Genomic DNA, 112,947 nt, shown 5'->3' with positions numbered 1-112,947 from the left:
CATGCCCTCTGATGGCTCTCCTGGGCAAAGCTGTATATATATCGGATTTCGCCCAGGAAAGCTATTCTGCCGCAGTATATCTACATGAGCCAGTCGGGAACCGGTTATCCTTCGTTTGTGGAGGTTGCCATCTAGATAAAGGAAGGCTCGTAGAAGTGGTGTATCTGGATTTTGCAAAGGCATTCGACACAGTCCCCCATAAACGATTACTGTACAAACTAAGGTCTGTCAGCATGGACTAAAGGGTGAGTACATGGATTGAAAACTGACTATGGGGCGAGTCCAGAGGGTAGTGATAAATGGGAAGTACTCGGAGTGGTCTGGTGTGGAAAGCGGGGTCCCCCAGGGTTCTGTCCTGGGACCAATCCTATTTAATTTATTCATAAAGGAGGATGGGAGCTCAATCTCAGTATTTGCGGATGACACTAAGCTAAGTAGGGCAATAACTTTTACGCAGGATGTGGAAACGTTGCAAGAAGATCTGAACAAATTGATGGGGTGGGCAACTACATGGCAAATGAGGTTTAATTTTGAGAAATGTAAAATAATGCATTTGGGTGCCAAAAATATGAATGCAATCTACTCGCTAGGGGGAGAACATCTGGGGGAATCTAGGATGGAAAAGGGGGTCCTAGTAGACGATAGGCTCAGCAACAGCATGTAATGCCAAGCTGCTGCAAGCAAAGCAAACAGAATATTGGCATGCATCAAAAAGGGGATTAACTCCAGAGATAAAATGATAATTCTCCCACTCTACACAACTCTGGTCCAGCTGCACCAATCATCAGGAAGGATGTGCTGGAACTGGAGAGGGTCCAGAAAAGGGCAACAAAACTGATAAAGGGTCTGGAGGATATTAGTGATGAGGAAAGGTTGCGAGCACTGAACTTATTCTCTCTGGAGAAGTGATGCTTGAGAGGGAATATGATTTCAATGTACAAATACCATACTGGTGACCCCACAGTAGGAATAAAACTTTTCTGCGCAAGGGAATTTAAAAAGACACGCGGTCATTCACTAAAATGATGAGAAGCGGTTTAACCTTAAACTGCATAGTGGGTTCTTTACTGTAAGGGCGGTAATGATGTGGAATTCTATTCCACAAGCAGTGGTTTCAGCAGGGAGCATTGATCATTTTTGAAATTTTTAGATAGGCACCTAAACGACGACAACATACAGGGATAAAAGCACACACACAGGTTGGACTTGTCTTTTTTTCAACGCTACCAACCATGTATGAGTCCTGACAGATCAGGAGTCTCCTGGCCTGTCAGTAACAGCGAGGTTGTGGGAGAAGGGACAGATTGGGAGTCTCGTAGTCTGTCCATCAAATGACACTGCTACAGTGGGAGTTTCAGACTGGGAGTCTGAGACTCCTGGGTCTACCCACTATAGTGAGGTGGGACAAACTTGCATCACCCCTCGGAAGTGGCAAGACCGGTGAGTGGTGGGATAAAGGGCATAGTGACCACCAGATTTCAAGATCAATGTGGTAGGGACCGAGGCCTGTCAATCATAAAATGAAGTATGAATTTCTCAGTGACATTAGCCTGATGGATAAAAGGAAAAACATATTCGATGATAGCATGGAAACACCAACACTGACATGCACATTCTGTGCTCAGGGTTCAGCTATAAAATCTGCTCCAATCACTTTCTGGCTATTCCTTAACCGCTTAAGGACCGCCTCACGCCGATGTACGTCGGCAGAATGGCACAGCTGGGCACAAGCACGTACAGATACGTTGCCCTTTAGGTGCCCAGCCGTGGGTCGCGAGCACGCCACCGGCGGCGCATTTGCGACCCGGTCCTGAGCTCCATGACCGTGGCCGCGGGATCTGCAGGCACGATCGCCGCCGATGTCCCGCGATCGGGTCACAGAGCTGAAGAACTAGGAGAGGTAAGTGTAAACAAACCTCTCCTCATGCTTCCTACTGAGGCTGTCGCTGATCATCTGTTCCTTTATAGGGAAAGACGATCAGTGATGTCAGACATCAAGCCACGCCCCCTACAGTTAAAAAAACACACACGCACACTTAACCCCTACACTGCCCCCTAGTGGTTAGCCCCTTCACTGCCAGTGACATTTTTACAGTAATCAGTGCATTTTTAATTGCACTGATTGCTGTATTAATGCCAATGGTCCCAAAAATGTGTCAAAATTATAATGTTGCATTCACAATAAAAAAATCGCTGATCGCCGCCATTACTAGTAAAAAAAAAAAATATTAATAAAAATGCTATAAAACTTGGCAATGGATGCAGAGAAGGCATTCGATAGAGTGGCCTGGGACTACATGGAGGCAGTCCTGCTTGCTCTTGGATTAGGGAGCAGTATGCGTACCTTCATTAAAGCACTCTATGTAAACCCGAGAGCCAGAGTTAAGGTCAACGGCTGCCTATCGAACGCCTTCCCCATCCATAATGGCACAAGACAAGGTTGCCCTCTATCACCTCTACTCTACATCCTGACCCTAGAACCCCTCTTACGCTGCATTAGAGCCAACTCAGACATACAGGGGATAGAAGTCCGTGATGAGGAGTACAAGGTTGCGGCTTTCGCGGACGACATTTTGCTTTTCTTGTCATCGCCACTGACATCCATACCAAACCTCCTACCTATCCTCGAACAATTTAATTTTATTTCAAACCTGAAAATAAACTACTCAAAATTGTTTGCTCTAAATATTTCCCTACCAGATAAAGTAGTAAAACTGTGCCAGTCAAACTTTCCCTTTAAATGGCAAACAAATGCCATCACTTATTTGGGCATTCAACTCCCGAGAAAGCTGGACACTCTCTATGAGAAAAACTTTGTCTCAGAGCTAAAGCACTTGCAACAGGATCTGAAAAAATGGGATACCCCGACTCTATCCTGGTTTGGAAGGGCTTCTGCTCTGAAAATGACAGTTCTCCCCCAAATATTATACAAAATGCAAACTATACCAATACGCTTACCAACAATGTTTTTTGCAACGTACAAGAGAATGTGCAGAAATTTCCTTTGGGGGTCAAAACCGGCGCGCATTAGTTGGACGAAATTGGTCTTGTCCAGGAGGATCGACCTCCTGGACATGCTAAGGTACTATTGGGCAGTACAGATGGCTAGAGTTGTAGACTGGAGGATCCATGAACGCTTCAAAGACTGGGTCAGACTTGAAAGACGAATAGCGGACCAGGATCTTCGCTCCCTCTCTTGGTTTTCCAAATTACCAACTAGTCCTCCTCTTCTATCACACCCGCTTATCGGGGCGACTCTCCATGAATTTAAGAGGGTATGTAAAACACATGCGCTCTCAAACATGGAATGCCCGATCACTCCTATAAGAGGCAACCCTGATTTTCCACCCGGGCTAGACAAGTCCTACCTAGCACAGGAATGGCCATATGAAGAGATGCTTGCAAAGCACTTCTTCCATAGGGGTAAGTTTGCACGACAACAAGACTTGGCGGCAATATCTAGCACTAAAGCCTTCCCCTTCTGGCCTTACATTCAACTGAAACACTTTTTAGATAACCTGGAGAGAAGAAGGGGCTTCACAAACATACCCACAGTGTTTGAATCTCTTTGTTCGGGTTCAGCTCCACAGGATCATGTCATTTCCGCACACTATATGCATCCATGTTCAAAGAGACTTAGCCTGTTCTGTTCTCGGATCAAGAGTTCTGGGGAGCGGCACTGGGTAGGGAAATAGGAGACACAGACTGGGACTGCATTCACTTACATATCCACAAAGGGTCCCTCAACGTAAACGTTAAGTAAAACGGGTACAAAATTAAAACGAGATGGTACAAAACCCCAGAATTGTTGCATAAGATCTTCCCGACTGTGTCGGATAGGTGTTGGAGATGTGAAGAGGAAGCCGGGACATTCCTCCATGTATGGTGGACATGTCCCCTGAATTAATTGTCCAACTTTCGGCTAACAAATGTTGGATGGCAGGCAGTCTGTTGTCAGATTTTCGTAAGGTCAGTACACAAACCAGTCACGCAAAAGTTGAAAGTACAATCATGCATGCTCGGAATCAATGCTCACCAAACACGAAATTAGCAGAAGGGGCCCAAAGGCTGGCGCTCAAGAGCTGAAATTCTGTGTAGTACGTCACTACTTTCGTGTTTGTTGCACAACAATTGTGTACCGTTAGTATGCAAGACAAGATCCTGGCACACGCCCTTAAGACAAACATCAGACTCTCGGTTGGCCAACAATTGTACCGTGTGTAGAAGGCTTTAAGCTTTCAGAAGCTTTTAGGCACATTTATAGGCATCAATAGTTTGGGCATTATTTCATTTTATTGACCAGAATAATCATTTATTCTGGCTATGGAAAATAATAAAAGTGGTTGTAAACCCTTACAAACCACTTTGACCTACAGGTAAGCCTAGATTAAGGCTTACCTGTAGGTCCAAGCAATATCTCCTAAACCTATATGGTTTAGGAGATATTTGCCTGAAAACGGGCACCGCTGTCTATGGCGCATGCGCCGTAGACAGCGGCACGCAGGCGCACTGAGCGCGGCATTCTCAGCGACTGAGCTGCCGCGCGTGTCGGCTCCCGTGCGCATGCGCGGGAGTGACGTCATCGCGGCTTCGCCGAATGACAGCGGCGGAGCTGCGAGACCCCACCAACAAGATGGATGCGGCGGACTACAAGGGACAGCGGTGACTTCGCTGGCTCCTGTGTCAGGTAAGTGACACATAATGGGCTACTATGCGATGCATAGTAGTCCATTATGCTTTGCCTTTGCAGGGAATGAAAGAGGAAGTAAACTCATCAGGGTTTACTTCCTCTTTAATGTTCAAGCTCTAAACACACTTAGCATCTAGTAGCATCCAGTGTTTTTTCTGCCAAAACTCTGCTGTCCCTAGACGCACTATTTTTTTCCCCTGCCTCTAAAAGCCCCCCGCATGGACACACAGACTAATGTGCAGGGGTGTTTAGAGGCAGAAAAGAAAAACGCCCGACACCCCTGGGAGCAGCTGTAAATAGTCCAGTGTGAGTGAGGCCTAAGTATGGAAACTAAAAGGTTGCATATTGTTTGTTAAAATTAAACTAGAGCTTTGAAACAATTCCACGTAATTTATAAGAAAATTAAAGTGTATATAAAAGGTACATGGGGAATAATGTCTGGTATAACCAGCATTATTTTGAATCATCTGATCTTTATCATCATAGTTCAGCCTATTATTGAACAAGGAAGCTGGCGACAGCATGAAAACGTTTCTGGGAATATGGTAAAGACTAGAGGTCGACCGATATGGGTTTTTCTCTGGCCGATGCCGATATTTAGAAATCATGGCGGCCGATAGCCGATATGTGATGCCGATTTTTTTTTTGGGCCGATATGTTAGGCCGATTTTATTTTATTTATTTATTTTTAATCCCCCTTGATCTAACACACCTTTCCCACTGGGGCGTTTTTTAAGGCGCTTTTGGGCTAAAAATAGCGCCTGTAAAGTGCCTGCAAAATGGCTCCCCTGCAGTCTGTGTGAAACTTTCACACTGAGGCGATGCGCTGGCAGGATCTTAAAAAAAAAGTCCTGCAAGCAGCACGTTTGGAGTGGTGTATACCGCTCCTCCACCACTCCTGCCCATTGATATGAATGGGCACCACTGCCGAAGCGCATGCAATGCGATTTGGCAGCGGTGCTTCATGGGCGCATTTAACCTCTTCCTTGGCCGCTAGCTGGGTTATATGTGCCCCACTAGCAGCCAAATAGCACCGCTAAAATGATGGTAAAAAGCCGCTAAAACTTGCGTTTTACCATCAGCGTCTGCCCGCTCCAGTGTGAAAGCAGCCTTCATAAGTGATACAAAAAATTTCTTACACTTAAAGCGGAGGTCCACCCTAAAATGGACCTTCCGCTCATCGGATTCCTCCCCCCCTCCGGCGCCACAATTGGCACCTTTCAGGGGGGAGGGGGGTGCAGTTACCTGGATAATCCAGGTAACTGCACCCACTTCCGGGCTAGCTCTCTGCGGAAAGGGGCGTACATTACGCCCCTTTCCGCAAGTGCCCGCCCCTTTCCGCAAGTGCCCCGCTGCCTGCTGGGAAACACACAGATCCCAGAGGCAGCGGGGACCGTCCTCATTGCGCAGTGCGGCTCGCGCATGCGCAGTAGGGAACCTGGGAAATGAAGCCGAAAGGCTCCATTTCCTGATTCCCATACCCAAGATGGCGGCGGCAGCACTCGAGTGTCGATCTAGAGATCGGCTTCGGGTGCCGACATTGCGGGCGCGCTGTACAGGTAAGTGTCACTATTTTAAAAGTCAGCAGCTGCAGTATTTGTAGCTGCTGGCTTTAAAAAAAAAAAAAAAAAAAAAAAGCGGAGTCCCGGCGGCCTCCCGCTTTAAACATTTATTAAACAAAACAAACCTCCAATCAGTTTCCTTGTATGTATGATCTAGATTAAAAAAAATAAATATATATATATATATATATTAAATAAAAACGGGTAGCCAAACTTTTGGACAAAAAAAAAAAAAATGGGCTAACTTTACTGTTTTTATTTTATTTTTATTTTTTAAATGGTGTATTTTTTTCCCAAAAAAATGCATTTGAAAGACCTCTGTGCAAATGCCGTGTGACATAAAATATTGCAACAACCGCTATTTTATTGCCTAGGATCTCTGCTAAAAAAATATATATAATTTTTGGGGGGTCTAAGTGATTTTCTGGCAGAAAATACAGGATTTTTACTTGTAAGCAACAAGTGTCAGAAAAGATTTAGTCTTTAAATGGTTAAACTGAGAACTTCTACACAGAGATGACTTCATTCATTCAGTGTAAACATTGTATCATTTAGTTCTTTTCTTGGCAGTCTGCCCAGAGAGGAGGAAAGTGTTGCTATGACACTCAGGCAACTCACACTGACTTCTTACAGAAGTCATTTCAAAGTCCCGCTGTAGAATCGGCTTTTTATCAGCAGAATCGGCCGATGCCAATTATTTAAAAAACGGCAAATATCGTCCGATATATCGGTCGACCTCTAGTAAAGACAACTGTGGAAGTGACCCTGCATTGGGAGAACAGGTAAAACCCAGAGATTCAGGTCTCTTGGGATGTATGTATATTGCCTCCTTTTGCCATTTAAAAGGAAAACCCTTCTGAAGAAGTACTTGAACTTTTATCTGTTACTGACACATTCAACATTTCTGATTTGTCATAATTAACTTACTGTCTTACTCTTCCAAACCGTTTAAATTCCTGTATAAAATTTGGTATTGTTTTATTGGATTAGTGACGTATATCAATAGATCGCCTGCATATACTGCCATTTTATGAATATCTCTTTCTCTGTAGTAAGATGTTCCATCACCATCACATATAACAATGGGGACAAGGAGCATCCTTGTTGGGTGCCATTTGATATTTCTACGTACTCAGAGAGCATTCCGTTTGATCTTATTTTTGCCCTGGGATTGGAATATAATGCCATAATCTTTTGAACATTTTAGGTCCAATCCCTAGTTGCGTTAAAGTTTCTTCCAAAAAACCTTCATAACACCCTGTCAAATGCTTTCTCAGCATCTACTGACAAGACATGTTTGGTAGAATACGCCCAAAAGACCGCCATCCCATGTATGTGTTTTTATTATATTATCCTTTTTTGCGCTATAAACAAAGAGTGAAAATTCTGAAAAAAATATATATATATTTTGTACTTTTTGCTATAATAAATATCCCCAATGTTTTAAAAAAAATATTTTTTTTTTTCCTCAGTTTAGGCCGTTATATATTCTTCTACATATTTTTGATAATAAAAATCGCAATAAGCGTATATATTGATTCGTTTGCGCAAAAGTTATAACGTCTACAAAATGGGACATAGATTTATGGCATTATTATTATTTTTTTACTAGTAATGGGGGGTGATCTGCGATTTTTTTATTGGGACTGCAACATTTTTGGGACGATTGACAATTATACAGCGATCAGTGCTATAAAAATGCACTGATTACTGTATAAATATCACTGGCAGGGAAGGGGTTAACTGTGTTCCCTAGTGTTTGTTCTAACTGTGGGGGGATGGGACTGACTATAGGAGATGACAGATCATCATTCCTAGCTCTTAGGATCTCACAATCTGCCTCTCTTTACAGGGGGGTGTGTGTTTTTACATACACATACACACCCCCCTGTTCCACCTCTCATGGCCAGCGGTCACATACAGCTACAACGGCTTGCGAGATCATGTTGACCTGCCGACAACATGACTGCGGCTGGTCGGCTAATCTTGCACCACAGTTGATGAACAATCCCCACAGTACACATTTTAATGTTTACCATTGTATGAGAATTTGAAGTATCATCTACCTCATGAATTTGCAAAAATTATTTTATCGTTTGTCGAATATCCATTTCACATTTTTAATCTTTAAGCAAATTATCATTTAGTCTCCATGACCCTTATGGTTTCCTATACTCAATTATCGTTGGGGGGGGATATATATATATATATATATATATATATATATATTTGCAGCATGATCTGAACAAAAAAAAAAAATTACCAGTATCAGTGGAGGGTGTAATCATCAGACCTGTTTGACTAATAAAAAAAAAAAAAGTCTATTCTATGGTATGTATTGTGTATATTTGAGTAATATGGATAGTTTGTCCACCATTTGATATTTTTCCAGTAGATGCTTAAATTCTTTTAATTTGCTATTATTTCTATTTGATTGAATTGCTGTTGTGCCTATTTTTGGGTTCATTATAAAATTAAAATCTCCTCTGATTATGTTCACTTTGTCCATAAAGTCCCCCTTATTTTGACCAAAAAAAAAACGGTCAGGTCATCAAGCATTTGGCGTTTAGGTTTTTGCAACTCTGCCACTCATAATGGCTTTCCCAATGCTAAATTCTCTCGGTAGTCTTCCTATGCCTAACGCCTTCATCAGAAACTTCCTCTACAAGGTTTGAGCTTGCCATCTATTCACACATGTTAAGCCAAAGGAAAACAGAGTAGCCCTTGCCAAAAAATTGACCCGTGTGAGCAACTGAAAGCTGTTTGATGACAAGGTCTGGGAAGATATTCTCTTGGCACAAAGATCATCTCCTTTCAATATACTGATAGATTTACTCAGGCATCTTTAATTCACACAAGATAAATTACCCATTAACATTTGTACACTACATTTCTGAAAAAGAATAATTGGTGCCCTAAATGTAATATTAGGTACTTAACTGTGTCTGGGTGGCGCAATGTTATCAGGAGGAAATGTTGAGGTTTCTTTAGGATTTCAGAAGCTCATCGGGCCTTAAAACGTATTTTCCAGCACATTTTTGAAATTAAAAGTGGCTTGGTTTACCGCAAGGAAACTGGCACCCAAACATTTGCTTTCTAGTAGCTCTTGTATGAAGCAGAACATATTCATGCAGTGATTACATTGGACCCCTTCATAAATAAATAAAAGAACGATATACGAACACGCAAAGTCAAATACTAAATGTTTTAGAATCTGGTAGACATGGCCTCATTGATCCCTTTATATTTTAAGCTGGCCCTACGCAGTTTGAAATCGTACTGGTTCTTGATGAACTGGTCAAAATTTCTACCCAACATTTAAAAAAAAAATAAAAAATCAAGGCAATGGGTAGAGAATTGTCAGCTGAACAGTGGCTGAATCCAATAACCCAACACAGAGATTTGTCCATCTGCACTGCATAGCATAGATGACGGAATCTGATTTTTCTTTTTTTTTTCTTCTTCTTTTTTCCCCTTCAACAGGCTGAAGAAACAAAATCAAATAGCACATGGCCAGCTTAAAGTGGAGTTCTGCTTAAAAAAAAAAAAAAAATTTAAAGTCAGCAGCTACAAATACTGCAGCTGCTGACTTTTAATAATTGGACACTGACCTGTCCCAAGGTCCAGCGATGCAGGGGAACAAAAGCCCTGCCCATCTCCGCCCTCCTCTCCACAGTGCCGGCATTATCACTGTGGGTGCCCGGCTGCGGCTTAACAGCCGGGTACACACTGAGCTTGCATGAGCCGAGCAATCATCTGGGACCTGTGGCGTGTTCCAGATGATTGCCTAAAAAAGGTGGGGGGGGGTGGCGGGAGGAGGAGAGGTGATCTTCCTTCCAACACCACAGGTGCGCCAGGAGGAAGTGGGAGTTGGGACCCTCAAAAAAAAAAAAAAAAAAAAGGGGGGGGTTTCCACTCCCCCCCCCCCCCCCCAAAAAAAATGACATGCCAAATGTGGCACGTAAGGGGGGTTCACCTTCCCTTAAAGGTGAAGTTCCATTTTTGGTGGAACTATGCCGCTTTACAATATCTCCCTTCTTTTCTGCTCCATACTCCTGTTCTTAAGGAAGGCTTCCTCTAAACCCTATTTAAAAAATCAAAATGCACAGCTTTTGTATTATGTTATTGAATTGTTTGGGGTTTAGAATAGCTGTACGTGTCATGAATATATAAACAAAATGTAGCTGATGTTATTTTATTACTAGTCATCTGACACTGTTAGCCATTTTGTATTATGTCACTGTGCTACTACTCTAGAAGTATTAAGTAGAAGTCTTGTTTCGTGTGATGAAAAATCTGTTACACACACTCTTTACTAGCAAGCTTGAATTGAAAAGAAAGGCTTGTTGAAATCAAATTAATAAAATTTGGAAATATTATTTGTTGCCAATTAAAGACAAATACAGATTCTGAAATTGAAAAAGGCCATTTACAAACATGGCGAACAGGTGAATTTGTGGGGGGGGGGGGGGGGTGGGGGGAGCCACAGCTGGGTAAACATTCTCTTTGCACTTGGTGCAAAATATGAAGCTGCACACAAAAATTCCTGTATTCTTAATTGTACAGTTCAGGGTGCAAAGTATTCATAGACCCTGGGACACTCCCAAGAAATTAATGAGAAGGATGGGCAACAAATAGGCGAAAGAACTGTGCCAACAGGTCCAACAACAAAGCTCAGAAAAAGGACCCAACTTCAGAATGCCGCTGCAAGAACCCTGTAGTCAAAAGCTACATCCACAGATTGGATATACACATGGTAGAACCTTGAGATGGTAGTATGAACATGGGCTCAAAGGTGGCAGCCTTGCACAGCTGGGCTACTAAGACCTGGTGCCAAAAAGCTTAGGAAACGTCCACTGATCTGGTGAAATGGGCATGTAAAAATTGAGATTTGTTCTTGAGAATCTAAGTTCTAGCAATCAGAGTTCTAATCCATCTCCAGATGGTGAAACTTGGAAGCAGGGAGCCCCCTGCAATGTCCTGAGAACAGGACAAACAGGGAATCTGCAGGTCCAATTAAAGCTGTAGCTTTGAAGCATACTCCGATGGCTGCGTGTCAAAGCAATCGCCCTAGGGTGCTTTGGAGCAGGATATGGGGATGGCAGGATTATGTCCTCACTGAGGTGGAAAAAGGATACCACCTTAGGAAGAAAGCATGATGATCTTTTGCATAAGTCAACCCCAAGATAGCAACTCAAACACGTCTGACCAATGTGCAAGCAACCAAAAAGGCTACTTTGCAGCAGAGATTCTTAAGGAATATACCGGATGGGTTCAAAAAGTGATTTCTGAAACTTAGACCCCTTTAACAATGGGGCGGTTTTCAGGCTCTTTAGTGCTGGAAATAGCCTCTGCTAAGCACCTGAAAACCTCTAATTTATTCAAGTGTGACTTTTCACACTTGGGCAGTGCACTTGTGGAATTTTCCAAAAAGTCCAGCAAGCAATATTTAGCGCTCCCAAAACACCCCCTGCCCTTTGGAATGAATGAGCAATTCTTCCGAACCGCCGCAACACAGGAGTTTTTAACCCCTCCTTTGAGGTCAAAAGCGCCCAACTAGCAGCTGAAAAGGGCCACTTAAAAACACGACCGCAGTGCAAAAGGGATCTTAGAGAATAAATAAATAAAAAAAAAAAAAATATATATATATATATATATATACATACATACATACACACATATAAAAAAGTATGTTGTGTTAACTACAATAAAGAAATAAAAACACACTAACAAGAATGTGCCGCAGCCAGTGTGTAAACAGTGTGGCAAATCTTCACTGTGCCATTGAATAATTCATGTAAAGTGCAAGAGATTTTCAATAAAGATCTGTAAACATCCAATATTCTCATGAAGTGCATAACAAAGTAAAGTGCAATGTCTAAAAAGTGCAATCGAGCTCCAATGAAGAGGGAGCAGATCTCATAATAGTTCATGCAAGCAGAAAAAGAAAAGTGCATGTGCAATAATATTTGATCAGTGTCCACTTCCTCCATACATTAACACCAGCCGCAGTGCGCCACTTGTTTCCCCCAGCCTCTAATGGAGAGCCCTAAGGGTCAAATCGAATATTGGATGTTTACAGCTCTTTTTTTTGAAAATGACAAATTAATCAATGGTACAGTGAAGATTTGCCACTTTTTTTGCGCTTGCACACTGGCTGTGGCACATTGTTAGTGGCTTGCAGTCAGTGTGTTTATATTTCTCAACACTTTATTTTAGTTAGCGCCACATACTTTTTATATATAACCTTTTCTCTGTGTGGGGACATTTTATACGTTGGCAGCTTCTCTCGTCCTTTAAAAGCCGAGGTTCACACAAAAATGGAACCTCCACTTTTCTGAACCCTCCGGTGTTACATTTGGCACCTTTCGAGGTGGGGGGGGGGGGGCAAATACCTGTATAATACAGGTATTTGCACCCACTTCTAGGCATAGACTGCCACAGGAGTCTACACCTCTCCAAGGGATTGGACAAGGCTGAGACCTGTCTTTTGAGGGTGCTTACGGCCAAGTTCTGATTAAGAATGGATTGTAGGAAGGCCAGAATGCAAGGCACAGAGTAATCTCTAGGACAAAAGTACTTATGTTCATATCAGGGAAAATTACTTTTTCTAACAGATGGTCCCAGGCCTCTTCCCAACAGGCAAGATCTGCTATCTCAAGGTCCTCTATTCCATCTTGCTTCAGTCTCTGGCTTTAATAGCATGGCTGTTGTAACCCAGGTCTTAGCAGATGGAGGGGTCTCCTTGTTGGTGATTCTTACCTACTAAAAACAAGAAAAGCCGCCTAGAGGAAGATCTACTATCATACTGGAAATGCCTATATATCTGTGTACCAGGTTCTTCTGGGCCAGTTCAGTGCATGGAAGGCAGGCTGGATCAAATAGGTATGTCATCTTCAAGCACTGGGCAAAATAAAATAAAAAAGGCTGTATTAATAAGGCTGTTATTCGTCTGAGGAATAGTCACAGATGCAGAAAATTCTGCTTGTTGCCTACCTGAAATAGAGCTGGAATTGGATGAAGAGACCAGTGTAAGAGCCACTTTCTGTTCCGATTTAAGGAACACATCATTACTCTAAGGTTGAGTATTTTGCAGGCCTTCAACACATGTTCACCTGTGGTTTTGTACTGGTTCCCTTTCGCCTGGTCACTGCCATGGCCACATGTAAGGGTAATCCCCTATGCAACTCAGGTGTTGACCTTCCTGTGGTGAAAGGGCAGGCGGAAACACTTGAGGACCTTATGAGGTAAAATGTGCAACCTGTAGTGCGATGTCACATTTTGTCATCCACCTAAGACTGAGCTAAGTGGTGGATTTTAAGAGCCCAATTTGAAACTCAAATATTGCCATAGATGACCCCATCTTACCGGTCCACTATGCTGGACCATTTTTAAGCCAGGCTTTGCCCATCTCAGACAGACTCCTGAAGGGGTCCATAGAGGATGGACCACAGCCCTGGACCTGTACAGCACCTTGCTGCTGGCGACACACTGTAGTATGTGCCAAGGTGAGCACCCACACAAGATCCGATGCCCAAAGCAATATTACAGGCCACAGGCTTGTAGTTAGCATGGACTCTGGGAATAGCCCCCAATGTTTATTGAGTTTGCAGATTCTATTTGTGGTATAAGAAGGCAGGGAGAAGTTGGATTGAAGATATCGAAGATAAAATAAGGACATAAAAATGGTTAAGCCAACAGTCATTTTCACCATGAAGGAGAAAAGGTCCTTAACAGACAAAAATTGAGGACTCCCAAAGTGGTGTAGGGTTATAGGTGGGATACCCAGAGGGCATGTTTTTGAAAGCTTTACCAGTGCCCAATCACCTGAAGGTACAAGACTATTATTCAGAGTTCGCAAATACTTTGCCTGTGTCCTGCATTGTTCAATTAAAATGTTTTGTTTTTTTTTTATAAATCAATAAATGTGCCTTTAAAACACCTGAATTTGGCTTTTTCCTCTTGTAATCTGCTGCTCCAACAAGGACAGGGAAATGAGGTGTAGCTTAACTGCAGTAAAAGCACAGTCTGACACTTGAGTGGATGCATAGAAATATAAATCCTTTGGCAGATAAAATAGCTCAAATATATGTACTGCAATGGCTATTAAACCTGTGCGACTATTTCCACTTTGAAAGTTTGCTATATTGCACATTGTTACGATTGTAAGTCATGGGGACCTAAAGTACAGTATATTTTTAGGTGTTGTTTTCTGAATTTAGATCGTAAAGATGCTAAAGTTTGCTTTGGGTTTCATAGGACAATGAAAAACACACAGAAAACGCATCAGTTTGCTAAATCTAGTCAAATGTTCCCAGGAAAAAAAAAAACACAAATCAAACACCTTACACAAAGTAATAGTATATAGTATTTGATAGCAGCTTTTTATTGGTTACAAAACCTAAGCCCATATACAAAATTAGGAACACATTTTGATGCCTCTTTTGAAAGAACATTTTAGTCTATTTAAAACAGTTAAAAAAAAAAAAAAAAGAAACAAAATGCATTTCAAACACTGTTCTGAAAAAAAAAAAAAAAAAGAAGTGCAGCAAAAGTCTTTGTTTTTGTAACTATCAGATGATGCAATCCTACCAAAACTTCATAAGGTCACAGAGGAGAGCTAAACCAAAAACACAGAACACAGAGTTACCTACACACACTAGCCAGAAGCCATTCTGTGAACTGAGCTTATAATCACAAGCCTGTAGCCTACCAATCCACTAGATGCTAGGTTGGCTGTACAGCCCTAAAAAGGTGCTCTGCATCAGTGGCATCACTATGGGGGTGCAGATTACATCTGGGTAACAAAATTCCAGAGGGGAGACACTCTGGGCTGGATTGCCTCTGCCACCAACACAACAGAGTGGAGAGCAGGAGGCAGAACACTTCTGCGCACAAAGCAGCAGACACAGCGGTGCTGAAAAGAGGGTGGGAGCTGCTGACATTAACTTTCCATGTTAACCAGCAGGTAACTGGTTGGTAGGGTGGTCCTAGCAGCCAATCACCAGCTTAGTATGAAAACAGCCCTCTATTCAGCACTGCTGCAGCTACCGCTCTGCCTGCCCAAGTAAAGTGGGAAGGGGCAGAGCCGTGGAGGTTGTGTAATGTGCAGGGGGCTATGTAATGTAAAGCGATGCCAGAGGTGCAGGGGGCTTTGTAATGTAAAGCGATGCCAGAGGTGCAGGGGGCTTTGTAATGTAAAGGGAGCCAGAGGTGCAGGGGGCTTTGTAATGTAAAGGGAGCCAGAGGTGCAGGGGGCTTTGTAATGTAAAGGGGAGCCAGAGGTAAGGGCTGTGTAATGTACAGGGGGCCTGAGGTGAAGGTGGCTGTGTAATGTAAAGGGGTGACATATATGCAGGGGGCTTCGCAATGTAAAAGGAGCCAGAGGTGCAGGGGGCTGTGTAATGTACAGGGGGCCCTGAGGTGAATGTGGCTGTGTAACGTAAAGGGGTGCCAGAAGAGCAGGGGGGCTGTGTAATATAAAGGAGCAAGAGGTGCGTAGGGTGTGTAATGTAAAGGGGGTCAAAGATGCATGGGGCTGTGCAGGGCTTCACAAATTTGCTTGGAATCTAGGAGCCAGCTAAAAAAGTTAGAAGCCAGGTTGGTAATGGCAATCCGGACCTGTCCCTGGCCTGACATGGAGACGAGTGAGGGGAAGATAAGCCCCCCCCCCCCCCCCCCCCCCAAGTCATTGCCCATAGCTCTTAGAGGGACATTTTTATTTATTTTTTTTCACATTTTTTAAATTGCATCATATTTAAGAGGACCCGTCATGCTTTTTTCTATTACAAGGGATTTTTACATTCCTTGTAATAGGAATAAAAAGTGACAAATTTCTTTTTTTAAAAGAACCGTCAAAAAATAAAAAGTTAAAATAAGAAAATTTTTTTTTTTTTAAATGTGGTGTTCAAACCACACGTGAGGTATCGCTGCATTCGTTAGAGCGAGAGCAATAATTCTAGCCCTAGACCTCCTCTGTAACCCAAAACATGCAACCTGTAGAATTTTTTAAACGTCGCCTATGGAGATTTTAAAGGGTAAATGTTTGTCGCCATTCCATGAGCGGACGCATTTTTGAAGCGTGACAAGTTGGGTATCAATTTACTTGGCGTAACATTTTTCACAATATAAAAAAAATTGGGCTAACTTTACTGTTGTCTTATTTTTTTTAATTAAATACATCATTTTTCCCCAAAAATGCGCTTGTAAGTCCGCTGCACAAATACGGTGTGACAGACAGTATTGCAACTACCACCATTTTATTCTCTAGGTTGTTAGAACTCCTAAACATTATATATATTTTTGATTCTAAGTAAAGGTGAGGAGATGGGCGGGCAGTGAAAGCTCCATTAGCATTGCTGGCTGTCATACCAACAGCCACCACTAGATGGCGCCAGATTACAGAAGGAAACATAGGACCGCAGAAGGCCTTAAAGCGACGGCCTCAATTACCAGCCGGCGGCGGTGCGGCCCGATGCGATCACGCCCCCTGGAGACAGGATACCCCCCCCCCGCTGTGCTGCCCCAGGCGCCAGGTCGCTAATTCTAGTCGCAAATGCGACCTGGCTCCCGGGGTTTGTCGAGCCCTGGGGTTGTGAAATGTAAAGGGGTGCCAGAGGTTCATGGGGCTCTGTAATGTAAAAGGGGCACCAGGGGTGCATGGGGCTGTGTAATGTAAAAGGGGTCAGAGGCACAGGGGCTTTGTAATGTGAAGGGGTGCCAGAGCTGCAGGGGGCGGTGATGTGAAGTCCCGTAAGCTGCATCTTGGGTGCACTTTCAGAAAAAGGTGGAAAAAAAAATGATTGGGGTGACACCATGTTTTACTGCACCAAGTGAAACCGACCCTAGTGACGCCACTGCTCTGTACAAGAAGAGTTCTTTAACCAACATCTTCCTCTGCTCCACTCCAGTCTCAATTAGTCTCTTCCATATAACACATTAAGTAGGGTCAGAAGCTTGTGCCCCTGCCACACACCATAGTTCATCCTCTAATCCTAATGTAGCCATATGACACAGCAGAGACATAAGGATCGTAGAATGGAGCCATTGCACTTGGAGGGCTCAGGCATCTGACAATCCTGAAGTGTTGAATGCTGAAGACACAGGAGGCTAAAATACAGTGAAGTAGGAGACATGGGCCACCATACAGGTGGGTATAAGAACTCTTCTGCAGGGCATCTTCTATTAGGATTTTACGCTACCGTAACAGTAACAAACTGATTAACAAAAAAAAAAATGGCTGCTTGTGTTTGCAGTAGGTGACTGGGCCCTCTAAAGTATTGAGGTATTGGTTAGAAGCTTTGAGATGTGGAGGAATGCTCTCCCAAAAACCTTTCCTGGAGTTTTTTTCTCTCTACCACCCTAAAAAAAAAAAATTAAACAGTGGACCAATGCAGCTTATTTGTAACAAAATCTGAGAAAATTTAGGGAAACCTATCAATTTTTCAAGAAAAACAATAAATTGGAAATCATAAAGTGACCGTATCAAGTTCTGCTATAAACTGTCTACGCTACGTAAAACACCACATAATTTAGCCTATTATTGTGTGGATGGGATGCAGTTATGATATGAAGCCAGCTCTAAAACTCTTGGGATTGGGGGGAAAAAAAAAAAAGAAAAAAAAAAGGCACAATGAATTTCAACTCTTTCTTTTTATGTGCACAAGAGAGTTGAAAATGTTTTGAGCCACCTTAAAGAGAAATTGAATCTAAAATTTATAAAACCTATAAATAATCAGAGGCCAGACTGCTATATTAAAACAGATTCTCTAGCAAGTAAAAATCTTGCAGTTTAAACATACGCTTGTATCCTCCTGGGGATACAAGACAAACCCCACCCCCCTCTTTAAAGTGGCTCCACCTTGGCAGAGATATATATTATATATATATATTGTAATGAATGCACACCCACTGTGTTCATAGGTGAAAGCATTTAAAGGCCAAATCACCAAAGAACAAACTTCAGTATTGTTTAAATTCTAGTAAGCCACAAATGCCGGCTTGCCTATATCCCAGAGCCTCCTTGGTGGCCTTCAGGCCTTCCTCAATGAATTGGCTACGTTATTAGTCCTCTATGGATATGAAGAAGCCATTACGAACTCTATGGGTTTGATTTACTAAAGGCAAATAGACTGTGCACTTTGCAAAGTACAGTTGCTCCAGAGCTTAGTAAAGGAGGTAAAGCTTCACTTTGCAAAGAGTACCCAATCACGTGCAATATAAAAAACAAAACAAAAAAAAAACAAATTTTTGCTTGCACAAGATTGGATGATGGAGCTTCTGATCATTTACCAAGCCCTGGAGCAACTGCACAGTCTATTTGCCTTTAGTAAATCTACTCCAATAGGTAGTACCCACCAACCTCTCCCAGGTAAAGATATGAATGGCGCCAAAAAGCTCAGTGGAGAAGACCTTATGGTTAGAGTATCCATAAGATATAAGCAGTCGCCAAGTGCCATAACACACTAGCATTTACCAAACACTGAAGATTTCCATTTTGGGTAGACCAAGCCTTTAAAGAAAAGTGGATCCACAAATTTTGGATGGCATCTTTCATTATCACAGTAAACACGACCCAAGTCTGCTAACTAAAAGTTTTTCAATTTAAAATATCCCTTCACATCAAATCATTGGGAATCTGTTAACACAATAAAATGTGTACCAGTATCCCTGTTGTAAAATGTTCCTAGTCACTCAGGCAATTGAGCTCCCACCACAAAAAAAAAAAAAAAAATACACAATATAAAGGTAAAATGCACATTGGAAACTGGGGCTTCTGAAAGCAAAAAAAAGCTAATCAAATATAAACACCATGTTGTCTTATCAGGGTCTGCTTACCACCAGTTGGGCAGACCTGCTAAAACAAATGTAAATTAAAATATAGCTTCTTAAGCTTGTCAGAAAACACAGGGTTATTGATAACAGCACTGTACAGCCAAATGAAGAATGCTAGCGCCCCACGCTAATAGCATTACTGCCTAATGGCCAGAGATGCAATGCTGCCCCTTTTGTACAGGTATATGCATTAATGAGCCCTATTTCATGATTTATAACACACCTGCTTTTAGCAAAATAAAGCTTTCGGGGAGCTTGTAGAACAGCTGCATACAAGGTTGTGGCTTGCCAAGAAGACCAGGTTCCCACTAACCTGTAGGTGCGACTTCAACTTCCTCTTATGTTGCCAACCATGTACTAGAAAGCACTTATTACAAAGTAGAGATTAAGACTAATTACAGTAAACAAGAAAAGCTCCACAGTCTGACCCCAAGTCAAAAATCACCATTATTCACCTAACTTAACATGCCATCTCTACTGAAAAGCAAGGTTTCTCCCTCTACCTCCCACAAAGTATTTCAGGAGATCTTGTTGGAGAAAAATCTTCCCTAGACTTTTAGGGATGGTCGCTTTCATCTTCAGATCAGGTGTTCAAGGGCAGCTTCTAAGGAGAAAATTAATTCCCATGCACAGCTTTTGGTTACTTCAAAAACAGCAGGAGAAACCAGTTGAAGTGGTCAAATAGGGCATGATGTTCAATAAAAAATAAAAAAAAGGAGCTTTGCTTTTAGATCCATTCCATATTCCAATCATGACTTGGGAAATACTAGAGAGACTTAACAGTTTTCTCTTACATTTTTTTTTTGTTTTCAATAATTCACCCAAGATAATTTTTTTTATTCAGTTTCAAACAAAATCTTTTGGCTTGCATGATTATTTTTTTTTCCAATAAATTTATAGTTCCTCAAAATATGAAAATGTCTATGGAGAAGATGGAGGCTCAGAGGAGACTGTACCCTTTGCAGAGTCTTCCACAATGTATGCATTATAGCAAAGTCTTGATATACAGTGCACCAGGTTCAAGAAAAGCTACTTTTCCACAGGAAGCGGATATGCCATCACTATGAAATCTTAACAACAGAAAAAGAAATGTTGGATGTTGTGGCAGTCAGCACACAGTGCCAAATGGAAAAGGTAAAAAAACACAGCTGGGACTGTTAGGGTTTCAAAGAAAACCGAGCTCATGCATATGCAATTACAGTCCTTGTGAGTGTGACGTTTGGCAACTGCAAGTGACAGATACATGGTTTTGCTTTAGAAGCATCAAAATGAAGAGGCGTGTGTATCTCGAAGCTTTTAAGGTTTCTTCAATTAGTGGACATCTGGTGGTACTACTTGTCGTGGGATAGAGAAAAGCTGCACTGCAACACACTTAGAAGTTAAAGTCTTTAGTCTGAAGGTTGGCCGATGGCTCAAAGTTGTAGGTACCTCCCTGGGTGGCTTCAGGAATGAGGCTTTGATCTTCATCAATCTGTGAAGGTGAAAAGAAAAACACATTAAATAACCTTGCACAATACTGGCTATTGTTGATTAAAGATGTGTAAAGGATGATCAATCCCTGACGATAGGTAAAGATGAGATCTAAGAGGTCTAAGGCTGGCTATACATTATACAAGTTTTCTTTAGATTTATCAAAACCATAAAATATGGAGGTCAAACCTAAACACTTTCAATATGTATGCAGACAGGCCCTAGCACTAGATAATTAAAAGGTAATGCTAAAAGGAAATTGAATAAGAAAATTCTATAATGTATGGACAGCCTAAAACTTTCAAGAGGAAGACAGGGATCTCTATCACATATACTACACACACATTGTATTATAATAAAATTGTGTATATATATATACACACACACATATATATATATATATATATATATATATATATATATATATATATATATATATATATATATATATATATATATATATATATATATATATATATATATATACACACACACACACATATACATATATATACACACACACACACACACACACATCTATAAAGACACAGGCTTTTAGTTCTGTCAAGGAAAAAAAAAGAACCTACGCAGAGTTCTCTTACCACCTCATCAGACCTAAAGACCAGAGGTATCTAATGCTATAACAATTAGGCCTCTTGCACACTGCAGCTTGAAAAAGCTCTGTACAGCTTATTTTTTTTTACTGAGCTAAAATACAGCCCATTAATTGTAATGTGCCTATGCACATTGTCATTGCGAGAACAAGCTTCTGCGCATGCGCTGAAATGTGCACTAACCCATAAGCGCAAAAAAACAAAACAAAACAAAAAAAAAGGCTAAAAAAGTGGATGCTCAAACAAGAGTATCGTGTGCAAGATGCCTTACTGAAAAATCAACAAGAAAAAAAAACAAACATGAATGAAAAAAAATGACTTTGTTGAGGTAAGCAGAAGACAAAGGGCACCAGTTAAAGTGGAGGTTGTAGAATTAAAAACAGTTCAGAGGACACTAATAAAAAGCATAGAGGACATCAGGTATTACAGAAAGCTTAAAGTAGAACTATAGGCAAAACACTTTTTTCCCCATTTTGGCTAGAGAAGAATCTACCTCCCATTTTACAGATTTCCCTTCACTTCCTGTTCCATAGCCAAACAGGAAGTTAGAGTAAATCCCAGCAAAGGGAGTCCCTTGGGGACCCCCCAAACTAGTGTTCCCATTGAAAAAGTTCCCCTCTATTACTTTTCTGGGGACAAACCCAAAATTTGGGGGTTTACGTTCACATTCAATGATAAACAGGTCAGAGGGTGAATCACCCTAATGGGGGCACAGACATCAATAAAAACTGACAGGAGTACTATTCCCTTCCCACTATCCAAAAAAAAAAAAAATTCAGCGTTTAGTTATACATGTAGTTGAATGTATTCATCCACAAGTAAAAGGAGACTTGCAGAGTGGAACAATAAACTGGTATGAATACATAAAACTGGCCATTCGTTTAGTGTAAAGTTGTACACTGCAAGACAAGCGCATTCTTTGCGACTGGGAAAGAGGGTTTTAACCCGCACATACAGAAAAGGTTCTTATTGTGAAGGCTATAAAACAGGTGGAAGGGCTGGATGTGTTCCTGAAGGCCCAAAACAAAGACTACAAAATATTTTTGTAAAACATTGATCTAGGGAGCTTGCCCACTTGTCTCTGGGCATAACCATTCTCTAGTCCATATAAAATGGATTTTGTGTGGTGCCCCTGTTGGAAAAATGTCTTCTCACTTCCCCACCTCCCATCTTGACAAGGAGGAAGAGGAAGCTCTACAAAATAAACAGACGATCAAAAAACACCTTCTAATGTATCACTTCCCCATCCACCCATCAAAAGTTTTAGCTGGAGTTGGGTTTTCAACCCCCACTGCCTGTCAAGGACACAGATTTAAAATTCAAGGCAAAAAGTTAACATTCTAACATGTCTGTGAAATTGTAAAACTTGCCAGAAACAAGCAAAATAGTTAATAATTCAAGCAGAACTGTGATGACACAGAAATATCACTGACATTTTATAAACAGCAGATAATAAAAATCAAGTGCATAAAAAGGAACACAAGGACATTTTTTGTTTCAACTTACATCATCGCCAGAAAAATACTGATCTATGATTTCAAACGCTAGTTTGTAAATTTCTTCATTCTCGTGCTGCTGCAGTGCTTCTATCTTTTCCAAACCTAAAAGAGAACAAAGTGAAAATACAAAATATAAAAAAAGTTTACTCATAAGAGACCTTTACCTGAGGACCAGGCTTCTTTTTTAGACTAAGGGTCCTTTCACACGGGGCGGATCAGTTCTGATCCGCCCCGTGGATATCCGTTTGCTCAGCGGGGATCACTCCGTCGATCCCCGCTGAGCAGGGAGATGACAGGTCCGTCTCTGCACACTGCGCAGGGACAGACCTGTCACAGCGCCGCTCTCCCCTATGGGAGATCGGGTGACGACGGACCGCAGTGTCCGTCGTCACCCGATCCGATCCGCAGACGGATGGAAAAATAGGTTTTTCCTCCGTTACACTTTTTCGGATCGGAGCGGGTCGGATGTCAGCGGACATATCACCGCTGACATCCGACGCTCCATAGAGCTCTATGGAGCACCCGTTCAGGTCCGCCTGAAAAACTGACAGGCGGGTCTGAACGGGACGTCAGTGTGAAAGGGGCCTTAGTGTTTACATGTTTAAACAGATTTTTTTTATGCTAGAAAATTACTTAGAAACCCCAAACATTTTATATTGTTTTTTTTCTAACACCCTAGAGAACAAAATGGCGGTCATTGCAATACTTTTTTTCACACCGTATTTGCGCAGCGGTCTTACAAGTGCACTTTTTTGGAAAAAATTCACTTTTTTGAATAAAAAATAAATAAATAAGACAACAGTAAAATTAGCTCAATTTTTTTTTTTATATTGTGAAAGATAATGTTATGCCGATTACATTGATACCCATGGCACGCTTCAAAATTGCGCCTGCTCGTGGAATGGCGTCAAACTTTTAGCCTCAAAAATCTCCACAAGCGACATTTAAAAAATTCTACAGGTTGTATTTTTTGCATTACAGAGGATGTCTAGGGCTAGAATTATTGCTCTCGCTCTACCAATCGCGGCGATACCTCACATGTGTTGTTTGACTACCATTTTCATATGCAGGCGCTACTCACGTATGCGCTCGCTTCTGCGTGCGAGCTCATCGGGACGGGGTGTTTTTAAACTTTTTTTTATTTTTTCTTATTTTAATTTATTTTATTTATTTTTAGACAGTTTAAAAAAAAATAAAAAATGGATCACTTTTATTCCTATTACAAGGAATGTAAACATCCCTTGTAATAGAAAAAAGCATGACAGGTCCTCTTAAATATGAGATCTGGGGTCAAAAAGTCCTCAGATCTCATATTTGGACTTAATTGCAATAATAATAATAATAATAATAAAAAAAAAAAAAAAGATAGTAATTAGAAAAAAAATGACATTGAAAAAAATGTGCCTTTAAGAGGTATGGGCGGAAGTGACGTTTTGACGTCGCTTCCGTCCTCCTAGGGCAGTGATGGCGAACCTTGGCACCCCAGATGTTTTGGAACTACATTTCGCATGATGCTCAACTACACTGCAGAGTGCATGAGCATCATGGGAAATGTAGTTCCAAAACATCTGGGGTGCCAAGGTTCGCCATCACTGTCCTAGGGTATAGAGACGAGTGGGGGCCATCTTAGCCTCACTCGTCTCTATACCCAACACTAGGAAAGGACCCGATCGCCTCCGCCGCTACCGACGGCTCCGGTAAGCGGCGGAGGGCGCAGGAGAACGGCGGTGTCCCCTCTCCCGCCGCTGATAGCGGTGATCTCGCGGCGAACCCGCCGCAGAGACCACCATTATCGCACACACACGACCGGCGCCTGAAGAGATGGATGTCTCTGTTGTGGCAGCAGCTGCTGCCGCTACCGAGGTATCCCTCTTCAAAAAATGGACGTACACCGGCGTGCACTGGTCGTAAAGTGGTTAAACCTGGTGCATGTATCTCTTGCACTAGGCAGTATAATTTTTTTTATATGTATTATATGTAGTATATTTACTGTGGATTAATCATTTTAAAAATTCATGAACCCAAACAATACATTTCTCTATGCATGGCCAGAAACACGCCTTTGAAAACCTAATCTGAATATAAAGTGCCTTGTATGACTACCTATACAAAGGCTGTGAAACCTAAAGAAAACAAAAAAAACAATGAATGCTTTTCTAACTTGTCTTAAAAAAGCTAAAATAAAGCCCAAAAAAAAAAAAATAGATTTTTGGTTTACCTGCAAAATTTTCTTGGAGTACATCACAAGATACAGAGCGCTTCACATTTATGACTATTTAGGTTCTGTTACCACCTTTGGGAATCCCCACCTGGCAAAACTCCTAGCTCAGCTAAGCCTATAGGCTAGCAACCGGGAACAGACAAAAGGGGAAGTATCTGTGTCCTTTGATGCATTTCAACAAAAGGATTTTACCGCTAAACCAAATATCTTAAAGAGGAAGTAAACCCTAATGGGTTTACTTCCTCTGTCTCCCTGCAAAGGTAAAGCATAATGGGCTACTAGGCATCGCATAGTAGCCCACTATATGTCACTTACCTGACACAGGAGCCAGCGATGTTACCGCTGTCCCCGTAGCACAAAGCGTCCATCTTCTTCCAGGTATCACTGCTCCAGCCACTCACAGTGCCGGAGCAGCGATGACGTCACTCCCATGCATGCGCACTGGAGCCGCCCGTTAGCAGTGGCATGCTCAGTGCGCTCCGCAGTCTGCGGCGCGCAAAAAGACATGCCTGTCTTTTTGCAAATATCACCTAAACCGTGTAAGTTTAGGAGATATTTCATGGACCTACAGATAATCCTTAATCTAGGCTTACCTGTGGCCTGTAAGGGTTTACAGCCACTTTAAAGTGGAGGTTCACACAAAAAGTGAACTTCCGCTTTTTGGAACCCCCCCCTCCAGTGTCACATTTGGCACCTTTCAGGAGGGAGTAGGGGTGCAGATACCTGTATAATACAGGTATCTGCACCCACTTCCAGGAATAGACACCCGCTGGAGTCATGCCCTTCACGTCACCCCCCGCTGTGTTCTGGGAAACGCACAGGTCCTAGAACACAGCAGGGACAAGTGAGGACGCAGAACGCGACTCACGCATGCACAGTGGGGGACCGGGAAGTGAGGCTGCAGCTCTTCACTACCCAATTCCCTCACCGAGGATGGCGGCGGGGGCAGCCGAGAGACAAGCAATTGCTCGGCTTTGGCTGACGACATCACAGGCACCCAGGACAGGTAAGTGTCCATTTATTAAAAGTCAGCAGCTGCAGTATTTGTAGCTGCTGGCTTTTATTTATATATTGGACTCCCCCTTTAACTGCTTAAATGTCCATCACAGAACACAAGGGCACTTTATATTGAGGACTACTTGGGATGTCCCAAAGTACGGAACCTGAGAGGTCGGCAAGAAGGCAAACATGTCCGAATCCAAAGACAGAACAGGGGAAGTGCCACTACAAAAGCCACCTGCCAAACATTGGTGGATTCCATCCTGAACTTAAACTTGAGCACTTTAAAGCAGTATTCCACACAAAAACAATCATATTGCAGCTGACAAATTCTTAGATGTGATTGCTGCAGCAGTTTGCTTTTTAAACTTTCTTCAGTATGTGTTTTTCAAAAGAACAAGCTTTATTGTAGTTCGAGGGCTGAGAAAAATAGGATTTTTTCATCATACTTACCTGTAAAATCCCTTTCTTTGAGTAAATCATGGGACACAGAGTTAGGCTAATATTCATTACCTGCTGGGTTATACTTCATCTCTAGGTGGACACTGGTATACCAAAGATCTTAAGACAGGAAGTGATCCCCTATATAACTCCTCCCATACAGGAAGTACTTGAGGATTCAACGCTTGCTATAAAACTGAAAAAGAGGAGAGGGACCCCAGAGTCCCACAATGTACTCAAAGAAAAAGATTTGCTTTTTCATACGTCATGGGACACAGTCAGGCTAATAGTCATTACCTCCTGGGACGTCACCGAGGGTTAGCCTTGAGGGGAGGGAGACTCCCTGCCAAACAATAGCCATCAAAACTTATACAGTAGCCTGCAGTACACTGTGGCTGTAAGCTCAGCTGCTCGAACATCCACTTGATAAAGTTTTGTGAGCGCATGCACAGAAGACCAGGTAGCAGCCTTACAAATCTGAGCCACAGATAACCAAATGGCAAAAAGCTCAGGAGGTTCCTACACCCCTGGTAGACTGAGCTTTCACCCTAAAGGGAGGAACTTTGTTTCAGACTGTTGGCCTGAATGAGCAACTGACGAACCCAATTGGCAATGGAAGCCTTGGAAAAGCTGCCTGCCCCTTCTTGGGTCCTTTTGGTAAAGCAAAGGAATCCTCAAACCTTCAGGGCACAGATCCTTGTGGATGGCAAGGATACTCTTGCTTGGACCATTATCTCGGATCAGACCTAAAAACTTTAGACTCTGAGCTGGTCTCAAGGTAGACTTTTAGGTATTTAAGATCCAGCCGAAGCTTTCCAAATAACGCACTGTGCACGTTATGCTCTGTTCTAGAGCTCTGTAGTGCGTGATCTCTGAGCAGGAGGTCATCTATATACCCAAGCACCTGGATCCCTTGGGCCTTTAAAAGACCCAGTACTGGTGCTATGACCTTTGTGAACACCCGGGAGCTGTAGCAAGCTCGAAAGGTAGAGCCATAAGCTGAAAATGATGTTCCTCTACTGCAAATCACAGGAACCTCTCATTAGGCGGAAAGATAGGTATGTGGAAACAGCGATGGAGACCAGAAAGTCTCCCATCTGGAGTGAGGCTACTACTGAGCGGACAGACACCATTCGAAAAGACTGGATCAGTAGATAGTGGTTCATAGATCTTAGGTCCAAAATGGGCCTCATGCCCCTGTTTGGTTTTTGAACTGTAAATAGGTTTTAGTAAAACCCCAGGCCCCTTTCGGGTACAGGAACCTCTAAAATCACCCCTTGATGCACTATATGTAGTGCCTGAAGCAATAAGTCTTTTTGGAGGATCCGAGGGAAATCTGGATCTTAGAAACCTGAGGGGAAAGCCCCACAACTCCAGCTTGGAAATCCCAGAATATAGTTCAGGTGATCCACTCGTCCTGAACCATTGTTCTCCAAATGTCCACAAAGAGCAGCAGCCTTCCCCCCTACTCGATGGAATGGGGGCTTCCCCTCAAAAAGCAGGGCTTGGTGCTAGGTTTAGACCCAGGTTTTTTTTCTGGGCCTGGCCTTGCGGCTTGCCCCTGGCCCTAGTGCTCTGTTGGCAGTGGAACTGCCTTGGCACAGACACATTTGGGGAAAGCAGTCCTGAGGCTTTAAATGAGGGACACCAGGTGCTTTTCTTCACAGGAAGTAGGGAACTCTTCCTTCCGGAAATCTTTTGGATATATTTATCCAAGTGATCACCAAAACGTTCCCCATGGAAGGGGAAACCTGCCAATAACGTCTAACAAGGAAGCTTGGCTAACCAGTTTTTAAGCCACAAAAGTCTGCACATATGTACAGACAGTAGAGCCAAACGATAAACCTGCTGTATTGAGTCCTTTAAGACATCAACAGCAAAACACAGCGCCTTATTTTCAGCTAGCTTCTCCTGGTTAGGCCTGCCTAACCTGATCCTTTACGGACTGGCAGATACCAATTGCTGCAACAACTGGCTGAACTGGCCAAAAAAAAGGAAGCCTTTAATAATGACTCCAATTTCTTGTCAACAGGGTCCTTAAAGCCCTGTGCAGCATCTACCAGACAAGTTCTTATTTAAGGAAGAGACTGCTGCAGCTACGGCTGGCATGCTCCACCACTTTTCATCCAAAAAGGAAAACCTCTTTAGGAGGAACAAAAATCCTGTCAGGATGTTTTCAATCAGCATACATCACCTGTTCCAACAGAGGGTGTAAGGAGAAAGCCTGTGTGGCTTTAAGAAGCCTCAGGGATCCCAAAAGAGGACCAGGGAGGCTCAGTAACCTCTGCAAGAGGCAACTTAAAGGCGGAACAAACCATTTCGGTAAGAGTCTGGATAAAAAGCCTCTGATTGAGAGGCAGACATCTGGATATCTTGTCCAGATTGCTCGGAAGCAGACTCATCCGCCAGACCATCCACAGAATCATGCATTTTAAGCTCTTCCCCATCCTCAACCCATTCCTACTCCAAACTAGGAGGCTCCAGGGAGGGGAATCTGTCACACTTCTTGTCACCCTGCGGGATGGAGGCAATCATGCCAGCAATCCTGTGCTCTAACCCGACACTACTGCATAACATGCTCTATGGGAACAGGATTTACTTTTTTTTGGGTTAACAAAGAAGCTTTAATGATTAACCTCATATTATATGGTTTTGGTAAATCTGAAGACAAAAATCTGCAGAAAATCTAATGGTGTGTATAGGGCCTAAGAAAGGAAGTATGTTACTGGCCAGATCACCAGGGGAGCAAGCCAAAAAAAAATATAAACAAAACGCCTAATGCAGCCACCACATCTAATGATGGGTAAGCTGCAATATATTCCATTATTGATTTTGGCTTTAGTACCATTTTAAGATCCAGAACAAACTGGTTTGGAAATCGACAGGTTGGCATAGAAGCTGTGAAACCTCTCCTCGTCCGGTACAAGTGCGTTGACCCCTTGGATTAGCAGCCATTCCAGAGCCATAAAGCAAGCCCTCCTAAAGCGCGGAGGGGGAAGCAACAAGTTTAGCCTGTAACTTCTGGACACCACGTTGCAGACCCAGTGGTCTGACTTCTTGGGCCAAGGTGGTAGTGAAGGCCAATAAACATCTCCACACCTGCAAGAGTATGGGTGCCCTTTGCCAAGTGGAAAATATTTGCTGCCAAAACCAGAGAACTTTTGGTTCTAGTTATGCCAGAACAGGTATGTAAGCCTTCGATTTTAACCACTTGCCAACCAGCCCCCGCTTGGGCAAACTCCCATTCCCTCCCATCTATGGCATCTGCACACAAAACTTCCCACGATGCCCTACATCACCTAGCACAAGTTAAAAACAGGCCTAGTTGAGCTTAAAAGAGTTAGTTGAGCAGGGATTCTGGCTTTTTGTGGCCAGTCTTAATTCACCTGATGGCAGCAGCATAACCAAAGCAATCATGAATATGAAGTCCTGTGATGTACGATTAATACAATTCTATTAGACATTTCCACTTGATTTTAAGCTTTGCCATTGACAATAAGCTTTATTACACCCAGGAGATATAAAGAAACAGGTCCTCACCTCCACACTCCTCTATGATTTCGGCAATTGTGCTTGCTTCCTCCCCAGCCATAATCAAAATGTTTTTCAAGCCATCCAAAACCACCTGTACAACTTGGGAGTCTTTCACAGATAATAAATTGCAAAATGGTGGGATAACATTCTGTTGTACAAGGTACTCCACCTGTAAAGAAAAAAAAAAAAAAAGGTATACAACTACACAGGCATGTTTGCGGGTAGTTTCAAGAATGACAACATACAGAAAAGGTGCTCAGATTCAGCAACTGATCTTTTCCGATATCCACAACAGGGACACATTTGAACCCCTTTCATGAGGCGTAAACAAAGTTTTGCAACTTTGACATGTGTTGGTAAAACCGTACATATCACCGCAACTACTTTGTGTATCCAGGTGGATTATACCCGTTTTTTTTTTCAGGGCAATCTGGGTTTTATTTTGGTGGTAAATGGTAATGGATATTTCCTGACATAAAATAGTAACTAAATGTTTTTTTTGGAAAAAAAAGTAGCTGTATATTTCTTTTACCATAACCTACCAAACAAACCACAATACATTCCCCTGTTCCTGGCGATTGCAGCGATACCACATACTGAATGATGCCATAAAACTGCATTATTTGTTTTCATTTTTTATCTACCTAAAACAGACACCAATACCAATTTAAAGGATTCTTAATTTTTTAAATACTACCCAAAATATACAAACCATGATCTGCCCATTTCTTGTATTTTACATTTTTTTTTTTTTTTACATATTTCTCCTCTAGCAGGAGAAAAAAAAAAAAAAGATAGCATTTTTTTTCCGAAAAGAGAGAGAAAAGAAAAAGGAAGGACAGACGCAGGCTGCAGTGACCGATCGTTGCAAAAGCCTCTGATTGGCTATCGCAGTGATCAGGTACCGGGCTTCTTGCTTCCCAATTGTTAGTATGGGACCTGGGGCACGAAAGACCTGCTTCTATAAAGCTGCATATGTGTACACGCGGTGGAAGGGTTTAAAAAAGCAACCACCACCACCACAGTGCACACCTGATCACTTTACACTATCTTACCAGAGGACAAACTGGGATTTTAACAGTAGCAAAACCTTTTGAGTGGGCGACAGCCATTTGACTTTTATATCATGAAAATCATTTCTTCTCTCACCTGGTCTTTTCGTCCGCTTATTGTCAAGTTGCTGATTGCCCAGGCAGCTTCTTTTTGAGTTCCAAAATCACCCTAAAAAAATAAATAAATGAATAAGAAAATTATTCTATGCCATCTGAGTAAACACACACCACTAAGTTGCATAAATTAATATGTTTTACAGCATTGCCATTTATGACTGAGCAGTATTATTTAGTTTCAAATTCAGAGGCCACAAACTCACCTTAGCCAGTTGATGTATGATCATTGGGATTAGTCCAGCATCAATAACCGCTTGAACCTGTTGCTGATTGCCCGCTGTGATATTGGACAGGAACCAAACTGCTTCCTAAAAACATCAAAAGTATTGTACAGTAAGATCATAGTATTAGGCAACAGCAAACTTTAAGAGCTTTAACTACTTCAGCCCCAGAAGTTTATCCACTTAATAACCAGGCCATTTTTTGCAAAACGGCACTGCTTTTCTTTAACTGACAAATTGCATGGTTGTGCAATGCTGTACCCAAATAAAATTTACGTCCTTTTTCCCCACAAGTAGAGCTTTCTTTTGGTGGTATATGATCACCTCTACAGTTTATTTGCGCAAAAAAAAAAATCCATAAAAATATCCCATAGTTTTTGGATGCTATAACTTTTGCGCAAACCAATCAATATACTCATTGGGATTTTTTTTTTTTTACCAAAAATATATGTAGCAGAATACATATTGGTCTAAATCGATGAAGAAATTGGATATTTAAGATTTTTTTTTAATTTTGTATTATTGGATATGTTTTGTAGCAGAAAGTAAAAAAAATTGTCAGTCTTTTTTTTTTTGCGCAAATAAAGACTGACAATTTTTTTTACTTTCTGCTACAAAACATAGCCAATAATAAAAAATTTAAAAAAAATCTTAAATATCCAATTTCTTCATCGATTTAGACCAATATGTATTCTGCTACATATATTTTTGGTAAAAAATCCCAATGAGTATATTGACTGGTTTGCGCAAAAGTTATAGCATCCACAAACTATGGGATATTTTTATGGATTTTTTTTTTTTTTTTTTTTTACTAGTAATGCCAGTAATCAGGGATTTTTAGCAGGACTGCGTCACTGCGGCTGACAAATTGGACACCTGACACTTTTTTGGAGACCAGTGACACTAATACAGTGATCAGTGCTAAAAATATGCATGGTTACAGCACTGACACTGGCAGGGAAGTAGTTAACATCAGGGGAGATCAAAGGGTTAAGAGTTCTCCTAGGGAGTGTTTAACTGTGTGGGGGTTGCTCCAACTGGATAAAGCTAGACATTTGTGTTCCTGTTTTGAAGGAACACAAGATGTTCATCTTCTTCCCTGTCAGAACGGTGACCTGCCTTGTTTACATAGGCAGATCGCAGTACTGCCTCTCTGGGAAACGATCGTGGGAGGCCGGTGGACATTGGGTCAGTCGGACACGCTGATTGGCATCCCGTGTCCTATCCGCACGTGATCACGCCACCCAATGGCTATTGCACAAAGTCCCGTACAGGTACGTGATTTTGTGCAATAGAGACCCAAACTGCTGCAGGAAGAATGTGGTCAGCAAGTGGTTAACCTACCATACCTTATGTACCGCTCACTGAACATTCTTGGTGTGCCAGGATGAATTAAAACCTAAGTTCACCTTTTACATGTTACACCCCGAGTGCCAATGTAACAGGTTCTAAAAGTTGAACCTCTTACATGCATGCATCTTCTCCCTGAGCACTGGTCTTTGGTCAGTCTGATTTAGCAATGCACAATGACATCACTCCTGTGCATGAGGGGAAGTGCAGTCATCCCAGCACACCACTAGTGTGCCATGATGTAAACGGAGCTGTACATGCACTTTACTGCAGAAGTGACATTGCATTTCTCTTCTGCAATAAAAAGGACAAGTCTGTTCACAATTAGTTGCAAGAACCACAAGGAACCTACATTTCACCATTTTTTTTTTTTTTTTCACTGAATACAAGGTATTCTCTGATTGGTGGAGTTGGAGAGGAGGGGCAGCTGACATCGATCTCCATTTGGCCAATCAGACAAACATAGCTTTTCTCCTGAGTGGCGAAGATGTGGACAAGAGAATGTTTAGAGAAAAAAAAAAAGTTCCTCAAGCACCCGCCAGAATAGGCTGCAGCTTACTGTATGTAGAAGTCACAACAGTGAATTCCAACTTCACCATCAGCCACACAGAGGTGACATGTGGATAATTAGTTTAAGCCAAGCTGGCAAAAGCTGATGTTTAAACTACTCATTCCTAGAGTTCCTTTCACAATTAAGACTATCTGACCACTTGGCTTTCTTCTTATTCAGGTTTCAAATAACTTAGACAATTTGAAATTAAACTACCTTGTTGATTTTTTCTTTAGGATGCGTCAGTAGATTTTGAAAATGTGCAAGGACATCGCAGTTCAACACCACCTGAGTCTGTTCATCGGTGCCGGTCACTATATTGCCCACGGCTCTTAGAGCTGCTGTCTGAGAAGGACAAATGAGAAAAAGAAAATCATAACATACAACAGATTGTATTAAAGGGGTATAAATACCACTAAAGTGGCTTCTCAAAGTTGTATTGTATATAGAATGGGACCCTTTTACTGCTATGGTCCACACAGCACAGACTTCAAAGTGAATACAATTTGTTACCAGAGAACCCACCTCCGGTACAGTTTCTCTCAACTTCTTTTCCCGCTGAGGAACCATTGAAATAATTAAGGACTCAGTAAACCCCTGATAAAATTAAATCCTTAGAGGTCAGTTCAAGGAATACCCAACTCGGACAAATCAATACATGGACACCAAGAAAACAACGGTTTTCTATGTGCCTTCTTTACACCAAACAGGTGCATTAGCGTGTGTTGCATAAAAAAAAAAGCCTGCATGTCTGCATTTAAACACAGAACAATGCAAGGTTCCAATGCACTGCACTGGGCTGCCCCTGCACAAAGCACACCGGTGTGCACATTATACGGAGCAGAACGTGTGGGCTGGTGTGAACTGGCTCTTACAGCAGTAGTCAGCATGCCACCCTTACAGCTAAAAGGATAGAGGTGGTCATGCAGAGGGCTCTGCCACATAGTGTTCGACCCAGAATTATGCAGGCATCAAGAGATGGGCGTTCAGCCGTAGTTTAGGGAAACCCCCAGCAACCTCTGAAGGAACCATGGTTCAGAAATGCGCTAATGGCTACAAAGTGTATAGATTACCAAGAGGGAGGAGTGTGTTTATTTGTGATGTGCACCTTCAACCTCTACTTTGTGTGTTTTTTTTTTTAAAGTGGCATGACTTCACCTCCTCACTAAAGCCACCAGTGTTTAGAACAGGGGCCTCAAACGGGTGGCCCTGCAGCTGTTGCGAAACTACAAGTCCCATGAGGCATTGCCAGGCTGACAGTTAAAAGCACGACTCTCACCGGCAATGGCATGTTGGGACTGTAGTTTCACAACAGCTGGAGGGCCACCAGTTTGAGACACCTGGTTTAGAAGGAGAAGCCAAAGACAATTTAACAGCAGTCAGCTGGAATTGGTGCAGTTCTCCAATGAATTAGCATTTTTTGGAAATGATGTGCTTTATGTATGAATATACAAAAACCTGCTTCCATCTATATTAATTGTACAGCACTTATTGATAGCTGTAAATTTAAATCAATTCATGACCAGGCCGCCACGTCGCTCGCAGCCTGTATGCTCAGGAAACTCATAGCTTTCCAGTGACATCTCTCCTTGCCTGGTTACCATTTGCGCCCAAAGCCTCGTTCTGAGGCATCCTCCACTGCAGGTACCCCATTCAAACTTTAGGAAGAGTGTGCCGCCGTTCTTAGAAAGTTCAGACCCCCTCTTTCTGCCACCGGGCCAGTTAAAATGCGCAGCACGCTTCGAGCATACGCAGTAGGAAACCAGCTGTGAAGCCGAAAAGGTTTCACTGCCGGCTTCCTTACAAACGGTGGCAGCACCCGAGTGCCCATCCGAAAAACAGCAGGGGTGCCAACATCGTGGGCTCCCTGGGCCGGCAAGCATCCTTATTTTAAAAGTGAGCAACTACAGTATTTGTGGCTGCTGACTTTAAAAGAAAATTCAACTAGGCTGGAACACTGCTTTAAGTGAGCAACACTCAGTCCAATATTGAATGCTCACCGTGAAAGAAGAGGAAGGACCTGTGACAATCAGGTTTAAAGCACTGACTGGAACAAGAATGCAACAAGCATGGTATGGGTGCATTTTTTTCTTTTCATGCGTCAATGTATGTTATAGGGCCTATTGACGACAGTGGTAGCACATGGAAATGCATGGTTGTTAAAAGCACTTTAAAATGTGCATATAAAAATAAAAAAAAATAAAGTCAAAAACCTAAACATTTAAAGATGACCCCCAAAAAAATAAAATAAACCTGCCAGAATCCTTATACTTTGCCAAATCAATATGCAAACCTTGACTTTTTTTTTTTTTTTTTAAATACAAATTACACCTCCTGTTTAAAAACAGAGCACTAAAGCGGTTTTACCTGAACTTTTACTTCCTGGTGGCTCAGAAGCGGTACTAAAAATGGCACAACTCCAGAATCTATCACCATCTGTATTTGTTCATTACCACCATCAGTTAAGTAGGACAACGCCCATACTGTATCCACTAGAATCTGAAAGAAAAAAAAAAAAACATTGTAAACATGTGCAGAATAAGCAACAGAAAGAAATAAAATGACAGCAGCTATTTTATGATCAGAAAACTATTATATGGTATTGAAAATAAGATTACTCTCATCTACAATAGTGTCAGTACCAAATTGAATACCATAAATAAAACACAGACGTTCCATTTTAAAATAAGCTAAAGATATACTACTGTTACCAAATCTAAGTACACACTTCAAGGCCACTTGCATCAACCAGTAATTACCTAAAACAGTACCGTATATACTCGAGTATAAGCCGAGATTTTCAGCCTCTTTTTTGAGGCTGAAAGTGCCCCCCTCGGCTTATACTCGAGTCATCGCCGTCTGTCTGCCCGAACAGCGTGTCGAGCAGACAGACAGCGGCCATTCTAACTTTCAAAAGCCGCGCCTCCCTGTCTGTGATAGGCGGAACACAATTTCCCAGCAGTCTGTGTTCCGCCTATCACGGACATCCGCTCATCCTCATACTATGGACGAGGATCAGAGGATGTCCGTGATAGGCGGAACACAGACTGCTGGGAAATTGTGTTCCGCCTATCACAGACAGGGAGGCGCGGCATTTGAACAGGGGAATGGGCGCCGACGAAGAGCGGTGATCCTGGGACGGGACCGGACGGAGGCTCGGCTCGGCTCGGGACGGGACCGGACGGAGTCTCGGGACGGGACGGGACCGGACGGAGTCTCGGGACGGGACGGGACCGGACGGAGTCTCGGGACGGGACGGGACCGGACGGAGTCTCGGGACCGGACGGAGGCTCGGGACACAGGTAGGCTGGACACACAAGGCCACACACACACATTATGTGCCATCTGCATACTTTGATCACTACCACACCTGTTTGGCAAGTGCTGCTGACATTCCTACTTCCTCCAGTTCCACAGTCCACTGCCTTAATGTCCCAGGAACTCTCAACTTCATGCATCCTCCCCCTATGCAATGCTTTATTTGCATGTTCTCTCTTTTAGGGAATGTAGAAAATGTACACACACACACACACACACACACACACACACACACACACACATGGATGGACACACACACACACAGGGATGGATGGATGGATGGACACACACACACACACAGGGATGGATGGACACACACAGGGATGGATGGATGGATGGACACACACACACAGGGATGGACAGGCATATCTCACCCTCGGCTTATACACGAGTCAATAGGTTTCCCAGTTTTTTGGGGGTAAATTGGGGGCCTCGGCTTATACTCGGGTCGGCCTATACTCGAGTATATACGGTAAATGGCGAGGGGCGGCATATCGGTAATCTACTCGGCCCTCACTGGCCCAACGGGCAAAACTCCCTATATGACAGCCTGGAAGGCCGACCTCCAAATCTCAAACAGTCTGGAGACCTGGCAAGCGGCTCTGACTAGATCCTTTCAAGGGATCCAAAATATATCACTCATGGAAGCTAGCATCAAATTGATAACCAGATGGTATCTCACTCCCTCCAAATTAGCTAAAATTTACCCCACGGCAAACCCTCTATGTTTTAGAGGGTGTCAACACCGTGGCTCTATGATCCACATTTGGTGGGAATTCCCCAGGCTCCGATCATTCTGGAGCAAAATTTTCAACATGATTTTCAGGGTAACAAGCTGCCAGGTCCCCAGGACTCCAGAAGTAGCGTTGCTAAACACTCATGTTCCTTCACTCCTCAAAAACGTTCAGAAACTGACCCACTTTATCCTTCTAGGTGCCAAAATTGCAATAGCTACTGCTTGGAAACAACCCAGACCCTCTCTCCTTACAGCTAAGAGGAAGATATCCTGGATTATGTCCCAGGAAAAATCAGGCATCCTGTTGGACACTACACCGAAATTTAGAAAGGTGTTGGATCCATGGGCCAGGTACATAGGAATCTCCCTCTTACCGGGAGTGCCCCCGGGTATTATGACCTAAACAATAGATGTGATATTCCCCAACTGAGCAGCGGTTGATCTAGTTCTCCACCCTCTCCCCCTTATTCAGGAGTAGCTTTTCCCTCTCCCATTCCTCTGTCCTCTTTTTTTTCTTCTCTCTCTATCCTTCTTGATCTCTCTCTTATGATCGCCTTAATAGGCAGATAAATAACACGATCATAATACAGATGGAATGCATACTGGGGAGCTCCTCTCTTGCTGCCCCTTGGATACCCTCTCCCTGGGGGATGGGGGATCAGGGGGACTACACCCCTACCCTGACACAGCAAGATCCCTATTCGGGGTGCCGGGGGGGGGGGACCCCTGGTCTTTCCCTTAGGTAGCCTCTAGTTATGGGCTCTAGATAGGGCGACCCCCCTTTTGTTGCTCATCTGGCTTTAGCCCTCCTTGTGAGGGATGATGTTTGTATTTCCAGCTGCTATTGTCTATGGTTGCACTATTGTTTGCCTGTTGTATACTTGATTACCGGCAGCAGGCCTGCCCTGCTGCCAATTGTTTGTTAATATACCCACGTACTTGTAAGTGCCTTTTCGAAAATAAACCTTTGAAAGTAAACAGTAAATGGCTGGACTTTATTGGACTCTTACTAGAAAGAAGTGACAGCTCATAGACAAAGACATTTTAAAAGGTTTTGAGCCTATTGTAAAAGGGGTGTACTTGCGCCTCATTGCAATGACAGAACACAAAAAAAAAAAAAAAAAAAACACAACAACATTCAGCCACATTTGAAGCACAGAGGTATCATCCATTTCTAAACTACACATTAATTTGTCACATTTTAAAACTGAAACATTTACCATACTTACATTAATATCTGTATGGTAGATTAGGACACATAAAGCAGGCAAAATCTAGGAAGAGAAAAACAAAAAAACTTAAATCTCAGACAGTAGCGAGAAAAAAAAAAAAAAAGACATTAAATCAATTTAAATAAAATTTGGACAAACTGGTTAATTTGTTCTAACGCAATCCTTTTCTTATGGCGTCCACAGCAGATCTCAAGAGTACAGACCATGCCTGTAGAAGTCTGGACACAAGGAAAGTTGCTTCTGCCCCTTTGAGATATACTTGCATATAATGCACTTGGATATTCAGTATGTAAGCAGAACATTTCCCCATAGAGACAGAATTGCCATAATCTTGGCCAAAACATACGTACAGTAGGCGCTGTCGGAACAAAAGCTGTCATGCCAAGGGTCTGCAGTGGACTCATGTATGAATCAGATGGGTTTTGCATTTCCATACAAGTCTATAATTATGCAAAGCTTACTTGAAGCATGTCAAATACAGGTTAGAAGGAGGTCTACTGCAGGGCAAATACACCTGCCAATGAATTTAATGTTAAATCTCATCAGAATGTAAAAATGGATGCCAAAGCATGTCCTTCGAGGTAGCATAAAATGCATCGAGTGTACAGCGTGCTTGTGTAGTTTAGACAGTGTTACCATGAGCAGTGTACTGCAAAAAGAGGTATGGGAGCAATAAACAGCTTCACTGACTTGCTTGCAAACAAAGGGAGACAACAGGAAGGGAGAGGAAATCTACCCCTAGGATGGGAAATGCACTCCTGTAAGAGTTATCATGGGAGAAAGATGTCTCCACTGAAGCTGTATCACCAATCCTTGTTTCCACAACAACCCAACATTTTCAAAATCCAATTGTCACAGGGACAGAAAGTGAGGTGAAATTTTCTGAACAGGAGCACAGACTGCAAAAACAAACATTACTGGGGTGTCATCCCTTCCCTGTGCCATCAGTCCAAAACTTAAAAAAATAAATATGTACCTTGCATACAAATTCAACAAAAGAACAAACCTACAGCACCTATCATGTTTGTAACCCAGGGATTGCCTGTAATCTACAAAGGCCCTTTATCCAGGTTGGACATGTGGGACTTTGCTCTCTAAGACTATGGTCCAAACTAGGCCTTAGTCTTAGCAGGGAAACTGGCATTGCTGTGTCATTCAGCAGCATGAATCAGCTGCACAGAATTAGGTCATCAGAAGGCCAGTTTGCTCATTAGTCAGTAACCTTCTACACCAGTGATAGCGCACCTTGGCACCCCAGGTGTTCTGGAACTACATTTCCCATGATACTCATGCACTCTGCAGTATAGTCGAGCATCATGGGAAATGTAATTGCCAAGCATCTGGGGTGCCAAGGTTAGCCATCACTGTTCTACACAAGACTAGAAATTCAGTATATCATGCCTGCCACAAAAGCAGACAAGCTTCACATAGAGAAGTAACTTTTTTTTCTTTTTTTAAATAAAATGGCTTGAAATGGTTGTAAAGGCTGACTTTTTTTTAATATATATTGTTATACTTACCTGCTCTGTGCCTAGATTATCCTCTTCTGGGGTCCCCACTGGCACTCCTGGTTTCTCCCCGTCGTGTGCCCCCATAGCAAGAAACTTGCTATGGGAGCATTCGTGTGGGCTCGATCCTGCACAGTGCACATCTATTAATTCCCCCCCCCCCTCCCCCTCAGCTCCCTCATCACTGCATTTGATTGACACAAGCAGGAGCCACTGGCTCCCACTAAGTCCAGTGAGAAGGGAAGGAGAAAGGTGCCACTGCTCTTGGGCACAGCACTAGATCAAGATAGGGCTCACAAGTATGAGGAGGGGGCTGCTGCATGTAAAAAATGTTTTTCCCTTAACCACTTCAATACAGGGCACTTTTGCGCCTTCCTGCCCAGGCCAATTTTCAGCTTTGAGTGCTGTCACTTTAAATGACATTTGCATGGTCATGCTATACTGTATCCAAACTAAATTTTTATCATTTGATTGCTAAACGAATAAAAAAAAAAAAAAAAAAAAAGACCTTAAAATTTGGAAAACAAAAAACGTTTTCTTGGTTTTTGTTATAAAATTTTGTAAATACGTTTTTTCTCCTTCACTGATGGGCACTGATAAGGCAGCACTGACAGACACTAAAGGCTGCATTGATCAGTACTTATGGGTGGCACTGCAAGGAAACAGTGATGGACATTGATAGCTTTCACTGAGAAGCATCAATGGCGGCACTGGATGGCATTTTTCATGGACAGATTGGCAGCTGCCTGGTTGTCTAGGGTGGCATACCTGGTGGTCCAGGCAGAATCCTGGAGGTCCTGGGCGGGCATCTGAGGGGGGGCTGCGGCAACGATCAGCACACTCCACCCTTCAGGAAAGCAGCCGATCGCTCTGCTTTACTCGTATCTGTCGGACACGAGTGAGGAAAAGCTCATCAACGGCTCTTCCTGTTTACATCCTCATCAGCCGTGATTGGACGTGGTAAAGTCTGTCAGAGACCCTTTACCTAGATCAAAGTTACAGTGTCAGACTGACACACGTCAACAATGATCATCGCGCAGCAGCTTGATATCCTGACGTCATGACGTCTGGTCAGGATATCGCAACCACTTTACCGCCGTCATTTTGCTATATGGCGGGCAGTAGTTAACGAAGAGTTCATAAAGATAGAAAACCACCTGCCTTCTGAACCACTTTAAAATACAAGCTTAATGGATGCAACTACGGAGGATCAATTTCAAGAAATAAGGCCCAATAATGTGCCACTGCGATTTGGTGCTTTATTGAAACATCAAAGGACGGTGGCATATTATAGAATGCATCTCAAATATGAACGTTCACCCTGCAAATAATAGTCAATTTCAAACTTTCCTTTCGATCTTGTCAGCAACAGAATTACTGCTCAACATACAGATCCGTTTTAGCCCTGGTTCACATTGGAACGATTTGACAAATCGTATGCCAAATCGGCAGCAACGGCACAGATTCCCAAGTCATTTCTGTACTACTTTTGGCGACTTCGAGGTGTCATTTCCAAAGACATCTGTGCAGCAACCCAAACAGATGTCTCGGAAATTGACCCCGACTGACATGCAGGAATTCCTGTCAGTGTGAACTTTTGCTTAAAGACAGCTTGAAAACATCTATCACAGCAATCAGCAATGCCCAAGATATCCACTCCCTCCCACTCGATCTATGCCCACAGCTCCTGGTTTTATCCTCTGCTCCGTGCCTCATGTTGACAAGAAGCCCTTCAGGACTGACAAGTTAGTAAAATCTTTACAAGCTCTACATGCAAGTACATTTTAGTGTGATAATTCCATTAGGCAGTAAATATAGAACAGATTAGTCATGATTTCCCCTTGATCTTAAAAGAGTAATGAGTAAGTCCTCTCATGGGAGGTAGAGTAAAAGCAAAACCATTTCAACACTCATTCAGAAAACTTAAAACAAATGCAGCCTTAAAGAGGAACTTCACACTCCCAATGAGAAATTAGGCATTTTTCCCCCTTTGCTTCTTTTTTTCATGCTGTACCAATGTATTTATAGATCCAGCCCTGTCCTCTATCATGCCATTCTCCTACTACAGGTCCTGTGTTAACATCTTCCTTTTTTATGTAATGGGGAAAAGGCTCTCTTGTTGAGTCAGTGACACATGCAGTCAGACCTGGCAACATGTTCACTTACATATTAAATGAATGGTGGAATGCTTGAAACAGAGTGCTGGGGGATGACCTAGTTAAGGGAGAGCCTCAGCTAGGGGCTATAAACCCCTTTGTTAAATTTCACATTTATTATTGTACTTCCCTTTTTTGCGAACTGTTGGCTTTTAGGTCGTTACTAATACCTGTGTGAATATCAATGTGTATTTTTGTTGATTTTAAAGTAAACTTGCAGTAAAAGAAACAGTTTTTCATTGTGTTTTTTATGCTGATCTTATAAGTTTTTATACTTACTGTTTTTCAAACTGGAAATAAATAATGCAGATCAGGAAATTTAAGCGTGTCAAGACGACGTTATTTACATAACTATTCTAGGTTTCTAATTCAGAAATATTCAAATATGGTCAACATGACAGCCAGGCAAATTTCAGTTTCAAAAGCAGAGCTCAGCAACGGCAGCCTACCTGGCTTCTTTTATAACCGGTACAGTATGTTTTCTGAACTCCAGTAGAGATTTTCTCTACTTCTACAAAAGCTACTCAAGCGCATTTCAAATGGTCATTGTACACAGCAAAGTTCACATCACCACGATTCATCTTTTTTACCTCCTGTACAGTCTCCATGGGTGGCGGAGGGTCCTTATTCCTGCACAGATTGACAATGACCCATGTGACGTTCCGAAGGAAAGTGATGGGGATGGAAGGGTTGATGAAGGACAAGAGCGGTTTAACAACTCCAAGTGAGATGACATAATCTCTACACTGTGGACCATCACCTACAGAAATGAAAGGGTTCAAAAGAAATTGCATTAAAGATGGAAAAAAATAAAAAAAAGGGTGACCTTGAAATGTATGCATGAGTAGAATTATTTTGTCTTGAAGAAGTGCTGTGAACTATTTCAGCAGCTAAAGTTTAAATCTTAGAGACATGAAATATATAATAGCAATTTAAAAAGATACATTGCCCAATCAATGTATTTGCTTTCCCTTTTATTATAGTATTAAAAGAACAAAGATTTGTTGACCGATCAATAAGAATTTCTACAACTCCCAATTTATAACATGACCACACTGTCCCATACTGTCTACCAAGAATGATTTCTTACCGATAATATTTCCAAGTGCCCACACTGCTTGTTCACAGACATTTTGATGCACGGAATGAAGGAGTCTCAGAAACAGGGGAACAGCATCTGCTCAAGAAGCAAGAATAGAAGGGTTTATAGACAACAGACTAAACTTGTCATTCTAGACAACAGTTAAATCACTGGTAACAGTTTTACTTTCCGAAGTACAGCATTTAAAAGGAAAGCCAGCATTTACATACCAACAACAATTTACACAGTATTTGTATACATGCATATATCAGTTCCCGTCCTCAAGGAGCTTACAGACTAAGGTCCTGACCATACATGCATACACAAAACATACCAGGACTAATTTATCTAGGAGCCAATTATACCATCAGCAAGTCTTTTGCATGTGGAAGGAAACCAGAGTACCCAGAGTAACCCCACACAAGCCCAGGGAGGACATGCAGACGCTATGCAGGTACTGTCCTGAGCAGGATTCAAATGCAGGACCTCAGCACTGCAAGGCAGAAGTACAAACCAGTGTGCCTTTTACAAGTTTATACACTGATGTTTGATATCCGATTTTAAACAAACATTTAACAGAGTGCTTCTGCGACAGTGCTTGCAAAGCCTACTAGCTTGAAAATCCAGACAAGGCTTTATGAGCGAGGAGACGGGGGGGGGGGGGGGGGTGTCCCTTTGACATCTTCAGCTGTGTTTGTTGTCAAAAGACCTGAATAAAGCAGATCAGGATATTCACAGCACTGTGGCCAAGAACTGCAAAAATGCAGCATTTCATAATTACAGGAATAATATAAATATACACTGATCAGCCATACTTTTAGGGCTACACACCTAATATTGAGTAGGATCCCCTTTTGCCACAAAAACAACCCTGACCCACTGCAACATGAACGCCACTAGACCTCTGAAGCTATGCTATCTGGCACCAAGCCATCAGTAGCAGATCCTTTACATTTCTGCAAGTTGTTAAGTAGGGCTTTTGTGGATCAGACTTGTTTTTTCAGTACATCCCACAGATGCTCGACTGGATTGAGATTTGGAGAATTTGAAGGCCAAGTAAACACCTAACATTTGTTCTTCTCCTCAAACCAGTCTTGAACTATTTTTGCAGTGTGGTGGAGTGCTTTCTCCTGCTGAAAGAGGCCACCATCATCAAGGAATATTATTTCCTTGAAGGGGTTACTTGGTCAGCAACAATGTTTAGGTAGGTGGTACGTGTCAAAGTAATGTAATTGTAAAGTAATAGTAAATCCACATGAATGGCAGGATTAAAGTGGTTGTAAACCCTTACAAACCACTTTGACCTACAGGTAAGCCTAGATTAAGGCTTACCTGTAGATCCAATAAATATCTCCCAAACCTATATGGTTTAGGAGATATTTGCCCGAAGACGGGCACCGCTATCTACGGCGCGCATCGTCTATGACGGCAATGCCACAAGTCTCGGCTCCCGTGCGCATGTGCGGGAGTGACGTCATCGCTGCTCCGGTGAATCACAGTGCCGGAGCAGCGAGACCCACGGAGACCCACCAAGAAGATGGACGCTCGGAACTACAGGGGACAGCGGTGACTTCGCTGGCTCCTGTGTCAGGTAAGTGACACATAATGGACTACTATGCGATGCATAGTAGTCCATTATGCTTTGCCTTTACAGGGAATGAAAGAGGAAGTAAACTCAGGGTTTACTTCCTCTTTAAGGTTTCTCAGCAGAACATTGCCCAAAGCATCACATTGTGCTGGCTTGCCTTCTCATACTGCATCCTGGTGCCATCTCTTTCCCAGGTAAATGTACACACCCAGCCATCCCCATGATTTAAAACAAAACACGATTAATTGGATCAGGTCACCTTCTATTGCTCTTGTCTAGTTCTGATGCGCACATGGCCACTCTAGGTACTTTTGGGTGTGGACACTGATCAGCATTGGCATCCTGGCCAGTCTGTGGCTACACAGCCCCAAACTCAAACAGCAATGCTCTTTTTCTGCTATGAACACATCAAATTCAGGGACATGTACAGGTATACTTGTTGCCCAATATATCCCACAGACTTTCAGATGCCATTGTAATGAGATAATCAGTGTTATTCACGTAACCTGTCAATGGTCAAGGTTATGGCTGATCTGTGTATATGCCAAATAAAACTAACATCATATATTGCAACTTTTGCTGTATCCAGGTGAAGGTGTTAAAGTTGTTTTGGGGTTACTATGGTGTCCGCTAAAAACAAAAATGGAAAAAAAAAACCCACACACCATCATTGTTTAAACTTATGCTATCCAAAAAACAATGCCATTATGGAACTTAACCAGTCAGTGTTCATTAAAGTGTTACTAAACCTAGCACCCTGCATTCACTATATCTGGTCTCCCATAGTACACAGAACATGGAAATGCAATTATTTTAGTAACAAAAAATCCTATATACCTTTTCTCATCAGCAGTATATAGTAATCTTGTGACTTGCGTCAGTCTCTGATTGTAAACCCTTACAACACACTTTGACCCTAGATTAAGGCTTACCTGTAGGACCAAGAAATATCTCCTAAACCTACACGGTTTAGGAGATATTTGCCGAAAGACAGGCACCGCTGTCTACGTCACATGCGCCGTAGACAGCGGCGCGCAGGCGCACTGAGCACGGCACCCGTCAACTGTGATATGCCGCGTGCATGTGCGGGAGTGGCGGCTTCGCCGAATGACAGCAGCGAAGCCGCGATGACCACCGAGAAGATGGACGCTCCGGACTACAGGGGACAGCGGTGACATTGCTGGCTCCTGTGTCAGGTAAGTGACACATAATGGACCATTATGCTTTACCTTTTGCAGGGAATGAAAGAGGAAGTGAACTCATCAGGGTTTATTTCCTCTTTAAAGCTTGTAAGAGGAGTTTTCTCTCTCACCTGATCCTCTGTAGGGACAGTGCAGATTAGCCCTGTGCCGATTACATGCACCCTCCAAAGAAAAAAAAACGAAAAAAAAACTAGCAATATACAAAACGAAGCATGTGTAGCCTAACTCTTAAGGTTCGGTTCTAGCACAAGAGGAGTTGGAGCCAGTTATAGAAGTGGAGGATCAGAGAGGCCGATCAACACAGCATTTATACACCATGCAGAGGATTAACTCCTTTGGTCCCACAGCGAGTATGCAACAAGCATGCTTTACTGCTGATGGGGAAACTGAATATTTTTGTTGGTTCATATTGTGGCTTATTAATGAATTCTAGGTCTCCTCATCCTGGTCAAAGAGCCATATAATATAACATAAGCATAGCTTTACCGTATACCAAAGAAATTTTATTGTTAACTGGTCAAGTCCTTGGAAGCCAAGGAAGTTGGCTGGGGTGGGCTTTCCAATTTATATATTACCACAGCCAAATCCTATACGAGTTTAGTCTCACCCAGAATGGCCATGAGGCAAGTGTCTGGTTCTGATTACTTGTGCCATGCCATTTAATGGGGGGACCCATGGTGGGAGAAAAAGCTTAAACGCTAGTTAAAGTAGTAACGATATTTTCCTTATCTGTAATTACTTTTAATAAATGTTATACTTAAGTATTTGTGTGATCACTCTTTGCACATATCGAACACAACCCAAAAACGTGACAAAACTGCAAATACAGTCTGATTTTAGTAACACTAAAGTTATGGCTGATTGGTGTGAGAGTGAGATACACAAATTATTACACGCACTTTTTGTTCCGAACATAGAAAATATATTACAATCTTTTTACATACTAGAATTTAAGAGGCAAAAAGGAAACACTTACTGGACTGGACCACTGCTTGAGTTTGTGCCGACGTCCCTGATGCTATATTAGTTAATGCCCAGGCAGCTTCAAACTGTAAAGAAGGACTGAAACACAAGATTTAAAGTTTTTAATTTTGTTCGATATCAAATATCTCAAAAGGTAAGCCTGTCATTAGAGAAATAGGAGGGGGGTGCTTGCTGATGAATAACTTTAAAAAATGACTAGTTGCCAAGCCAGTATGCTTGCTCTGACCTTAACCACTTAAGGACTAGTCTCGTTTTAAGATTTTGGTGTTTACACGTTTAAAACTGTTTTTTTGGCTAGAAAATTACTTAGAAACCCCAAACATATGTTTGCACAGCGGTCTTACAAGAGCACTTTTTGGGAAAAATGCACTTTTTTGAATAAAAAAAAAAAAGCGGTAGTTAGCCCATTTTTATATTGTGAAAGATAATACGCCAAGTAAAATTGATACCCAACATGTCATGCTTCAAAATTGCGTCCACTCATAGAATGGCGTCAAACTTTTACCCTCAAAAATCACCATAGGCGATGTTTACAGCTTGCATGTTTTGAGTTACAGAGAAGGCCTAGAGCTAGAATTATTGCTCTCGCTTTAACGATTGCGGCAATAAGTGTGGTTTGACCCCCGTTTTCATACGCTTTCTGCACACGAGCTTGTCGGGACGGGGCGTTTTAAACTTTTTTCTTTCTTATATTACTTGATTTTTTTTTTTTTTTTTTTTTTAACCGTGTAAAAATAAAAAGTGTCACTTTTATTACTATTACAAGGAATGTAAACATCCCTTGTAATAGAGAAAAGCATGACAGGACCTCTTAAAATGTGAGATCTGGGGTCAAAAAGTCCTCATATCTCCCATTTGAACTTAAATGCAATAATAAAAAAAAACTTGTCATTTGAAAAAAATGTGCCTTTAAGACGTGTGGGCGTAAGTGACGTTTTGACATCGCTTCTGCCTTGCAGTTTCAAGGAGACGGGTGGGGGCCATTTTACCCTCACTTGTCTCCATGCATAGCAAGTGAGAGGATGAGATTGCCTCCACCGCTGTCTACTGCTCCGGTAAGCAGCAGAGGGCACCAGATCGCACAGCGAATCCGCCAGAGACCATTTTTATCTTGTAGCCGACCGCCGGCCGAACTCGGGGATACCAGGGTTATGGCTGCTAGCTGCTGCCATAACAATGATATCCACTCCCAAAGTAGGGACGTACATCGGCAGTCGGCAAGCGGTTAAGGAACTCTAAATCACGGACCCAGAACAGATATGCAGACTAAGGATCAACGTGATTCATCGCCATATTCTCATTGTGTTTCTTTACACATGAATGCGAGAATGTGGTCTACAAAGTTACATTATATACAGTTGTGCTTCTAAGTTTTCATACCCTGGCAGAATTTATGATTTCCTGGCCATTTTTCAAGTATATGAATGATAAACATATTTCACTCATGGGTAGTGTTTGGCTGGAGCCATTTATCATCAACTGTGTTTAACTCATACTCACAAGAGAAACTACCCAAATTACCTGGTTCAAAAGTTGACACTCTGGTAATTTTGGCCTAACATGCAAACAAGTTGACACAAAAGCGGTTTGAATGGCTATTAAAGGTAACCATTCTCACCTGTGATCTGTTTGTGTGTGTATATATATATATATATATATATATATATATATATATATATATATATATATATATATATATATATATATATATATATAATAGTTTCTGGACTCCTGACAGACCCTTGCATCTTTCATCCAGTGCTATACAAGCGTTTCTGAATTCTGAGTCATGGGGAAAGCAAAATAATTGTCAAAGGATCTGCAGGAAAAAAAAAAAAAAAGGCATATAAAAAAGATATCCAAGGAATTGAAAATGCCAAATCCGCAGTTTTTTTTAACTCTAACCAAGAAGTGGAAAATGAGGGGGTTCTGTTGAAACCAAACCACGGTCAGGTAGTGCATACCGAACAAATAACTTCAAGTGAAATAGAGGACTCTCTGAAAACCTTTGGTGTGGCCGTTTCAAGACGCACAATAAGGAGGCACTTGAAGACAGATTGGCTGCATGGTCGAGTCGCCAGAGGAAAGCCATTACTATGCAAATGCCAAAGTATCCTGCTTACAATACAATAGTACAGAGACAAACCTCAAACCTTGTGGCACAAAGTCATTTGCAGTGATGAAACCAAAAGTGAGCTTTTTGGTCACAACCATAAACACTACATTTGGAGGGGGTCAATAAGGCCTATGATTAAAAAGGTACACCATTTCTACTGTGAAACACGGAGGTGAGTCGCTGATGTTTTGGGGATGTGCGAGCTAAAAAAGGCACAGGAAATTTGGTCAAAATTGATGGAAAGATGAATGCAGTATGTTATCAAATACTGGAGGAACATTTGCATTGATCAGCCAGGAAGCTGTGCATGGGATGTACTTGGACATTCCAACATGACAATGATCCAAAATACAAGGCAAAGTTGACCTGTCATTGGCTACAGCAGAAAAAAGTGAAGGTTCTGGAGTGGCCATCTCAGTCTCCTGACCTCAATATCATTGAGCCACTCTGGGGAGATCTCAAAACGTGCAGTTCATGCAAGACAGCCCAAGAATTTACAGGAACTGGAGGCTTTTTTCCCCAAGAGGAATGGGCAGCTTTACCATCTGAGAAGATAAAGAGCCTCATTCACAAATACCACAAAAGACTTCAAGCTATCATTGATGTTAAAGGGGGCAATGCACGGTATTAAGAACTGGGGTGTGTAAACTTTTGATCAGGGTCATTTGAGTAGTTTCTCTTGTGATTATGATTAAAAAAAAAAAAAAAAAAAAAAAAGAGTAAACACAGCTGACTAATAAACGGATTCAGACGAAAACTAACCATGAGTGAAAGAAAAGTTTGTGTTATTTATAGTCTGAAAAATGGCCAAGAAATTAAACTCTGCCAGGGTATGTAAACTTATGAGCACAACTGTATATTATGTAATCAACTATAAATGATACAGGGCACTGGTATGAACTACTCACTTGTTACAATGCATACAGTGCAGGGCTTTCAGAGCCCAATTTTATCAAGGCAATAGTATGTATCTTGCTATGCCTGCTATTCCAATATTCTTTTATTATTTAAAAAAGGAAAACTCTTTCCTCAAATTACATTGATGAATTGTTCATTATTCTTTAGATCCAAGCTGGATCTAAACCATCGATACTTTGTGCGTTCATGACCCTTGCACTTATGCAGCGTACACATGACCGTTTTTTTCCCCCGTCAGAATAAACTCTGCCGGTTTGTCCGCGGAGTTCCGCTAAAATGGGTCTTGCCTAAACACGATCACGCCAGTAGCCTCCCTTGCGTTTTTTTTGGTCCGTCGGAACAGCATACAGACGAACGGTTTTCCCGATAGGAATCGATTCCATCAGAAAGATTTAAAACATGTTCTATTTCTAGGTCCGTAAGAATTTTCGGAAAAAGAAAGCCTGATGAGGCATACACACGAACAAAATATCCGATGAAAAAATTCCGTCTGACTTTTTCTGCAGGAAAATCTGACTGTGTGTACACGGCATAACAGAGCATACAAGAGCCTCTAATAAGACACTACTGAAACTGACACTTTTTTTCAAAACTCTACATGAAACTGTACACTAGAGTGTCCAAACAAAAGATCAATCAGGGGTGTGTGTGTTCGTGCGTCACATTTTATTTGTCACAGCATAGAAAATATAGCAGAAAATACAGGGAAAGGTTCCATTACGGGAATTCAAGCTATACTACACACAAGAGGTGAAAAACTTTTTATACTCACTTATCATCTGCCTCTAAACATTTCACCAATATGGGCAGAATTCCGGATTTTATGAGGTCATCAATGGGGGGATTTCTGTCACTGGATAACAGCTTTCTGCAACAGAACATTGTACAGAAAATGATCAGTGTGTGAATGTTTTAGAGACCATGTTCTTGTGCGTGGTCTGTAAAATTATATATATATATATATATATATATATATATATATATATATATTGGCACATTAGATATAAAGATTATTTTTTGTCTTGTCCGTATCCTTAACTCACCAATGCCAGCCATGTTGATAAACACCAAATATGACTTGCATCAGGAAGATACACCTACAGTGAATGTCACATTGTTGGAAATTCTGTTGACTATCACCTTCCAACCATAGCATTCTGTCATCTCCAGTTTAAATCTCCCAGTTTCAAGTGACTTAAATTTCAGGAAGATTAAGAAATAATAATAATAATAATAATAATAATAATAATAATAATATCAAAAGTGCCTTCTAGTTATCAATGCAATGATTTTAACTCATTTCAACAAGTATATCAAATTCTTGGCCTCCTAAAACTGAAAGTAAAGGTGAGATGCTAGATGTCAGAGCGTGGGACGATCCGTTCGTATGTTACACCCTGATTTGGGTGTAACATGTTACAAAATGTGAACTTATCCTTTAAAGTGGGATGGATGGGAGAGCACAGTTTAAGGGCGGGGGGCTAAGGAATGTTACCATATACATGTCATATCCTAAATATTGGAGCAACATGAAACATGGTTCCAGAGGTGTAATAAGCCTTTATCAACAAATACAAAATGGAGCAAAATGTGGCATGCATTACCTTGCCGCCTGTACAGCGCTGAGTTGGGTTGTGGGATTATCACTGGTTGCATTCTAAAAAAATAAATAAAATAAAAGTCTTAAGTGTAGGAATTTGGACAAAGGTTCCTGTAAGAACAATATGAGCTATTGTAGTGCAAGCGTTTCAATAATCATTCATAGCACTGAAGTTTAATGTTTAAACTAGACACGAATGCATATTTTTATGGTAACATACTAAGCGTTTTTTCAGTCAGCAGATATGGATCCTATGTGGATATATTTTGTAAAACAATTTTAACTTCTCTTATTTGGTCTCTTGTTTAAGACACCATTAAAAGCCTTTTATACATATTTGATAAGTGAAAAGAAGTACCTGCCAATCGCACCAGAAATCTTGTCAAATGATAACTTCCTTTTTACATTGTTCCTAGTCATCTCTGAGGACTCCAGAACCCCACCCCTCTATGTTATGAAGAGGAAAGGGGGATGTTTTTGTTGTTCTGTCACATTTTTCTAATATATTAGGGTAAATTAACATTAGCACCCTAAAACAGGATGTTACTGGGAGATCAGTAGGGGAAATGGGGGAAGAGATAAAGAAAAAAGAAAAAGAAAAACTAAGGCAGTCACCAAAACCAAGGACTGGTAAGCTGCAAGATTACACTTTTGGGGTTAGATACTACAATTTAGCATGCACCTCTGCCTAAACTGCAACAAACATGTAGACCATTAATGCAGACGACTTCTCCTGTAATGTCGATCCAGGAACTTCAGTAACATTAGATTAGCTGCTGACTTCACTTGTGGCATGCTTGTTCTCAACCAGTGACTCAGCTGAGCAAACAAAATCAACAATGACAGCTTCCATATATCTTACTACAGAAATACTAAAGGCATGGTGGCAAACAAATGCAGTCTTGGACAATACAGCCTCAAAATTCAACAGGGACTGGAGATTTTCCTTTGTCTGTTGGCTGCTAGATGACAGTGAGTGTTGGGTCTTTGCCTGGTGTCCTTGCCTGAATGTAAGTATAAGATAATTCAGGAAATTCATCAAGCAGGCCACCAAAGACCACTACCATCACTGGCCAGTCTTTCACAGAGGGAGAATTAATGGAACACACTTGTAAGAGAAGCTAATCACATTAATAAAACTGAGAATTTGTATAATCTTCGCTTACACTGTGTTACTATTGTAATGCATAACAGAACAGCTAATTTGAATCAGTTTTCAAAGAATGGCGATAACCCTTCTAAATATTGTCATGGCTTCCAATTAGCAAGTGTTCAGTTACAAAAATACCCATGGTGCTCTAAAACTTATAAAAGTAATACGTTCGTATATTTAAACAGTTGGAAACTGCTGCTCTTAGTTGTAACTGAATCTAAATTAGGCTACACGGCACCCTGGTTGAGAATTGCCCCTTTAAAAGGACAAATTTGCCTTTAAAAAAAGCCCCCTAACCCTCTGACTGCAGACAGCCTGGACCTATACTTTATGTTTAGCCCTATTCTAGTGATGTTAACGCTGACATGGACCCAGCTAGCTCATCTCCATTCTGCTTCATCCAAGTCCATCTAGGTGGTAAGATTGCTGGATAAAGACTAAAGCATCAGAGGGTGGATAAAGTATAGGAAAGGGTGGGATTAACATTAAAAGATTCAGCAACTAGACTAGCATCAAGGCCATCAGAAATGTACAGTAATCTACACCAATCACTAGAGTAGGCATATGCAACAAACAAAATTCTTCCACTTTTAATGCCTGCCAGGCAGAGGAGAGTCTCTGAGCTTTATCTTCAGATGCATATCCTTGTATATACACCACTACATGTATGTGTTGTCAACACTGTTAAACTAGGTTATATAGCTTCAAGTAGTGTTTAAAAAAAAAAAAAAAAAAAAAAAAAGTAAAATAAATAAAAAATACATCTAAAAAAGGAAGAAAAAAAAAATTGCACATACCTGTAGTATTGCTTCTAGTGTTACGTTTTGCTGCAAAGAAAGGATAAAAAGTTACATTAGTTTGAATAAAACGTAAATTTGTTACCTATTGAATTAATTCACCGCTTTCCTAAAACTATTTACCAACGGCCAAAACCAATGGACACTATTCCGTACTCCTACTCTTGGACCTTTCTGCTACCTTTGATACGGTTGAGCACCCCCTCATCCAAAAACTCCACACCACTGGCCTCCATGACTGTACTCTTCACTGGTTCTCTTCCTACTTTAGCGTTACTATTCTTTCTCCTCTCCCTGCTGGGGTTCCCCAAGGTTCTGTTCATGGGCCTCTATTTTCTCTACACCTCCTCCCTGGGTCAGCTCATAGCCTCCCATGGCTACAAATACGACCTCTACGCTGACAACACCCAAATCCGTTTCTCTACCACTCAGCTCACTGCCGCCATCTCCTCAAGTATCACTAATTTACTAAACAGATATCAGTCTGGATGTCACCCCACTTCCTCAATCTATCCAAAACCAAACTTAGAATTTTTCCTCCACCACATGCCCCTTTCCCTGATCTCTGTCAAAAATGGATGGCACAACTATCAGCCCATCCTCACATGCCAAGGTCCTAGGTGTAATCCTGGACTCTGAACTCTTAATCCCCACTTCCAATCACTGTCCAAATCTTGCCGCCTCAAGCTACGCAACATCTCCAAAATATGCCCTTTTCTAACCAACGACACAACTAAGCTCTTAATTCACTCGCTGATCATCTCTCGCCTCGACTACTGCAACTCCCTACTCATTGGCTTACCTCTACATAGTCTGTTCCCCCTTCAATCCATCATTAATGCTGCTGCCAGACTCATCCACCTTACCAATCACTCTGTGTCTGCTACCCCTCTCTGTCAATCCCTATACTGGCTCCCACAACAAATTAAATTTAAAATACTAACAAAACCATCCACAATTTAGCCCCCAGTTACATCACTAGCCTAGTCTCAAAATACCAACCTAATCATTCTCTTTGTTCCTCGCTCTCCAGCTCCCGCATCACCTCCTCCTTTGCTCACCTTCAGGACTTTTCCAGAGCCTCTCCAAGCCTACAGAGCTCCTTACCCCAACCTGTACAATTATCTCCTACTCTATTAGCTTTCAGACGATCCCTGAAAACACTCCTACTCAGAGAAGCCTATCCTACCCACACCTAACAACTAATTTAATTTATTTCCATCAGTTCATCCCACACAGTTATTACCTTTTGTTTCACTTGACCCTCCAAGAAAGCAAGTTCTAATCAGCAGGGCCCTCTGATTGCTCCTGTATTGAATTTGAACTGTACTGTCTGCCCTCATGTCGTAAAGTGCTGCGCAAACTGTTGGCGCGCTATATAAATACTGTAAAATAATAAATAACTCTAATCCATAAAGCAGCGCACTCATGGATGACATTTGGTAGGCAATGACCAAGTGGCTGCACAGCCTGCCGAAATTTTGCTGCATAGGTTTTAATTGCAAATGAATAGGATAATGCATGTGCAGGAAGTGGATAAGCAGCTAATTTTGAGGCAGTCAACTAGGATAGCTCCTGCAGTGCTTCATGGCCATCAGCCACTCATCACTCCAACTATACCCAAATACTGTAGAGGTGTTTAATCTCTTAGCATGTGGTTCTCTGCTACAACGCCCCAATTATCTCCTGTTCTTTTGCTAGCAATGGTGAACCCTATAAAAAGAACAGATGCCAGGAAAAAGGCTTTAGGTAACTGAAATAACTGGCAGTGAGTGCGAGTGAGAAGTTTAAGCAAATATATAATAACCATTTCAAAACTGACCAACTCTGACATTCATGTAAATCTGCATTGCTTGCTAAGAAATTATTTAGAACCCCCAAACTTTACATACTGTTTTTATGCTGAGGCCCTGGAGAATAAAATGGTTGTTGCAATTTGTTATGCGCACAGCGGTTTATCAAACCCAAATATTAAGGAAAAAAATACACTTTAATGATTTTTAGTGCACAGACACAATACTGATTTTTTTGGCAAAATATAAAAAATGCTCTGCTTAGTAAATAGATATCCAACATGTCATGCTTTCAAAATGCACATGTCCATGGAATGGCGACAAACTATGGCAACTAAAAATCTCATGGGCAACGCTTTAAAGGCCTTTACCACTTTAGAGTTGCACAGGAAGTTTGGTGCTAGAATGAATTACTACTCTTGCTCTTCTGTTCACGGCGATACCTCACAAGTGTAGTGCAAATACTTGAGGGAGCTACATCATCAAGTGATGAACAACATCCCCAGTGATAGTATGGGCCCTGACAGGTTTTCTTAGTGGAGAGCTGGGTTTTATTAGATCCCATCTTTATCATCTGGCCTCCAAAGCATCTGATCAGATTGGTTTGATTGGAAGGTTTACAAGCCAGTAACTGCTTAGATATCAAGCTGAACCTGGAAGTGGTGAAATCCCTGTTGCTTCCGGTTTCTGAAATTAGAGGGGGGGTGGGGGGAGGCGGACTTTAGAGTCTCACTCAGTACAGCATCTGATGCAGCAGGTCGCATCGGGCCCAGACTCCTCATGGCAGGGTAGAACCCGGTGACCCCCCTGCCACCATCTGTAAGTGTGACTGAGCTTCTATTTAGCCACTCAAATTACATTTAAATAAAAGAAAATAGTTTTGGGATCAGGTTTGTAGCTTCAGCCATGATACCGGTATAACCACCTTAGGGGAGATAGAAAGATCTCTCTCCTATTTATCCACACACTGAAGTATTGAGGTGGTTAACAAAAGGAAAAATAAAAATAAAAAATCCAAAGCCTTAAATCAGTTCGGCCTAGAAATAAAAACACATCATCAAGTATGAAGAGAATAAACCAAATAAGCCGACGTACAGATTTGAAGTCTCCATCAACATCAGAGTCCTCTAAGCTTTCTTCTTGTGGAACATTTCTCTTTTTCAAAAGGTGTTCATCTCTCTTGTTCTGGAAAGGTAAACAGGAACTGGTTACTTAACAAAGATCTATAGCGACATCAGGACTTCAGCAATGAAGCACAAATACAACAATGGAACCAACATGAGCTGCATTGTATTTAAAGAACTAAAGCTGACCTCCAAGCAGATAAAATTACATTTCTAATACAACTTATTTCAATCCATAAATTTAAAATGCAACTAGAGCAAGAAACCAAATTTAACATTATGTATCACAGCACAGACTGGGATAGTTTGAAGGAGCACAAGCCACCACAATCATCCAATGTGCTGACCAGGAGCACGCCGATAGGAAGAGAAAGCAGGGTGACAAATGAGCACACTGCTCTTATACTTCACATTTACAGTCGGGATACACCGAAATTTCGATGGCCAAATAAAAATGAAAAAACCTGCAGAAAATTGTGTTTTTGGCACATTGTTGGAAGGAAAATATTGGCGATAATGGAGCCAAAAATGGAACCCATTGCGAGTATCATCCTGACACGCCCCAGTCCTCCCCTCCCTCCCACAGAGGGGTGATCTCCGTGTGTCATGGAACTGAATGGCACTGGCCGCAGTAACAACACCCCGCCTCCTGTGATAGACGGCTCACTGAGCCAATTGTGGGGCATTGAATCAGTGTGACGTGATCACAGGAGGCGGGACATTGTTACTGCGACCCGGGCAACTCAGATACAGCTCAGTGACACACGGAGATTGCCGCTCTGATCAGAAGGGCACTGGCGAGGCTGCATTGATCTATTGTATCATATCTGCAGTCTCTGACTATCTCCCGTATTATGTCTGCAGCCTCTGACCATCTCCTGTATCAGGTCTGCTAGAGGTGCACCGAATGGAAATTTTGCCAACACTATTAGCAGTGTGTTTAAGAGATTGCACACATGATACAACAGATGGTTAGAGACCGAGGACATAATACAAGAGATGGTTGCAGACTGCATTTTTCTTCAGCTTTTCTTGCACTAAAAAGGTGCCAATAATGGCCAACAAATTCATAGAAATTTAAATTCATATTAAAATGTCAAATACAAATTGTATATAAAAATATAAATACTTTAAAAACTGTCATTTTCAGTATCTGTTTTTGGCCTAGTGCATCGTTCATTTTCGGCACTAAAATTTCCATTTGGTGTATCCCTAATTTACAGTCTACACCCTTTTTGGGTGAAGTTCCGCTTTAATATAGCTTTTAGGCCGAATGCCCATGGAAGCTACTGCTATACAGCAATTGCAGAGAGATTCCGGGTCCCATGTCACGCAGAGATGCTTGTTCAGCAGAAGCGCTATTCAGAGAACACTTAACTTTCTTCTCAATCAATACAAAATTACCCGATTGGACAGTGTGGAGAAGCTGGGTGGGAAAGTCAGTCTCCACCTCACCCACTCACAGAATACTTTGCATTCATTGAGCAAGTGTTGTCTGAATGGTGCCCATGGTTGTGTGTGAACCCCTGTGTTCACTTAGCAGCCCCTCAGCACAGGACCTAGAAGACAGCAGAAAGCACTAGAGAGAGATTTCCAGCTTCCATAGGGATTGGCCAGGTATGGCACATGAATAGTTATTTTAGACAGAGTTGGATGTAACTATGCAAGAATAGCCATACATGGAACTCCGCTCTAACAAATGAATTGCAAAGTCTGTAAAGAGGTCCTAGACCTGCTTATGCCATCTACTGGTATGTCTAGATCACAAGTCTAGCTAAAACGAATCAGAAATTTATTGGCACATGAAATAGTTTACATATGCAATTCAACCGAGTATATAGCCTTTCACCAGGAGTTTAGCTTTAATTCCGCAATAGAAAACATACAAGCAGTAAAAGTACTTTTGACGATTGTTTCAGCCTTCAAGTATATCTAGGTCTCTCACTTTTCAGTGAAATTATCTTCTCACTGACTGGATGGAAAGAAAGAATGCAGTATGTCCTTTTGTCTATGCATCAAAAAGTATAAAACAATTCTGAACACAAAATCCTGCCTAGAGATCTATAAGCACATGAAAGTGCATACAAACTGCTTAGGCCCTGTTTACACAGTGTGATAACCTGCATTTTACTGCACTGGATGAATGCAGGTCACCACTGGGACACAAAATAATTGTTTTCCATGTGTCCTGTTCACACTGCACTCTAGGCATGCTGAATTTTATCACTGTAAAGAAAGTATCGTTTACCACTGTAAAGCAGTGCGACAATGATTTGTCACTTTGTGCACTTCAAATAAATTTGACACAAGATGAAAATAAATAAATAAATAGGGAACCATGTAATATATCACACCACCCCCAACCACTGGCACATTGCAGCCTGAACGGAGAGCTGTCCACACACTAAACCACTGTGGTTTAGTGTGAGGGCAGTGCAAAGGGGTCCTTAGAGAGCCGGTAAATAGTTTGTGTCCAGGCTGTGTTAATGCATATCAATTACACTAGTAGCTCATGATGTGATCCAAATGACAACTACTGCAGTTGATTTTTTTGTAGTAAGAAATGTGAACAGAAAGGTCACTTGCAACTTAAACAAATATAGTACTAGCAACCTAGTAGAGGGCCAAAGCTCTCTTCAGTAGCCAAGTGTCCACACCAACTCCGGTGAGCAGCGCTGATATCAATATATCAGCACAGGTTCAATGCAAGGGCACGTAAACAATTTTCAATGTGTCCAATGTGTGACCCTAAAGCACAAGTCCCACACATTTGAAATTCAATGGTAGTTTATAGCTAGTGAAATTGATGCTGGCGCATTTACTGCCACAAAACTGAATGACAGCAAATGATAGCTTTGTACAGTTTTCCTACAATCTTTCCCCACTAAGCGAAATAGTTGCCAACAGCCCTAATAACCTTCTAGAGGTACTTAATGTTTGACTCTCAAAATAGTTAAATTAAAGTGGTTGTAAACCCTTACACACCAACTTTACCTACAGGTAAGCCTTTTATTTAAGTATAATAGTACTGGAAAGATCTCCTGAACCTGCACATAATCAGCGCATGCACACTAAAGAAATGGCACGATTGTGCCATTTCTATAGGGTCCGTGCCTGTCGGCGAATGCACGGGAGTGACCTCACACAACTCCGGCCAGTCACAAAGCCCGAGTCCACGGGGTGAAGATTGACGAGGCCACCAGCAGGGGACACTGCGGGGGTTTCGTTTGCAGGCACGTGCAACATAATTGGCTACTATGCGATGCATAGTAGCCCATTATGCTTTTACTTTGCAGGGTAATAAAGAGGAAGTAAAGCCCATCAGGGTTACTTCCTCCAACTGCAATGAGAGACTGCATTATAAATAACTGTATGCTCAGCCCTATCAGATATTTTTAGTAGCAATGTTATCTTTACCAGGGATGCCAAATCTCACAAATTCAAGCTGCCGTCAGTCATTCTGACATATAGACAGGGTGGAAAAGACATCCGATTGCAAGCTGTGTCAATGTAGCATATGTTCTTGTGACTTACCTTTCGCAGCTCGACGGTCACTTCATTTCTGTGTCTTCGCATAGTCTAAAAGAAGAGAGAGGGGGGGGGGGAAAGATTAAAAATTAAGCGACTGAACAAAACATTTTGACACAAACTGAATATTTCATATCAGATTACTACATTGAGCGTTATATGTTCCAGGTAGTCAACCCAAGTCTTTTTTTTTTTTTTTTTACTTTTGGCACGCTAGCGGGTACAATCACCAACCTGTTATCATAATCCTTAGCCTATAACAGCAAAAAACCTCAGCATCCAGTGCCCCCTTGTGATAAAGCCATTACACAAGGATCCCTGCTTATCCAACAAGCTCTATTTTTCGTAGTGTTAAATTGAAAAAGGCGAGAGAGACTTAAAGCGGCATTAACCACTTCAATACAGGGCATTTATACTCCTTCCTTAAAAGACCAATTTTTAGCTTTCAGCGCTCTCACTTTGAATGCCAGTTACTCAGTCATGCAACACTGTACCCAAACAAAATTATCATTTTTTTCATACAAATAGAGCTTTCTTTTAGTGGTATTTAATAGAGGTCGACCGATATGGGTTTTTCTCTGGCCAATGCCGATATTTAGAAATCATGGCGGCCAATAGCCGATATATGATGCCGATTTTATTTTTTTCCCTTTTTATTTTTTTTTTAAATCCCCCTTGATCTAACACACCTTTCCCACTGGGGCGTTTTTCAGGCGCTTTTGGGCTAAAAATAGCGCCTGTAAAGTGCCTGCAAAATGGCTCCCCTGCAGTCTGTGTGGAAGCCCCAAGTGCTTTCACACGGAGGCGATGCGCTGGCAGGATCTTAAAAAAAAAAAAGAAGTCCTGCAAGCAGCACGTTTGGAGTGGTGTATACCACTCCTCCACCACTCCTGCCCATTGATATGAATGGGCACCACTGCCGAAGCGCATGCAATGCGATTTGGCAGCAGTGCTTCGTGGGCGCATTTAACCTCTTCCTTGGCCGCTAGCTGGGTTATATGTGCCCCACTAGCAGCCAAATAGCACCGCTAAAATGATGGTAAAGAGCCGCTAAAACTTGCGTTTTACCATCAATGCCTGCTCGCTCCAGTGTGAAAGCAGTCTTCATAAGTGATACAGAAAATTTTACACTTAAACATTTATTAAACAAAACAAACCTCCAATCAGTTTACTTGTATGTATGATTTAGATAAAAAAAAAATATATATATATATATATATATTAAATAAAAACAGGTAGTCAAAACTTTTGGACGAAAAAAAATAAAATGGGCTAACTTTACTGTTTTTATTTTATTTTTTAAATGGTGTATTTTTTTCCCAAAAAAATGCATTTGAAAGACCTCTGTGCAAATGCCGTGTGACATAAAATATTGCAACAACCGCTATTTTATTCCCTAGGATCTCTGCTAAAAAAATATATATACTTTTTGGGGGGTCTAAGTGATTTTCTGGCAGAAAATACAGGATTTTTACTTGTAAGCAACAAGTGTCAGAAAAGATTTAGTCTTTAAATGGTTAAACTGAGAACTTCTACACACAGAGATGACTTCATTCATTCAAGTGTAAACATTGTAACTTTCTGTTCTTTTCTTGGCAGCCTGCCCAGAGAGGAGGAAAGTTTCTATGATGACTCAGGCTCGGTTCACACAGTGGGCAGCGCCGCGACCTGCACACGATCAGCGGCGACTTGCAAAACGACTTCTGTATAGAAGTCAATGCAAGTCGCCCGAAGTCGCCGCAAAAGTAGTAGAGGAACCTTTTTTCTAAGTCGGAGCGACTTGAGTCGCTCCTATTAGAACAGTTCCGTAGTACAGAACAGAGCGCGACTTGTCAGGCGGCGAAGTCACCTAGACAAGTCGCCCCTGTGTGAACCGAGCCTTAGGCAACTTACACTGACTTCTATTACAGAAGTCATTTCAAAGTCCCGCTGTAGTTCTAAATCGTTTTTTTTTTTATCAGCACAATCGGCCGATGCTGATTAATTAAAAAACTGCAAATATCGGCCGATATATCGGTCGACCTTTAGTATTTAATCACTACTGGGTTTTTAATTTTTTGCAACATAAGTGAAAAAAAGAGCGAAAATATATAAAAAAAAATAAAAATAAAAAAAAAATAAAAAGAACACTTTCGTTTTTATGATAAAATTTTGCAAATAATTCATTTTTGTTCATAAATTTGGGCCAACATTTATACGGCTACATCTCTTTGGTAAAAATAAACCAAATTAGTGGATATTATTTAGGGTCCTTTCACACGGGGCGGATCAGTTCTGATCCGCCCCGTGGATGTCCGTTTGCTCAGCGGGGATCACTCCGCCGATCCCCGCTGAGCAGGGAGATGACAGCTCCGTCTCTGCACACTGCGCAGGGACGGACCTGTCACAGCGCCGCTCTCCCCTATGGGAGATCGGATGACGACGGACCGCAGTGCCCGTCGTCATCCGATCCGATCCGTAGACGGATGGAAAAATAGCTTTTTCCTCCGTTACACTTTTTCGGATCGGAGCGGGTCGGATGTCAGCGGACATGTCACCGCTGACATCCGACGCTCCATAGAGCTCTATGGAGCACCCGTTCAGGTCCGCCTGAAAAACTGACAGGCGGGCCTGAACGGGACGTCGGTGTGAAAGAGGCCTTAGTCTCTTTGAAAGTTAGAGTGTCTACAAACTATGGTGCAAATCATTGAAAATTGATCACATCTGATGTACTGACGGCCCATCTCATTTCTTGAGGCTCTGAAATGTCGGGAAAGTACAAATACCCCCCAAATGATCCCTTTCTGAAAAGTAGACAGTCCAAGGTATTTAGTAAGAGGCATGGTGAATTTTTTGAAGTTGTAATTTTTTCCCACAATTCTTGGGAAAAAGAAGAATTTTTTTTTTTTTTTAGTTTACAAAATTGTCATAAGTTATTTCTCATACACAGCATATGCATACTTCCAATTACACCCCAAAATACATTCTGCAACTCTTCCAGAGTATGGCGATGCCACATGTGTGAGACTTTTACACAGGCTGGCCACACAGAGAGGCCCAACATGCAGGGAGCATCGTAAGGGGTTCTAGGAGCATAAACAACACCTCTAATTTCCTAACGACCTATTACATTTGTGAAGGCCCTGGAGCACCAGGACAGTAGAAATACCCACAAAATGACCCCATTTTGGAAAGCAAACACCTCAACGTATATATTCTATGAGGCACAATGAGTCTTTTGAACAGTAAAATTTTTTTCCACAAGTCTTCGGAAAACGTGAAAAGAAAATGAAAACTTTTTTTTTTTTTTTTTTTCCACACAAAGTGGTCAGTGGCACATTCTGTATTAGAATGCCATGTGCAGCCCTACCAAAAACGCTTTTTAGTAGTTGACCCCCTTCACAGGATGGGCTGGATGTATGAAGTGCTCCCTCAAGTGACCAGCCTGGCTCTTTCAAATAATGAGCTCCCTCTGTAGCAGCAGTGCCGGAGAAAATGCACTGCCCATGTGCAGTGTTTGAATGATCACCGCTCGGCTGGTTTAGCTGCAGAGGAGAGTCCATTACTTAGGAGTAGGGATGAGCTCTGGCGTTCTCGCACACTCCACATGCAGAGCCCGCCAGGAAATCGGCACAGCACTAATCACAGGCAGCGAGACATTTCCCGATCTCTGCAGCCTCACATCGGGAAATGTCTCACTGCCTGTGATTAGCACAGAGTCGTGTCGTGCCAATTTCCTGGCGGGCTCTGCACGTGGAGTGTGTGAACCCCCCGGGGCTCAGCCTTACCAAGGAGGTTTTTTTTGACAGTCATAAAAAAACGGAAAGGGAAAGAAGCAATTATATGAACAGCCAAAAGGTGGTATGTAATGTGAATGCACAAATGAAAGTGGGATCGTTAAGAAAATGGCCATTAAAAGATGAGCTAACCCTTCAAGCAGGCCATACATATACAGTATAGATTTTTTAATAAAGTGGTTGTAAACCCTCTCATATACCCAGTGAATTGAACAGCCTCAGGTGATACCAATTCTCCTACACAAGTTTCACTGGTTTCTATGCAGCCTTCTCTACATCCCTTCAAAAGTGCACAATTGCGATAAAATCCTTTGGTATCTGTCAGGAGCAGAGAAAAGGGGGTGGAGAGTTGCAGTACAGCCCTTATTCACTGAGAGCTGATTGGAGGAAAGGGACACCCCCCCCCCACACACACAGCACACACACCAAGGAAGGATACAGAGCTGTGTTCTGAGCTCTCCTCCCCAGTCAGTCACAAATGTATCTTATGTGTCGGGAAAACTCAGAAGTGACTCATGCCGATAAAGTGGGGTACACACTATAGAAAAATCGGGCAAACATTAGATTTTTCTTTAGGTTTTTTGATGCAAAGCGGAACTGATGAAAGAAAATTCATACAAATATTCAATATTCTCGTTCGACAAAGGCTTTTTTTTTTTTGTTTATCATTTCTGATCATGCGCAGTCTTTTGAGATCTTTGTATGAAAATGGTACCCATTAAAAACTAAAATCATTTGTTCCGTTAACGCACAAAGTTTTGGCGTTTGTCCTTTCGGGAATTTTTATACGGAATAGTCTGTCGAAAGTTCTGTACACACTATCCGAAAAAATTATATATATATATATATATATATATATATATATATATATATATATATATATATATATATTACACACAGCTTGAAGCGTGTGTGCATTTTTGTATTCCTTTGTGTGTTTTTATTGAGCAGAAGCTTCTTTTTTTTCCAGTCACAAAGCCTCAACAGAATGTTTTTTGTGCGCATTTTCAAGCTTCTTCATGCTTTTTTTTGGCACTTGGGCATCTTTTCTGCTCGAAAGCTCCTCTCAAAAAACTCCAGTTTCTGCTTATAGGAGCATATGTCTGTAAACTTGTGAAAAAGCAGTAGTAGTGTGCATGGACACATTGGCTAACACGGAGGGGAGTTTCCAGGCAGAAAAAAAAAAGAAGCTCAAAATGCTGTAGGAGCCGCTTCTTTGAGAAGCAGTGTTCATGAGCCCCAAGGAGGGAGAAGTCCAGGCTGGGCTTCTCCTATGGGTCACAGGAGTGCAATTCATTTTGCACTCCTATGACCTGCTTTCAGAGAGTGGTCTGAAGTCAGCTCTCTGCTGATGTCACCAACATCAGTCCAGGCACCACATCATCCTGACTTCAGAAGTCTGGATCTGCCAGGACTGATAGGCGTCTCAGCGAGTCACTGAGATGGCTGCCCCCCCGCCTCTCTATAGCTTAGCACTCCAATAAGTGTGTAAGCAGCTCTCCTCTTAAGGGGAGGAGTTCTTAGTGAAGAGTCGGTGGGGGACAGATGTAGCATCGAGCCAATGCTACATTAATCTTGGCAAGTAAGAATATGGGATAAAAAAATAAATAAAAAATCCCATACTTTTAAGCCTGTGGGCTGTATCTACATAAGAAATCTGACATTCTTCAATGAATCCATTCTAAACATGCCAAAGGTCACTGATCAACTGACAATTTTCTACCCAACCCCTTCAATCTTCTGATTGAAGGTTGTCAAGCCGAGTGGTGCCAGCATAGGCACCTGCAAAACAAATTGCATCCTGTTCAGCCAACATTTTATACCTGTATGGCTGCTTTAGTACCCAGTCACAGATATATCACAGTGAACCGCTAGATCTAACAGAGCAGGTCTGCAAAGCCTGAAAATGTATGCAGAGATAACAGTGTAGATAAAGAGAAAAGCATTTGCAAAAAAGTTCTACTTTTCATAACACCCCAAATACCAACACTTAGGAACAGTGCAGAATGTTACAAGACAATTTGTACAGCTCCAACCTTTTCTCCTGGGGTGTGTCACACCATGCTACCTTGGCTCTGAAGCCCAAACACACACACACACACACACACACACACACACACACACACACACACACACCAAATGGTAGGGAAGGTACAAGCTGTACTATAGGTAGTAAACAACCTTCACATGATTCGAAAGTAAAAGAAAACCACTGGAATGTCAGTTGGAAGAAAAGGGTAACAAAGAATTCTTTTTTTTTTTTTTGCAAATAAACATTAAAAGTGGTTGTAAACACTTACATATACCCAGTGAAGGAAAAAATAAATAAATAAATATGCACCTACAAACATTGTACCGCTTTATAAATTGTAGACTTTGAATGGAAGAAGAGAAAACTGCAGCTACAGTTTGTCTGAGTTCAGAAAATAGGGGGAAAGAACTGAAGTTATACATTGCAGAGCTCAGTGAGGAGGTCTGAGAGCTGATTGGAGGGAAGTGACACACCCCCCTTCACACTTTTCTCTTGGTGTCAGGAAAACCTGTCAGAAGCAGCAGACAGAAATGACACTTAGTGTTCGTAATGGAGACAAAAGTACACAATATAGAGGGATACGTTTTATTCATATTTCACGTCTGAGGTTTGCAAACACTTTAAAATCTACTCATGGGTCAAGTGACAATGTCCAGAAATGCATGCCTGTACTGTCTGCCACTTCTAGTAGCAAAAATGAAGGCAAGTTTACTGAATTGCCTTACTTACAAAACGACACTATTTTGGCCACTAGGTGTAGTAGACAATACAGGCATTAATCTCAGGATGTTTTTTTTTCCCCCCCGCATTCGACTTGCACTTATGCTTTTGATATTCATGCAATATTTTACAAAGATATCCCTTAGTGTAGGCTTTTTAAAACAAACATTCTGTGTGCAACAACCACCCCCCCCCCCCCCCATCTGGAACTCTTCCTCCTGATAGCCTGACACAGCAACAGCCCCATTGGCTCCCGCTGCTATCAATCAATGTCAGTTAGTCAATCAGGAGAGAGAGGGGGTGGGGGTGAACCAAAGCTCCGTGTCTGAATGGATACAGGGAGCTGCAGCTTAACTTGGGAGCCCCAATAGCAAGCTACTTGCTGGAGGGGCACTCAACAGGAGGGAGGGGACAGGATCACAGAAGAAAGACCCAAGGAGGAGGATCCAGGCCACTCTGTGCAAAGCCACTGCAACAGAGCAGGTAAATATAACATGTTTGTTATTTTTTAAAGAAAAAAAAAAAAACAGAAGACTTTACAATCACTTTAAATGAAGGTTCTCCTGTGATATTGTTTTGTTTTAATTATCCTGTGGCTTGGTATCAAAGTTGCTCTTCTACCAAGATAGCCACCTTCATAAGAACAGAGTAGCACAAGGCATGGTAAGTTAGTAATGGAAAAGGATCATTTGCAGGTAGAACACAGACAATAGTGGTGGCTACTGCTACTGCTGTGTCTGATTTCAGTTCCATCACCATTCCTACATGCTTGCTCCAGATGACCGAGTATCAGGATAACAGACCCAGAGCCTGGAGTCTATGAAAACAAGTCGACAATGGCAGTTCCCATATTTCTCCCCTCATAGCACACGTGCCCCCCCCCCCCCAAACTGCTTTTGGATGTACTGTGCCTTTAAATTCATAACTCATTCTACACCATGGGATGTCCTTTGAGAAACAGATGACATTTAAATGAACAAAAATAGCTTTTGCTCACAGAATGATCACAGCACTTTATGCCGACTATGCCAGGTCATAATGTATTTCTGAAGCAAGACTGGCTTTTAAAATCTTCAAATATAACATGTCGTTATGACAAGAGATTAAAAGGAAATTAGCACCTTATTAGCAGATGTGTTTAATAAACAGTGAGGGTTGTCCTGTGGGCTGATCACAGGCCTCAAAACACTCTTATGGCATGCAGCCTGACAGCTTCTGCTGCAGGGGTTTCTGAATAGGATCAGTATGGAAGAACACGCTGATCTTTGGCACTACAGGAATTCCAAATGCAGTCCGCTTCGGATGCATTTCCTGTTTTCGCACAGCTTCAAATCGCACTATATTCTCAATGTATAATACAACAAAAATATCATTTTCCCAAAGCGCTTTGTCCACTTGGAACTTGGTTCCACATATGTAAGGCCTGTACACTGCTGCTGGTAAACAGATGCTTAGGAGTAGTTTGGCATTTTTTTCAACTGCTCCTGAACCCTCCTTTATGTTATCTTCTCAGTACACAGGTTTGTTTATAGTAGTTTCTAGGCAGTTGTGTTTAGAGGAATTTCAAATGCCAAAAATGGCCAAAAGTGACTAGCCACTGCAACTCTCGTTTAGCCATGTTTCGTTTACAGGCATATTTCATTTTTGGCCATTTTGAAGAAAAAAAATTTTTTCTTCAAATGCTTCTAGATGTGGCTAAACTGACATTTTTAGATGCTGGTTTCTAGCTGTCAAGTTAAATCTTTCAGGAGAGGTAACATCCCGTGTACATGAAGCCTACATGTGACCCTAGCAATACCCTACAGAGGTGAATGGCAAGACCTGATATACTAAGGAATGTCTGCCAGCACAGGTTAAATCTAAACATGCCAGGAAACCCTCTAAAGTGCATTTCTACTCTTGTAGCCAAACTGGGATATCACCGACTTTATATCTGTGTCCTCATTCATATACCTCAAAAAAAATAAAAATAAAATGATTGCAACTTAAGGGCTTTAAAAGCACCCACACGCATGTGCCCTGGTATGAGATTGTGTGTCAGTGCTAGGTTGGTCAATGTGTGTCAGAGTGCAACATGTGTAGATATACAGAGACAAATAAGTAGCGATAAATGCAGTGCTCTAAACAAATAATTTTATACATTTATACATCTCAAATAAGCATTGAGTTAAAAGGGAATATTAGCAATCAATACTGTGAACAATACTGAAGTGACGTGGTATTACACTGGATACACGGTACCCAAAAAAAAAAAAAAAAAAAAAAAAAAAAAAAAAAAAAGTCCTTTTGGCCCGGTTCACACCTATGCATTTTTTTTTTGCGTGTTTTCAGTTTTGCAGAAACACACTACAGTCCATTTAACATGGTTACCTATGGGTCATGTTCACATCTGTGCATTTTTTTAGAAAGAGCCAGGGACATTTTTTGGGGGGTTTTGGTTCCAGAGACTTCAATGGATCAAAAAACATTTAAAGGGGTTGTAAAGGTAAAATGTTTTTTCACCTTAATGCATTCTATGCATTAAGGTGAAAAAACATCTGACAGTCCCGGCGCCCCCAGCCCCCGTTTTATTTACCTCACCCCTCGAAGCTCCCGCGCTCGTCCGACGTCCTTTCCACCGTTCAGCCTGGCTGCTGATTGGCTGGAGTGGATGGATGGAAAGCAGCGCAGCCATTGGCTTGTGCTGCTGTCAATCACATCCACTGACGCAGAGCGCCGGGGGGCGGGGCCGTGTGATACAGCGAGCGGCCATAGCCGCTGGCTGTATCACGGGAGCGCGCCCGCAGATGCTTCTCACCATGCGAGGGAGCTCGCATGAACGTGAGAAGCACCTGCAGGAGGAAGCCGAGACAGCCGCCGAGGGACCCCAGAAGAGCAGGTTCCGGGCCACTCTGTGCAAAACGAGCTGCACAGTGGAGGCAAGTAGAACATTTTTATTTATTTTTTTAAATAACAAACATTCACTTTACATTCTTTTTAAAAATGTAAAATGGACCTGGAATGTGCAAACTGCAATGGTGTGAACCAGGCCTTAAAGCATTAATAGTAAAGTTCATATAAAAACAAAAAAGTAATCAACTATGTGGGAAACTCCACCTTGGTGTTCTTGCCTCAAAACAGAGTCCAAACTCACCAGAACCAATAGCTGTCTAACATATAGAACAGCAAATCTTGTTCATTACTCTGTTCCTTCTTCACAAGTGATGCATGCAGCATTCACTGGATATGAATATTCCTCTGATATTGTACATGGATAGCAAAGAGAAAACTCACTCGCATCCATCTTAAACAGTGAATCACCAATGCCAATGAAAAAAGGCTTAGGTGGTCCGTTATGTTTTGGGTCACCCTGCCAAGCTCAAAAGCTGCTGCTGTGTTTTTTCAAGCTAGTGTGCATGGAGCTTAAAACATTTCCAGAAATATTGCACTGAGCTGCAAAAATTATGTAGAGACGTACAATGCTTATCAACTGACTGTCAGCTGGAGCCTCAATCAAAATCTTAAACCACCGAGGGCTGCAAAGAAGGAGGCGTGTGAGGGTTGCAGGAGGCCCACAAAACACGGTTTGACATGCCTGCTTTTAAAAATCCATCTACTGAAAACTGATATTCAGATTCGGAGAGATGCTAGCAGACAATCTCCCACAAGCTTCTCATGGGGCCTCTAACAGGGAAGACAGGAACTCTAGATGAAATAGCTCACCCCCAGAAGGTCCCAGCAGATGTAAAATTGAGTGGGTGCCTGTACATAGCCTACACCAGTTTTAATGAGCTTTAAAAATAAACCAATGATGAGAGAAAGACTGGCTATAACCATCCGGTTAGTGCTATTTAGCAAACTATTTAGCTGAACAAAAACAACAGTTTAGAACCAGTGTTCCCCTTGCTTTGTGTGTTGCATCAGAAGCTGGGATCCCCATGTATAACCTTTAGCATACTAGATATATGGCTCCAGAAGTACATTGTTTGAGATAATCATACCGGTGATGTACTGGTGTTTCGAGCATATATCCAAATGAAACAAAAGAACAGGCCCTGTAATGCATATCAAAAATACACTAATGCATGAATGAGTTTTGGGAGGGGTGGGGGGAACGGACTCTTGTCAGAACACAAAGGCACAGTAGGGGAGATTGCTGCACCAACATGGCTTGTGTTGGTACGGTGATCTGTCAGTTATTTTTCCGTTCAGCTTGCTGGGTGTGACCGCTGGGGAGTGTGTGTAAACTAGCTTTACAGGATTGGACATGCCAACATGTTTGCATGTAGGGGACTTACTGTAGTACAATGCATTATACCATTAAGCTTCATATTTAAAATAGTTAAACCTAATTTTAGATTTACCTGAGCACTGTGGAAAGAATTTGTTGCCTTCAGGCAAGTGTAAGCAGGGAAGGTCCAAAAGAGGAAGATGAGGGAGGAGGACAAGGCCCCTTATTCATGTGCATTGGCAAGCAAATAAACTCACCATATTTGTTGCAAAATCCAGAAGAATTTTTTATTTTTTTTGCAAGGCATTGTACAGCCTACCCGGGAATCAACTCCGTTAAAGAGGAAGTAAACCCCCTATAAAAAAAACCTGCAAGACATTCATTATAAATTACTTACCTGAGATCGAAGCCCCTGAAGCGACCCTCGTTCCCCCCCTCTCAGTCGCCATATCTCCCGAAGTGACTTCCGGGTATCGCGGCTCCAACGCTGCGATTGGCCGGTGCCGCAGTAACGTCACTCCCACTAACAGCGCGATCGTCGTTAGAAATGACACACAGCGGTCCCTGTCTTTTGCAAATATGTCCTAAACCATGTAGGTTTAGGAGATATTTCTTGCACCTACAGGTAAACCTTAATCTAGGCTTACCTGTTGGTAAAAGTGGTCTCTAAGGGTTTACAACCACTTTAAAGAGGGATTCCACCTACAAAAAAATAAATAAAAAATAAATATTAAAAGCCAGAAGCTATAAATAGTACAGCTGCTGACTTAATAAACGGACACTCACCTGTCCCAAGGTCCAGCGATGTCAGCAGCCAAGACCGATCGATCGGCTCTCGGCTGCTGCCGCCATTCTCGGTTAGGGAATCAGGAAGAGAAGCGTTGCGGCTTCACTTCCGGTTCCCTACTGCGCATGCATGAGTCGCCCAGCGCACTAGGAATGGTCCGCGCTGTCACTGGGACCCGTGTGTGTCACTCATTAAAATAAGAAGAAAAAAGAGGTTTAACCGTAAACTACGTAGAGGGTACTTTACTGCAAGAGCGGCAAGGATGTGGAATTTCCTCCCATAGGCGGTGGTTTCGGCGGGGGCTTCAATAGTTTAAAAAAAAAAAACTATTAGATAAGCACATGAACGACCGCAACATACAGGGATATACTGACATATAAATCACAAACACACACACACAGGTTGGACTTGTGTCTTTTTTCACCCTCACCTACTATGTAACACATTTGTGGATGGTACACCTAGCAAGAGGAAGCATTTTATTTTTGCACCTAACAGTATGCAATCCAGAATAGAAGTGCACAGTTCACTGTCTGGGCTATAAATAGGCAATCATATCACTTTTCCTCCATGTACCAACGTCATGAGGTTGAGAAGTTACTTTAATTACTTAGACAGACATGGGCCAAATCATCTAAACCGAGATGAGAAAGATTTCCTTTGTGGCATGATGTAAACAAATCCATTCATTACCATTTTGTAAATAAAAAATAAAAATAAAGTAATTTTGAGCCCAAGTTCACAAAGGAGCGATGCAGGAAACCTCCCTTCAGGACGTGTTACAGCAGCTATGGGCCCCTGATCCGACTGTGGTTTGGGCTTTTACTATGGTTTTGTTCCCCACATCTCCGGCATCTCTCTCCCCCCAGCCTACAGAGTTCGAACCATCCACTGGACCCCCTTCCCCAGTCCAGCTGTACCAGATTGTTGGGCTACACAGCTTTTGATTGGTCAGCACCGTCCGTGCGATGACCACTTAGAATCCCTGTAGTCCATACTGCAAGGAGAGAAAGCCACTGGGATTCCAGACCCCAGAACGTGAAGCAGCTTTTTGGCATCTGACTGCATGGGGGGGGGGGGGGGTTCCACTGGAGGCCATGCAGGGAGGTTTCCCATCTCTGAGAACTTGACAGAAGTTATCAGGCTGATAAAGCTATGGAGCAGCAGAAAGCCACGGCACTCAGTGCTGTGGAGAGATATAAGAAAACACTACAAATGTGTGCTCAAAATTCCATAAAATCCTATTACATCCACTTTAAAGCGGTAGTAAACCCGCTGACTTTTTTTTCTGACCTGCAAGGGAAAAGTCATAATGAGCTAGTATGCGGTGCATACTAGCTCATTATGAAATACTTACCGTAGAACGAGGCCCCGACAATCCACGCGAGGGAGCCGACATGTTCGCTCGGCGTGTCTTCCGGGTATCCGGCGCTGTGAGTGGCCGGAGCCGCGATATCATCACAGGCACGCAGAAGATTTTTCCGGCAGGGTCTGCCGGAATTTCAGCCGAGAATCCCGTGTGCATGCACCGCTGCAGTCAGCAGCGCACTGCGAGGGGAATATCTCCTAAACCATACAGGTTTAGGAGATTTTTTTTACCTACAGGTAAGACATATTAAAAAAAAAAAAAAAAAAAAGGACTATACAACCACTTTAATCCAAGAAGAAGAAACAAAAAAAAACCCACATACCCCATACATGCAGCATTTTCGGTAAAATAGCACATCACAATACGTTAAAAAAAAGTGTGCTGTAGCACAGCTGTATTGGCAGCTAATGTACGAGTGAATTGGGATGCAAGTCTAAATGACTGGCAATACATTCTGTACATATACAAAAACATTCTACCTTGGCTTCACAAAATTAGAAGCTTATTGAACGATTACTCTCCAAACTAGCATGAGTCACATGAGACCATATTGTGGTCATGCTGACTCTGCTGTGACCTCAGTTTTTTTTCTCTTAACGGGATGTGTCAAATCCAAGTGAAGTCATGCTATAGATCTGCATTAGCAAATGAAAGCATTAGGTAGCATATAGCTAATTAGATATTTCTTTGCTAGGAAGTATTGTAATCTGGGACATTAGTTAATTGCCTGTGTAGATTTGAAATTTTATGGAGTCAGCAGAAGCAGGATATAATGGAGAAGGCCAGGAAGCCGAAAAATAAACTGCACACTCAGACTACAGGACTGTAAAAGGGACGAGGATTAGGATTTTATTTGGAATTGTTCAGAAAGATTTCATTCAGTTTTATTATGTGCAGGTTTAGCAGCAATTCCTTATTCAGCATTCCAATACAAACCCTGCACAGAAGCATAAACAAATCATAGAAAGAGGACCCGTCATTAACCCCATGATGATGGCATTGTCCGATTCTTGTAATAACATTCGATCTAGTCAAGAAAACTTTCCACATTCTAAAGCTGGCTAACACATAGCTGATTTCATTCATCCAAATTAAGTTATGACAGCAGGATCTGTCACTGTTAGAATAATCTGATCAGCAACTGCAGAGCAACAAAAATATTCCAGCATGTCTCTTCAACAGAAAACAGTCGATCGACTTCTGTCAAGCAGAAAGGGTAACCCACACACAGATTCCAATTTTGCTGGTCCCTGCTGAGCAGTCCAAATTTCAATCTATAACCAGCTTAAAGTATATATGTGAACCCTAGTCTTGTAAAATAACCCAGTTTAAAATGGAAATGAAGACATTTGTGCAAATACACAAAAAATATAATATTTACACACACAAACTTGTGCTCAGAAGTTTACATACCCTTGCAGGATTAAGGATTTCTTGGCCATTTTTCGGAGAATATGAATGATAAAAACTTTTCACTCATGGTTAGCGTTTGGCTGAAGCCATTATCAACTGTGTTTGCTCTTTAAATCATAATCAGAACAGAAACTACCCAAATGACAATGATCAAAAAAAAGTTTACGTATCCCAGTTTTTGTGGTATCTTCTCAGATGGTAAAGCTGCCCATTCTTCTTGGCAAAACTGCCTCCAGTTCCTGTAAATTCTTGGGTTGTCTTGCATGAACTGCACGTTTGAGATCTCCCCAGAGGGGCTCAATGATATTGAGGTCAGGAGACAGATGGCCACTCCAGATCCTTCACTTTATTCTGCTGTAGCCAATGACAGGTCGGCTTGGCCTTGTGGTTTGGATCATTGTCCTGTTGGAATGTCCAAGTACGTCCCATGCACAGCTTCCTGGCTGATCAATGCAAATGCTCTTCCAGTATTTGATAACAGAGCATTCATCTTGCCAACAATTTTGACCAAATTTTCTGTGCCTTTGTAGCTCACACATCCCCAAAAGATCAGCAATCCACCTCCGTGTTTCACAGTAGGAATGGTACCTTTCATCATAGGTCTTGTTGACTCCTCTCCAAACGTAGAGTTTATGGTTGTGGCCAAAAAGCTAAATTTTGGTCTCATCACTCCAAATGACTTTGAGCCAAAAGGTTTGAGGCTTGTCTCTGTGCTGTTTGGCGTATTGTAAGCAGGATACTTTGTGGCATTTGCATAGTAATGGCTTTCTTCTGGTGACTCGACCATGCAGCCCATCTTTCTTCAAGTGCCTCCTTATTGTGCATCTTGAAACAGCCACACCACATGTTTTCAGAGAGTCCTCTATTTTACCTGAAGTTATTTGTGGGTTTTTCTTTGCATCCCAAGCAATTTTCCTGGCTGAAATTTCAGTTGGTCTACCTGACCGTGGTTTGGTTTCCACAGAACCCCTAATTTTCCACTTCTTGATTAGAGTTTGAACACTGCTGGTTTGCATTCTGTATTCTTTGGATATCTTTATATATCCCTTTCCTGTTTTATACAGGTCAACGCCCTTTTCTCGCAGATCCTTTGACAATTCTTTTGCTTTCCCCATGACTCAGAATCCAGAAATGTCAGTGCAGCACTGGATGAAAGATGCAAGGGTCTGTCAGAAGTCCAGAAACTAATTGACCTTTTATACACACATGCTATTACAAGTGAACAGATCACAGGTGAGGATGGTTACCTTTAATAGCAATTCAAACCCCTTTGTGTCAACGTGTGCGTGCATGTTATCAGGCCAAAATCACTAGGGTATGTAAAATTTTGATCAGGGCCATTTGGGTAGTTTTTGTTGTGATGATTTAAAAAAAAAAAAAAAAAAAAAAAAAAGTGTAAACACAGTTTATTGATCATAAATGACTTCAGCCAAACTAACCATGGAGTGAAAAAATGTGTGTCATTCATATTCTCCAAAAAATGGCCAAGAAATCAAATTCTGCCAGGGTATGTAAACTTATGAAAATTATATCAAATATACACACGCATATGCAATTATGTAATCTTCTCAAATAGGGCTTGGAGAGGTGAGGGATGGAGAAACAGCATTAAACTGATCTTCCCAGTGCATGGCTGTGCAGTGGGGCATGTTAGAAGAAGTCTGATCATTGAAGGACAGGCTCTCAGCAGAACCAGAAAATTGACTCCACTGGGATGGATGTGCTTGCATGGTCAATTTGAAATAGGAAAGCATGGGGAGCGATAGGATTACCAGGGTATTTCACACAAAAGGAAACAATACAAAAGAACAGGATACTATTAACTACTATCAGGGATATGACATGTTGGGTAATTTTTTTGTTTTTAAAAGGGGGAAGGAAACACTTTACCCACAGCTAAGCTTATAATAAAGCTTACCGTATATACTCGAGTATAAGCCGAGATTTTCAGCCCCTTTTTTTAGGCTGAAAGTGCCCCCCCCTCGGCTTATACTCGAGTCACGCAGATCAGGTAGGCAGACGGCGACCATTCCACTATTCAAAAGCCACGCCTCCCTGTCTGTGATAGGCGGAACACTCAATTTCCCAGCAGTCAGTGTTCCGCCTATCACGGACATCCGCTCATTCTCATACTACGGACGAGGATGAGAGGATGTCCGTGATAGGCGGAACACTGACTGCTGGGAAATCGAGTGTTCCGCCTATCACAGACAGAGAGGCGCGGCTTTTGAACAGTGGAATGGCCGCCGTCTGTCAGACGAGGAGGAGAGGTGCGGCATGGCACACAGAGGCTGCAGAAGGCAAAGAGACAGGTAGGCATGGACGGGACACAGGCATGGACGGGACACAGGCATGGACGGGACACAGGCATGGACGGGACACAGGCATGGACGGGACACAGGCAGGTATGCAGCTGCAGATGGGCATTGTTGACCCTCTTTTCCACTCTTAAGCTGTAACAGTAGCTGCTGCATGTCTCACCCTCAGCTTATACACGAGTCAATAAGTTTTCCCAGTTTTTTTTTGTGGTAAATTAGGGGCCTCGGCTTATATTCGGATCGACCTATACTCGAGTATATACGGTACATGTAGGCTAAATTAATATCTCCTTGTACCGGCTACATCACCGATGCAAGTGCTCTGAAGAAACAGCATATCCACGCCATTCTTCCGAGCTGCAGTTATGACTCCCGCGCACAGGAGTGATGTCATCACGGCTCGGCCATTCAAATGGCCAGTGTGCAAATCCAGAAGGAAGACCGGGTGAAGATGGAAGCTCTGTCAGTGGTGACCGCTCACTGCTTCAGGGCTAAAATTTCAAGGCAAGTTTTCCATAATGTGTTAGTATGCGATGCATACTAGTACATTATGGCTTTACCTTGCAGGGAGAACGTTGTTGCTTTTTTGAGCTGGTTTTAAAAGCGGAAGTACAGGGTAAAAAAAAAAAAAAAAAAAAAAAAAAAAGAAATTTTTTTTTAAAATAAACCCCCCACACACACCCGATTTGAACTTAGCAGTTCTCTGCCATACCAGCCACGCACAGCCCCCTTCAAAACAGGAGGTATTTACACAATTCTCATCTTGCCCCATGCCCCTTCAGTCGGCTATGTATACAATTCTCTGCTCCACCACAGCAATATACAGTTATGTACCAAATTAATTAATCGGCTACTGGCTGTTCTAATCATGATGTGAAAGAAGCCCCATTGTACATTTTCAGAGGCATATGGGACCCCCAAATGACTGATTAGCATGCTCTGGTGTTTAACCACTTGACCATTTAAACACCCTTAATAACCAGACCAATTTTCAGCTTTAGTTGCTCTCACATTTTGAATGACAGTTACTCAGTCGTGCAATACTGTACCCATAAGACATTTGTCTTTTTTCACACAAATAGAGCTTTTTGGTGGCATTTAATCACCGCTGGGTTATTTTTTGTGCTATAAAAGAAAAAAAAGACAGAAAATTCTGTAAAGTAGAGTTTTTCTTTGTTTCCGTTATAAAATTTAGCAGATTAGTAATTTTTCTTCATAAATTTTGGCCAAAATTTATACCACCATATATCTTTGGTAAAAATAAGTACAAATTGGTGGATATTATTTGGTCTTTGTGAAAGTTATAGAGTCCACAAGCTATGGTGCCAACATCTGAAAATTGATCACACCTGAAGTACTGAGGGCCTATTTCAAGTCTTGAGACCCTAACATGCCAGAAAAGTACAAATACCCCCCAAATGACCCCTTTTTGGAAAGAAGACATTCCAAGGTATTTAGTAAGAGACATGAGTGTTTTGAAGTTGTCATTTTTTTCCCCACAATTCTTTGCAAAAATCAAGATTAACTTTTTTCCCCCCACAAAATTGTAATATTATCAGGTTATTTCTCACACACAGCATATGCATACTACAAATTACACCCCAAAACACATTCTGCTATTACTCCCGAGTATGGCAATACCACATGTGTGAAACTTTTACACAGCGTGGCCACATACAGAGGCCCAACATGCAGGGAGCACCATCAGGCGTTCTGGAGCACCCAGGCCAATTCTGACATTTCTCTCCTACATGTAAAAATCATCATTTATTTGCTAGAAAATTACATAGAACCCCAAAACATTATATATGTTTTTTTAGCAAACACCCTGGAGAATACAATGGTGGTCGTTGCAACTTTTTATCTCACACGTATTTGCGCAGCAATTTTTCGAACCCTTTTATTTTTCTTCAAAAAAACTAGTTTTGTGCTAAAAAAAAAAAACAAAAAAAAAAAAAAAACAGTAAAGTTAGCCCAATTTTTGCATAATGTGAAAGATGAAGTTACGCAAAGTAAATAGATACCCAACATCTCACTCTTCAAAATTGCACACACTCATGAAATGGCACCAAACGTCGCTACTTAAAAATCCCCATAGGTGACGTTTTAAAAATTTATTGGCTACATGTTTTCAGTTACAGAGGTCTAGGGCTAGAATTATTGCTCTCGCTCTAACATTCACTTCTGCGTGCGAGCACATGGGGACAATTTTTTTTTCAATTTTTCATTTTACTTTAGTTTGACATTTTTCCCCAAAAATAAAAAATTTTGATCACTTTTATTCCTATTACAAGGAATGTAAACATCCCTTGTAATAGGAATATGGCATGACAGGTCCTCTTTACAGTGAGATGTGGGGTCAATAAGACCCCACATCTCACCTCTAAACTGGGAAGCCTGAAAAAAAAAAAAAAATTCTGGCTTTGATTGTATTGGCGAGTCGGTAGAAGTACCGGAGGGTGCATCTATGGCTGGGTATTGCAGGGTATCTCCGAGTATTGAGAGGTTAAATTCAGTGAGCAGCGATGTGGCCACTGCAGATGCAGCCCACAGCGCTGCCGACACCGATCTCTTCCCCCCTCCGCTGTACCTATCGGTACAGAGAGGGGGGAGGGAGGGAGGGAGGAACCGGCGTCATAATATGACGCCGGTTTGTTTACAAGTGATCACTCTGTCATTTGATGGAGTGATCGCGTGGTAAACGGCCGTGATGAGCGGCCGTTTACCGTGAGGCGCCGGGTCTTGCGGACACAGTGGTCATGGATGCTCTCGAGTGAGCTCCCCAGGGGGCGCACGAGAGCGGAATTCTGGGAAGATGTCATGACGGCCTCTCAGAGTTAAACAACCGCCCTGTAGCCGTCATTCGGCTATGGGCCGGTTGTTAAGTGGTTAATATACCTACTATAAAGTCAGATCTAGCAAGTGCGATTTTAGCGGATCAAAAAAAAAAAAAATTCACCAGTATAGAGACATTTTCACAATTGGTCTAGTGCTAGAATCCCATGATGATAACCCACATGCGGGACGATCACTGTTCGCATGCAAGTTCAACGCATGCATTCGCCATTGCACATGAGCAAAATTTTTCTCTTTTTTTATACTGGTGATTTATTTTTTATCCCCTGGGATAGCAATAGGTACTCTTTAAGAGAAATCCCTGCTCTGCCCTTAAAAGCATTTGATCACACCAAGATCAGTGAGAACAAATGCTTTTCATCATTAAAAAGCACGTGGTGTTCACATCCAGGGGAAACCAGCATGCTCATTGCTTCCAGTTTCCTATATCAGAGGCGGACAGAGCCAATCCGGTCTCTGTCTGCCTCTACGATTAGCCGGCTGTCGATAGGGCGGAGGACGGATTAAAAAAAAAAAAAAAAAAAAAAAAACACACAACACACACACACACACACCTGGGATGATGCCTGCAAGCATTCCCCCAGTATAACCACTTGATGTCCAGTTACATTGCATGGTTTGACCATGAAGCGATTAGTGAGTAGCAAATCAAAGCATTGAAAAGGAGGAATGAAACCAAGTAAACAGTGTGGCAATCGAAAATAATCATACATACCCACCTCCCTGATGCAGCATTGGTGTGATGCTGCATCTGTCCCCCGCTGGCTCTAAGCCTGAGAACAGAGTGATCATATGACCGATAATCGCTCAGTTCTTGGTGTTCCCGGAGTAGAAAGCAGTGTCCGTCACCTCCCTCTGCTCTGCCTCTCCAGTGCCCTCTGGAACACGGGGCTGGAGAGGGGGCAGAAGCGGCATGCTGAAAAATAGAAGGAGCCGGGCCAAAAGTTGTCAGCCAAATACCAGAGCAGTGGATGCAGGTGATATTTTGACAGCAGATTGTAAGAACACAACAGCCGCAGTAGGAAATGTATCCATAGAAACGTGACGCAGACAAAAGATCAAGTGGTCCATGGAGTCTGCCCTTTTATTTTTTTTCAAAATTCTTCTATATGTTTTTGCATTTCAAGTATAGATATATTTTTGTCTCAAGCATGATTGAAGGGAAGGAATCTGAATGAAAATCTGTGTATATGGCCAGCTTTAGTGCAAGGAATCAACTGCCCAAAGAAACACATTAAAATTTTAACCAGAATGGGGGCATGCAGTGCATGACGCATGGCAAGATAAATGCAGATTACATTCTACACACTCTACAGTTCTAGCCCCCCACATTTATGCAGTTTGTCACACCCTGACCCCAACGCACACACACACACACACAAAGTGATGCAGAAAAAAAAAAAACCAACTGGTCTATGGAGCCTAATTTTCTTTTCTTTCCCCTGCATCATACAACTGGATGTGATGAGTCACATGATGTACAAACATTGGGTGTGAGTGGGGGATATTAGGAGTACAGTATCCTAGTCACAGGAGACCTTTTCCAGTTGCCATGGTAAAGCTGAAACCAGGATATGTCCAGCACATTACATGCCACTCCTCAATTGTTCAAATAGTTACTCTTGTCCGTGTTCATACATGTAGGTCATGCTCAACCCATTCCCAAATTAATTTATTATATATATATATATATATATATATATATATATATATATATATATATATATATATATATATATATATATATATATATATATATATATATATATATATATATACACATACACATACTCATCTCTTCATTTACAGCTTTTGCTCTCTTGAGCACAAGGACTCCAGTGGGATGGGCTGGTATTCCTCTTCGATATACAGTTGTGCTCATATGTTTACATACCCTGACAGAATTTATGATTCCTTAGTCATTTTTCTGAGACTATGAATAAACTTATCACTCATGGTTAGTGCTTACCTGAAGTCATTATCAATCAACTGTTTACACTCTTTAACAGATTGCCGCCCGTCATATGATGGCCAGGCAGAGCGGCTCTCGTTCTAAGAGGGCATCATGACATCCCTCCATTCAAACAGGGAAAGCACGCAATCATGCATGTGCATCCCTGTTCCTTTAGTGGCAGCGTGTCATGGAGACACCACTCGCCACCGAGGGGGGGGGGGGGGTTGAACAGTCATTGGTCATGGCTATTTACCACGTGATCGGCCGTGATGAAGTCACGGCTGATCACAGATGGTTCCGCCCCACCGTGCATGCACGCGGTTGGTGGCATGTTCACGGGAACACTGTCACCAATGTTGGTAAACAGCCATTGGCCGGCAGCTGTTTACCCCGTGATCGGCTGTGATCCTTTCACACCCGACCACCAAATGTCAACAAACTGTGGTAAGGAGAGGTTACCTGGTTCTCCTCCTCACACACCGATCATGTGCGAGGAGGAGATTGCGGTAACATCCCATTACCGCTTACAGTGTACACCAATCACACTGATTGCGCAACCCCCCCCCCAATAAAGAGGACCTGTCATCAGCCCAACAGAGTAACAGAGTACCTGTCACCAGCCCATGCCTCACAGAATATACGTTGGGGTGTTTGCTTTTCAACATGGGGTAATTTTGTGGCCAATTCCACTGTCCTGGTGGTCCAGGACCTTCAGCAATGAAATTAGATGTTTAATTTATGCTCCTTGAACTACTGTGTAAAAATCTCACATGTGGCATCGCCAATCTCGGGAAGAGTAGCAGAATGTATTTTGGGGTGTAATTTGTTGTATACATGTGCTGTGTGTGAGAGAGACATAACCCAATATGACAATTCTGTAAAAAAAAAAATTAAAAAATATTTTGCAAAGAATTTTGGGGGAAAAAAAATGGCAAAAAAAATAACACTCACCATGCTACTTAACCACTTCCCACACAGCCAATGTATATAAACGGCCGGGTGGGAGCCTCCTCCTGACTGGACATTCAGGAACGTCCTTCAGAAGGAGGGGGGGGGGGGATCACGTGCGCGCATGCGCACGCAGCGGCGCAATCCCGATGCACTCGTGTCACCCAGACACTGCGCATCTGGGATCGGCAGGAGGGCTGTGATTGGCCCTCCTGATCACATGACGGCCATGTCCAATCACGGCCGTCATGTGATGTAAACAGCCGGTTGCTAGGCAATCGGCTCTCCTCACACGCAAGTCGTCGCTGAGGAGAGCAGATCGCTGCAGCTGGCTGCTGATCAGTGAGTATGAGCTGTTTTTACAGCTTTTTGCTCACTGATCACTAGTCTAGTGTAAACACACAGTGTAAACACACGTCACCACACATGTCCCCAAAAAATAAAAACACATGTCCCCCACATATGTCCGACTAAAATCACATGTTCCAATGATAATCTGCACACATCTGTACATGATCATTTGCGTACATATGTCCGTGATCACACAAACCAATTATTATACACTTAACGGAATTTTTTTTACCAAAAACATGTAGCAGAATACATTTTGGCTTAAATTTATGACAAAATTAGATTTTATTGGATTTCTTTAAAATAGAAAAATATTTTTTCCCCAAATTTCCACTTTTTTTGCGCTTATATCACAAAAAATAAAAAATAAACAGTCGTGAATAAATACCACCAAAATAAAGCTCTATTTGTGTGAACCAAATGATAAAAAATGTAATTTGGGTACAGCGTAGCATGACCGCGCAATTGTCATTGAAAGTGCGAGAGCGATGAAAGCTGAAAATTGGGCTGGGAAGGAAGGGGGCGAAAGTGCCCAGTATTGTAGTGGTTAAATACCTTGGAATGTCTACTTTCCAAAAAGGAAACATATGGGGGGGTATTTGTACTTTCCTGACTTGTTAGTGTCTCAAGACATGAGTCACTTGATGTACTGAATTCTTTCTAAATAGTGGCTGACATTGTTACATCATGTGAGCAATGCTGTCCTATCAGAGAAGGTGTTATTACTGATTGTATAATCCAATGTGTCATTGGAACTGCAATTTATTCAGTAGTCTATATATTTGTGTGCAATACAGGGGAACAGAGACCCCTCTTGAAGTCACATGGGACAAAACGCATAGGGCGTGCTAGTCATGTTCCCTGTATTGCTCTTTTTTTTACGTGATCACGTTTTTATTTAAAAATATATTTTATATCCTGTGTTCGCTGATTTTATGCCAATAAACAGCCATCCAATATTTTTCATCTACACTATGGGAAGCTGTTCTTTTTTGTTCCTTATGTGATCCTCTGTACAAGTTCGGATTTATCTACCATCCTCGGTTTTTGTTGGAGTTGAGTTTTTCCGTCCATTCCATCGGGACCCTGGAGAAATGGAAATCTTGGGGACGATACGGATCATTCCTCCTATGACCAGAGGACCTACAGTAATTTCAACGACTGATAGATCGGTGGGGATCCATCTATCTCTATATGCACGTATGACCTCATGGTTTTGGTAAGAGTACCCATCTTGTTCGTTTCTACCTAGAATCCACTGCTTTACGATGTCTTCAAGTTCACCTTCTACATTATGTGAAATATCACATTCTATGTCCTGTGAGGATTCTAAGGATTCTTTGTACCGTATATACTCGAGTATAAGCCGAGATTTTCAGCCCCTTTTTTTAGGCTGAAAGTGCCCCCCTCGGCTTATACTCGAGTCACCGCCGTCTGTCTACCCGATCAGCGTGTCGTGCAGACAGACGGCGGCCATTCCACTATTCAAAAGCCGCGCCTCCCTGTCTGTGATAGGCGGAACACTCAATTTCCCAGCAGTCAGTGGTCCGCCTATCACAGACATCCGCTCATCCTCATACTACGGACGAGGATGTCCGTGATAGGCGGAACACTGACTGCTGGGAAATTGAGTGTTCCGCCTATCACAGACGGAGGCGCGACTTTTGAACAGTGAAAAGGCCGCCGTCTGTCACAGACAAGAAGAGGTGCGGCGATCCTGGAATGTTTTTACATGCAGATCGCTGCAGAAGGACACATGCTGCAGAAGGACAAAGAGGCACAGGACACAGGGATGGACGGACACACAGGGATGGACGGACACACAGGGATGGACGGACACACAGGGATGGACGGACACACAGGGATGGACGGACACACAGGGATGGACGGACACACAGGGATGGACGGACACACCTCACCCTCGGCTTATACACGAGTCAATAAGTTTTCCCCATTTTTTTTGTGGTAAATTAGGGGCCTCGGCTTATATTCGGATCGACCTATACTCGAGTATATACGGTATTCACCGAGTATTTGGACTTCATCCACTTTCTTTTTTTTACTACTTGTCACATGTGTTTTTCACAGTATTTTTTAGGGCTACATTTTATATATGAATTTGGTTATGTTTGTATGTAGCTGCTGGTTTACGCACTAATTTTTTCCTTTTGGTTAGCGCAATATTTTTCTCTTTTTTTAGTTTTATTTACTGAATTCAGGCCTGATCAGATGTGATCAATTTTCAGAGATTGGCACCATAGCTTAAAGATGAACTTTCACAAAGACCAAATAATATCCACTAATTTGGGTTATTTTTACCAAAGATATGTAGCAGTATAAGTTTTGGCCAAAATTAAGAAAAATTACTAATTAGCAAAATTTTATGACAAAGAAAAAAAGGCATTTTCTTTCACAAAATTTACGTTTTTTTTATAGCACAAAAAAATAAATAAAAAAAAAAATTAAAAAAAAAAACACTAGTGATTAAATACCATCAAAAGAAAGCTATTTGTGTGAAAAAAAGGATGCAAGTTTCATATGGGTTCAGTGTTGTACGACTGAATACTTGTCATTCAAACAGAGCGCTGAAAGCTGAAAATTGGTCTGGGCAGGAAGGGGTGTATTGAGGTGGTTAAATCATAATGGCAACAGAAACTACCCAAATGACCCTGATCAAACCTTTACATATTCCAGTTTTTAATACCGTGTTTTGCCCCCTTTAACATCAATGACAGCTTGAAGTCATTTGTGATATTTGTGGATGAGGCTCCTTATCTTCTCAGATGGTAAAGCTGCCCATTCCTCTTGGCAAAAAGCCTCCAGTTCTTGTAAATTCTTGGGCTGTCTTGCATGAACTGCACATTTGAGATCTCCCCAGGGTGGCTCAATGATATTGAGGTCAGTAGACAGAGCCACTTCAGAACCTTCACTTTATACTGTTGCAGCCAATGAAAGGTCGACTTGGCCTTGTGTTTTCAATCGTTGTCATGTTGGAATGTCCAAGTACGTCCCATGCGCAGCTTCCAGCTTGATGAATGCAAATGCTCCTCCAGTATTTGATAACATACTGCATTCATCTTCCTACCAATTTTGACCAAATTTCCTGTGCCTTTGTAGCTCACACATCCCCAAAAGTAGCATTTATGGTTGTGGCCAAAAAGTTCAATTTTGGTCTCATCACTCCAAATGACTTTTTGCCAGGTGGTTTTAGACTCCTCTCTGTGCTGTTCACATATTGTAAGTGGGATACTTTGTGGAATTTGCATAGTAATGGCTTTCTTCCGGTGACTCGAATATCTCTCTGCAAGTGCCCTTTTTGTGCATCTTAAAACAGCCACACCACGTTTTCAGAAAGTCCCCTGAAGTTTTTTTTTGCATCCAGAACAATTTTCCTGGTAGTTGTGGCTGAAATTTTAGTTGGTCTACCAGACCGTGGTTTCGTTTCAACAGAACTTTCCACTTGATTACAGTTTGAACACGGCTGATTGGCATGCTCAATTCCTTGGATATCCGTTTATATCCCTTTTCTGTTTTATACAGTTCAACTACCTTTTCCCGCAGATCCTTTGACAATTCTTTTGCTTTCCTCATGACTCAGAATCCAGAAATGTCAGTGCAGTCATTTGCAAACAAAATGAAGGTTTCCTATTTAGGATAAGCTATCAGGTTAAACATCGATATCAGAATCAATTCAATCACACAGTTTTGTGTGAATGCATCAATGCAGTGCATGTTATCTCAGTTTGCATTCATTGAATGAGCTTACTAAAAATGTAAATATTGCAGAATATACAGATCATGCTACATTACTAAGCTCAATGTCATGCTGAACAAAATTATTAAAGTATCTTAAAATAGAGAACTAACTTTAGATAAAAATGTTTTTGCGTCCAATCACGATGTAAACAGGAAGAGCCGTTGATGGGCTTTTCCTCACTAGCGTTTGACAAATGCAAGTAGAGGAGAGCTGATCTGCTGCTCTCCTGTTGGGGGGGGGGGAAGATTTGTGCTGATTGTTTATCAGCGCAGCCCTTGCCCTCTACCACCAGGTATGCCACGCTAGACCACCAGGGAAATGCCAATCAATGCCTCCCACCAGTGCCACCAGTTTGACAGGTATCCTGTTCCCAGTTCACGGAGTCCGGGTTGCGGCCCGTGACCTCAACGCGGGGCTCCTTCCTCCTCTCTCTGTCATCGGGCCAGTAGGAGAGAGGAGCGGGGCCTTGCGCATGCGCAGTAGGGTTCCTGCCGTTAAGCTACCCTGCCGGGTACCCTTACCTGCAATGGCGGCATCAGCTGCGGTGCTGACATTGCTGGACTTCAGGACAGGTAAGTGTCCTATTGATAAAAGCCAGCAACTGCAGTATGTGTAGCTGCTGGCTTTTAATATTTTTTATTTTTAGGGCGGAACATTGCTTTAAGTGTATGCTATACATGCATGGTATGGGTAGGACACAAATATCTTCACTTTAAATTAGGAATCAGTCATATTACAATGCAGTGCTTTAACACCTTTACCAGAACCAGCATGAACTTTATAAGCAATTTGAATTTTAAGCAAGTAGCTCTTCTATAGTATCAGACTAAACGGGCCAGCCTTTGCTCTCTACGTGCATCAATGAGCCAATGACCAGGTCACTGGTTTTCTTTCCTTGGAAAACTTTTGGTAGGTCCTGACCACTGCAGACTTGTAACATTCCACAAGAGCCACAAGTTTTGGAGTTGCTCTGACCCAGTCTAGACGTTACAATTTGGCCCTCAAATTCTTACCAATTTTTCTGCTTTCAGCACATCAACTTCAGGAACATGTTTACCTGTTGCCTAGTACAGGGGTTGACAAATTTGCTTGGAATCTAGGAGCCAGCTAAAAAAGTTAGGAGCCAGTTCCGTGACGGCGATCCGGACCTGTCCCTGGCCTGACATGGAGACGAGTGAGGTGAAGATAGCGCCCCTCACCTGTCTCCAAGTCATTGCCCATAGCTATTAGAGGGACATTTGTTTTATTTTTTTCAAATGACGATTTTTTTTTTTAAATTGCATTTTAGTGTAAATATGAGATGTGAGGTCTCTCTGACCCCAGATCTCATATATAAGAGGACCTGTCATGCTTTTTTCTATTACAAGGGATTTTTACATTCCTTGTAATAGGAATAAAAGTGACACACTTTTTTTTTTTTTTTTTTTTTTATTTTTTTAAAGAACAGTGAAAAAAATAAAAATAAAAGTTAAAATAAAATATATATTTTAAACGCGCCCTGTCCCGCCAAGCTTGCGTGCAGAAGCGAACGCATATATGAAAGCGGTGTTCAAATCACACATGTGAGGTATCGCTGTGATCGGTAGAGTGAGAGCAATAATTCTAGCCCCAGACCTCCTCTGTATCTTAAAAAGTGCAACCTGTAGAATTTTTTAAATGTCGCCTATGGAGTTTTTAAAGGGTAAAAGTTTGTCGCCATTCCATGAGCGGGCGCAATTTTGAAGCATGACATGTTTGGTATCGATTTACTCGACGCAACATTATCTTTCACAATATTAAAAAAAAATTGGGCTAACTTTACTGTTGTCTTATTTTTTTTTTTATTAAATACATTTTCCCCCAAAAAGTGCGCTTGTAAGTCCGCTGTGCAAATACGGTGTGACAGACAGTATTGCAACGACCACCATTTTATTCTTTAGGGTGTTAGAATAAAATATATATATATAATTTTTAGGGGTTCTGAGTAAAGGGAAGGAAGATAGGCTGGCAGGCAGGGAAAACTAGCATTGCATCCATTAGCATTGCTGGTTGTAATTCCAACGGCCACCACAAGAGGGCGCCAGATTCCAGAAGGAACCATAGGATCGTAGAAGGCCTCAAAGCCGGGGGCTAAATTACCGGCCGCGCAGCCCGACGCGATCGCGCCGGGGGGGTCCGCGGAGACAGCATACCCCCCAGCTGTGCTGCCCCAAGCGCCAGTTCGCTAATTCTAGTCGCAAATGCGACCTGGCGCCCGGGTTTTGTCGAGCCCTGGCCTAGTATATCCATATACAGATCTCTTGTTATGGGTGTTTGGTTAAATATCGTTTACATTTGTTGAAAACTTGGCAGACTGCCCAGATTATCTATTTACGCAGAAGTTCTATCCCTTTGATCTAAGAAGGAAGCTTAGTTACAATGTTGCAAGTAAAAAAAAAAAAAAAAGAAAACTTGTCAGACTGCCAGCATGTTTTCTTTTGACAGCTGAGTGAGCAGATAGTTACTCCACTTGTTTATATGGAAGAGTCAATCAAGTCAAGATCACGATTTTTTTTAACGATTAATTGTGCAGCTCTACAGTGTAGCATGATTGTGCAATTGTCCTTTAAACAGCTACAGCAGAGAAAGCTGGAAATTGGCTTAGGCAGGAAGGGGGGTAAGTGCCTGATATTGAAGTGGTTAAGTATTGTAGTTGGCCTTCCTCCTAATCGGAGACTGTCATAAGGGGTGCCAGGGATTTCAGCCTCCCAGAGTTTAAGGCAGTGCACGCAGCAAAAGAATGTTAGGGGTCCCAGATGGCTGCACTCTTTATTGCAGTTCTCCAGCATTTTTTTCCCCATCGGATAAGATCCATACACAGGGATGACTAATCAGTAAGAAATATGATCTGATTTATGCAAGCTTGCTGAATACTTTACAAATCTCAAGGTTCCCTTCTATATTTCAAAAAACTCATACAGGACACGTGCCTTGTACTACAAAAGTGACAGTGGATATATGAAACACCTTTGTCTAATTTTCATATCTAGGTTCATCTGTGCTTTAAAAACTAACATGCATCTGACTTCACAATGAAATCTTGGCTTAAAATAGGAGTTCCACTGGGTGTTATGTTTATTAAAAGTCAGCAGCTACAAAAAGTATAGCTGCTCACTTAAAGTGGTTGTAAACCCTTACAAACCACTTTGACCTACAGGTAAGCCTAGATTAAGGCTTACCTGTAGGTCCAAGCAATATCTCCTAAACCTATATGGTTTAGGAGATATTTGCCCGAAAACGGGCACCGCTGTCTACGGCGCATGCGCCGTAGACAGCGGTGCGCAGGCACACCGAACGCGGCAGTTCCAAAAATGGAGCTGCCGCATTTGTCGACTCCCGTGCGCATGCGCGGGAGTGACGTCATCGCGGCTTCGCCGAATGACAGCGGCGGAGCTGCGAGACGCCACCAGCAAGATGGATGCGGCGGACTACAGGGGACAGTGCGACTTCGCTGGCTCCTGTGTCAGGTAAGTGACACATAATGGGCTACTATGCGATGCATAGTAGTCCATTATGCTTTACCTTTGCAGGGAAAAAAAAGAGGAAGTAAACTCATCAGGGTTTACTTCCTCTTTAACAGACACTCACCTGTCCCATGGTCCAGCAGAAATCGCCGCCTAGGCAGCCAGAAGGAAGTGGGACAGGAAGTCCAACTGAAAACCAGGTACCCTCCGCCCCCCCCCCCCCCAAAAAAAATTAAAATCACATGCCAATTGTGGCATGTCAGGGGGCGAGGAATACTTAAAGCGGAAGTTCCACTTTTGGGTGGATCTCCGCTTTAACATACTGTGCTGCCGTTCAAAAGATTTCCCTCACTTCCTGTCCTGGGCCAATCTTTTTAGCAAACAGGAAGTGAAGTAATCTCTCCACCTGAGCTTCCCACATTGCATCCAGGGTCTTTTAGACCCTGTACGTCTCATTAAAGAGAACACATCAGCAATATGGGAGGGGGAGTTTTAAATTTTGTTTAATTGTAAAAAATTGAAAGTTACACCCAAGCACATAAAATTCCCCCCCAAACAATTTGAGGTCCCCCCTACATATACAAAAATGGAAAAGCATGTGTTGGGGCACCTACATATGAAAAAATTGATTGCTATACACGTTACATATTGCCACAAGCTGGTTCCTAACTTTTTTAGCTGGCTCCTAGGATCCAAAGCAAACGTGCCAAGCTTTGCAAGGAACCCTTTTGATATAATTTTTTTGGATCTTTGCGAACTCTTGCTAATTACACATCTACAGCTCACAGTGCGTTTATGTAAACAGACGTGGGGGGGGGGGCAGTAATGTGGCATACTTGGCACCCAGGGCTGCTCTATGCAATAGTTATTTGCGGTTGGTAGTCCGTGGGAAGAAATGTTCTATTGATCAATAAAAAGATTGTTTCAGTGGTTACTAAAATAAGCCATAGATGGTTATAATGTCTGCCGGTTCAGTAGGGACCAGCCGAGATTCTATGAATAGGCCAGGTGACTTTACCCAATTCAATCCTCAATCTACTTGGGTACAATCATAATGTCAGATTTTTATATGCAATTTTTGCGAGCTGCTATAGCCACTAGCAATAATCACTGATGTCCCAGCAGGGATGGCTTGAGACTGCTTATCCCTCATGGTGGGAGAACACAATAACTCCACAGGAGGGATTCCCCATCAACACCAACTCTGCCGATTAGGGGGAAAAAAACAAAAAAAAAAACAAGCAATTTTCATTTCTGTAACCCATGGTTGAAGGAAAGAAAATTTAATCTATGGCCTGCCTTAATTTAAAGGCCAAATTTGCTCTTTGCAAACTAAACCCAACATCTGGAGGAACCTCGGTTGATAAAGGTTTGTCTAAAATACAGAGCCACCAATAACAACATTTAGCATTAAATCTGCCTTTCATATAAACGGTACATGCGGACGCCAGGTAAATACGCAGAGAAGCGAGTGAAAGTCAGTCTATGACCAGGTTACTAGCAGTCAGCGTAAAAAAAAAAAAAAAAAAAAAAAAAAAAAGAAGAAGAAGAAAAGCTTAAAGGGGTCGTAAAGTTTTTTTGTGGGCAAGTAAAGGGGGCGGCTGGCACTGTCAGATGTTTTTTCACCTTCATGCATAGAATGCACGAAGGTGAAAAAAAATATTTACCTTTACAACCCCTTTAACTCCTGAGCAATGCTGCCAAAAAGAAAGCAAACAAATTAGGTATAGCGCTATAAGTAAAAGGATATCTAAACAAAGAACAAAAACATCCTTAGATGTGGTGGCACCAAGACTTTTCCTTTAATAGGAGGGGGTGGGGCAGAAACTTTATCCATAACAACTTGATAAAAATTATAATAATATTTAGCAAGGAACATCCATTACACATTTAAAATAATGCTACCAAAATTAGTATGCTGTAAATTGCCTCCAGCATTGCTCCTGTTTCTTCTTGATGGAGTGACATTTTTCTGAAGCCCAGAGCCCCTAAATAGCATAAAATCATAAAGCAGAACTAAACCCAAAAAAGAAGATACGTTCCTGAAATGCCGGGATTGCCAGCTATCACATTTGTGTCCTCGTGTGAAACACCATGGCAGTTTCAGATCAAACAGAAGCAGCTTTCTCAGCTGTAAAGGATAGGAAGGTTTAATACTGGTTTACCCAGTCCGCTGTCAGCACATCGGCCTTCACATATTTGTCAGTGCCCTTAAAATGGAGAGCAACTGAGCATGTGCAGAGCAGGGCGAGACAGTATATTACTAGATTTTAAACAGTGTAGACACTTAAAGTTTTGCATAGCTATATATGCAAAAAGGGGCCAGCCTGAAGTCATCTAGCAGGACTTGGATTGTAAAAGGCAGAAGGTTTCCCCCCCTTCATGCATTCTAAAAAACCTTCTACATTCAGCAGCCTCCCTCTTACCCCGAGGTCCCTCTAGATCCAGCGATGCTGCATCAGTGTCTTGGCTGCGCAGGACTCCCCTCCCTCACTGGCTAAGACAGCAGTGCGGCACCATTGGCTCCCACTGCTATCAAAGTCAGTTGGCCAATGATGAATGAAAGGGGGGCAGGACCAGGCTGTCGCTCTGTGGTGGCTAGCCTGCCCCATAGCAAGCTGCTTGCTGTGGGTCAGTTAACAGGAGGGAGGCCAGGAGAGCCGAAGAGGAACCCGAGAAGGATGAGGATCTGCAAAACCATTTCACAGGGCAGGCAAGTATAACTTTTTTTGGTTAAAAATAAAACACAAAAAGCACAAGACTTTACAATCACTTAAATTTGACTAAAGTTCCACTTTAACATGCAAGTTAACAAATCTAGTCCAGGAGGCAGAGACAGCAGGAAGTTATCAGCTCACAAGATTTCTGGCTGGATAGCTATTTTTGTAGAAATGCTTTTAAATGGGATATTTAACAGAACAAAATGGTTGAAATATTAGAAATGTATAGAGCTTACATACAACAAGAATATCACAGAATGCATATTGTGCATTACATCAGAAGAAAAATGCATGACAACTTTCTGGATGCAGTCTTGTCACTAGCATGGAAACGCACTGCAGTGTATGAAGAGGAAATGTCCAATGAGGATGCTGCGCCCAGTGTGACAATAGCTCCATGACAAGTTCATTAGTGACATCTAAATCAGGACAATAATAGCACATCCCTATCCTCCCTGACACATGTGAAGGAGTCACACTGTCTGAGCTGTGTACTCTTTATAGATGGGTCCATATGACTTGTGTGTAAAATGTTAGAGAAATCAGTCAGGAATCTGATAAAGAACATATTCCTCACATCTAAAGGAAAGACCGGTTCATGAGCATTTCTGGAAATCCACTTACAACCTACTTAAAGCAGTGCTCCACCCAAAAGTGGAACTTCAGCTTTAAACACTCCTCGCCCCCTGACATGCCACATTTGGCATGTTTTTTTTGGTGGGACTTTTTTTGTGGGACTTCCTGTCCCACTTTCTCCATCTTTTTGGCCACCTAGCTGACTCCTCCTCTCACCCTAAGCGGCCCCTCCCTGCCAGCAATCTGGCCTGGCTAATAGAGCACATCGCGACCCACGCATGCGCTCCCAGCCGTGAATCCATAAGCTGTCATGGCCGGGTGCCCACAGACGCTATGATGGCTCTGAGAGAGGAAGAGGGGCGAGGCCCCAGGCAGCCACATCGCTGGACCGCGGGACAGGCAAGCGGCTGTTTATTAAAAAAGTCAGCAGCTATGCTTTTTGTAGTTGCTGCCTTTTCATAAACAAAAAAAAAAAAAAAAAAAAAAAGTGGATCTCCGCTTTAAGCTCTGAGGAACCCACAATACAGAACAATGACTGCCACCAAGTCGTATCCTCCTAAGTGACCAACCACATTAGAAATCTGCAGGTGTTATTACCTAGGCTCTCACAACCTACCTCTATTGATCTATTGCTGGGACCCCCTCATCACCTGTATTGCACCAGGTTTACAAAACAAACACCAAGCTGTCACCAGGACAGCCATTGACTGTCACGTAGGACTAGAGAAGCTCTGCACAGTCACTGTCTCACAACTTTGTCACTGCACTAAAAAGGTATCAGATCCTCTTCTCCACTGAAGCTCAGCTAGATCTTATATCCAAGTACAAGAGGAAACCTTAATGTCCAGGATAGTACTCTGGTCCTGGCCGTTCTCACCCTAATGTTAGCTGTCCAGTGACCATAACAGAACAACCCTCCATTACCCTGTATACTGAAGTCCCCATAACAAGGCTACCAACCTACCATCAGTCCTGTCTTCCTATATAAACACACAATCTGTGCAAATAAATATGCCAGACAAAAGGCAATTCTCAAATCGCTAGAAAGGAACCTATACAGTCCTTTTCACCATTAGGGGGAAAGGAAAGACCATTGCAGAGCATGTCTGCCATACTGTACTGTCCCCAAGAGATGACTCTCTGGCCTAGGTCACAACCAATTCTGTCGCAGGTGACAACTTACCAGCAACCTAATCACTAAACGTCCACTCACCTATTCACTGACCCGACCCCGGCAACATTTCACTTCATTGCTGCTACCTCACTAGCCAAAGATTGTGCATTGCTTCATCCAGTAAGACATTGACCGCCATTAGGTAAGCAGCTGCATTAACTTTTCCCATAGAGCTGCCAAAATCCCCAGCAGGACTTGGCTAGGTGCACACGGCTGTGATCAGATTTTGATCAGACATTCAGTGCAACTTTGATAAGGTTTGTAAATCCTTTGTGGCCAATATCAAAGCGGGATTCCGCTCTTTTTTTTTTTTTCTTACCTGTGTTACAGGTGGGCGACTGCTACCTTCGCTTAGCATCCACGTCCGGCGTTTTTTTGACCCCCGGCGCGACGATTCTTTTCCTCGGGATGACTTTTAAAAAAGTGCTCTGGCGTTTTCCATTTTAAGTGTGGGCGTCTGAAGCCCACAGGCATTTACTTCCTGTATATCGATGACGCTCGGCTCCCAGCATGCTCCGCTCCATCTCGCACATGCTCAGTGTGCAATGGTGGTAATGGCAGATACAGCTGCCTGCCCACTTTAAAAATGGCAAATTCGGACAGGCCCTCGTCACGTGACCGGCGTCCTAACGAAATCTCACGAGATTTCGCAATTTCATTGTCCCCCCATGGACTCTTGGGAAATAGCTTAGAAATTTCCCAGGGACCATTGCGAGGACGATAACCACGCCTACTCCCACGGGAGGACAACCAGGAAGTCAGCAGAAACATCTGAAATAAAAGGTAAGTAAAGAATATTTTTTTTTTTTCAGGGTTCATTTAGGTAAGTATTCTATCTTGTGATTTTAATAATATGAAGTTTAATTTTTAGGTACCAAACCGCTTTAAGCTGGAATCACATGAAAGTAGTATATGAATCTTTTCCAAAAATCACATCATGATGTAACCAGGCAACATTGAAAACAACGTCAATTCCATTGCTATGCAATTCTGTGAGATTCAGGTCGCACCAGGGGATAGAGGCAGCCAATAGGGACCCAAGGAGGAGGATTTGGGCTGCTCTGTTCAAGACCCCTGAACAGGGCAGGTAAACATAACATGTTATAGAAAAAAAATTTAAAAAAACAACACACACAACACCCAACACTTTACTATCACTTTAAAAGCTAAAGCCTTTCCTTTAGCTGTGCAGTTGTACAGGCTTCCCTCCTGTATTTTAACCACTCGCCGACCTGGGGCAGGTCGGCTTGGCTGTGCAATCACTGTCATCGCACGTCGGGTACGTACATGGCGATCTGTGGGTGTAAAAGTTACAGTGTCTACAAAATAGGGAATAGATGGCACTAGTTTACACTAGTAATGGCAGCGATTTTTAGCGGGACTGTGACATAGCGGCAGACAGTAGAGCTGCACGATTCTAGCTAAAATGAGAATCACAATTTTTTTGCTTAGAAGATAGATCACGATTCTCTCAGCATATCTGTCACAATAAAGCAAAAAATTGTGCCAGCTTTACTTTTAAAATCACAGCAATTGCCATTTAATTCCCTAGGGTCTCTGAAAAAATGTATATATATTTATATTTTGGGGGTTCCAAGTAATTGTCTAGCAAAAAATATTGATTTTAACTTAAAGAGGAAGTAAACCCTGATGAGTTTACTTCCTCTTCGATTCCCTGCAAAGGTAAAGCATAATGGACTACTATGCATTGCATAGTAGTCCATTATGTGTCACTTACCTGACACAGGAGCCAGCGATGTCACCGTTGTCCCCTGTAGTCCAGCGCATCCATCTTCTCAGTGGGTCTCGCTGCTCCGCCACTGTCATTCGGCGAAGCCGTCACTCCCGTGTATGCGCACGGGAGCCGCCACGCACAGCATATCGACGTTGACGGGTGCCGCGCTGAGTGCACCTGCGCGCCGCTGTCTATGGCGCATCCTGTCTTTCGGGAAATATCTCCTAAACCATGTAGGTTTAGGAGATATTTCTTGGACCTACAGGTAAGCCTTAATCTAGGCTTACCTGTAGGTCAAAGTGTGTTGTAAGGGTTTACAACCACATTAAGAAGTGTCAGAAAAAGATTTAGACTAAGTGTTTAAACTCCCTGCATTTACATGTGGTTGAAAACTTGGCAGACTGTACAGATTATTTGCTTAGACAAGAAGTTCTATCCCTTTGATCTAAGAAGTAAGCTTAGTTACAATGTTTCAGGTTCTACACTTGGCAGATTGCCCAGGATGCTTTCTGTTGACAGCTGAGTGAGCAGATAGTCTCTCCACTTGTTTATATGAAATAATCGCCTACTCTCAGCGGAAGAGATTGTCGGGAGGGCAGGGTGAATCGAGATTGCGTTTTTTTAACGATTAGTAGTGCAGCTCTAGCAGAAAGATCAGTCACTTTTTCGGGATCATTGACGTTTATAGAGTGATCGGTGCTATAAAAATGCACAGATTACTGTATGTCGCTGACAGTGAAGGGGTTAACACAAGGCGCCGATCAAGGGGTTAACTGTGTTCCTAACTGTGGGGGGGGGGGGGGACTGGGAGTACAGTGAGATCGCTGTTCCTAATCACTAGGAAGAGACGATCGATCTGAACTCCTGTCAGGACGGAGATGTTTGTTTACATTGACAGATCCCCATGCAGGCTCTGGAGTGGCCGCCCGCCGCAGGCCCACTGTAGCCGTTAACCACTTCGCTCCCAGGCCAATTCTGACATTTCTCTCCTACATGTAAAATTCCTAATTTTTTTGCTAGAAAATTACATAGAACCCCCAAATATTTATATATTTTTTTAAGCAAAGACCCTACAGAATACAATGGCGGTCGTTGCAACTTTTTATCTCGCACGGTATTTGCGCAGAAATTTTTCAAACACGTTTTTTTCAGGAAAAAAAAAAAAAAGTAAAAGTTAGCCCAATTTTTTTGCATAATGTGAAAGAGGAGGATACGCTGAGTAAATAGATACTAAACATGTCACGCTTCAAAATTGCACGCGCTCGTGGAATGGCACCAAACTTTGGTATTTAAAAATCCCCATAGGCGACGCTTTAAATTTTTTTTTTTTTACTGGTTACATGTTTTGGGTTACAGAGGAGGCCTAGAGCTAGAATTATTGCTCTCGCTCTAACGTTCGCGGCGATACCTCACGTGTGGTTTGAACACTGTTTTCATATGTGGGCGGGACTTACGTATGTGTTCGCTTCTGTGTGCGAGCTCACGGGGACAGGGGCACTTTACATTTTTTTTTTTTTTTTTTTTTAGTTTGACACTTAATAAATAAAATTGATGACTTTTATTCCTATTACAAGGAATGTAAACATCCCTTGTAATAGGAATATGGCACGATCGGACATATTTACAGTGAGATATGGGGTCAATAAGACCCATATCTCACCTCTAGGCTGGGAAAAAAAAAAAAAAAAACGATCCTGGCTTCCCTGACAAAACAGCGCTGTTAATTTGAATATCGAGGCCGGGCGTGACGTCATAACATTGCACCCGGCCTCCAAACGATCAGAGACTCCGGGGACGATCTGGTCCGCCGGAAAGCTCTATGGCAGTGATGGTGAACCTCGGCACTCCAGATGTTTTTGAACTACATTTCCCATGATGCTCTTGCACTCTGCAGTGTAGTTGAGCATCATGGGAAATGTAGTTCCAAAACATCTGGAGTGCCAAGGTTCGCCATCACTGCTCTATGGTAACTGGCGGGGACCGGCGGATCCTGTGACCGACTAACCGATGGAAGCGGTCCCCTCCCGCCACCCGTAAGAACGATCAAGCGGCGGAACAGCCTCAGATCAGATTTGCCCGCCAGATCACTAAACACCTCAGATCAGATTCGCCCGCCAGATCACTACACGCCTCAGATCAGATTCGCTCGCCAGATCACTACACGCCTCAGATCAGATTCGCTCGCCAGATCACTACACGCCTCAGATCAGATTCGCTCGCCAGATCACTACACGCCTCAGATCAGATTCGCTCGCCAGATCACTACACGCCTCAGATCAGATTCGCTCGCCAGATCACTACACGCCTCAGATCAGATTCGCTCGCCAGATCACTACACGCCTCAGATCAGATTCGCTCGCCAGATCACTACACGCCTCAGATCAGATTCACCCAGCCTGATTGATGCAAATCACTCAATAAGAACTGTCAGTGTGGCTCCAGAACAGGATATCACATTCTTCATTGGATCCTGCTGGTGTCACTTGGCTAGAAATAGATGCTTAGAGACATATCAGACACAATGATAATGAGGATTACCTGAATAGAGCCGATACTGACAGGATCAGACCATACCCTGATGGAAGACACCCAGGCATAAGAGAACCCATAGCCTGGACAACCAGGCATACAAGTCTAAACCCTGATGGAAGACAGCCAGGCACACGAGCCCATAGCCCACTGACAGCCAGGCACACTAGTCTACATGCTGTTAAGACATACAGGCCCATACCCCCGAAGACAGCCAGGCACAAATCCATACCCAGGTAGAAGACACCCAGGCAGTGTGGAGTAGACCAGGGGGCAGCCAGGCACAGGCCTACTCTTCCAGGGGACAGCCAGGCCTACTCATTCCCTGTCAGGGGGCAGCCAGGCACACAGGCCTACACCCTTCCAGGGGGCAGCCAGGCACACAGGCCTACACCCTTCCAGGGGGCAGCCAGGCACACAGGCCTACACCCTTCCAGGGGGCAGCCAGGCACTCGGGTAGAATAATCCCCGGCGGTGTCCTTGGCCGCCTCCTCCTCCTCCCCTCCCCCTCGGAGGACCGAGGCCTAGCCTCGTCCCCTCAGCTCCCCGCCTTTGCCCCGGTAAGGCCGGCTCAGCCATTCCCATTCCGGAGGCCGCCATGTTGGAGACCGGCAGCAGGCTCAGCGCCAGTGAGTCACACTCCCCCTCACCTCCACATCTCGCCCCTTGTTCTTGAAGCTCTTGATCCGGTGGTTCTCTAGGCCGGCGCTCTCCGCCATGGCGGCTGTGTGAGGCTCTCGGTGATCTACTTCTCCCGTTACCGGCTGCGACACCACAAGGACCGCGCGAGCCGCACTCCCCCGCCCTGCGCGCACTCGCCTCGAGGAGGAGGATGGGGGCGGAGCTGTGTCGTCACTCGGTAGGGGGGTGTCTGAGGAAGCGGCTGAGCTCTGGAATCGCGCGGCGCTTGCTAGTCAGGCGCGGGCAGTACTGTCGCGTGCCCAGTCACGCCCCCTAATCCTCCCAGACCGTCCTCTCTGTTACAAGCCCCTGAGCAGAACCCCTTCGAGGTGTACGTGCTGAGTAATGTTTATTGTAAGTGTCGCCATAAAGTTACGAGAAGAAAAAAAACGTTTGGAGGTGTAGCGGCGACGTTCCGCGTCACGTGATTAGAAAAAAGAACGCGCCAGATTGCAGAAGTCACCTCCCTCTGCCGCGAGCCGCTGGCCCCGCCTACCCGGGTAAGCCCTCTCTTCCTATGAGAGGGCGGATGGAGGCGGGTGTTCCCTGTGCTGAGGGGCTTCCGTCACTCCGCATTCCTCCCGCGTCTTCCCATCAGTATAAGCGCCTTCCAGGGCCTCCAACCTCACCCCATTCGTGAGTCAGCGCCGAGCTATTCCTATACAAGTCATAGCTGACAACCCCAATCCTGAGAACTCCTCTCCTATCCTACTCATATCGCACTCCTCTCCTATCTTCTATCCTATCCCTCTCCTCTCCTATCGCACTCCTCTTCTATCCTATCCCTCTCCTCACCGATCCCACTTCTCTCTCCTTCCCAATCCCACTGCTCTCTCCTCTCCGATCCAGTGGCGTCACTAGGGTTGGTGTCACCGGGTGCAGTAAAACATGGTGTCACCCCAACCACCCCCCCCCCCCCCCAGCACTGAGCAGGCCAGTGCTTCGGAGTTGCTCTCCCCCCTTAACCTGCCGCAATGGATGGAGCTGGAATGGGATTGGGGGAATAAATGAATTCGTAATGGGATGGGGGGGATGGATGGAGCCAGGTTGGGATCAGGGGATGGATAGAGCCAGGATTGGATTGAGTTGGGATGGGATTGGGGCGATGGATGGAGCTGGGATGGGATTGCAGGGAATGGATGGAGCTGGGATGAGATTGCAGGGAATGGATGGAGCTGGGATGAGATTGCGGGGGATGGATGGAGCCAGGATGGGATCAGGGGATGGATAGAGCTGCAATGGAATTGGGGTGGTAGATGGAGTTGGGATGGGATCGGGGTGATGGATGGAACCGGGCTGGGATTGGGGTGGTGGATAGAGCTGGGATGGGATTGGGGTGGTGGATGGAGCTGGGATGGGATTGAGGGTATTAATGGATGGAGCTGGAATGGGATCTTTGATTTGGGGGGGGGGGGGGGTAGAGGATATGTGCTACGGGGTGCTTTGGGAGGGGAGAGGAATTGTGCCGGGGGTGTCGAACTTCAAATCTGCCACCCTCCTTCTAGCATAAGTCCTCTCTAACCCAAAACAAAGCACCCTTCTATCACATATACTCTAACCCCCACCTCCCCTCCCTAAAATTTACTCCTGGCAGCATAATTGTTACCTACCCAGGCCCCGTCAACCCCCCCATTCACAATGTCCCAAAAGGCCTCTTTTATTACAGACCTCAGCCACGGCCTCTGGCAACATGCTGTAGCGTGCTGTTCCTCCTCCTCCTTGGCTCTACCTCCCGGTCTGTGTACTTGTCATGTCAGAGTCGAGGAGGAAGCAGCTATAGTCCGGACTGCAGTGAGTGCAGCCGGCGGGGAGAGGAATGCTATTGCGGCGTGTGGGACCATAACGATCAGACCTCGGGCACCCTGCCTGTCTGTCTCTGCCTCTCTCTCCCTCCACGCACACCACGGAAGGAAAGTTGGAAGAGGAGGGAGCCGCTGCGCTCCTCTCAATGTGGTGCCGGTGTCAGGCTGAACGTGGTGTCACCCACTGGTGGGTGTCACCCGGGTGCGGGCCGCACCCCCATAGCAACGCCACTGCTCTCTCCTATTCACAGGGCAAGAACAACTATGTGAACCCCTGGGGCCGAGTCTTATCAATAGACAAACCATTCTCAAGTCTTTATTCATTACACCCTGTAACCACTTTCCATCTGGCCGATGGTCAAAAGATGGCTGCAGTGTGTCTCTCCGGTAGGGTTGTCACCTTTTCTTCAAGCCAAACCCAAACACTTTAGTGGCCCCAGACACCTTTGGGTGCCCCAAGGAGAGGAGTAATGCCATGTTCATAGTGTGTCAGTGGGTGTGGCCAAATTGCTCTTGGTGATGTCACTGCCCCCCAGTGAGGCCAAACCTGCCCCCAAATAGCCACCCACAACTCCTGGGCGGCAGCAGATTTCTGTGTGACTATCTTGGTTACTTAGGGAAACACAGACCGGTCTGAATAATGTGTACAGGTTTCAGGCGGACTGAAACCCGGACTGTCCGGGTGAATCCTGGACAGCTGGCAACTCTACTCCAGTTCTGGGTGGATGCCCCCCCCACCCCCGGGGTGAACTCTGTGACCTTTGGAAACAGCTAATTGCAGTGGCCTTTTATCATGTGATCAGTTATGTCCAATCACAGCTGGTTACATGTAACCAGACTTGGCAATTATAGGTATTCTTTTCTTCATACGCTGTGCCTGTGTGAGGAAAGGAGAGGTGAGAATTGACACGTCTGGCAGGGCAAAGTGAGTACATTGTTTACATTGATCATCAGTGCAGCCCCACCAATGCCTCCTCACCCATGTCTCTTAATCGGTACAGCCTCATCACTGCCTCCTCATCAGTACAGCCTTATCAATGCCTCCTCATCACCGTAGCCTCACAAGTGCCTTCACATCAGTGCCTCCCCATCAGTACAGCCTCATCCCCTTTACAATGTGATCAGTTGTGTCCAATCACAGTTGGTTATATGTAAACAGACTTGACAATTATCAGCATTCCTTTCTTCATATGCTGTGCCTGCGCGTGGAAAGGAGAGATGATAACCAACACGTCTGGCAGGGCACAGGGAGTACATTGTTTACACTGATAATCACGGCACTGCTCATCAGTGCCCCCTCATCATCAGTACAGCCTCATAAATGCCTTTTTAATGCCTCCCCATCACTGCAGCCTCATTAGTGCCTCCTCATCAGTGCAGCCTCATTAGTGCCTCCCCATCAGTCCCTCCTCATCAGTGCAGCCTCATCGGTACTTCCCCATCAAGTACAGCTTCATTAGTGACTCTTCATCAGTACAGCCTTATCAATGCCTCTTAGTGAGCCTCATCAGTGCAGCCTCATTATCAGTATAGCCTCATCAATGTCTCCTCAGCAGTATAGCCTCATCAACGCTTCCTCATCAGTACAGCCTCATCAATGCTTCCTCGTGAGTACAGCCTCATCAATGCTTCCTCGTCAGTACAGCCTCATCAATGCTTCCTCGTCAGTACAGCCTCATCAATGCTTCCTCGTCAGTACAGCCTCATCAATGCTTCCTCGTCAGTGGCCGCTCATCAGTACAGGTTAATCAATGCCTCTTTATCAGTGCCTTCTCATCACTATAGCCTCATTAATGCCTTCTCATCAGTGACAGCTGAGAGAGAGACACCAACATGGTTTCTATGTTGGTGGCAGTAAAAGGTTTAAAGGTATAGTCCACCCTCCGCTGAAAAAAAAAATATACCCTTCTTTATTAACAAACATTGCACATTTAATTAATTATTTTTCTCCAGTCATCTTCCAGGACGGCACACCTGAGAGAGATGACTGGTCCACCTGACAGGAAACACAATCAACAACAAATTTAAAAGTCCCCACCCCTCCCTCAGACCCTCAGTTCTTGATTGTGTTTCCCACAGGATGGCAGCGAAACCAAGTTTCTTTCTAAAATTTTTTCTTATGGGGTCTGGGACCCCGTGTTTTTCTCGTGAGGTTCTTTCTTCCTGGGACTAAACAGACAGGGTCTGTGGTGCTCCCTTGTATACCCCCAGGAGAAATCTTGGGGGGGTATCCCTCACTCAAGGTCTCCTTAGGGAGCCTTGTATGAGCCTCGTGGGACAGGGGAGTTGTCCCAGTAGGCTATTCCCCTGTTGTCTTGGTGTTTGTCTTACCTGCACATTCGTTGGTGGAGTGGTGAGGTGATGCCTTTCCCTATGCGGAACGCGGTTGGCGTGCGTTCCAACGCCACAGCGCATGTCCGGAAGTCCAAGGGCGTCACTTCCGGGTATCGAGTTCCGGAAGTGGGACGGCTGGACGCACCGGCGTGCGTTCCAGCCTCAGTGCGCAGGACCGGAAGAGGCCGTACGTCATTTCCGGACGACGGACCTCCTTAAGATGGCGCCGATCGGCGCGTTTTTCAAACAGAACGGGTGTGCTGTGATACACCCAGTCTCCTCGCCCGGCAAAACGCTTTCCCGGCACTTGGAAAAAGACAACAAGGGGACGCTCGAGACCTGATCCAGCGATCCTGCAGGGCAGCAAATCGCCATGGAAGAGGAAGGTCCGTCTGAGCAGACAGCCGTTGAGGTCGCCACTGGGGGTGAGTGATCCAACTTTATTTAGGGGCAGGGTTCTCTGGGAAGAGCTCCTGTGCCCCTTTTAGGACTTGTGTAGCTAAATTGTCTATTTTTTGACTATTCCCAGGGACCGAAAGTTCTGCCCAGGGGTCAGCTGCTAGGTCTAAGGGGAAGGCTACTTCAAAGTCCAGGCATTGTGGTTACTGTAACTCTAAGTTAGCACAAGACCACTCCAAACCTTTCTGCGATCGATGTATCATCAAGCTCGCAGGCAAGGAGACCGCTCAGGTCGTGAAAGAATGTAGGGCCTTACAAGCAGAAATGTTGGCTACCCTTCAATCTTTTCAGTCCACCCTTGTGAAGGGTTTGGAGGAAGTACCGTCAGACCTAAAAGACGCTTATCTACACGTACCCATTGCTCCCGAACACCAGAAGTACCTACGCTTCGCAGTTTGCATACAGCAGAGGATACAACACTGGCAGTTCAGGGCTCTTCCCTTTGGGCTGGCGGCAAGTCCAAGGATATTCACAAAGGTGTTAGCCGAAGTAGTAGCATACCTACACCTGCAGGGGATAGGGTTAATACCCTATCTGGACGACTTGCTGATCTACAGTGTGGATCAGAGGCAAGCAGTAATAGACAGAGACATCGTGTTAGAAACTCTGGAGACCTTGGGCTGGATGGTCAGTCGGGAGAAGTCCTCACTGACTCCATCTCAGTCCAAACTATACCTAGGTTACCTATTAGACTCGCAGGCACAGAAGGTATTCTTACCAACAGAGAAGGTAACGAAGGTCCAGAATGCGGTTGTCACCCTTCTCGAAAGAGGAGAAGCCTCTCTGAGATGTATAATGAGACTGCTGGGTCTCATGATGGCCTGCATTCCGGCAGTAACTTGGGCACAACTCCATTCTCGAGAGCTTCAGGCTTTTCTGCTTGCCTCATGGGGAGGAAAAAGAGAAACATTAGAGAACAGAGTACCCATCACAGAGGAGGTATCTCGTTCTCTGCGGTGGTGGCTCGACCCACAGAATTTGTTGAATGGTCGCCCCTGGTCTCAGGTAAAACCTTTGGTCTTAACCACGGACGCCAGCGCTTGGGGTTGGGGGGCTCATCTGGGAGACCGATATACCCAGGGGCCCTGGAACCACAGCCAAGCCAGGGAGTCTTCCAATTTCAGGGAGCTTCTGGCAGTAGGCAAAGCCCTAGACTATTTCCGAGAGGAACTGTAGGACAAGGAGGTTCAGGTCCTCTCGGACAACCTGGTTACGGTGGCATACCTAAACCACCAAGGGGGGACAAGGTCGGACAAGCTAAGACGGTTAGCACAACAGATCCTTGTGAAAGCAGAAAAGAGGGTACTTTCACTATCAGCGATTCATATAAAGGGCTCACTCAATCTGCAAGCAGATTTTCTAAGCAGACAGCCCATCCTTCAAGGGGAATGGGGATTGAACAAAGAAATCTTCTTCCTGGTGTGCAGAAATTTTGGCAAACCAGAAATAGATTTGTTCGCTTCCCGGGAGAATGCGAAGGTTCTCAGGTTTTTCTCCCTTTACAAGGATCAAGAAGCAGAAGGGATAGACGCTCTTGTACAAGTGTGGGATTTCAGGCTGGCTTATGCCTTTCCCCCATTGGTGCTCCTTCCCAGAGTCCTACAGAAATTAACCTACTCAGGGTCAGACCTGATACTGATAGCACCCTGGTGGCCCAAGAGAGTTTGGTTTCCCACCATTCAGAGTCTCGCGATAGCTCCCCCACTGCGTCTGCCGGTGCAACGAGACCTACTCAGTCAGGGTCCAATCCTTCACCCCGACCTGGGTCGTCTCTCTCTGACAGCATGGCTATTGAGAGGGAAATACTCCGAGACAGGGGCTGTTCGGAAAAAGTGATAGATACTCTTCTCCTCAGTAGGAAAGGCGTCACCAGAAAAATGTATGCAAAGGTCTGGAAAGTCTTCTCCCACTGGCTACAGTCTAAGGAGGGGGCTCTCCAGATGATACCTACCATCCTAGACTTCCTTCAGGAGGGGGTGGACCAGGGTTTGGCAGTTAGCACCCTAAAGGTCCAGGTGGCAGCCCTGTCCGTGTTTTTTGATAGGAAGCTAGGACAGGAGCCGCTAATAAAAAGATTTTTGTCAGCCAGGGAAAGGGTAGTTCCAGTTAGGTCGGTCAGTTGCCCTCCATGGGATCTGTCCCTGGTTTTAGATGCCCTAACAAGGGGGCCTTTTGAGCCGGTGGCTCAAATTTCGGTTAAACTCTTGTCATTTAAGTTGGCCTTCCTCCTGGCTATCACTACAGCCAGGAGGGTGAGTGATATACAGGCTCTGTCGATTAAAGAGCCGTTTTTGCGCATCCTAGAGGATAGGGTAATCCTCACTCAGGATCCTCTTTATTTACCAAAGGTAGCTTCATTATTTCACAGAACACAGGAGATTATTCTCCCGTCCTTTTGCCAGAATCCTAAGAATAAGGAAGAGGAAAGATTTCATTTCTTAGATGTCAGGCGTTGTCTCCTAGTCTATTTAGAAAGGGTGAAAGACTTTAGGAGATCCAGTCATCTATTGGTCACTTTTTCAGGGAAGAAAAAGGGTCTTCAAGCATCTAAGTCTACGATAGCTAGATGGGTTAGACAAACCATATCCATCGCTTATAGACAGGCAGGTAAACCAGTACCAACCCGCCTTAAGGCGCATTCAGCCAGATCCCTAGCGACCTCCTGGGCAGAGAGGGCAGGCGCCTCAATCGACCAGATCTGCAAAGCAGCAACATGGACGAGCCATAGAACATTTCTGAGGCACTACAGAGTGGAGCTGTTGTCCCCTCAGGATTTGGCATTTGGCAGGAAGGTCCTACAAGCGGTTGTCCCGCCCTAAAGGTAGGCCTGAACTTCTTGCTTATCCTCTCAGGTGTGTCGTCCTGGAAGATGACTGGAGAAAATGACCAGTTACACTTACCGGTAACGTCTTTTCTAGGAAATCTTCCAGGACGGCAGGCCTACTCCCTACCCTTGTTTTATTGGTGTGATATATTAATTCTTCACAGAATGTTCCCTCTGACACTGGTGTGGGATTTTCTTTACCATAACTGAGGGTCTGAGGGAGGGGTGGGGACTTTTAAATTTGTTGTTGATTGTGTTTCCTGTCAGGTGGACCAGTCATCTCTCTCAGGTGTGCTGTCCTGGAAGATTTCCTAGAAAAGACGTTACCGGTAAGTGTAACTGGTCATTTTTGCACTGAAGCCTGCAAAGTATTGCAAGCAAGATCAGTGGATAGCATGTTCAATGTGTAGGCTTCTGCAGACTATTTCTTCAGCCACAGCTCTGTACCAAGTAACCAATCTTCAGTAAGGTCTTGTTGATACTTGTGTTGGGGGGGGGTGCATTGCAAAAATTATTGCTGTGGACAGCGGGTGCTGCCAAATGCAACCCATTAACCCTTTTAATGCCAGGGACAACCTCGTTGGCCGAGTTTGTCTACATTTGTCACACCAACTGTTGGCTTTTAGATGGAAGGGATCCTATGTGATGAAGAAAAGAAAGTAAGTAAAAAAAAAAAGATTTTTACACTCTAAACCCACTATTCATGGTTAACTCTAAACAGATAACCTGTAGGGGCTTTTAAAACTTTGCCTACGGAAATTATAGGGTACTGCAGTTTGCTGCCGGTTCACTCATTGGTTAAAAAAATGTGTATAATATATTGTGTTTGTGTGCCCTAAAATTAACTTTGGCATATTTTTTTTTTTACTGCAATTTTGTGATTCATAAACCATTGCACTAATATGATGTGACAGAGAAAATCGGAACCACCACTATTTTATTCTTGAGGGTATCTACTTTTATAAAATATATAATGTTTTGGGGGTTTTACGTAATCTGCAGGCCTAAGATAATTTTTTTTAAACATGTGCGCAAAAAAAAAAAAACTAGCAAAAACAGCTCTGGCAGCAAAATGGTATACCTACTATAACACCTTCTCATCACCTTTGAAGTGCCCTCTAAAGAGCGATCTGGGTTGCATTGCTTTTTAGAGGGCATTTGGCAGGAGGTGTAAGCAAGGTTTTATGGGACTGGAGGAGATATCAATGGACTACAAGAAACTGAAGATCCACACCTTGGCATAGACCTGCAGCTGGAAGAAGTATTAATCACTTGTGCTTCAATGAGAACAATGAATCCCTCTGCTCTCGTGGCAGATGAGACCTGTTTTTCTTCCACAGATTTCTATGAATGAGGGATGTAGCTGTGCAGATGAAGTCATGCACTGCCAGGCCAATAATGACAGAAGACAGCATGGAGAAGGACCCCTGGATTTATTTTAAGTGGGGAGGCGGTTAAGGGGCCTGCAGACTCTTACCATGTTTTGTGCTACACCCTAATTATGGGTGAAACATGTTCAGCAAATTGGACTTCTTTTTAAAATTTGGAAAATCTATCATACAGATGATTTTAGTTTGGAGGATTGGTTGAAAAACTCCCAGTTTGCAATCCTCACGTCCTGCCTTGTTACTAGGACATGAAATCCATTGGGTGTTCACTCCCAGCATCATAGAAGCAAAAATCAACCGTTTTCACGTCCCAGTAACAAGGCAGAATGTGGGTATTTCTAACTGGGAGTTTTTTGGCCATGGTGTCCAGGGAGTCCCAAATGGCCTACAGGTATGACAATAAAATGAATAAACATTTTTAAAACAAATTTTACAGCTGAACTTTTTATAATACCAACTATGGGCCCCCCCTCCCCCCCGATAGCACCCCGCCCCAACATAGCATTGTGATGTAAACAGGGAGCATGGAAAACACTTATCTATGTGCCACGTGTTGATCAACGCAGATTGATGCAAATCTCGCACATGGTGAGAACGAGCGCCCTTCGAGTTCTTGGAATACTAAATCTGTGGACCATAATGCATTGTCTCTGTGCATTACACTTACCTCCATGTCCCATATTCATAAAATGTCACTTCCACAGTTATACAGAATACTTTTCCATCCCCAAAGTTTCGACGGGTGTAGTAGCAATTTTCAATGCATTCTCAAGGTGCTCATCAGATATTTTTGTTCCAATTTTGCCCTTCGTGTGCTTCACCCTTGAAAATAGTTGCTGACAAATATAGGTGCTGCCAAAAACGGATTACTTTAATAAGGCGTGACTGTGTAGAGTGGGAGACTCAATCAAAAACGTGAATGTATTTTATTGAGATTTTATGTGATAGACCAACACAAAGTGGCACATAATTGTGAAGTAGAAGGAAAATTCTGAATGTTTTTCCATAATTTTTACAAATAAATATGTAAAAAGTGTGGTGTGCATTTGTATTCAGCCCTCCTGAGTCAATACTTTGTAGAACCACCTTTCGCCGCAATTACAGCTGCAAGTCTTTTTGGGGATGTCTCTACCAGATGCGCACATCTAGAGAGTTAAATATTTGCCGTTCTTCTTTTTATAATAGCTCAAGCTCTGTCAGATCGGATAGAGAGCATCTGTGACCAGCAATTTTCAAGTCGTGGCACAGATTCTCAGTTGGATTTAGGTCTGGGCTTTGACTGGGCCATTCTAGCACCTGAATATGCTTTGGTCTAAACCATTCCATTGTAGCCCTGGCTGTATGTTTAGGTTCGTTGTACTGCTGGAAGGTGAACCTCCACCCCAGTCTCAAGTCTTTTGCAGAATCTAACAGGTTTTCTTCTAAGATTGCCCTGTATTTGGCTCCATCCATTTTCCCATCAACGCTGACCAGCTTCCCTGTCCCTGCTAAAGAAAAGTATCCCCACAACATGATGCTGCCACCACCATGTTTTTTATTGAAAATTATTTTTATTGCAATATTTCAATTAGTTACAAAATAGAGCCTATTGGGCATACCCAGGCTCGGACTAACAAACAGCAGACATAACTAAAACAAGACGTATAAAACTAGAACGTAACCCCTAAATACTTGGTATGCTCGGACCACCTATGCAGTTTGAATCATATCTGCTTCACCGGTTAAACCTCAGAGTCTGGCTCACTATGAAGATAGGTTCCCTCTCAGACCTTAGTTACCCGTAAGATTTCTGACTAGTGCGACTAGAATTCAAAGTTTCTTCAACTAGGAATGGTTGAATCATTGTATGGATATTTACTAGTCATCTACAGTCTACATTTGTAGAAGGGGCTTCCACCCATATGTCCCACATTTTATGAAATTTCTTAGCACATCCTCTGGATAAGTAAGTGGCCTTATACAACGGAAGGGCAGAGTTTATCAGGCGTTTCCAGAGATTGATGGATGGTGCGGTAGAAGATTTCCACCGGAGTACAATGGCCTTGCGTGCATAGTAAACTAATAATCCCAGGAGAGTTCTGACTGCTCGACTATGAACCAGTTGGTCGACAAGACCCAACAGGCACACCTCCACCGTTAGTGGAATCTGGATAGTGGTGACAGTGGAGATAACCGTAGCTACCTCCCCCCAAAAATGCTTCATTTGAGGACAGGCCCAAAATATATGAATAAAACCCGCCCACGGAACAACACACTGCCAGCATGAAGCTGGGACAGACGGGTATATTTTATGTAGACGTGAGGGTGTGTAATACACTCTATGCATGATCGTAAACTGGATTAGTCTATCTCTTGCCGAGACCAATTGCATGAAGGAGCATTCCCATGCCTCTTCCCAATCCTCCATGTCCATTTCAGGGAAGTCCTCCACCCACGTGGCCCTAAGAGTTTCAAGTCCTATGTGTATACTAGGTGACAATGTTTTGTATATGTTGGATAGAGGCTTGGTTCACCACCATGTTTCACGGGGTGGATGGTATGTTCAGAGTGATGTGCAGTATTAGTTTTCCACCACACATAGCATTTTTCTTTTAGGCCAAAAAGTTACATTTTGGTCTCATCTGACTAGATCACCTTTTTCCACATTTGCCGTGTCCCCCACATGGCTTCTCACAAATGGGAATTCTTATGGCTTTCTTCTTTCCACTCTTCCATAAAGGCCAGATTGCACGACTAATAGTTGTCCTGTAGACAGATTCTCCCACCTGAGCTGTGGATCTCTGCAGCTTCTCCAGAGTTACCATGGGCCTCTTGGCTGCTTCTCTGATTAATGCTCTCCTTGCCAGGCCTGTCAGTTTAGGTGGACAGCCACGTCTTGGTAGATTTACAGTTGTGCCATGCATGTTTCATTTTCGGGTGATGGATTGAACTGAGCTCTGTGCAATGTTCAAAGCTTGGGGTTTTTTTTTTTTAATAACCTAACCCTGCTTTAAACTTCTCTACAACATTATCCCTGACCTGTCTGGCGTATTCCTTGGCTTTCATGATGCTGTTTGTTCACTAAGGTTCTCTAACAAACCTGGGGGCTTCACAGAACAGCTGTATTTAACCACTTCACTACAGGGCACTTAAACACCTTCCTGCCCAGACCAATTTTGAGCTTTCAGCGCTGTCGCACTTTGAATGACAATTGCGCGGTCATGCTACACTGTACCCAAATGAAATTTTTATCATTTATTTCCCACAAATAGAGCTTTCTTTTGGTGGTATTTGATCACCTCTACGGTCTTTATTTTTTGCGCTACAAATAAAAAAATACCGAAAATTTTGAAAAAAAAATGTTTTTTTTTGTTTCAGTTTCAAAACTTTGTAAATAAGTATGTTTTCTCCTTCACTGATGGGCACTGATGGGGCTACACTGATGGGCACTGATGTGGCACCAATGAAGTGGCACTGATAGGCGGCACTGATGGGTGACACGGATGGGCAACACGGACGGACACTGATAGGTGGCACAAATTGGCACTGATAGCTGGCACGGATGGGCATGGATAGGCGGCACAGGTGGGCATGGATAGGCGGCACAGGTGGGCACTCAGGCGGCACAGATGGGCACTCATAGGCGGCACAGGTGGGCACTCATAGGCGGCATCGGTGTTATAGTAATGGATGCCAATCAGTGCCAAACAATAATGCATGCCAATCAGTGATGCCCATTGTGGGCACTGATTGGCACCCATTGTGCTGACTGGCATCCCTGGTGGTCTAGGGAGGATTATGGCCTTTATTACCTTTTCCCTGGTGGTCTAGTGGGGTCCCTGGTGGTCCAGTGTGGGCATCCTCGGGGGGGCTGTGCTGATAATCGATCAGCACAGACCCCCCCTGTCAGAGGAGCAGCCGATCGGCTCTCCTCTACTCGCGTCTGACAGATGCGAGTGAGGGAAAGCCGATCACCGGCTCTTCCCATTTACACTGTGATCAGCCGTGATTGGACACGGCTGATCACATGGTAAAGAGTCTCCGTCGGAGACTCTTTACCGAGATCGTAGTTGCCGGGTGTCAGACTGACACCCCGCAACAACGATCGCCACGATGCGCGCCCCCGGGGGCGCGCAGCGGCTCATAATCCTGATCACGTCATATGACGTCCGGTCAGGATTATGAAACCACTTTGCCACCGTCAATTCCCTATAGGGCGGGCGGCAAGTGGTTAAACTGAGATTAAATGACACACAGGTGGACTCTACTAATTAGGTGACTTCTAAAGGCAATTGGTTCCACTCCAATTTTAGTTAGGGGTATCAGAGTAAAGGGGGCTGAATACAAATGCACACCACACTTTTCACACAGTGGCGGAATTATCAGGGTCACACCAGTTGCATTTGTGACTGGGCCCTTGAGATCCGCTGTAGGGGGGCCCGCCGCCGCCCGGGATATAGTAATTTACGTGGAGTCCCGGTAAGCTCCGCCCATCCTCTCCACTCATCCTCTGCTCCCACACTCATGGGGACAGTCCCCGCCCGCTTCGCCCATCCTCTCCGCCCATTCCCTCTGCATGCACAGTCTCCGCCCAAATTCTGTATCCCCATCTGCTCCGCCCATCTTCTCCGTCCACACCTTCAATCACAGGCCCCGCCCAGCCTCTGTGCTTGCCCAAGCAAGACGGAGCAAGGAGGGGGAACCAAGTGATCTACAAGTGAGTGGCACCCATCTCTTAATAACAACACTGCCACTGATCCCCCCCCCCTCCACACCACTGCTGCC

General features: G+C 43.1%; 1 protein-coding gene across 2 annotated transcripts; it reads right to left on the bottom strand.

The window, feature by feature from the left end:
* Positions 1 to 14,610: 14,610 nt before the first annotated feature.
* On the bottom strand, positions 14,611 to 99,553 carry KPNA3 (karyopherin subunit alpha 3). Of its 2 annotated transcripts, none has more exons than XM_077484284.1 (17): positions 99,346 to 99,553; positions 59,995 to 60,039; positions 56,432 to 56,521; positions 53,544 to 53,573; positions 51,598 to 51,650; positions 50,766 to 50,861; positions 46,952 to 47,037; positions 43,195 to 43,284; positions 42,695 to 42,864; positions 38,438 to 38,482; positions 35,522 to 35,653; positions 33,371 to 33,499; positions 31,237 to 31,341; positions 31,014 to 31,085; positions 29,871 to 30,033; positions 22,677 to 22,771; positions 14,611 to 20,557 (listed from the first exon to the last, which is right to left on the bottom strand). In XM_077484284.1, exons 1-17 carry the CDS (start codon positions 99,412 to 99,414, stop codon positions 20,459 to 20,461), a joined length of 1,569 nt encoding a protein of 522 aa, XP_077340410.1. In that variant the 5' UTR covers positions 99,415 to 99,553; the 3' UTR covers positions 14,611 to 20,458. The 2 variants fall into 2 exon arrangements, with proteins under 2 accessions (XP_077340410.1, XP_077340411.1); XM_077484285.1 differs by having other exon boundaries at positions 43,195 to 43,281; positions 99,346 to 99,551.
* Between the last annotated feature and the right edge of the window lie 13,394 nt (positions 99,554 to 112,947).

Source organism: Lithobates pipiens, unplaced genomic scaffold, assembly GCF_037356315.1.
Source record: "Lithobates pipiens isolate NorthernLeopardFrog02 unplaced genomic scaffold, aLitPip1_a1.2 Scaffold_16, whole genome shotgun sequence".
In the NCBI taxonomy this organism is placed as follows: Eukaryota; Metazoa; Chordata; class Amphibia; order Anura; family Ranidae; genus Lithobates; species Lithobates pipiens.
The sequence above is the reverse complement of the archived record's forward strand: the minus strand, read 5'-3'. Positions and strand labels throughout refer to the sequence as shown.

Coding starts and splice junctions, on each gene's coding strand:
- KPNA3 (XM_077484284.1), bottom strand. CDS start 99,414: ATGGCGGAGAGCGCCGGCCTAGAGAACCACCGGATCAAGAGCTTCAAG. Junction 38,483..42,694: donor CCATGGAGACTGTACAGGAG/GTAAAAAAGATG, acceptor TTCTCTTCCTAG/ATTTTGCCTGCTTTATGTGT. Junction 20,558..22,676: donor AGTATTTTTCTGGCGATGAT/GTAAGTTGAAAC, acceptor TCACCTTCACAG/ATTGATGAAGATCAAAGCCT.